Genomic DNA, 144,179 nt, shown 5'->3' with positions numbered 1-144,179 from the left:
TGCTGTTTGTGCGTGTGTGTGTGTTTGTGTGTTCTGGTCTGGCTTCCTGGTCTCCCGTCTGCTGCTGATCACTGGCACACCTGACATCAATCATTCATCAGTCTCCACAGCATATCTACCAGGCTCTACTACACTACCAGCGTCAGATCGTCTCTGTACACTTATACGAAACCTATGTTACGGCTCCAACCTTGACCAAGTTAAGTGAACAGTACGCTCTAGTTATTTGCCTTTTTGTAACCTTGTCTGTTTCTGTCACAGAGCTATTCTCTGCCGGTGATCTCAGCCACAGTCTCCCCTCGGATCTCTGCAAGACTGTTTTCTGTACCAACTGCCATGCTACACAGGAAAACGGCTCTTACGGATCAGCCAGGGAAACTGAAGTAGAAGAAAGATTAGGTTCACCAGTCGCAGTGGGGATTCTGGTGAGCCAAGACAACCCCCGTAGCCAGGGCCCGCCTAGGCTACAAATCCCAGCCAACCTCTACAACCAACGGGTGTCGCTCCCCTTGTTAGCCCTCATTGACCCTGGAGCAGAGGGTAATTTCCTGGACACTGAGTTGGCTCGACAGGCTGGTCTCCTCACTGAGACCCTGGATTTTCCACGTTAAGCTGAGGCTCCGGATGGCAGACTCCTGGCTCAAGTTACCCATTGCACCGTTCCCGTGTCCTTGGTGCTATCCGGAAATCACAGAGAGAAGATCCAGTTCCAACTCATCTCTTCCCCCAACACACCACTGGTTTCGGGCTTCCCCTGGTTATGTCAACACAATCCGCACATAGACTGGGCTAAGGGAAGAATTGTGTGTTAGAGCTCTTTCTGTCTCTCCATCTGCCTGCAATCCGCTCGGTCACTCCCAGAGGTCAGTGCGCCAAGGAGTGTTGAGTCCACAAGAGTCAACATAAGATTATTTGGTAAACTATTGCATGATGTTCATATTTGTTCATATTTGAACAGCATGGGTCAACATGATTACATGTAGTCTCCCTGTAGTTGTCAAGATACCCTGAACGAAACTGTTGACCGAAGTACCAACTGGAAGACTGAACGACGGAGGTGTCAAAAAGCCTGGGAATCACTGGTTTAATCTTTAACAGTGTGTTGTGTTTTATACATTTATCACATGTTTTTTTATATAAAAAGTAACTAGTAAATAAAGCTGTCAGATAAATGTAGTGGAGTAAAAGTACAGTATTTTCTCTGAATTGTTGTGGAGTATAAAGTAGGAAAAAATTGATATAGTCAAGTACAAGTACCTCAAAATTGTACATACATACATGTAAGTACTGTAAATGTACTTAGTTTCCACCACTACTGACCACAGGACAAGCTGGAGAGGAGTGGTCACCTGTTTGAAATGCAAATGAAGAAAGTAAGCTACTTATTGAGATCACAAAAGCAGCAATAGTGGTGACAAGCTAAAGTTAACATGCTGATATTTCTTAAAATTACCTTCTTAAATAATGTTCCATGGCTTCAATATAGTGTAAAAGATGAAGCCAACAGATGTTTTCTAGACTCAAATACACCAAACACACTTGAGCATGCAGAAGACATAAAGCTATAATAAGCCACAGTGTGAATATAATTATTTATGCCCTACCATGTCATTCACTAAACAGGTGTAAGTTGGAATCAAAGCAGCTCTCTTTAGTAAGCATATTTCCTCCTGCCCTACTCACTGTTAAATACCTTTTACATTACAGCACCCGAGAGCCATGCATAATGTAAAGGGATATATCCTCCACTGTAGGCAGACTGATTACCCCCGCTGGAGTCTCATCTGTTAAAAGAGGTGTTAGGCATAATATGCCACTTTAGATTTAGAGGAAAATTACATCTGGAGAAGGTGCTTTTAGTCTGCCTCCTTCCTCTGCTCCGTACCCTCCATCCACAGACTCTTAATATTCATCTTCAAAATCGGCACAGAGATTCCTCAGTGTGTCATTTAGCAAGGAGTTTTCCTCAGCCGCAGGCTTCAAAGGTTTTCAAAGCTCCCACCTCCCAAAGAGGTTATTAGTCATGTATGGAAGATGATTCCATATATCAGTTGCTCTTCAAAGCAAGTAACTGCAAAGGCAGCATACAAGGAACATGATCTGATAGGCAAGGGCCTTGCCAGGGAATTAATGCTGTGCTATAAAAAGGTGTTAAATGTTCTGCCTTTAAGGCTACTTTGGTACAGGACCGCTTTGCTGCCTCGTAAAATATTACACAACACCGTTAGTTTGAATTCAATACTGCAGGAGCTACTGTATATGACCAGACCTGTGGTTAAAGAAACAAGACAACAAATAAAGTTCTGTAAACAGCTTATAATAATCATTATTCTGAGGATGGCAATAGGGCAAAAGCTGTGAGGTTCATTCTTTGTTGAGTGTGACTGTCATCAGCAAATTGTGGCAATCTTGAATTTTTATATTTATATATACATATATTTAATATTGTGTAAATGTGGAAGATCAGGCCACCATGATCATCTAGATGAAAGTCAAGACGTCACCAAAAACATTACACATCATCCTGTGGGGATGACGAATCAGCTGATTTTATGGAAATTCAAACATTAGTTTTCTATATTCCTAGTCATGAGCCAAAGTGCCAACCCTGTCTTCTAGAAATTAAGTATATACAGCTACTTTTCAACAGCCAGTTCGACTTCTGGTGGCGCAATGACCGAGTAAGCAGCATAAAACAGAGCTCTGTCGAAAAATTAAAAAGTAAAGTGGCATCGATAATTTCCAGTCTATAAAGAAAAAGTAGTGGTTCATCGGTGAAATGAGTTCGACTTTGAGACAAAAATGGGCAGCAAGCAAGAAAATAGACAGGAAAAAGAAGATAAACGGAGAACACAGAGTCCGACTAGCAAAGACAATGCTAGCAAGGAAGGTCAGCAAGATCAAGAAGTACTGGAGGAATTAAAGAAAACAAAGAAGGACACAATCACACACAAAGACATTTATTGAAAGACTGGAGCAGACAGTAAAAGATATAAAAGATTAATTAAATGAACACGAGGTAAGAATCAAAAAAGTGGGAGAGAGAATAAGTACCAATGAAGATACAACAATGCGACACCAGATGGCGCTAAGGTACCTGCTTCACCGCGATATGGCCCTTTCAGCAAAGTGCGATGAACTTGAAAACAAAATGAGGCGTAACAACATGAGAATATACCAGATACCAGAAGGAAGTGAAGGAAAAGATGCTGCAGGATTTGTGAAGAAATTGCTGAATGACCTACTTAAACTACCGGTGGGAGTAGATGTTGAGATCGAGAGGGTGTATCGCTCGCTAAAGTCAAAACCGATGGACCCAATGGCTCCACCTAGGTCGATGATCATCAAGCAAGCATGGAGCCAGGGTCAGATTCACTTCCAAGAAAGGCGAATATTCTTTGACCAAGACTACTCTCCCGATTCGATCGTCTCTGTACACTTATACGAAACCTATGTTACGGCTCCAACCTTGACCAAGTTAAGTGAACAGTACGCTCTAGTTATTTGCCTTTTGTAACCTTGTCTGTTTCTGTCACAGAGCTATTCTCTGCCGGTGATCTCAGCCACAGTCTCCCCGGATCTCTGCAAGACTGTTTTCTGTACCAACTGCCATGCTACACAGGAAAACGGCTCTTACGGATCAGCCAGGGAAACTGAAGTAGAAGAAAGATTAGGTTCACCAGTCGCAGTGGGGATTCTGGTGAGCCAAGACAACCCCCGTAGCCAGGGCCCGCCTAGGCTACAAATCCCAGCCAACCTCTACAACCAACGGGTGTCGCTCCCCTTGTTAGCCCTCATTGACCCTGGAGCAGAGGGTAATTTCCTGGACACTGAGTTGGCTCGACAGGCTGGTCTCCTCACTGAGACCCTGGATTTTCCACGTTAAGCTGAGGCTCCGGATGGCAGACTCCTGGCTCAAGTTACCCATTGCACCGTTCCCGTGTCCTTGGTGCTATCCGGAAATCACAGAGAGAAGATCCAGTTCCAACTCATCTCTTCCCCCAACACACCACTGGTTTCGGGCTTCCCCTGGTTATGTCAACACAATCCGCACATAGACTGGGCTAAGGGAAGAATTGTGTGTTAGAGCTCTTTCTGTCTCTCCATCTGCCTGCAATCCGCTCGGTCACTCCCAGAGGTCAGTGCGCCAAGGAGTGTTGAGTCCACAAGAGTCAACATAAGATTATTTGGTAAACTATTGCATGATGTTCATATTTGTTCATATTTGAACAGCATGGGTCAACATGATTACATGTAGTCTCCCTGTAGTTGTCAAGATACCCTGAACGAAACTGTTGACCGAAGTACCAACTGGAAGACTGAGCAGCGGAGGTGTCAAAAGCCTGGGAATCACTGGTTTAATCTTTAACAGTGTGTTGTGTTTTATACATTTATCACATGTTTTTTTATATAAAAAGTAACTAGTAAATAAAGCTGTCAGATAAATGTAGTGGAGTAAAAAGTACAGTATTTTCTCTGAATTGTTGTGGAGTATAAAGTAGGAAAAAATTGATATAGTCAAGTACAAGTACCTCAAAATTGTACATACATACATGTAAGTACTGTAAATGTACTTAGTTTCCACCACTACTGACCACAGGACAAGCTGGAGAGGAGTGGTCACCTGTTTGAAATGCAAATGAAGAAAGTAAGCTACTTATTGAGATCACAAAAGCAGCAATAGTGGTGACAAGCTAAAGTTAACATGCTGATATTTCTTAAAATTACCTTCTTAAATAATGTTCCATGGCTTCAATATAGTGTAAAAGATGAAGCCAACAGATGTTTTCTAGACTCAAATACACCAAACACACTTGAGCATGCAGAAGACATAAAGCTATAATAAGCCACAGTGTGAATATAATTATTTATGCCCTACCATGTCATTCACTAAACAGGTGTAAGTTGGAATCAAAGCAGCTCTCTTTAGTAAGCATATTTCCTCCTGCCCTACTCACTGTTAAATACCTTTTACATTACAGCACCCGAGAGCCATGCATAATGTAAAGGGATATATCCTCCACTGTAGGCAGACTGATTACCCCCGCTGGAGTCTCATCTGTTAAAAGAGGTGTTAGGCATAATATGCCACTTTAGATTTAGAGGAAAATTACATCTGGAGAAGGTGCTTTTAGTCTGCCTCCTTCCTCTGCTCCGTACCCTCCATCCACAGACTCTTAATATTCATCTTCAAAATCGGCACAGAGATTCCTCAGTGTGTCATTTAGCAAGGAGTTTTCCTCAGCCGCAGGCTTCAAAGGTTTTCAAAGCTCCCACCTCCCAAAGAGGTTATTAGTCATGTATGGAAGATGATTCCATATATCAGTTGCTCTTCAAAGCAAGTAACTGCAAAGGCAGCATACAAGGAACATGATCTGATAGGCAAGGGCCTTGCCAGGAATTAATGCTGTGCTATAAAAGGTGTTAAATGTTCTGCCTTTAAGGCTACTTTGGTACAGGACCGCTTTGCTGCCTCGTAAAATATTACACAACACCGTTAGTTTGAATTCAATACTGCAGGAGCTACTGTATATGACCAGACCTGTGGTTAAAGAAACAAGACAACAAATAAAGTTCTGTAAACAGCTTATAATAATCATTATTCTGAGGATGGCAATAGGGCAAAAGCTGTGAGGTTCATTCTTTGTTGAGTGTGACTGTCATCAGCAAATTGTGGCAATCTTGAATTTTTATATTTATATATACATATATTTAATATTGTGTAAATGTGGAAGATCAGGCCACCATGATCATCTAGATGAAAGTCAAGACGTCACCAAAAACATTACACATCATCCTGTGGGGATGACGAATCAGCTGATTTTATGGAAATTCAAACATTAGTTTTCTATATTCCTAGTCATGAGCCAAAGTGCCAACCCTGTCTTCTAGAAATTAAGTATATACAGCTACTTTTCAACAGCCAGTTCGACTTCTGGTGGCGCAATGACCGAGTAAGCAGCATAAAACAGAGCTCTGTCGAAAAATTAAAAAGTAAAGTGGCATCGATAATTTCCAGTCTATAAAGAAAAAGTAGTGGTTCATCGGTGAAATGAGTTCGACTTTGAGACAAAAAATGGGCAGCAAGCAAGAAAATAGACAGGAAAAAGAAGATAAACGGAGAACACAGAGTCCGACTAGCAAAGACAATGCTAGCAAGGAAGGTCAGCAAGATCAAGAAGTACTGGAGGAATTAAAGAAAACAAAGAAGGACACAATCACACACAAAGACATTTATTGAAAGACTGGAGCAGACAGTAAAAGATATAAAAGATTAATTAAATGAACACGAGGTAAGAATCAAAAAAGTGGGAGAGAGAATAAGTACCAATGAAGATACAACAATGCGACACCAGATGGCGCTAAGGTACCTGCTTCACCGCGATATGGCCCTTTCAGCAAAGTGCGATGAACTTGAAAACAAAATGAGGCGTAACAACATGAGAATATACCAGATACCAGAAGGAAGTGAAGGAAAAGATGCTGCAGGATTTGTGAAGAAATTGCTGAATGACCTACTTAAACTACCGGTGGGAGTAGATGTTGAGATCGAGAGGGTGTATCGCTCGCTAAAGTCAAAACCGATGGACCCAATGGCTCCACCTAGGTCGATGATCATCAAGCAAGCATGGAGCCAGGGTCAGATTCACTTCCAAGAAAGGCGAATATTCTTTGACCAAGACTACTCTCCCAACCTTCAGAAGAAAAGAGTAAAAGTTTACGAAGTCATCAAACAGCTACGTAAGAAGGGAATACAGGCAAAATGCATATACCCGGCGCAACTAAGACTGAAACTCAATACCGGAGAGAAAACATTCCAGACGCTGATGGATGCAACATCAAAGCTGAAGGAGCTGGACATTGAGGTACGCTGTGGAGAGAGAGAGAGAGAGAGAGAGAGAGAGAGAGAGACGATAGAAGAAGAGCTGAAAGAAAGGCCAGGGAGCAAGAGAAGACGAGACACATTACTGTCAATACATGACATTAAGGCCCTGATTTAAGAAGGAGTGTAAAATACTTTTAAATAAGACAATAGTAAGTTCCAATTCCTTCCAAGATTGAAGTAAAATTGGGATGGTTAGTCCTACTTTTACCAATAGAACATAAAAATATAAGTGTTGCTATACCACTACGAGTGTTAAATGTTGCCATAAGTTCATATACATGTTAACTTAAAAAGTTCAGACGGATGCTAGATCTGTTAGATGCATGAGTGAAACACACTCAACGAGACCTCTACTAAGCAGGTGCAATAAGGTTATAGGGGTTTTAATGGCACTGTGTGCAAAGTTTTCCCCAGAGAGGACAGGCCACACCTCTCTGCCACAGTATCATCTAGGATTAGAATGTTCAAAAGCTGTGTCTAATGGGACAGATGGAAGTTCTAGTTCAGTTCAGTTCAGGGTTAATGAGGGAGGCCCCCACCCCCCCTTTTTTTCCTCTTTTCATCCCCCTTCTGTCATTATATACATACAGGATCGATACAAACAAGGAGGACAACATACTGTATATAATACTACACAAAGGGTATGGCTTCTTTGAATTTTATCAGCTACAATATAAATGGAATTAATAACCCAATAAAAAGGAAGAAGTTTGGACAGTTTAAAAAAAAGGCAAAGTGCGGTAGTACTACTCCAGGAAACACACTTATCTGACATTTGAAATTAAAAAGAGAATGGGTAGACAAAGTGTATAGTTCAATTGGAAATATGAAAAAAGAGGAGTGGCTATTCTGTTTAGTAAAGCGGTGTGCTATAATAACGAAAAAACCTTCCAAGACAAGGAGGGTCGGTATGTTATGGTGGTTGGGACAATTAGAGGCATAAAAATAACAATTGTAAACATCTATGCCCCAAATGAAGATTGCTCTATTTTCTTTTTAAAAAATAGCAGCACGAGTGGCGGACAAAAGTGAAGGGATTTTGCTTATTGGAGGGGATTTTAACTGTATATTGAATGCTAAACTTGATAGATCACCTGTAATAGCGAAGCCTCCATCTAAAATGTCCAAGGAAATGTCAAACCTGATGAAAGAAATGGGTTTAGTGGATGTCTGGCGACACGCACACCTTTGGGAAAGAGATTTTACATTCCTGTCTCAAGTGCATGGGAGCTACTTGAGAATAGACTACTTTTGTATATCGAAAGCAGACTTATATAAAGTAAGAGAATGCATAATTGAGCCATTTACCATCTCAGACCACAACCCAGTTATCATGAAAATTAATTTAGGGTTAGACAAACAGTTTAGATATTGGAGATTAAACGTTTCGGTGTTAACAATTCCCCAAACAAAACAAGAAATATAAGATGCGCTGAAGGAATATGTCTCTATTAATGATGATGGTAATGTCTCCCCTTCAATACTGTGGGAGGCAGGAAAAGCCACAGTACGTGGTAAGATTATATCTATTGGGTCTAGAATAAAGAAACAAAGAAACTCAGAACAACAAAAGTATGAAAATGAAATAAAGAGGTTAGAGAGGGACCATAAAAACAATAAAAAAGAAGAGATGCTTAAGGAGTTAAAAGAGACGAGGAAAAAACTAGACAAAATACTGACATACAAAGCAGAAGGAGCCCTTAGATACATAAAAAGAAAATACTATGAAATTGGAAATAAAGCTAGTAGACTTATGGCTTTTCAGCTCAGGAAAGATCAAGCTAGTCGCATAGTTCCTAAGATTAGACATCCTGTAACGAAAAAGGTTGAGACCCACCCCACAGCAATATCAGACGCCTTTGCTGAATATTATCAACAGTTATATAGAGGCCAAAACCAGGAATCTAAGAAAGATAAAATTACAAAATTTTTGAAACCTCTTAATTTGACAATTATTGATGGAGGAGGAATGTAAATTAACAGACCCTATAACAGAAGATGAAATTAAAGAAACAATCAGTAATCTAAAAAATAATAAGGCACCAGGAACAGATGGTTTTTCTGGAGAGTATTATAAAGTTTTTATGAATGATCTTTCTCCACTACTATGTAAAGTATATAACTATGCGCTACAATCAGGAGACCCACCAAAATTGTGGTCCAAAGCCATAATTTCAGTATTGCATAAAGAAGGTAAAGACCCCATGCAATGTACAAGTTATCGCCTATTAGTCTTCTATGTGTGGATTATAAAATACTAACATCTATCATGGCTAAAAGAATTCAAAAATATATCAAAAAAGTCATAAAACCAGATCAAACCGGATTTATTCAAGGCCGTCAAGGAACCAACAATGTGAGAAGGGCTTTAAATTTACAATCAACAGCAATTAAAAAATAAAAGAAATGCAATGCTTCTCAGCCTCGATGCTGAGAAAGTATTTGATAGAGTTGATTGGCTATTTTTGGAACAAACACTGATGGAAATGGGTTTCAGAGAAAAGTTTGTAACCTGGATTAAACTACTATACAAATAATCAAAATTGAGAATAAGGGTGAATGGCCAGTGTTCCAAATTTTTTGGGATAGAAAGAGGTGTGAGATAGGGTGACTCCTTGTCTTCCGTCCTCTTCGCATTAAGCATCGAACCACTAGCAGAAGCTATACGTCAGAATGCAAGAATTCAAGGAATAGAGGATGAAGGGAAGTCAGTTCACAAAATATCACTGTTCGCGGATGATGTATTGCTCTTTATAGAAAATCCATCCCACTCCATTCCTCCACTTATGCAATGTCTGCATGAATATGGACTAGTCTCAGGATATAAAATTAATGAAAATAAATCTGAAGCAATGATGATTTTTGGTGTTTGGCCATCCCATTTAAATGAACGGGTCTCATTTCATTGGTCTAAGCAAGGATTTAGATATTTAGGAATTACTCTTACGCCCAACTCCAGCCAGCTTTTTGAAGCAAACTACAAAAAACTAATACAACAAATACAAAATGACATAGTAAGGTGGGAGATCCTTCCTCTCTCACTACTAGGCAGAATTGAAGTGATAAGAATTAACCTATTACCCAGACTTCTTTTTCTGTTCCAATCCCTCCCAGTAAACGTACCCATTGCGGTCCTTAATAAGTTAGATAAATTACTTAGTAGATTCATATGGCAGAAAAAGAAAAATTAAAACTTTACTTCTATCAAAGGAGAAAGGAGGTCTAAGTTTACAGAATCTAAAATATTATTACTGGGCAGCCCAGTTAACCGCAGTAGTGTCCTGGATTAAAAATGATAAAGAATCAGGATGGGTTGAAATAGAACAAAGTTCAGTCAAAGAGATAACTTTGTCCATTTTACCTTTTATAAACATAAAACAAGGCCTTAGAACCAAAATTGAAAATGAATGGACAAAACATACTCTAAAAATCTGGACAAATATAAAAAAAATGTTTGGAGGTCCAGAATCTATTTCTAGGGCCATGCCTATAGTAGGTAATATTGAATTTCTTCCCTCTATATGGGACAGTGGATTTAGAACATGGGCTGATAAAGGTCTTAGGACAATAAACCAATTATTCAGTGGAAATTAACTTAAATATTTTTCACAACTTCAAGAACAATTTAGTATTCCATCTAAAAATATGTACAGGTATTTCCAGATAAGACACTATATCACAAGTCATAAAGAGAAAGACCAGGTTATGAAAGAACCAAACGAAATAGAAGAATACTTTAATATTGCAGAGAAACATTTTCCAACTAAAAGACACATTTCTCATTTATATAAAAGGCTAACAACTAATATTACACAAAACACAAGAGATATTAAAGGAAAATGGGAATTGGAACTAAACACTATAATTGAAGACGATATCTGGGAAGAATTATGTAAGGGATGCCATAAAGGTATTAATAGTCAATTATGGAAAGAATTCGACTGGAAAGTTAAAATTAGATATTTCAACACACCTCATGTGATCTCTGCATACGTGAAAGAACCATCGGTGGCATTGTGATGGAGAAAATGTGGTAAAATAGGAGATCATACGCATCATCTTCTGGGATTGCCCAAAAATACAAGAATTTTGGAAGTGTTAAAAGAAATAAACAAGATACTAGAGGTAGAGATACCTCTAGATCCAGTTGTATGCTTATTGGGAGCATTGCCTAAAAAATCTATTATGAGGAAAAGAGATATGTACTGCGAATACTCATATTGATAGCGAAAAAAATGACAACAGTGCATTGGAAGGAAGAAGAACCTCCAAGTTTGGTTCAATGGACTCAGAGACTGAAGCAGGTCTATATAATAGAAAAAATGACTGCATGCCTACTAATGAAGATGGATATATTCTTGCAAAGATGGAGAAGTATTACATTGTATTTAGATATGTAAATAAGACAGATCATAGAGACTGGTATGGCAAGTTAATGCAACATATATGTAACCTGCTTCTGTTACCTTTAGTATGAAAGTGTCCACCACAAAGAAACTGCACTGATGACAATATTTTTATTTTTATTTTACTTATCATCATTAGTGCTATTATTATTTACCTTGATTATTATCACTGCTATTATTCATTTTTTATTCTTTTTTTTCTCTCTCTCGGATGTAAGGGGATGTATGTTGGGAAGGGGATGTTTTTGTATTCTAAATTACAATAAAAAGAAAGTTCCAAAAAAAAAAAAAAAAAAAAACAGCAAGTACATTTTGGAGTAAATGTAATGTCTCCTGAACAAGTCCTGTAACCGCACACAGAATTCAGGATGCTGCTTCCTTATGACTGTGGGTGGTTTATAAATGCAGTGTTTCATTCACTCTTTCACTCAGGGTAGAGGAAATTTTGGCCTGATGGTGACAATAGAGGAAAGCTCTGGAGGTCACCACAATCATTTGAATCATCCTGTGGGGACCATGAATGTCCACACCAAATTTCAAAGCACTCTCCCTGTAGTTGTCAAAATGTCAAGATACCCTGAACAAAACTGTTGGACTGACCGAAGTACCAAGTGGGAGACTGACCGACAGAGGTGGCCAAGATAGCACTACCTAGCAAGTTAATCTTGCATATTTACTGCCAGCTGACCACTTTTGGCTATGCAAGCTATTATTGCGATGTTGGCTGTGGGCTGGTGGAAGTCATTTGTTGGTCAACAGACCCACACAGTAAAGAATGTGAGGGAAAATAGTGTGATAGAACAACTGTAATAAGAAAGTAACTCTAGCAAGAAACAGTAAAACAGATATTGTAACTTAAGTATATTATAGGGATCCTAAAAGGGGCAATATGTAAGATTTGGCCAATATTTAGACTAAAACATTCATAAAATGAACTCAACAGAATGTGAAGAAGTAACAGTGCTGACGTCATGTCAAAGACATCTAAGTATTGTGTTGCAGATATATCTGCTGAAATTAGCATGCTAACCTGCTAGACCCGGCCCATCCTGTGTTGTAATACCACTTGTGCCTCGAGAGGCGACAGTCCGATAGTATAGCTCAGGTAGTTCCAGCTGGGAGATGTGTGTGAGCGGCAAGTTCGCTACATTACACAAACCCTCTTAGTTTTTTTAGTCTAATAAATAAACAAAACTTGGTCAGTGCTCAGTCAGCTAATAGAGCCGCTAAGTTAGCTAGAAGGCTAACTAGCTGACGGCAGTTAGCAGCAGTTATGACCTGATGTGTGATATGCTGCCCCCTATTTATTTGGAGTATGAATTCAACGGGTAGTCTCAATTCTTACATATTGCCCCTTTAAATCTGGTTTTCAAAATTGGATTAAATTAGAAGTTGTATGTACATGGTAAATGGTTACATTTATATAGCTCTTTTATCCAAAGAGCTTTACAATTTTTGTCTCTCATTCACCCATTCATTCACACACACACACACACACACACACACACACACACTGATGGCAGCAAGCTACCATGCAAGGTGCTAGCCTGACCAATGGGAGCAATTTGGGGTGTATTGCCCAAGAACACTTCGATATGTGGACAGGAGGAGAAATGTTTTTTGAATCACACTGATGAGGTGTATTGTCAAAACTAAATAGAAGTGAAAGAATAAAGAAATGCAGCAGGTTGATTTCTAAGTTTTACCATGTTTTTCTCTTTGCTGTAGTTTTACTACAGTTGTGTTGTCCACTTGGACCATTTGGATATCACATCCCCGATTATGTACTGTAGTCAGAAAGTGTGAAATGCAAATGGTTTTAGTGTGCAGTAACTGCAGGTCTGCTGGATGGACACACCCTCGCCAGACACACTCAGGCCCGAGCCCTGAAGTCTAGAAGAATCTGATGAAAAGAACTGGCCTGAACCTGATGTGTAAAGAGGGATTTATAGTTGTGTGTTAAGTGGTGGCTATGGTGGCTACGTATGTACGTGTCTGAAGCTACATACGCATCTTCAAAAAAGTAATTACATTTTGGGGCTATGGAGATACCACGTGCAGACACCAGGAACTGTGATTGGTCAACATGGGCTGCGTGTATGTTCGACCAGTTTCTGATGCTGGAAGAGATTGTTGATAGTGAAAACAACATGAAGGAAGTTGAAGATATACTCAGTTATCTCCTCCTTTTCAGTAACACACATCTACTGTAGCAAAGACACCTCCACTGCAAACCTGCTCATCACAACCCCTTCTCTCTATCACAGTGAATGACACCATGTGCATTTTGGTTGTGCTCTGTTCCTGTGTCACGCACCCCGGTATTTGTCACCAGTGAGTTCTGTTAGATCAATTCTTTGTTTCCTTGGACCTTGCCTGTATTGTGGACTTTTGTATTTTGCCTGCTCCCTGTCGGATTTGTTTGCTTGTTGGACTTGTTCCCTGTTTTTTGATCGCTGCCTGTCTGAGGCCCAAGGTCGTTCCTTGCCGGTGTACATGGCCCCTGTGTTCTCTCCATTGTCTGCAAAGCTGCCTCCCTGTTCTGCCTGCCCCGCTACACAAGCCAGCTGCCTTTCCTGTTCTGCCTGCCACGCTACTCAAGCCAAGCCAGAACCTACACTCACCGTTTCTGTCCTCTGAGTCCAGTCAGTTCTCCACGAACTGTGAATACAAACATCACTACTGGCTACAGTGGACTACACCGGACTCGCCTACTCTGGAAGAGCGCTTATCAATCTGTCATTGCTTGCCGTATTATAATAAAAACTGTCACGACTACTATCCTGTTTCCCCCTTTCCTGTGTTCTGCATTTGGGTCCTTAGATCATGTATTATATGACGGAATGCCCGACCATAAGAGGGACCCAGCAGACACCATGTCCGACGAGCTGGTCGAACTCGTCTTGGATCTTAGGCGCTTGCAGGAGTGTTGGAGGACAGCCAGCAATGACCAGCACAAGCAGACAGCTATTGCTGGCCGCACACTACGCAGTGTCCTGAAAACCTTGGCTGAGGGACTCTATACCTGAGTTTGTCATGGACTTCATGAAGGCCCCCCATCCTTGGCCTGCTAGCCACCAGCCTGATTCCCGGCCTGCTAGCCACCAGCCTGATTCCCGGCCTGCATCCCTGCCTACTAGCCCTTTGTCAGTCAGGTTCGGTTACGATAGCCTGCAATCTGCCTGTCCTGAGCTGGTCCCAGCTCCGAACCTGTACCTGGGCACCCACCTGGCTTTTGGTGGTCCTGTCAGTCATCAGCCTGCACCCCAGCCTTCTAGTTCCCAGCAAATATCCCTGCATGCTTACCTCCTGCGTGCTAGCCTCCAGTCAGCATCTCAGCCTGCAAACCAGGTGGTACCTCAGTCCATTGCTGTCTTGGCGCCTTCTGGGAAACCCCCCAGGAGGAAGCATGGCTCCCACCGATGCTTGTCTGCACCGCTGCCCAGTGCCCCAGAGCCGTCGCTGCCCAGCGGTGGCCTCCAGTTCCTGCGGCCATCACCCCCTGGACTCTCCGTTGGATCGCAGCAGCCCCCGGGACTCCCTGCTGGATTACAGCCGCACCACAGATCTCCTGTTGCCACTGGATCGCAACCGCAGCACTCCCTTGTCGCTGCTGGATCGCAGCAGCACCACAGATCTCCAGTCACCACTGGATCGCAGCCGCCTCTTTTCCCAGTTGGATCGCAGCAGCAGCCATCTCTAGTCACCACTGGATCGCAGCAGCACCAATCCCTTGTTGCCGCTGGATCGCAGCCGCCTCTTTTCCCGGTTGGATCGCAGCAGCAGCCATTTCTAGTCGCCGCTGGATTGCAGCACACTGCTGAATTCTCTGCTGGGTTGCAGCAGCAGCAGCACCCTCCTTCTCTACCGGAGCGGCAGGCTCCGGGTTCCCTGGCATCACTGGTTCTGCCAGATCCTCGACCAGTCTCCCCGTCACTGGCTTCCTGTCCTGCTGTCCTGTCACCGGGCCTTGATCTGGTTCGCCGGCCTCCAGAGGGGCTCCGCCTTCGCCGCCAGCCTCAAGTGACAAGCTCTCCCTCCCTCCATCTCCTCTGTTGCTCTTCCTGAGGTTTCCTCCTCCTCCTTTAAAGGGTTTTTCCTGATCCAAATCAAGGGTGTAAGTATAGAGAACGTTATATGCTGTAGAGATTGTAAATCCCTTTGAGGTAAATATGTGATTGCTGTATAAGTTAATTGATTTTAACACATTTTATTAAGTCATGAATTAACTCATACAGACTGATTGCATGTGTGACTCCATGGGCAATCTCTTGTCAAAGTCATATGTATAATACAAAAGAACAGAAACATTTTTTTTTTTAAAGGATTGCTCCAGATATTTAGGCTCTCTTTAACAATTCAAAAATCTTGAGTCAAACTGTTATTTAAAAAAAATGGCGAAAACGCTAGATTAAGTATTAAGATTAAGAAGATAAAGTCACATTCCTCATATCCCTGAGTGCAAATATTCCAGTTAAATTTCTAGTTCGACAGAAGAACACTCAGTTCTAGCTATGAGGTGGATATCTCATTTGTTTCTTACAGTGTTTGGAAAGAGCTGGTGTCTTTTTTTTTAGGGTAGGGTCTGAGTCTAAAATAAAAACAGTAGTGGTGTGATTGGCAGAGCACCACCCACCCCACCAGATATCAGGGTGGAGTCCGAGAATGATCCCTGGACAGGGCACAGTCTGTTCCCTTTAAAGGTTTAAACAATACATGACAGCCTCACCGTGAAAGACAGAGAGAGAGTGTGACAAAAACTACAAATGGTATTTCAGTGTACCAACGTAATGCTCATCCATCTATTGTTAAAGTTAACGATCTAAAAGGACCCAAAAGCAGGACACAGCGAGAGAGAGAGAGAACTGGATGCTAGTTCAGTCAGTCTTTATTGTAAATAATACAGAAGATCACTTGTAGATGAAAGACAGCTAAGCAGATGAACACTAGACAATCTGGCAAAGACAAAGTGGAAATGGACTGGCATATATACTGTTAGACTAATCACGGAAATAGGGAGCAGGTGAGTAAGTAGGTGGCGATGGTAAGGTGATGGGAATGGCAGGAAAGGGGTTACTGCAGGGCAGGAGGGAGTGGCTGGATCTGCAATGACAGGGAGAGAAAACAGAGCAGGTAACTGAATGAATGTTTAGGATCTGGCTGAAGTCGTGACAACTCTACAGTTAAATATACTCTGGGAGGACTGAGGGGACAAAATATGTAGAGAACACATTTTAACTGTTAAGCACTGAGAATGATCTATTTATCTGAGTGCAACATCATAATTTATTCCTTAAATGCATTTTCATTACTATTTATCACATGGCCTGGGGCTTGAACAACCGACAAGCATTCATAATATGACCTACTGCAACCGAGATCTGTATTCCACAAAGGTGGCATTTATTTTTCCTGTTCCTGATATTTCCTTTTTTTTTTTTTTTTTAAAAGGGTAAAATAACATTTTCTATATTTAATAATTCCAACTGAAAGCCAGCTCCATCAACAGAATACAAGCAAATTTTATATACTCAATCAAAAATCTACAAAACAGCAGTACAGCAGTTTATTTTGATTCCAATATGCCAATTATTCAACACAATAATGTTTTTATTTCAAATCATCATGCACCAAATTTTAACTGACACTAAAATAAGTGTCAGATTAAACTGAACAAATTAAGTCATTTTGCTAGTAATCTAAAATAATAGTAAATAAAAAACTGTGACTAAGCCAAATGTTTACTTTGAAGCATGTAATAAAAATACTGAAATGAAACAATGACTCAGGATTAAACAGAGCATGCAACAGTGGTGCTCTTGATTTATTTGCCAAAGCTCCAACAGTGGTTAAAGGTATGAAGGAGTTAACGCATTTATGAATCAACATCAAAATCCCCTGCCTTTGATTTTGGAATTTCTCCAGCTATCATCATCCCTCAGTCATTTCAGTGTACGTATTAATTTTACATTAAATATGTCTATGTTTCTAGCCTGAGAATGAAGTGATTATGTGCTCTGCATGTGAAAGATGAATGGTGCCAGCTCCAGGCCTGGCCCTGTGCAAGAACAGATCTAAGAAGCTTGGAGTACACAAGGGAAAGAAAAGGTACTTGAATGAATGAGCAGCGACATCTCATCAAAGTAAATCTCTTGAGAAGTCAGTTTTCTCAGTCAGACAGAGGTCAGCTGGATATGCACTTAAAGAAAGTAGGAAAGGAGTTAACATAAAAATGTAGGCAACAAAAGAGGGTGCTAACATGCTCACGATGACAATGCTAACATGCTGATGTTTAGCAGGTATAATGTTTATCATGGTAGTCACCATCTTAGTTTAGCATGTTAGCATACTAAAATTTGCTAACTAGTAGTAAACACAACGTAAACTCGAGACTGATGGGAATATCATTAGTTTTGCAGGTAATTGGACATAAACTAAAGTATTGGACAAATTACAAAAAAATTTAAATTTCTTAAAATTTTAAAATTTTGACCTTATGATAGTGCTAGAGAGAACATCAGAGGATCACCAAAGTTAGTGCAATTTATCATGCAGGGAGCATGAATGTTTGTATCAAATTATATGGAAATCCATCCAATAGTTGTTGAGACATTTCTCTCAAAACCACAAATGTCAACCTCATTGTGAAACTAGAGGAAAAGTCAGGGGATCACCAAAGTCATTAGGATTCATCCTCTGGAGACCATGAATGTCTGGGCAGGTATGGGCATCAGTATTTGTATAATCGCTTTTTTTGCTTTGTAAAAAAACATGTGTGTGTGTGTATATATATAGATATATATATATAGATATATATATATAGATATATATATATAGATAGATATATATATATATGCGCCGCCTAAAGAGGTACACAAGAGATAATGAAGCCAGAAGAATAAACTGGCTGTTCACAACTCAACCTGCGAAAGTGATGGCAATGGCAGGGTAGTAACAGCAGAGCAGACCCACCAAGGCTGGAAACGGAACAGTACTGGAAAAGTATATGGGAGAGGGAGGCACACAACAACGATGCACAGTGGCTGGTGGCTCTGAGAGAGGACCACAGCAACCTCCCTGAACAGAATCCAGTCACCATCACAGCGGCAGACATCCAAGAAAGAGTCTCAGGTATGAAAAACTGGACAGCACTGGGCCCTGACAGGATCCCCACCTACTGGCTAAAGAAGCTCACTGCACTCCATGAGCGCCTAGCAGCACAAATGAACCAGCTGCTAAGGGATGGGATGTACCCTGAATGGCTTACCAAAGGGCGTACAATCCTGATCCTGAAGGATCCCGCAAAGGGTACAGTCCCATCCAACTATTGGCCAATAACCTGTCTCTCCACACATGGAAGCCTCATGTCAGGCATCATCGCGGCTAAGATAAGTGGACACATGGATCAATACATGAGCAAAGCACAGAAGGGCATCGGCAAAGGAACCAGAGGAGCCAAACACCAACTCCTGGTTGACAGAACAGTTGCCCAAGACTGCAGAACCCGACACACCAACCTGTGCACTGCCTGGATTGATTACAAGAAAGCATATGACTCAATGCCACACACGTGGATCACTGAATGCTTGGAGATGTACAACATCAACAGGACTCTAAGAGACTTCATTGCAAACTCGATGAGGCTGTGGAAAACCACCCTTGAGGGCAATGGCAAGCCACTTGCACAAGTATCCATCAAATGTGGCATATACCAAGGAGATGCTCTGTCCCCACTGCTGTTCTGCATAGGTCTGGCTATGGATACCGACTCAGGAATGGGGCCACCATCAGTCACCTCCTCTACATGGATGACATCAAGCTATATGCTAAGAGCGAGCGGGACATCAACTCACTGATTCACACCACCAGGATCTACAGCTCTGATATTGGGATGTCATTCGGGCTTGAGAAGTGCAGTCGAATGGTGACGAAGAGAGGGAAGGTAGTCCACACAGAAGGGGTCTCACTCCCAGAAGGAACAATAGCAGACATTGACGATGGGTACAAATACCTTGGAATACCACAAGCAAATGGCAACCTCGAAGAGGTAACAAGGAAAACAGCAACTGCCAAATACCTCCAACGAGTAAGGCAAGTCCTAAGAAGTCAGCTCAATGGCAAGAACAAGTCCCAGGCAATAAACAGCTACGCCCTGCCAGTGATCAGATACCCTGTGGGAATAATAAGGTGGCCAAAGGAAGAGATACAGACCACAGACGTTAAGACACGAAAGCTCCTCACCATGCATGGAGGGTTCCATCCCAAATCCAGTACCCTGAGACTGTACGCTAGCCGTAAGGAAGGCGGCCGTGGACTAGTGAGTGTGATGAAACATCCAAGATCCAGGATGAAACATCCAAGATCCACAAGTACATCAAAGATAAGGCCCCAACAGATGACGTGCTCAGTGAATGTCTCAGGCAATGGGGAACAGCGGAAGAGGTGCTGGAGGAGGGACCATCATGGGAGGGAGGACAAACCCCTACATGGGATGTACCACCGAAACATAAGTGAAGTGGCTGATATCAAGAAATCCTACCAATGGCTAGAGTGGGCCGGACTGAAGGACAGCACAGAGGCACTCATCATGGCTGCACAGGAGCAGGCCCTGAGCACCAGAGCAATAGAGGCACCGATCTACCAAACCAGACAAGACCCAAGGTGTAGGCTGTGCAAAGAGGCCCCTGAGACAATCCAGCACATAACTGCAGGGTGTAAGATGCTGGCAGGGAAAGCATACATGGAGTGCCATAACCAAGTGGCTGGCATAGTGTACAGGAACATCTGCATGGAGTATGGACTGGAAACCCCGAGGTCAAAGTGAGAAACACTTCCAAAGGTGGTAGAGAACGGCCGAGCCAAGATCCTGTGGGACTTCCAGATTCAGACTGGCAGAATGGTAATGGCGAACCAACCAGACATCGTGGTGGTGGACAAACAGCAGAGGAAAGCCGTTGTGGTTGACGCGGCAATACCAAGTGATGGCAACATCAGGAAAAAGGAACATGAGAAACTAGAGAAATACCAAGGGCTCAGAGAAGAGCTGGAGAAGGCTTGGAAGGTGAAGGCGACAGTGGTGCCCGTGGTCATCGGAGCACTCGGGGCAGTGACGGAGGAGTGGAGGAGTGGCTACAGCAGATCCCTGGAAGAACACGAGACATCTCGGTCCAGAAAAGTGCAGTACTAGGAACAGCAAAGAACCGCAGAAGATGATGATGATGATGAGTGACAATGAAAGATATGAGATGCCTAACGTTACTTGCAGAATGCCGACCAGGCATAAGAGTGATGTTTGAAAGTATTTCAACAAAATAAACTAAATGAATGTGCAGTGCAAGCTATGTAACGTTAAACTTGCATATGCCATCAGGGCAGAGACGATTAGCCAGCTCATCACACACATGGTGACTGGAGAATTGTTCCCATTAAGCTTTGTGGAAGAAGAGGGCTTCTGCAAGCTTGGGGATATGGTTTTTCTTTATGTGAGCAAATCTGTCAGTGCAGCGCAGAAAGGTAGGCTAACCTTAACCCCTACCTGCATTTTCGCTTGGGTGTTCATTTTGGACCCTAGTCTTACATTAGATTTTTTTTTTTAGAGTACTCAAGTACTCCAATATGGAAATTACTTAAAATACCCATCTCTAGTCTGTACCAAATTTTGTACCTATCTATCTAGTAAATGTTGAGATGAAAATTTTGACCTGCTGGTGGTGCTAGAGGAAAAGTCAGGGAATCACCCTGGGCACCATGAATTACTGTGCCAAATTTCATGGCAATACATCTAATAGTTGAGATATTTCGGTCCGTACCAAATTGGTGAATTGACCAACTGACAATCATTACCATCTCCAAAAATAGTACGGATAAAAATGTAGATATTGTTACCTGCAATTCATACCAGATGTGAGACTGTTAAGGGGCATAAATTTACATAAAAAGACTATTTCCACAATGCAAATAAATTTAGAGAACATAGATAACAAAGCCACAGATGAAAGGAACCTGCCAACATGGTAATAGCTGTATTTTCAAACACAATGCATAGGAAGCAGCATGAGTACAGATGAGACTGTGCTGACATCACATAGCAGTGTCTGCTCCATTGCCAATAAAAGCTCAGACTGAGCAGTAGTAACCTATTTTCCAAACAGCTCAGCCTCCTTAAAAGTACATGTAACCTGTAACCACATTTACACACAGTGATATTACTAGAGAGAGAAAGAGAGAGGGGAAGCAATAATATAAGTGTTATTTTCATGTCAGTCTGCAAAACTCCAAAAGGAATCCCTAACTCTCACCAAGTTCACTTCCTAATTGCATTTCATTTTCACACGTTTGACAAAGGGATTAATGCTCTACTAACCACTTCAGCAACACACCATTAAGCTGTAGCCTTCATCTCCTCCAGCAATGATGCGCAACAGAGTGCTGTGTGCACGGGTACCTGCTGTTGCCAACCAATTTCATCCTGCGACTTTTGGAAGAAACCAATACCATAGGGAAAGGGGGTGTGTGACTTTTTGAGGTATGATCTCTGACATTGACATAATTAGAAGAATATGTTTGACTCATAATATACAGTAAAATTATCATAACTACATATTATAAAAAATAATAGTAATAAAATAAAAGATAAAATAAATATAAAAGATCCAGATATCAATGACAATAATGTTAACTCAGTTTATGCTGTAATTATCTTACAATTTATTTTCTAGTGATGTTTAGAGTTTTCTGCATCCTGTGTGACACACCAGCACAATATGCCTCATAATGATTGTAATAAAATATTGCAGATTGCAGATTTTAATACATTCTTGTTGTTACACACAGGAAATAATTCATGAATAGTGTGTGAATGCATTCTGGGCAAGATTCGCTATTGACTGCTACACTGTTGTTGACTCACATTCTTGGCCAGTTTAAGGTTGGGTCTCAGTAAGTTCAGCCGAGGTTTCAGACTAATGGAACAGCACTTAAGATTTTCCTGAATGAGAGTGCCAAAGGGAAGTGAATGAGGACATATTAAAATGACTAATAAAACGGAGCTTTAGTCTTCTGTGCTCTCTCCTGTCCTTCCCAGTGATGGAGAGACCTTTGACCTTCCCACTCCAGACAGAACCACAGAGGGGGTGAAAATGTATTTACTGATGGCATATTTACCTCCCCCACTGAATCTCCAATCATTGATTTTGTTCTGAAAAAAACATTTTCTATATCTGTCCTTCACTTCTTTTCCTTGCACCTATTTTTTTGCAACATCATTCTGTGTTCATAGCAATATTGTCACTGACCTTTACACTACTCACTGTTGGTTGCTTGTAATTTTGTGATTAAAAATCTGAGCTTTTTCTACTGCTCCACACATTGCAAGTCACTCTGAATGAATGTGTCAGCTAAATGCCAAAATTGTAAATGCAAATGAGACAGGTACAAGCACTAAAACATGAACAGTATTTGATAACTGCTAAGAGCAGGTGGTGCCTTTGGTTGTGTGAGTGTGTGTGTGTTTTAGGGGGATGGGGTGTCAGAAGTGCCTCTACATTTAGCAACATCTGTTTAAGTGAATATAACATTTAAGGTTTAAAATAAGATCCTCCATATTTTGTCTCTTTGCATCACGTGATTCATCTATCTATATGTTGCTCTGTTCATTTGACCAGCAGTATAATTCTTATTCCCCATCTTTTAGGCATAACAACAATAAATATGCACAAGAGTTTACCAGCATGTGTGTAAGTGAATGAGAGTGTGTATGTGTGTGTCAAATAATAGGCCATCATTAATCTCTGTCACACTCTTCAGGGACTAGGGAGGACGTGTGTGTGTGTGTGTGTGTGTGTGTGTGTGTGTGTGTGTGTGTGTGTGTGTGTGTGTGTGTGTGTGTGTGTGTGTGTGTGTGTGTGTGTGTGCGCATTGGAAGGAGGGAAATGGGGCCAGGTCAAGTGCATGCGTGTGTGTGTGTGTGTGTGTGTGTGTGTCTCACTCAAGAGATGGAGTAAATGTGGACGAGACAAAGGAAGGGTTATAGGCTTTAGAACAATGTACGAGGGATATGTTTGTGTGTGTGTGTGTGTGTGTGTGTGTGTGTGAAAGACTGACATATGGACGATGCACACGGGTCTAGCCACAGCATGTCATTGAGGATATCTTGTCTGGGAAGAGTGGCAACAGTGAGAATGTTATCTGTTTGCTGCTGATGTTATTATTAGGTTCCCTCAGTCAGAGCCACTGTGACACGTTTCTTTCTGTCTGACAAAATCACATGAGTGTCACCTTCCTCTCTGTCTTCCTCTGGCACAAAATACTTTTTTCCCCCTCACAGAGACGTACTTTTCTGTAGAGGATTCTATTTAAAGCTAGACTGTGTGAGACATGTATAGAGAGATCATACATATCTCATATGTTTAGCCTTTTTGACTATACTGGAGTTTTCCTAAGTGTTCAGGCTGTTTTAGGAGTTATAAGTTTTCTTTATAAGGTGGTTGTTAAAAGATTACACTAGAACTTGTTATTCATCAAAATATATCTTCTTATTATAGAAGTAATATGAGTGTAACCTGATAAATGTATATTTTGTCATTGTAGTGAATAGCAACAGTGTTTGTTTACAGCAGTGGTAGCGTTGCTTCAGTGGGGCGGGGTGTGACAGATCTCTCCGCCAATCAGCAGCACCCTTCCTTTGAACCAGCGCTGAAAAGGCGGGATTTGTGGTTCTACTAGCCAATCAGCGTCTACCTTCCTCAGTGCTGGAAGAAGTTAGCAATAGGCTGCCAGTCTGGTCCGTAGCCACGATGGATGCAATACCATGCCTTCTGATCGTCCTCCTGTTTTGGACAAGGATACAAGAAAATACAGGTGAGTGACCTTAATTGGACAATATTAAGTTGTGTGTTGTGTTTTTCGTGTGTTTCTCGAAAGTTACACTCTGGAGTCCGGACAGTTCCGCTAGAAAAGCTCTGTTCAAGAAGCCTGAAGAAGCAGAGTGTGTCTAACTAAGATGGCGCAGGGTCGGCGGCCAGCCTGCTGCTGCCTGTCTGAGGAATGTTTATTGTCTGGGGAAAAAAAGGAGCAGGGAGTTAAAAGTCACATTGGGTTTAAAAGGGCCGACGGATATAGCTCAGGATCAAAGCTGACCTCTCTTCAGCCAGGTTTTGGTCACAGCTTTTGGATTCTGCTTTGCCAACAAAGGGCATTGGAGTCCGTCCGGAGGAACAGTCCTCAGTTTCGAAAACACAAAGTTGGCAGAGAACACTGAGTTGATGTTTACTTTTTGTCAAGCAGTGGTTGTTCATTACCTTGGGATTGGAACATGTCCCCTCGCAGTTTTTTTGGAGCTCATAATTGAACTACATAAGTTTATGTTGCGTCAGGGCTGAATGCCTGTCTCGTTCCAGATGACCGTTGTCTCTCGGTGCAACATTGTTTCACCTCATGTTTGTCCCTCTGTTACTATTTTCTCATCTCAGGTGCTATGACAATGACGTCCTTCCTCAGAAATGTTTGGGTAGATGTTTGGACTCTTTCAGTAAAGTAGCCAATTTAATTCCTGACTTATTTCTCGAGCTAATATTTGTTTTCGAGTCTGGTAAATGCCTTGCTACCCTCTGTCTAATTATTTAATAAGCTGCACGCAGTGTTAACTGGTACTTTGACTTTCTGTTTAATAGCTGTCTGACACATACATATCTACTCTGCACCATCACGTTAGCCGGCTAGCTTTTAGCTGTGGCCAATAGCAGTGTTGAACTGTAATACAGTGTTTCGACATATTCCGTTTTCGTCTTTCGCTGCAACTTATCTTTTCGACGGTCCAGTGTCTGGGAGTTTTTCGTGCGATAGGTGATGACATTGGTCTTAATAGTTTAGACATGTGGCATACAGGGGTTTTGCCCCTTCGACACCACAGTTAAACAGCTTGCTGTCAAAAGATGAGAAACAATTTCTTCAGTACTTCCTCATCCTCCAAGTTTAGCAGAATACAACGCACCCAGGTACGCAAAACTCCATTCAGAATGTGCCAATTTAATGCTGCTTTGCACTATGGAAGACTTTGACGAAGTCCTCTGGTGCATTTGGCTTACACATTTCTAAACGGCACGCAATTTCATTTAAATCTCGACATTTAAAATAGCTTTGCAGTGATATAGTTCACTACGTGTAATTGCAGTGGAAGAGGACTGCAGTTTATTTTTTTAAAGAAAACCTGCTAGGCGTCTTTCATTAATGCCGAATAGACGGGAGTCTCCTAAAGACGCTTGGAAGAGTCATTTGTAACGGGGTGTTTATGGTTACCGATAAGCAGTCCTGAATTACCCCGCAAGATTTGTGAATTGGATTCGGCGTTTATAGCTCCTCATTAGAGAATGACACTGATATACCAGTCACCACCGCTGCCCCCATTCATGCTTGCTGTTGTTACGAGATTTTTATTTTCATTTTGAAACGGAACTGTGTGCGTTTTTCTTTGTTTCAGTGGGCAGCATATTGCAAAAGGAAAAGGCTGTTCAAACAGCCGATAGTGGTGTTTTTTTTTGTTCATATTGACTCGCAGACTCACGCGTTTCCTTTGTGTGACATTCCTTTGTGTGGAGAAAGAGAGAGGGAGAGAGCCTCACCATGAGTGGAGGAGCATGCTTTTCAAACAGCATACATAAAGATCTCATCAAAACCTCCCCATGCCAAAAGCACGGTGGTGTCCTCATATACCCCATCGCTGCCTCCAATGCAGGCTGGTTATTAAATTGATATGTTGGCTCAGGGACACTCAAGAAGGGAGGGAATTCCGCTTTCTTTGTCCAGCAATAGGATTGTCATGGCGTGGGTCCACGACCGGAGCTGCATCATTTACATCAGAAAAGAATCCAATATTTTAGATGCAGATAATCTGACCCACAGATTAGAAAAAAGAATCGGTGCATCAGCACACATTTCAACTGTTATGTGAGTGACATGAATATCAAGGATGTATATTAGACAGATATATATTCACAAAAGGATAGATATGATTTAACCGATGAGCACCTTCATGTCACGTTTCTGTTCTGTGTTCAGAACCACACCCCTGCAGCTCACACACACTTGCTTTAGCAGCATTCATATGTAGCAGTGTACTACACACAGAAAAACATCCTTACACATCCAAGTGCTGGTAGTGGGCTAAATTAGGTGGTGTCACTATTACTCTCCTCATCCTTCCAGCCTCGGTCATCCTCCCATCTAACCGGCTCTGTCCTCATGCTCTGTCACTTGTTTCTCCCCCTCAGCCCTCCAGTTTAATTTGTCTGCTCTGAGTCTTGTGCTTCTCCCTCTGCACACTTTAGGTGTAGTAAGTAAATGGGCCATATTTAGCTGGAGTGGCTGGTTATAAAGGATGAGTGTTGTGTCAGCACAATTAGTCAAATGCAAGCCACTGTCAAGGGAGACTCCAAATCAGTCCTGACTGTCCCTGACAACAGAGGATGTGGAGGATCAGTTTAGGATGTTATCTCAGCTCTTCTTGCTCCAGGGTTGCTACTGGTAATGAAATTTAAATAACGGTATATCCTACAGTGTGTCCCACTTTCATACTGCAACGTATACACTGCGTACTAGGAAAGTTACGATGTTTTGGCAGTTTGAATGCAAGAAATTAACAGGAAATGAAACTGCAACAAACTGCATACATGAATACTTTTTCTAATTTCTAATAAGAAAGTTTCACAAAACAAAAATCAGTACTTTTTTTTTTCTTACTTTGCTTGTATTTTATTTTTCTATTTTTTTTTTTTTTTTTGCGTTTCCACTTTATCTGATAGAGATAGTGAAGAGAGACAGGAAAGGCAGGGGAGAGAGAGGGGATGACATACAGCAAAGGGCAGCAGGCTGGATTCGAACCCAGGCCGCTGCGGTAAAGACTCAGCCTCGATACGCGCTCTACCAGGTGAGCTATCGGGGTGCCCGTTTGCTTGGTTTCAGAGCTGTCACTAGAGCTGTGTCACCACTGTCCATAATTTTCCCACTCTTTTTCAGCTCTGAGCAGTTCCTGTTTTTCTGGAGTGTTTACATGTGCTCTAGTATGCCACTTATGATCAGGTTTTTGGAGTATCCCTGTTGTGTGTTGTGGATGTAATCTTTAATCCTTGTTTCAGAAACCTGGATGAGACCGTATCCCAGTTTTGAGAAACCTGGATATGCCGACTGAAGTACTCGGTATAGAACTGAAAACGTAGAATTGTAGGTGCAACAGCTTAAAAGGCATTCAAATATTGCAGTATATGCATTAAGAGGCAGTACCGGATTTACACTCACTTCCGGTTATCAGGAGGAATCCGTATTTATATGAATAATATAATTTAACTCACATTAAATTCACCTCGGGGCACCACCCTTTGAATGTTGGTAGCCAATTACTTAATTTAGTCCCATAAATCGATCTTATCAAATACACTAAACTATCAATTTGGAACTGAAAAATTATCATACTATTTCTTCTTTGTGGTCTCTTTGGTTTCCTGCTGTGTGGACATCGTGTGGTGGCAGTTACTAGTCCAGTCAATTTTTCATAGAGATGTATCCATTAGGCGCACGAGTAGAGATGTTGAAGTAGCACATGTTGTGTGTGTGTCCAATCGTTTAGGTCAAATAACATGTAATTTGTAGAAAACAACACAATATGTGTCTGCTTGGTAATAACACAAACATTTTATCAGCTAACACATTTGTAGTAAGAGTGATTTATTAAAAAGCATTTATTTAAAAGATAATAAGAGTAAAACACACAATATGTAATGTGTGTGTGTGTGTGTGTGTGTGCGTGCGCATGTCAGGTGTGCACATATCAGGTGTGCGCCAGAAAGAATGTGTGTACGTTTCTTTGTTCTGCCTTAATATGTTCCGCGTGCACAGGTATGAACACGTGTGTTAGGTCAAAAACAAAGGAGTATGTGAAGCGGGAGCTTTGAGTTTCTTCTCCGCATGTGTGGCTATGTTTAAGAGCGATTATATGTTATCTGTGTAGGATAATGGTGCCAGGTTAGAAAAGAGTCATTAGTTTGCAGGGCTTTTCTTTCAGCATCTCCCGCAAATGCTGATAATGTTAGCCTATAATCATCAAATTTTTTAATTATGTATTTTGACATTTTTAATAATAATCACTTTTTTTAAAGTGTCCTCTGGGGATCACGGCCATTCATTGAAACACTGAAATTTGAAATTGATGCAGCAAAATTCATTGGATGCTTGATGGATGTTACTGTACACTGAAATTGCAAAAAGTTTTTTTCTAATTGATTGATGTATATATTGTACTAAAAGTGTATTTTATCTTGATACTGTAAAAATTCAACTGCTGAGAGTTGATATTTTGCGCTTTCATCTGCACCACGTTCTTGCCCCCCTCCCCAGCCGCTGGGGGCTATTTTTTGTGTTTCTACAAAATGCTTGTGTAGCGTTGTTTTTCTGGGTTTGTGTACTGCCGCTGTCAGGACTAGCAATAGAGGAATGCCTGGCATGCGGGTGACTGGACGCCCGTTGTCCCTGCCTAAGGAACCACGACTAATTTGAGAGGTTGTAGACATGCCAGTGGCCATCGGATTCAAAGGCACCAATGCGTTAATGAATGGCCCCCCCACTCTGCTCTCCTTCATAGAGAGGCTAAGGAATCACAAGCTCTACTGCTGATTCTATTTATGAGAGTTCAAAGTTTTGCTTGTTCATGTCAGATGGGAATAAGAATTTGAATTAATTCCAAGCACTAGTAGTTATTCTCTGACTGGTTTCTCATGATCAGCTTTTGTTCTTTTTACTTATAAATAAATATTAGCAATACCTACAGACTACTACACTACTCAAAAATATCAAAGGAACATATTTTTAGACTGGCACACCTGGTCTACCATAAAAGTTTGATTTTGTGCGCTCTTTGTCCAAAGTCTTTGGAGTGTTTCTTTTCCAGATTTGGCTTTGTGTCAGAAAAAGGGCCTGCATCTCAAACATGAAGCCTCCACCCAGACCTCCTCTACCAAGCCAGAGCACACCATATTACCCCGCCTGATGTTGTTTGCTTCTTCCAAAGAAATGCAGTGACTTTCACTGAATGTCATTATGTGATGTGATGTGTATCTGTGGCTGTATTTTGAAAAGGGCTCTCTAATGAGGAGACCACTTTGAAGGCAGAAATAAAGTCACTGTTTGTTTTCTGTTAAGGCCATCATGTACCAAATTTTTGTGGCTTCTCTGGCACTGTTGCACAAGGTGACTTGGTCTATTGAGGATCAGTGCTTTTGTACTATAGCGGGGGTTAACAACTAGATTGAACTGTGGGTGGCCAACAACCATATTATTGTCGCAGGGCGGAAGCATCAGAAAACATGTATGTTTTCAGCTGCGACTTAAAAGAAGCACTCCAGAGGTTGGAGCCAGCTACACTGAAGGCCCTATCACCCATAGTGCAGAGCCTAGAGGTGCGAGTGGAGAATAGATGAGCATCAGAGGAACGTAGTGAGTGAGTAGGTGTGTAGGGATGGAGAAGATTGGATAGGTAGGGAGGCGCTAAGCCATGGAGAGATTTATAAACAAGAAGAAGTACTTTAACACAGAAAAATTAATTGTTTAACTGTGGGCCAGAAGGGTAGGGGTGATGTCCTCCCAGGACTGCGTGAGAACTCTTGCAGCCAAGTTCTGGACATACTGTCTGTTTTAGACCCTGAGTGGGTACACCAAGGAGAAGGGCATTACAGTAATTTAGTCGGGATGTAATAAAGGTATGAATGAGAGTCTCTGCAACAGAGTGGGAAAGAGAGGGGTATAATCTGGAGATGTTCTTCAGTTGAAAGAAGGCTTTCTTGGTGATGTATTTGATGTGTGTCAAAATAGAGGGTGGAATCTAAAGTTACACCAAAAATTTTGACCTCAACAACAGAAGATGTAATAAAACCAGGGATGGATAAGTTTAAATGGGAGACTTTGCAAAGTGTGGCTGGGGAGGCAATGAGGATAGCCTCAGATATATCCTGATTAAGTTTAAGGTAATTGCAGGTCATACAAGCATTAATATCATTTAATCAGTCTGTCAGGTTGGATAGTGGTAGAGTGTCCAAAGACTTGGTGTGTAAGTAGAGTTGTGTGTCATCAGCATAGCAGTGAAAATTGAGATCATGTTGATGAATTATATGTCCAAGAGGGAGAATGTAAGTAATGAACAGTAATGGTCCAAGAACCATGGGGAAGACCTGGATGGGATGTGGAAGACCTAAAGCTGCTAATGGAAACAAACTGTTGTCTAGCTGTAAGGTAGGACTTGAACCATAACAAGGGAGTGCCAGTGACACCAAGTAGTGTTTCTAATCAGTTCAGTAGAATATTATGACAGACTGTATCAAAAGCGACAATGAGATCTAACAGTATAAGTTTGTTGAGGTAACCAGCATCAGCAGCTACAAACAGGTAATTGGTAAGGACAGTCTCTGTACTGTATTTTGCCCTGAACCCAGACTGAAACTCTTCCCATAGGTTGTTGTTTGACAAATGACCCTAAAGCTGATTGGCTACAGTATGCTCAAAGAGTCTGTCAAGAAATGGGAGATTGGAGATTGGTCCTATAGTCCTCCAGGTCAGTACCAGGTTTTTCTAGGACTGGGGTTGTAGCTTCCAAGTTCAGTCAGACACAAGAATTCAATTCTATATTCAGAAATTACATCATTTATAAAAGGTGTTTGTTATTTAAAGATTGTATATTTAATAGGGCAAATTTTGTATTGACAGTAACAGTGTCACTGTGATTAGATGACTTGGTGCATTACTAGGGATGCCCCGATCATGTTTTTTGCCACCGATACCGATTGCCATTCGTCTTTGAACCATATCGGCCAATACATGGTCAATACTGATTGTTTTTTGTTTTGTTATAGCGGCTGGTATAGCAGTATTGGAAGTACTGTAATAGCCCCCTTTTTTTTTTTTAAACAAAATGCTTAAATAAAAAAAAATTCAAATGAACCACATAACACTGTTATATATGTTGACCAAAGTTTTGTTCATCAAATCATTATAATTAAATTGCTCAGAATCCAAAATCATTCAGCTTTTTCTTTTTTCTTTTTTTTCAATTCTGATGCATCACCATCTCTCCCTCAACAGCGCTCCCTCTCCTTTCATCCTCGCCTCGATGAGCCCGTTACCGAACACTAAATATGCCAGGGAAGTGTAGATATAATCCATCATCGCTGGAAAATGCTCTTTGTTGCGATTTGGCTTTTGACTTCTCTGTTATAGCAGCTGCTGACTCCTCACGCCACCTAACCGGCTGCAAACAATCAACAACTGCTAGGCTAAAAACAATGCTCATCTACTCTGTTGTAGGCCACATTTTGGCCTTTGTCGTGGCTTAAAAACGGACATCCATAGAAACGTTGGTCTCAACTTGAACCGGAGCATCTGCAGATTAATTCCAGGCCCGATATGATCCACTACAGTTAGATACGAGATAATTTAATCTCCATTTTCCTTAGCTTAGCCACCATCTTGACTGGAAAGGAACCTGCTGTATGTCACCACTATGCGTCTGCGCAGTCGCCATATTAGAGAGGTCGAGATCTGCTAGTAAACAAATACAATGTGCGTCCTTAATCGTTTTATTTATTTATTTTTTGAGCTAATAAAACTGGGATAGCGTTATCTGATTTTTAGGCAGGATGACATGAGGCATGACTTTGAGGGCGTCATCTCTAATAAAGAACCCGATTTCTGATTATTTCTTTGGATATATATATATATATATATATATATATATATATATATATATATATATATATATATATATATATATATATATATATATATATATATATATATATATATATATTGTGCTATCCGTCCAAATGTTCTCACACAAAAAACTCTTGAGGCTACAGTGTAAATTCTCAATATACACTTACAATATGCCAGTCTCAAAAATAATGTTGAGGTTACTGCTGAAATTGATTGCTTATCATCACAGTTTTACCAGGTTATTACAGTAAATGTAAATGCATTCTCTAATTTCCTGCTTGCCTGATTACCTGGTCCATGTTGAATCAGTGGTGGAGGCAGTCATGAGGGAGACAACTCTCCAGGGGTGTAACAGTACACAAAATTCACGTTTCGGTATGTACCTCTGTTTTGGGTCACAGTTCAGCAGGGGCTCATTGGCCATAATTCTTACTGCAACAGTTAGGGCACGCAAATACTGCCATATTGTCAGATAAGAAAATATAAATAACGAAAATAAATAACACAAATCTCAGTAATGCTCCATGGTACGCTGACCTGCTGGTAATTCCTGAACAACTGCAGCTTGTGCTCGTTTATGCAGGGCAGGCACACTGGACTGACTAAAATGCACGAGAAATCACACTGTAGCGTGGCTCAAGCACTTTGACCATGTGTTTTTAAATTCTATATTCTCTACGACCAAGTGGTCGCATATCCACAGCGATAAACACTCCTATAGCATTAGTTATTGATTTGGCACGGTCTGAATCTGCAGTGAGAGCCTGCCTGAATGCTGTGGGGAGAAGGACTTGCCTTTCAGTCTGTTTTTGTCTTGTTCCGCTAATTGACACATCTGGGTGATGCCTTCGTAAATGACATGTTTGAAGTGTTTTTCCACAGACATACCCGGCTTCAGTACAATAATGTCGGGACACAGTCTGACACTAATGGTTGTCCATTTTTGCTTTAACTAACCGGGAAACCGTAATGCTCCCATACTGTGGATCTAAATGTCACAGGAGATTCCTCCAGCTCTGGTCTCTCATTTGTGTTTGCCATTCAGGTGGCAGCGACTACATGGGCTTGATTAACCCGGCTAACTGGGCTAAGCCGACTAGCACGCCACAGCTGATAGTCAACTGGTGCCCTGCCAAAACTTTGAGTGTAAAACTCGCCCTCTAGAAATCCTGTTCCCTGTGTGCGAGTAGTCGACGTAAATAGACTATTTGGTAGGGATGCACCGATATATTGGCCTAACATCGCTATTGTTGACTGCTATCTGCCTATCGGCAAATAGGATGACATTCACTGATGGCAGTGGCCAATGTTTATCTGTGGTGTTGCATCAGTTTTGAGCTGGCTAAATTTTGTGTTGGGTATTTGTTGTATAGCAGGCTAAAAAGGCGTTTGAAAAAAATATTTTTCATTTGTAAGAAGGTTATATTAAAGGTTATTTCATAAGTTTGTATGAATTAATTTATGCTCATTCAAAGATAGTGTAATGAATAGCTGAATGTCATAAAATTATTTTTCATAATGAAGATTTCTTTATTTTCCTGGCACAAAAGAGGGAATAAATAACAAAATAAACAACTAAAAAACATCGGTATCAGTAGCGGCATCTGCAAGCGGTCAAATTGTTATATTAAACATCGGTATTGGCCCAGAATTTCATAATCAGTGCGTCCTTACTAATTGTTGAGCGCACTGAACCAAGGAAGTCGCATACCGAACTGAACATCTTGTACCAAACGGTTCAGAACAAAAACATTTACCGTTAAACCCCTACAACTCTCTGACTGACTGGTTATACAATCTAGAAGAATAATCACTTTAGTGTGGTTTACCTTACTTTTCACCGTTTGTGTTTTGTTTTCTTCTACCAGAGGAAACCCACAAGCTGACAGCACCAGTGTAGAGCAAAGTAAAACAAAGCACTGCAACCTTTTAGCAGACAAATTGTCGCTTTGTATTCTGAACATAGAAAACATTAAGAAACTAAAACGCAAAGCAACATTTGGGGGAGACAAAAAGACAAGCATCTGATGTGTTTTAAGGAAAGAGACGACACTCTTAAAGGCAAAATTACGAAGATTATTGATAGTGTAAAAGCTTGATGTTTCAGTTTTGCAACCTTCATCAGATCAGGGCTCCAGACTGCGACCATTTAGTTGCATCTTGCGTCCATTTTTGGAGACAGTGCTAGTTAATTTTATAAAGTGAAGACAGACAGGCTGTTCAAGCAACATCGCCATCATTTTCTTCCAGTTTTATTTTAACAGCCCTAGCTGAAGGCCGTTGTCCTACATACGTCCACAGTCAGATAATTGTCTTATTTCATGCTGAATTTACTTCATGCTGTGGAATTTCTGTGTAACAATACATCAATTAAATGTATATTTGTAGGAAAGTAAAATTGAACAACACATTATGAAATGGATTCACCTGAGTTATATAGATGTAGAGCTGGTAGCAGAGCAGCCTGTAATAACCAGGCGTGTTGTAGACGTAGGACGTGGGGCCAGGCACCGGAGCAGCCAACCAGACAGTCAGCCGGTTGAGTCTGAGCTGTGAGTCAGCTGCTTCAAACAGCACTCCCCTCTCTGGCCTCCATTAACTTCCTCTGGTGCTCTCCGCCCCCGCCTCTTCCACTGTCCCTGCTTCACTAAGGAGGGTTTCTGTGTGTGTGTGTGCGCCTGCCTTGGATGTGACGTAGTAATTTATCTGAGACTGCCCCGCTGTTGGGACTGTCCAGTTTAGATTATGCTGTGTAGAAGGATAAAGGAGTACTGGGTTGTTAATTTCAGGTGAAATTGGATTTGTGAGGGCTCTTTTACATATTTCTGGGTTGAAGGCCCAAAACAATGATGTCCATAGTCATTGCCTTAATCAACCCAAATTCTCTGTGCTCAGTTATTTCAGAATTGAAATATATTCTGATCAAACTATATCATTGGAATCAACTTGTGCTTTAGAAACTAAAGAACATAAAGGAGTGAAGATGAAACATTGAAAGTTCCTGTGTCGTCTTTTGCCCTGTCTCACTAAGCACAGATTGAAAAGGGAAGCCACACGTTTGTTTGTCAGTGTAATCCACCAACTGTAACACCAGATGACTGTTTGAGAAACAAACTGAAGGCAGGGAAGGACAAACAAAGAAGAATCCTCCTTAGGGTGTGTAAAAATAATTAATTTGTCATTAAAATGAAATGAGTTAATGAGCTTAAGAATAACAGAACACAAATCACTGCACTGAACATGAATTCTATTGTAACTGCAGTTTTACATACATTTGCCCTGTCCCAATATATATATTGATATGTTTTCAGATGCATCTACTTTGGAGAGTGCTTTCAGAAATGTCAGTTTTTTGGGCGGCACATTTCACTAATCTTTTTCCACCCATGTGGACCATAAACAGGTAAACCAAGCCCCCTCCCCTTTTGCTGTGTTTCCACTGCATGGTATGGCTCAACTTGACTGTACTCGCTTTTGTACTGTACCAGCTACTTTTTTCTACTTTGGTGTCCACTGCAGATAGTACCCCTTTAACGTCGGTGGGTGTCACCGCATGAAACTGCCTGACATCTTCAATGCGACAACACAGTAACCCCCTTCACTTTTCCAGCAGTTGGGAAGCAACACACGGGAGCTATACTTTGGTCTTGAGAAGTTGCAACCTTTATTCAGTGACAAACTGTAACCTACACTGTACATTTACTGCTAAACTGACTCCCATTCACTGTCACTCTGCCGCTCACTCTCTCACTTCCTCAACCACACCTTTGCTACGCACACAAAAGGGAGCAACGCTACTCTTATAACAGAGGATATCCAAGGGATGGTGTTATTGATACGTCTGCACAATTGACCACGGTGTGGTTTTGTGGAATGCCATTTTTTTAAAAATACGGGTTAAGTGAAAATTGCGGTCGCCATTGATGGTAGCATGGCTAATTAAAAATGCCTGGTTTGTGCATTATGTCCTGTGTCACGAGTGACGATTCCCTCTGACCAATCAGTGGTCTTCAGTAGTTTCACGTCACCTTTTAGTAGCTGCTCAGCTTGCTTGGAACCTCGACCGAGGTGATTCCAAAAAAGTACCAGGTACTATCCACAATGGAGCCGTACCATACAGTGGAAACGCGGCTTTTGTGGTGCCATAACGATGAGTTGGAGTATCCTTTTCTACTGTAGTGGATTATGCTTGCATTGAAGCAGATTCTCTTACAACAATAGATACAGCCTTGGCCAGTCTAGGTGACAGGCTTATACAGTGCATCCGAAAAGTATTCACAGGTCTTCACTTTTTCTACATTTTGTTATGTTACAGCCTTATTCCAAAATGAATTAAATTCATTAATTTCCTCACAATTCTACAAACAATACCCCATTATGACAATGTGAGAGAAGTTTGTTTGAAATCTTTGCAAAATAGTGAAAAATAAAAAACGAAAGAAATCACATGTACATAAGTATTCACAGCCTTTGCTCAATACTTTGTTGAAGCACCTTTGGCACCAATTACAGCCTCAAAGCTTTTTCAGTATGATGCTACAAGCTTGGCACACCCATTTTTGGGCAGTTTCTCCCATTCTTCTTTGCAGGACCTCTCAAGCTCCATCAGGTTAGATGGGGAGTGTCGGTGCACGGCCATTTTCAGATCTCTCCAGAGATGTTCAATAAGTCTGGGCTCTGGCTGGGCCACTCAAGGACATTCATAGAGTTGTCCCATAGCCACTCCTTTGTTATCTTGGCTGTGAGTTTAGGGTCGTTGTCCTGTTGGAAGATGAACCTTCGCCCCAATCTAAGGTTCAAAGCGCGCTGGAGCAGGTTTTCGTCAATGATGTCTCTGTACATTGCTGCATTCATCTTTCCCTCGAGCCTGACTGGTCTCCCAGTTCCTGCCGCTGAAAAACATCCCACAGCATGATGCTGCCACCGCCATGTTTCACTGTAGGGATGGCATTGGCCAGGTGATGAGCGGTGCCTGGTTTCCTCCAGACATGACGCTTGCCATTCAGGCCAAAGAGTTCAATCTTTGTTTCATCAGACCAGAGAATTTTGTTTCTCATGGTCTGAGAGTCCTTCAGGTGCCTTTTGGCAAACTCTAGGCGGGCTGTCATATGCCTTTTACTGAGGAGGGGCTTCCATCTGGCCCCTCTACCATACAGGCCTGACTGGTGGAGTGCTGCAGAGATGGTTGTTCTTCTGGAAGGTTCTCCTCTCTCCACAGAGAAATGCTGGAGCTCTGTCAGAGTGACCATCGGGTTCTCGGTCACCTCCCTGACTAAGGCCCTTCTCCCCTGATCGCTGACTGTGGCCGGGCGGCCAGCTCTAGGAAGAGTCCTGGTGGTTCCAAACGTCTTCCATTTAAGGATGATGGAGGCCACTGTGCTTATTGGGACCTTCAATGCTGCAGAAAGTTTCCTGTACCCTTACCCAGATCTGTGCCTCAATACAATCCTGTCTCGGAGGTCTACAGACAATTCCTTGGACTTCATGGCTTGGTTTGTGCTCTGTCGTGCACTGTTAACTGTGGGACCTTATATAGTCAGGTGTGTGCCTTTCCAAATCATGTCCAATCAACTGAATTTACCACAGGTGGACTCAATCAAGTTGTAGAAACATCTCAAGTACGATCAGTGGAAACAGGATGCACCTGAACTCAATTTTGAATGTCATGGCAAAGGCTGTGAATAATTATGTGCATTTTTTGTTTTTTATTTTTAATACATTTGCAAAGATTTCAAACAAACATCTTTCACTTTGTCATTATGTAACATAACAAAATGTGGAAAGCGCTGTGAATACTTCTCATATCTGGATGCACTGTAAGATGAGAAATGCTGCTTAGTGAAGTCATCTGTGTGAGGAAACAGTGAAGAAGACTTTTGGAAGATGATGATGGTGATTATTTTGTGTGGACTCCTTGATCAAGGGCTCGTCCTCTTTTGTGTGTGTGTTGGAGCAGCTGCCAGGGTGCAAGCTGACTAACCTTTAGATCAAGCTGCTGCATATTTATAAGATCAGCAGCTCGGACAGATGCCTTCTCCTCTCCTCCCATTCTCAATATGTATGGCCATCCATACCTTCTTCTTTGTTTTGTTGGAACAAAAAGCCGCCTCTGCTTTATTTCCTCTTTTGTGATAAAACAAACAGGTTGCATGGAACACACATTGTTTTCATAAGGACGAGTTGCATTCGATGCAGCTGTCAGCAAATACTGTGTATGTCCAAATGTTGTGCAAATACAACACAGTAAAACCAGCAGACAAACCAATTTCTCAATTTTCGTCACAGAATTTACAATAGTTACCTATATTATTTAGAAAATCAATGCGCTCGCACACACACACACACATCGAGGCAAATACTAATATCATATCAAGGTAGAACTGCTGTCATTTCCTGCCGTTCTGAAACTCTCGTTAATGCAGATTGTACTGAAAGTGTGGCATGTTGCTTTACTTTCCTATCAGGCTTTTCAGGCTACCTCTGCACTCCTAGCTAGGTTTCCTGTCCAAAACTGGCAATTGATCTCAGTTTGCCCAGTGTAAAGGGCAGTGTGTTATAGTGTGAGCCACAGTTTGGTTTACACCATGTCGCTGAGCTGTGGCTCCAGCTTCAACCTGCAAGGACAAACAAATTCAGCAGGGCAGATAGCAGCCTTTTTGGTCTGCTCTGTGTTTGTGTGAGGGGGAGGTTCACCTGGGTCTGGGGCAGTGGGCCCCTTTGCCCAACACACACATACAGAGAGCACATCTGGTATGGACAAAAGGCCAGCCATAATGGAGTTGGATGGGTGTATGGGGTGGGTGGATGGTGCGGGTGGGGCCATGCCCTATGGAAATTACTCTGGGAGCTGAAAGGTCCCACTAAATCAACTAAAGGGGGAATCAAATCACACACACACACACACACACACACACACACACACACACGCGCACACACACAGACAAAAAGATGTGCGGAATGGAGTGGGGGTAGGGCAACATGTGGATGGTAACATGTAGGCCCGTGTGTGTTGGTATATTTGCTTTCCTTTTGATCTTGAGAGCTAACAAAATTGTGTTAAACATAAATGTGGTGTGATATTTACGTGTAAGCTGTGTAGGCTCTTGCTCTTAAGGATGGATCACACTGTTATTTTTAAATTAAGTAGTTGCAACAGCAAGATAAGTGTATAAATTTAAGATTTTTTCAAAATCTATTGTATACTTGTACAAAATATCTAGATGTATAATTGATAGTATACATACCAGCAATTAGCCTGGGAACTAGACAGATCTGATGAGCACATGTTTCATTTGATCTGGCAGATAGGTCTGGCCCCTCTCCCATTCAAACAGATTTTCACCCGTCCTGGATCTGGTCGGGCTAATCACAATCTTTTATCTAATGTGGGGCAGGTTGACAGAGGAGCGTTACTGGTCCAGATTTGCAAAGTCACATGTCACACATTTCGCTGCTCTGATTTGTTGTAGCTCTGGGCCTGCGTCCAGTCTGCGGGCCCATCCAGCGCAACGCACCACGCTCACAAAACTCTGATCAAACTGTCAAACTAAGCAGTGCTGATCAAATATGAATCAAGATTCTGTTACTGCATTGCACTGTTTTCAGAAACACGTTTTAGTGTACTGTTTAGTTGTAAATTGAGAGTTTGTGACCAGGCCGCCATTTCTTTCCTGCTTGAAAACTAACCAGGGGTCTCTTGCATGTCTCGCTCAGTACTATGTCACATTTTTCATTGCTATGAATGCTTGTGGATCTATCCAATTGCGTCAAGAGGCATTTTGGTCTGCGCCCTTGGAAATCCAAAATGAACTGAGAGGTTCCCAACTAAGTAGAGCAAATCTCTTTGAGGAGATTGTGGTTGCCATGGTGATAAGTCATTAATTCAGCACGAATGGGGTGAGGAGAGAGGTGTGATGTGTCCATGTGACTGCACATTCACGAAGGTGTTGCTTTAAAGAAGATAATACCATGCCTATAAATTAGATTGTTGTTGGTAGGGGGCAGAGTATTCATGAAAGATAAGGCGTTGCAAGACATTACGTACCTCTTGGTCCTGGTTAACAGCCTAGCAGCTGAGTTCTGTACAGTCTGCAGTCGTGTCAAAGCAGTGCGTAAGTTGGGTGCGTAGCGAGTGTGTGGTTGAGCTAGTGGTTGAGCTAGTGAGAGAGAGAAAGCGGCAGAAAAGTGACTGCAAGCAGAGCAGAGGAAAGGTTAGCAGTAAGTTGTCAATCTGGCAGTAAATGTACAGTATAGGTTACAGTGTGTCAGTTAATAATTTCTGCAGCTTCTCAAGACCAAGAAAAGCCTCGTCTGTTGCTTCCCAACTGCTGGAAAAATGAAGGGGGTTAGCCCCGAAAAGAATCGACTTCGCCCCTGCAGGAAAGCAAACATCTCCCCTGTGCTTTCCGACTACGGTCTGGAAGCTGAGCAGGAATGGCTTACAATATGCCTGCTCACCAAAACTTTGTTCTGCGCTCTATAAGAGTAGTTAACGTTATGGATATGATTTGGATGGGACATTAAAGATAGGATAATGTTAAACAGAACATGATGCTGTGATATCATCGCACCAAGCACAGACACCGACTTCTTTCTTCGTCATAAAAATGGCTAAATCTCTTCTTCGGCCCCTTTTCAGTTGGCAAACATCAAACCTGCGCAACACAGCCAACATCTGGCAAGGAGTGGGACATACAGCCCAGATGACCAAATCATTATTTCATGGTCGCAATGTCGTCTGACAAAATAGAGGTTAACGACATCAGTAGTGCTGTACGATTGGCTATATCAAAGTGCGTAATCACAGAAAAAGTTAGAGATAATTGAAAGTTGTCTTCTTTTGCTGCCACACAGCCCCTGCCCGGTACACGCGCAGCCCGTTCGCAGCGCCGCCCCGCTGTGCGCGCAGCCCGTTCTGCGCGCAGCCCGTTACGCGCAGCCCGCCCGCCACGCGCAGCCCGTTACGCAGCCGCGCACAAGCAGCCCGTTCGCGCGCGCAGCCCGCAGCAGCGCAGCAGCGCAGCACCAAAAAGTAACAATGTGACAGGAAAGCTGCAGGATGAAATTTTTTAACACATATTAATGTGTTATTGCATATTCAAATTTAATTCCACCCAAAACACGTCAAATTCAGGCACATTTGCACTGCTGTCCTCTCACTGCGCTGTCAGTCTGCTCCGACACACATGCCACTACAGTTAAATTAAGTAAGTAATGCTTCCAAAATAATGTGAAGGTTAGAGGAGAAATGTGATGACTGACTTGCAGTATGTAAACACTGATTCTACAGTAACGAGATTACTACAACACATGTTCGATTTCCTGCGTAACCTTATTTCTCTGAGTAAACTGGTTTCTTGAGTGCATGTAAACATATTGCTATATATTCTTAGCAACGTTGAATCAATGCTGGCAGGTGAAAAGAAGAAGCTGGCAACACCCTGTGCAGAAATCATAATCATAATTATTTTGGTCAATTTTGAGATCAGAATTATTTTACACAATTACTCATTGACTTAGGAAACATCATGCAATTATTTAACGTAAAAAAAAACTTTTTGAGTGCTTTTTATTATTATTATTATTATTATTATTATTATTATTATATAGCTCATATAATACGAAATAATAATCCAACGTTAAAGTTAAACGACATCTTAGAGCACAAGAGGATGACTGCTTTGGGGCGGTAGATGGGCCGCAGAGGGGGCCGTGTGTGTGTGTGTGTGTGTGGAGCAGACAAGAGCCAGGTAAACTGCTCAAGTTATTTATAACCCAAGACAAAACGAGAGCATCATTGCAAAACAGAATGCAGCACAATAATCTTTTTATCTCGATGATCTTGTTTTTCATAATCGTTGGAAACCAAAATTGTAATTGAAAATAAAATTTGACTAATCGCCCAGCCCTAATACACCGTCCCCAGGTGAACTTTCAGAATTAGGAATTAATACTACAAATTAGGAGAAAACAGAAAATCAAATAACCTTAAAGGTGTCCTGTGGAATATAATAAACAAAGTTATGTTTATATTGGGTGGTCCATGAGGCCTGGCAACATGTTAAATCTAGATAAATGACATGACATGACATACCTACGTGATGACTCCCTATACTTGCAATTGATTGGTTTGTCGACAGGCGTGCATCTGACGTCGGCATGTTGTCAATTTGGCAGGTAGCCTTGTATTGCAGTTTGAATGAAAAGAGAAAAATGAATGAACGGATTCATTTTGTTGCCGTTCTAATAATATTATTATGGCATTACTACCAGCTGCACCACTTCAAGCGCAATACTCGAGACTTTGGGTCGGCCTTCTCCCCATGTGCTACCGCAGCTCATCTTGTTTTGTTGTGTTCCGAAAGTCAGAACCAAAACAAATGTTTTCACACTAGAAATGAATCGAACCATGGTTCAGTTTGGTCAAACTGAAAAGTCAGAAAGTCCAGACCAAACAAGGTAGGTGTGAAAGGGCCTTTAGTCTTAGTTAGGCCACTTATTCTTGGAACAGAAATGTTCTGTATTGCATCATGGTTTTAATTTCTCTCTGTACCAACATTCTTATGTAACATTTGTATTAAGACATTATACACGATACATTTGAAAAAATCTGGCTTACTTGGTTAAAAGATCAATTATTTCTGTTGAAAAGCGTGTTCATGCTGAATGAACTAAGGTATCAACACAGCTGTATGAACACGCTTAGAGTATAAAGTATTGGAACAACACTGGCATTGAAAAACGTTGCCATGTGCTATTGTGCAGTAATGGGGCTTTGCTACTGCAGACACACAGTAAGAGACTTCCATAAAGTCTACCAATCTGCGCATGTTGTATAAATATGACGAAATGCTTTCGAAATTTGCCTCACTGATTGTTTTGAGTTTGCAGAGACGTTTCTGTGAAGTTCTGTCTTTTATCTGCCTGTTTTTATAATAAGTTATTTGTCCTCATTGGCAAAGACTTACTTGACAGTAGCTTTATCTGCAGGGGAGACGTGTTCCTCAAAAGGTTTCTCAAGTTCAGAGGCATCCTGGTTGCAGATGAAGTGAGGCTGAGATGTGAGCTGGGTGACAGTTCAGTCGGGACTGTTGATTAATTCAGGACAAGCGTTTGAAATGTCTAACATCACTGCTCTTACAGATCCCAGGGAAAGCAAAGCACTGAACATTTTAATTCTCATTCGAAGTGCCTCATGTCAAACTTGGGCTCTTTTTTATATTTGTGCACCCTGGAAACAGGACTTTGTTCCAAACTGACACAGAGAAACATTCTCCCTGGAGGGATGCGAGGCATCTAAGTACTTAAAAAAAACTTGAGCCAATTCTCAGCTGAGTTGGTGTCATTGTCACATGCTAACCATAGGTGTAGTGCCGCCAACCGCACCAGAATGACGCTCTGCCACTTTTTCCCTCCAAGTGAGGGAATAGAGTATTCGCAGTTTGTGTAATCTGGTTGAATTTCATAAATTAAAGATCCAGTCATCACTAAAGCATATGTCTAAGAGAGCCAATAAAACAAATGGAATGTTCATACTGTCATATTGACATTTAAGGTGTGTAGATTGATTCACAACGTCAACTCATTGAGTAACATGCAAAAAAAACATTCCACCTTAAAAGTTGCCGGTGGCTGCCAGTAGCCTTTGAGTGGCAGTCTGTAGCTAGCTAACGTTAACTAGTAAAGATGAACAGGCAGCAAAACATCCTTTATTTCATCATTCACTCTTCTGACGGTTTCTTGACACACACACACACACACACACACACACACACACACACACGCACTGACACTACCATATGGGGTTTTACTCAACAGTGTTGCAAAACTAGGAGTGCTCGAGACGGTCAGTTTACCGTACGGGACATCAGATACTCTGCTAAACTATCACTTGCCGCCGGACTGCTGCTGCAACCCGGTATGACGCAAAGCGTGTAATCCACACGCGGTCCACCGTGGCAGTTTCACAATGTGTTCTTATTCCGCTATCAAGTTAGCAATAATAAATATGCAATGTCCGGTTAGACTTTCAAAACAAAGCTTGCTGATAAACAGCAAGGAAAAGATCATGGTTAGGAAAAGACAATGGTTAAAATAACTACTTCAATCAACGCTAAAACAACCAACGTTGACTATTGGTTTCACACGGAAGATGAACCCCGGTCTCCTCTATGAAGGTCCTGTGTTTGACCCATTACTTTTATGGTTGATCCTTAAGTACATTTAATAGCAAATACTTCAATACAATTTTGAGATCAAGACTTCTTGAGTTGTATTCAGGCTTGAATTGATTAACTGTTGATCAATATATTTAAAATAATTTTGCTTAAAATTTTGAAGCCTCTTATTCAAGTTTGTATTCAACATAATATCTTATCATCTCAATGGAATGTACTGAAACAAATGTATATGTGATGCAAAAAGGCAATTTGTTTTGGCCGATTTTAAATAAATAAATAAAAAAATTAAAATAATAATGCTTAGCGGGTGGATTTCACCTACCAGTCCCATTGGCCAGTGAGTCACAAATTGAATTTCAGACACTGTTATCGGCAGCAACAAAACATGATCGGGCATCCCTAGTATTTGCTTCATTGAAATTATATCAGCCTCATCCAGACAGGTTTGAGTTTGGTTGGGAAGTGGACCCATATTGATATGATCCTAACTCCCTCCATGTCATGAGTTTTACTCTCTGGCCCCGGGGTTTTTATTTTTATTTCTCATTGAAAAGTCAGGGGGTTAGTCAGAGTCAGGGACGTCCAGTTTGTTTTCTGCTCCTAAACCCGAACTGAGTCCCGTTAGTATTGAGTGTCTGGTGATAGTCAGATCTAATATTAATATATTATATTTATTTTGTTATATTTTTGTTTGTTCTCCCACATTGTCTCATAATCTGTTCATTGCCGACCATGTAGAGGAAGACTAGGTCCCTTACTGACTTACTGACTGACACGCATTGGTGGAATGTACTTTTGTGACTGTACGCCAGTGTTGCCATTTTGGCCACTTTTGGTTTGGGTTATTATCGGGCTGATATCGTGTGGTCCTCTGTTTTCTTCTGCAGCACCTCGCCCTCTTCTCCTCTCTGTGCTGCATAGAGTCTGAGTACTAAGTGCTAGATAATTCAATTACTGCCTTGGACATTTCAAGGCTGTGGGTGTGTGTGTTCGCTTAGGTATGTGTGACTTTATGGTTTTTGCATAAGGGGTTGTAGAATTGAATTACTATTGATTTGTGCAATGTGAAGCCATTGTCCTTTGCCGTTTCTCTTTCCCTCCTGCCCTCTGAGATGATGCATTAGATTAAACTTTATCCTCTCTTTTCATTTGAAGCATCTCCTGGGGTTTCTTCCATGCTGCGCTGTAGCCAAGCCTGGCCACTGCAATGCCTTTCTTTCACTCACTTTTTCTTTCCCTTCGTCTTTCTCCCAATAGTGTTAAGAATAATGGCTTATTTATCCCTAATCACATTGTCCAGAATGGCATTAGGTTCATTTAGAGGAATTATAGATGTTCAGTGACTGCACTACATGCCTTCCAGGACCTGTACAGACCTTGTTATTTGTATCTAGATACATGCAGACTGTTTCAAATGAATTGAGACAGGTAGACATGTAGTTCACACCTGGCCTTGAACTGTGTCTAGGTAGAAGTTTCACATTATTGGAGAATTAATTATTGTTCAACATGTTTAATTTTCTGTTGTTTTGTTGTACAATAGAAACCACCCCTCTTCTTGAACAAAATAATACACTGTTGTTTGGTGGCATATTTCCCGTATTCCACTTGGTACCTGGCCAGCAGTAGATGCCATGGCAGTATGCTGAAATGGCTCCAGCTCTCTGAAAGTAGAATTTTATTATGTCCTGGGGTTTTGATCTCAATATGCCTGTGTGTAGCACCTTGGGTGTGCACTTCCCACAAACAGCATCCCAGCACTTGAGGCATTTACAGAATGTTTTATTGTGTTTTCATTCCACCTTCACCATACAGGTCATTTTCTCCTGCGCTCTTCTGCACCTGTGAAGGGCACGTCCACACACCACTCCGCGCTGTAGTTATATTCTAAACACAGTCTGAATTAAAAAAAGATTGACTGTTGCAGTGTTTTTATAGGCCTACATGATGATGATGATGATAATGATAATAATAATAATCATCATCATCATCATCTAAGGTGATCTTCCTGCTTGTTTGTTTCAGACTGGCGTGCAAACACGTAATCCAGACAATTACGCATACAAAAATATTTATTGAAAAGAAACAATTTGTAACAATTCCAAAATTCGAAAAAGTTGATTTTTACCCAACACAAAATCTAAAATGACCACTTCTGCTAAACAATAGGTCTACACTGCGGTCGTAAACTCCTACTCTCTGCTGGTCAAAAAACACATAATGAGGGAGCTGCAAACACACCTGTGTCACAGGGAAAGACTACTTTAGAAATCCGTTTCATAAATGTTTGAAGGCTACATCTGATAATTTTAGTATAATAGTTTTGCCTCACTTTTCACGAAGGTTCTGGATCACTGTCAGATGATGACTCATCAATCAGCTCAGGACACTCCTTCACTCAGTGCATTGAGCAAGTCTAATGCCTGTTTTGCATTCATAACTCTCTTTCTCTTATCCAAATGGAAGGTTAGCCTATGACTTAATAGAATGTTTATCTAAATGCGACGAAATATGATGAAAATGACTGCATTCTCTATCGGGGTCCATTTTACCCGCTGGCACTTATAGGTATAAATACGTATATATGTTTTTTAAATGTGGCTTTATCTTTACCTTTAATTTTTAACAATAGGGGATGCGACATAACACACTTTTTAGGAAAAGTCAAAGACTGGGGGACTTGAATATTGTATTGAAACAAAGTTAACAGCAGCGGGTAAATTTTACCCATTGGCGGTTCCAGTGTTAAGTCATAACAAACAACTGAATGAAAACACATTTTAATTTTAAGCAGACATTTCTTTGCTAGATTTTAGCATTGTCTTCATGATACTTTCTTTATCCCGCTCGCCTTAATAAATACACCATAGGTATAGAACAATATCAATGTCAGTATTTGACCATCATAAAGTTTAAAATGTTTTGATACGACAACCTTGGAAAAGTTGAGTTTGATTTGGGCTAGAGCTGAAATGATTAGTCAATTAACTTAATCAGTCAATCCACAGAAAATTAATCGGATTAATTAATTAATAGACTGCTGGTTGGACAAAACAAGACATTTAGAGTGACGTCACCTTGTGTTCTGGGAAATTGTAATGGACCATTTTTTCCATATTTTGACATTTTATAGTAAAAATGATTGTTTGGTGTAAGCGTAATTGCTACCCTAATAATTGCACTCTACTCTCTCTAACACTACGGTTAAGCCAATTAACCGTAAGCATCAAACTGTATCAAAAAAGCAACACATTATGAACTGTACTGAGCATTTTGTTCTGTTTTGTAATTAAAGCCAATATCTGTAGAATTTCTGACTTCTGATTCTACCGTGGTGCCTAGTGGTATTATCAAAAAAGACTCGGTCCTGAATAGTGTATATTAGCAGAAGGAAGACCGACATTAACAAGATATCATTTTGTACGACCGATTTAGCCAACACTTGTCTTAACGAACACCACGATTCTACAACATGTTAGCCATTGGCTAGGGTAGCAATAGCATGACAACAGTTAGCATTATAGCATTTAACAAGCAGCATGTGGACCATATTTGATTTACCTTCAAATGACTGGTCATCCGTTTCCGTGTCTTCCACCTTCCACCGCGGCTTCTAACAGCGCAGTAGCTGAGCCGCTGTGCCAGAGAAGGCTGGCCTGCGACCAGCAGGCCAAATTCATCCTATCAGCAGTCCACTGAAAATACAACCTCCCATCTATTCTGCTACAGTGCTTACCCAGAGCCCCATTCACTGCAGAAGGTGATATGCATGAACTTCAGAGGTGCTAACAAAGCCTCCAGAATCATTTCTTTACCCAGTAGCTGTAAGCACACACTGCTTCAGTCCTGCACCCCAGGCTTGGGTGCAAACATAACCACAACCGGGCACATTACACTGAATTAATTTCATGCTTAACCTGCCACGCCAAAAGGTGGAGATGGCGAGTTACAATGAAGATGTTGACATAAGTAATCCTAACAGTGAAATCCAAACTCAAACTAATTCTGTTTGATGTCAATTTGGGAAAGAGAACTGTGAAGCGAAATATGTAGGGATCTAAGTACGGTCAGTGCCAAAAGCTGAGCAAGTCCCTCTTGTTATATTCATCTTTTGACATTTTCAGCCTCTCGTACAGAGTTGAAAGCCTACAGCGCCAAAGGTCCTGGGCTGCACCTGCACTCAGGACCTCTGGCTGCCACATGACACACACCCAGACCAACAAGCCAAGGATGCCTGAAGCGTAATCCGTAATCCGTTTCGCTGTCAGATGAAAACTGCATTTAAATTTCAGTAACGTCGCCGTCAAATATCTGCTTCCTGCTAGCAGATATATTCGGAAAGCTGAGCATTTTCAGGCAGTCTGTTCTGGCTCAGCAGCCAGATTTGTGTTGTTTTGTTCATTTCTCCTTGATATTACTGATTCAAGTGTTTACAGACTTTAGACGTTTGTTTTCAATGTTGTTTCAATTTGTTTTTCAGACATTTCATTTTTGTGTTTTACAAGCATCCTGAATAAACTTTTGCTGCTCATTTATCATTGATGTGGCTATATCTGTGCTGTACACACAAAAATAGAGCTGTGTGTAAAGACAGCAGAGTGGAGACAAGAGTTTCACCCACGGCTAAAACACCATGAGTGACTCGTCCTGTTGCTGTTGACATTAGCACACTGGCTGGAGTGGCAGTGGGCTTTTTTCTGGCAGCTAGAATGTAACACTGCTGCGTCCGGTGGACATCAGGTTTGATAGTTTCACATTAAGAAGTTAAATGTGCGACCAGGTTTACATCACAGCTCTGTGTCTAGATGCTTGGTGTGAGACAGGTGAGACTGGAGCTGGACTGGTGAATCAAACATCCAGAATTGGAACACAGGCTAATGACGAGACAACAGCTCAAATTCCATGCTTGTGTAGAGAACACACTACCCATACAGACAGACAAACACACGTAGTGACAAGTGCTCTGCCGTCACACCTCACTGTTGATAGTCAGAAACTTCTCTCAGATGCATACTGTGTAACTACAGCTGTACTCTGTCCAAACACCTCCACCTCCCAGAGGAACACACACATACGCTCTTCATATTAAAATAGGCCAGAGCAGCCTTGGGAGCAGCGAGAGAGGCTAAGGTCCTTGTTGTGTGTGTTTAGTCTGGCTGTCTGCCTGGCGTCATTCTAAGCAGCGTCTCAGATTAGTTGACCACATTCTGTCAGACACAAGGCCACGCTCTAACAATGTGGTCAGTCCGCCCTCTCATACTTCCTCTATCATATCAGACACACTGTGTGTGCGTGTGTGTGTCAGTGCTCATTTTAACACTGTAAGTGTCAAATCTTTTAGGACTTATTTAGAAGAACACTGTCCTCAATATTGATGTTCTTCCACGTGACAGGTTTTTCTCTGGGATTTCTCAAAGTCCCAGCAGATCCTTATTTGATATAATGTGATTTATGAAAACACGTGTAAATACTGTATACTATCACATGTATAATGTTAACCAGTAGTAATATATATTTGTGGAGTGATCATTTTGTTTGGATGCCACTGGTGTCCAGTACTGACCTGAGAGCCACTGAGAACTACTTTTGTTGTGTTCAGACTGAAAATAAAATCAATTCACCCAAATTTACAAAATCTTTCTCACTTCCCTGTAGTGGTACATATCCATGCAGATAGTTTTGGTTTTATTTGTCCAGGTTTGGTAATATTTCTGCCTCCACCCTAATACAAAGTAGGTGAATCAAATCTTATTTGTGATAGGGCTGTTAGCTTTTTCAAAAAAAGTTCGGACAAATGACAAACAAGCAATTTGTTTTTTTTAAAGCAACCCATGTAGCCTAATGTTAAACTACATTGTTGAATGTCTGAATAGGGCTGCAACTAAGAATTATTTTTATTGTCAGTTAAGCTATCAATTAGTCACTAAAATGTCAGAAAATGCCCTTTATTTTTCTGTCCGACCAACAGTCCAAAACCCAAAGATATTCAATTCATAATGATACAAAACAAAGAAGAGAAACAAATCCTCACATGAGACAAGATGGGACTAGATTATTATCAATTATCAAAGTTGTTGGCAGTTAATTTCCTGTCAATTGACTAATAGATCAAGTATTTAATTAATGTTCTAACAATATTTAGGATTTTGGTAACACTTTTTATATTAGGCTACACATATTCACCATTAACTAGTTGCTTATTAGCGCCTTTAGCTAGTCACTCAGTGTAGCACCAAAGCGAGCCTGATTTTCCCAGCTTAACTAATGTTAGGTTGCTATGGCTGTTTTTTACACTCTGTGCTTGGGAGAGCCTTCAAAAACGAGTGTCTGACTTGCACCGTCTTGTGAAAGCTAGCAGCTTTATGTAGCAGTTTCTGTCACTCCAAATGGCAGTAGTACTGCAAACTTGGCCAAAACTACTGAACAGTAGCATAAAGCCATCCCATCTTTCAGGGGGACTGTGGCCCATCTGATAGGGCTGTGGGGGTACATCGGACAACAAAGGTTGGGAACCACTGTTGTACAGGGTTATCTGCAGATGCTTCATGTTCCACTGAGAGGAAGAGTGCAGTCTTAATAAAATGTAGGAGGCTGCACCCTCGGGAGACAGGGTTTAGGGTGCGTTATTATGTGGATTATTGTTCAGTTGTTTCATAAAAGCATTCAGTTGTTTGTCTGGGGACTCCAGCTGGGCATTGCAATTTGAAATCTCTGCAGATGACTGCGTTTTAATACAATTTCCCCCAAACTCAGCTGCTCAGACCAAGCCAGCTTTACTTGTGCTAACTTTATGATGGAAGAGAAACGCAGAAGAAAAGTGGAAGGAGGAATAATTGGTTCAGACATTGTTGCCCTGTGTTTGTTTGATTTTCTCTGCATCTGCTGCTGACTCATCTGTGTTGTTGAATCAAAAACCAACAGCCGCTGTCTGCAATTAGAGACCGATCAGTCTGCTTAGCTTTTTCTCTTCTACACACTGACTGATTCATGATCTGCGGGAAGAGCCGGGTCTAATCTTTATCATTCATCACCACAAACTGCATGTCTGAACCTGTGTGTGTGTGTGTGTGTGTGTGTGTGTGTGTGTGTGTGTGTGTGTGTGTGTGTGTGTGTGTGCACAGTTCACAGAGATCCATGCAGGGCTTCTCTGGTCACACTGCTTAAGAGGAAAAGATGATGAGCTCATACAGTAGCCCCTTTCAGACATGGAATACGTAACATCGGTGGCTTCATCAAGCCGTTAAAGAGACCACTTTGTGTCATTCAGTGTTCCTTACGGCGTTCTGACTTTTTCTCTAGTGCCATCATGAGGTTGACATTTATGGGTTGGAGTGAAATGTCTCAACTCTTGGATGAATTGCCATGAAACATTCATGTTACTCTGAGTATGGAAGCGTATATGGGACTGTATTCAAATGATAATGTAAACTTGAAAATGTAATTCCACAATAGCATTATAATTTTCCACATATGTATGTGTTATTGAAGTGAAAATGAAAATGCAATAATCCAATTTTCATTTTCACAGACTTGTATAGGTGTTGTAGGACTATATTAAAATGAAAAGCTGTTTGACATGTAAAGTTGTGTGCTTTTGTATGGTAATCTGTGAGGCTCGGCCCCCAGAAACGCTGCGGTGTCTTTCGTTTTTCCAACCTAATTTGTCTCATTTGTGGTCTGATAAACAGTAATTCATGTAATTCAGTGCCCCATATCACTAGTTCCACCGAAATCAGTGAATACAGTTATAAAGTTGTGTTTTTGTACAGTAATCCAGTAGTCAGTGAGGCCGGCCGGTGGACTACGCACATGAGAAAAGCAGCAGATGTTCAAGCAAGTGACGTCCTAACTGAAGGTCAAGTCTTTGAAAATGAAAAGTCAAATACAGTTCTCATTTTAATTTTTTTAAATTGTTAGCAAATTTCAAAATTGTCATTTTCATTTTGGCCTAAATATTGCTTGCATAAATGGAAAATCAGGTTATATTGTTTATATTGCATTTTCAAATTTGAATTATCATTTGAATATTGTCCACTGTACAGCGGGGTTCAACTTTGAAAATGAAATGTCAAACACTCAAACTTTGTTTTGGTATGATGTTAGCGGAGTTGGTCTTTGTTTCTGCTATAAAACAGTGCAAAACCTGTAGTAGCAGCACCCGTAGGAGCAGCAGTAGTACTTATTCATTTCAATGAAAACACTTTGCTGACACAGGGGGCTCTGGCAAACAAAAATAATGCTGGGTCATCCGGCAACAAAAAAAAAAAACCTGGCTCAACTTTTTCTGAAATGCCACACCATACAGGAAGGCCCTGTGTTGGCCAATCTAATATGCAAGTTCACATTCCAGGTAGATTGCTTTGTAACGTGAATGGCGTACTTCTTCTGTTTATCTGGCCATCATTGAGACACAGGATAAAATGATCGTCACCATGATAACTTTGGTCTCATGGTAATACAACCCGCTGTGCAGTGTCTTGGCACCTGATAAGCCTTCAAACTCATGGATCTGTTACTCAAACTGGACTTTCTGGATCATATTTTATCCTCTTACTGGTACCTGAAACCATACAGCCCCACCAATGGAGCCCTTTTTGGGTTTTTATTTTTATTTTTTCACAGTCTGAACACCCGGTAACAAATTAAAACACCATTCATAACATCGGAACTTACAAGAATCTACTTCAACTTAATGGTTATGTGTGTTGTTTGGTCAGATATGTCATTCTGCACCACGCTGGTTTCAATCGTTTCGATAGGCGACGTCATTAACAACAAGCCTCCTCCACACGGCTCAGCTGCTGCTGTGGAAACGGACTCGCCGGTGAAAAAGTTGTGTTTTTTGGGAGACTTTATAAAACATACTGCTGATGAAGAAAGTCAACACATACAGGGAGAAGGAGAAACAGAAAGAGGCGGGGCAAGCCGGTGTGTGTGTGTGTGTGTGTGGGGGACTTTTTTTTTGTTTTTTCCTCAGGATTTTGTCATATCGTCAAGAATATCGTTGTCACAGAAATGCCCTGAAATATCGCGATATTATTTTAGGGCCATATTGCCCACCCCTAATCAGCATGCCACTGTAAGTGCCATAAAGCTTATGCCAGTTGAACAGCAAACAGCAGGACATTAGCAGGGGCCTTTTTAATACATACTATGACATGTGGAACATTTTCGGAGTCTAGACATTTGAGACATACCTCGCTGATGTGGTGTGTGTGTGTGTGTGTGTGTGTTGGTGGGACAGACTTATCTGACTTATTTGTTCTAAGGTTGAGTCAGCTGACTGTCAGCTGGCTTTTATTTAGCGGTTTCCTGCCATCCACTGCTTGATGGGTTTTTCTTTCTTCACACACACACACACACACACACACACACACACACACACACACACACACACACAGTTGCTGTTGTTTTGCTGTTATAATTGTATTCACCTCCTTCATTTCGTCTGTCTGGAATTCACCTCCAGACAATTCCATGAATTCCACAATCAAGAAAGTTTGTCGTCACATCAGAACTTGGATAATGGATTGTAACATTCTCAGACTGGGAGTGTATTTCTTCCTAGTAATGTAATGGACAATTTTACTGCCATTTACTTAATAATTTACGGTGTTTAAATCCTTACATTACCACTGTGAAGATGTTGCACCATAGGGCAGATTTCCACTGGTGTACCTTTCATACAGTTAATACCATCCATATGTGTGTGTCAATGTTAGACACTCTCAGCTGCTTTACTCAACAGACTGTGTGTCTGCCCTGTTAATTATTCAAAGGTCTTGTCTTAAAAGGTGTGTGTTGCTTTAACCTGGCCAGCCATGCGTGATGTGTTTGTGAGCTGCGTAGTGATACCAGACTCTCAGCTCTCTGTCTGCCCTGTGCTGGGGGCAAGGACGCTGTGGAGAGAGACCTGGTTTATTCATAGCACTCCATAACAGCACACTACTAATGGTTTGAAGCCTAAGGGATTGCTAAGCAGACATCCTTACATTAAGCACATTACTGACTCTGCTAGTGTCTAGCCTGCTATTTCCCAGTATTGAAAGGTGATTAAAGATGCCCTGACCTGTGGCTCCAGCATCTTTTTAGAAGTGAAGAAAAACAGCCATAATAACCATAAACGCTTAAAATTCTCTAAATGCCTCTGAATGAGTTCCATAAGACTGAGTTCAGTTAAGTGGAAAAAAAGATATAATTTACATTCTAAACTCGTAAAATATTCCATATCAACAAAAACCCTGAAGGCACATCAAAACATCATGTGTCTGGGGTTTTTTCCTAGCTGACTGTTAGCAGCGTCACTTGTGCGATGCTGCAGTTAGTGGTTAGCTTTAATGCAGAAGATAAAGGAGTGTTATAATTGACTAACCTGAGGCCTGATGCACAATACGACAATTATTAGATTCAATTATGAACTGTAATTTCCTCTCTGAGGCAACTTTTCTGCGTCATATTGTTATGAATCAAAATGAAATTGTTAAACACGTGAGGAGAACTGTATACTAGCCATCGTCATATGATAGCCATAAGTAAAGCCTTTCACCAACTGATGTTGAACAGAAATCATGGATTTATGTAGAAATTCAAGAATGATGAAACTTGATCCTTGTGAGGAAATTGGACTGCATTTGGACTGAAAGAATATAGGAGTATGAAGGTTACATCATTAGCTGTTGGAATGAGAGTTGGCCTCAAAGCTGTCAGATGGAAAAATATTACTGTGACTGAAGTAACGATGTCTGAATATCTCATAGACAGGGGCATCATTCATAGACAGGGCTCTTTTTTTCATTTCATTAAAAAAAATCGAAATGTACTGATCAGAAGTTGGGTTTCTATTATTTGCACATGTAAGCAGCCTACGATGTAGCTCTTTCTACTGGAATAAAATACATGAATGAAACTAACACAAGCTTTTACTTCCAGCATGAGCCATATGACTCCACTTCACCCGTGTCAGTTGTCTGTAAAGATGAAGATATTTTAATGTTAAACTTTGGTAATTCTAGCTACCATTACTTTAAGATATGCATGCTCAGGTTTTAACTCTGCAGTACTCTGGCTGGCATTTTTCTATATTTTTCTTACTATCGACAAATCCCATGAGAAGACCAAAACCAACAATGTGTTCCCGATACTTGTGACTTCTGTCTGCGGTTCTCAGCTTCAAGCCCATTGGTTTCTCATTGAAGATGGAAATCTTTAGACGCCTCACTAATATATAGTTCCATTTCCTAAAAAGGCTCAGTAATTTCCTAAAACAGCTGCTCACTGTAGTTTTTATCAAACAGGAGGAAACAGTGCATTTGTTGGGGACTATTTTCAGCGGTGGATGAATCCACATGTGGTGCTGTAGTGAGTGTTTGGGGCAGCAGGACGGTGTGTGTGGGACTGAGTCAGAATAAACTACAGTGTGTGTGTTCATGGTCATGAAGGAACATGTCAGCCAGTGCAACAGTGCGGCTCGCTGATGTGTTTTAATAGTTTCTGGACAACAATGGAGTTCTGTGGCTCAGAAGAGGAAGATCCATCAGCTGTGATTCACACACACAACACTCGTTAGCGGAGACGTTCACTGTTGCTTTGTTTCTACACATGGGGTTTGTTGACAATAAGAAATCCCATTATTTAATATGCCTAAACGTCAGATGTTACAGAGGAGACATATTTGTCAGTGTTTGCTTTCTACAGCTGCAATCAAATGTTACTAGAGAGAAAGTATTTACTGATAGCGTAAGTGTAGCACTTAACGAAATGTGAATATACGGGTACATTTTATAACAAAGTATAGCCTAGAAGTTGGGTAGGACTTTGACTGTTTGTTGTTAATAGCAAGTACATTAATATTAGTTATTAAATATTACTGTTAAGATCTGTTTCTATTGTCGTGTGTGTGTGTCTCAGACGGACGCACAAAGCAAAACTTTGGAGGAAAATTTGTCAGTAAGTGTGTGTGTGTAAAGTATGATTGGAGTGATGTAACGTCTCACATTCACTCAGTGACAGACACACCCAAACACACACATGCAAGGAAGCAGTGTACAGTGGGGTTAAGAAACCTCAACAAAGCTCAGTACAGTGAAGAAAATAAACCTGTTTTTAAAGTTGTCTCAACATAGGAAAGTGAAATAACAGGTGCGCATTAATTTGGTTATTTTTGTTTAGAAATGTTCAAAAAGGTTTAATTTTCTCTCACGCTGGATTTAAAAAAAATGTACAGGAGGAAAAAGTAACTTGGTGTGTAAACTCTGACAGCACAGTGGATAGACTGAGGTTTGACATTGTAAAAAAAAAAAAAAACAGCACTAAGGCTGAACAGTTGCAATAGTGAATTGAAAAGAGTAAAAACTGCATGTCATATAAAAGAGGGCAAAACTACTTTTTCATTTCCAATACTAATCTGAAATTCAGTGAGTCATCTCTAATACTTTCAGCTTTATAGGTTACATATCTTAGTCTCTAAAATAAGACAAAGTGCAGGAAATAAATGTTTGAAACCTTCATGATCATTTGTTGGATTATGTTCATATCTACTTTGACATTTGCATAAAAAAACAAGTCCAGCCTCAACTGTATTACTGTCACATTGTCACTCTTTCTTTTCTCTTCCTCCTTTGCCTCTTCTTCCTCCAGCCCTCCAGTGTTACTGTGACCGTTGCAGTGCCAACTCCAGCTGCACGACAGATGGCGTCTGTTTCGTCGCCATCCGCAAGTCGGGAAGCCGGCTTACCACCGAGCAGCGCCAGTGTGTAAATGAAAATGAACTGATCCCACGAGACCGGCCCTTCATCTGTGCCCCGTCTGTCAAACAAAACACGGGCATTTACCCAATGTGCTGTACCACAGACTACTGCAACAAAGAGCCCGACCTTGAAATCTTCCCTGGTAAAAACACACATGCACTTGTGTTAATATTCACTTTTATTTATATAGAGCCAATTCATAACAGAAGTTATCTCATTGCACATTTCATATAGAGCAGGTCTAGACTGTACTCTTTATAAATAAATAATATACTTGTTAATGACGTTGGTGCACAATCCAAGCCTTTCAGGAAAATTCTGACAATATAAGGCCCTCACAAGTGGCATTAGGAAAGAAAGAAAACCAGAAACTATAGACAAAAACCCGTAGAGCAGGAGTGGCTAATCATGTGCCATGAAGAACAAACTGTTGCACTTGCTTTGGATAGTCCACCCTGAGATAGTTTATAGAGTATTTGTAACATTTCAACAGCCTATTAGTTGAGATTCAACAATTAATCTGTTTCACAAATAAAACCGTTTCTAGATAGTTAGGTTAAGGCACAAAAAAACATGCTTAGGGTATGTTCATGAATTGTCACATATACTCTGTTGATAATCTACTAAACATCTACAGACAAAATGAAACAGTTGAAATGTTACAAATATTCTATAGATTATCTGTTGGCGGACTATTGAAATAAAGTGTTACCGAACAGTTTACAGTAGTTCATTCCAACTGATCACCTCAGCACTGATAAGTTCTTCCCCTCTACCTGAAGGAGTGATGATCATTGGGGTGGGTCCTCCTGATATTATGTTATGGCCACTGATGATAAATATTTAAACATTGTTTCAGTGTGGTATGGCCATTATCTCTATGCTTCATTGTTACAATCAGAAAGTAAACACTACACCATAGTTCAAAAATCAGCTAATTGATTTCAAATGCTGAATGAATAGGATTCTTTTAGGGGGGTATATTTCTGTCTCTACGACATTTTGATGCATATCTAGATACATGGTCAGTGATCTGATACAGAAACAATACAGATGAATTTATAATATGATGCACTGCAGTTCAAAGCTGATGCGAGACACTTCAGTTCAGATTCAAAGTGATATTCTTACTTGTTTATGAATAAATGTCTGTTTGTTTTGATTAACTAAATTTAAAAAGGTTCCTAATTTTTTCCCCCCTAAGTACTGAATGAGAAATACCCCAGAACATACAGCCACACCAGTAAGAGGCGAGGTGTCTGCGCAGAGCCCAAAGGATACTAACAGTACCCCCCCCAGCCACAGCCTGTTCACCCTGCTGCCGTCAGGCAAGACATACAGAACAGCTACAGAGCAGCTTCCCTCAGACTTCTTAATTCATCCTCAGCATTCCACCATGTAAAACAGTTTTATTGCTATGACTTATTATCATTCATCATCTATTGCATATCATTTTTGTATTTAACATCTGTTTCTGTGTGTAGCATAAAAGGAACTGCAACTTAAATCTTGTTTCAAAACCCTGTGTTGTAAAATGATAAATAAATCTACCTTGTATAGCTAGCCATAAGGATAGGAGCAGGTCACACATCATAGATAGATAGATAGATAGATAGATAGATAGATAGATAGATAGATAGATAGATAGATAGATAGATAGATAGATAGATAGATTGATTGATTCCTCCACAACATGGAAGCTCATGTCAGGCATCATCGCAGCTAAGATAAGTGGACACATGGATCAATACATGAGCAAAGCACAGAAGGGCATTGGCAAAGGAACTAGAGGAGCCAAACACCAACTCCTGGTTGACAGAACAGTCACCCAAGACTGCAGAACCCGACACACCAGCCTGTGCACTGGCTGGATTGATTACAAGAAAGCATATGACTCAATGCCACACACGTGGATCACTGAATGCTTGGAGATGTACAACATCAACAGGACTCTAAGAGACTTCATTGCAAACTCAGTGAGGCTGTGGAAAACCACCCTAGAGGCCAATGGCAAGCCACTTGCACAAGTATCCATCAAATGTGGCATATACCAAGGAGATGCTCTGTCCCCACTGCTGTTCTGCATAGGTCTGATCCCCCTCAGCCAAATAATCAACAAGACTGGCTATGGATACCGACTCAGGAATGGGGCCACCATCAGTCACCTCCTCTACATGGATGACATCAAGCTATATGCTAAGAGCTAAGTCCTAAGAAGTCAGCTCAATGGCAAGAACAAGTCCCAGGCAATAAACAGTTACGCCCTGCCAGCGATCAGATACCCTGCGGGAATAATAAGGTGGCCAAAGGAAGAGATGCAGACCACAGACGTTCAGACACGAAAGCTCCACACCATGCGTGGAGGGTTCCATCCCAAATCCAGCACCCTGAGACTGTACGCTAGCCGTAAGGAAGGCGGCCGTGGACTAGTGAGCGTGAGAGCCACTATCCAGGATGAAACATCCAAGGTCCACAAGTACATCAAAGATAAGGCCCCAACAGATGACGTGCTCAGTGAATGTCTCAGGCAATGGGGAACAGCGGAAGAGGTGCTGGAGGAGGGACCATCATGGAAGGACAAACCCCTACATGGGATGTACCACCGGAACATAACTGAAGTGGCTGATATCAAGAAATCCTACCAATGGCTAGAGCGGGCCGGACTGAAGGACAGCACAGAGGCACTCATCATGGCTGCACAGGAGCAAGCCCTGAGCACCAGAGCAATAGAGGCCCAGATCTACCACACCAGACAAGACCCAAGGTGTAGGCTGTGCAAAGAGGCCCCTGAGACAATCCAGCACATAACTGCAGGGTGTACAATGCTGGCAGGGAAAGCATACATGGAGCGCCATAACCAAGTGGCTGGCATAGTGTACAGGAACATCTGCACGGAGTATGGACTGGAAACCCCAAGATCAAAGTGGGAAACACCTCCAAAGGTGGTAGAGAATGACCGAGCCAAGATCCTGTGGGACTTCCAGATTCAGACTAACAGAATGGTAATGGCAAACCAACCAAACATTGTGGTGGTGGACAAACTGCAGAGGAAAGCCGTTGTGGTTGACGTGGCAATACCAAGTGATGGCAACATCAGGAAAAAGGAACATGAGAAACTAGAGAAATACCAAGGGCTCAGAGAAGAGCTGGAGAAGGCTTGGAAGGTGAAGGCAACAGTGGTGCCCGTGGTCATCGGAGCACTCGGGGCAGTGACCCCCAAACTGGAGGAGTGGCTACAGCAGATCCCTGGAAGAACACCAGACATCTCGGTCCAGAAAAGTGCAGTACTAGGAACAGCAAAGTTACTGCGCAGAACCCTCAAGCTCCCAGGCCTCTGGTAGAGGACCCAAGCTCGAAGGATGAGACCACCCGCGAAGGGTGAAGGACGAAGTTTTGTTTTTTTTTCTATATATATGTGTGTATATGGTTGTGTATTGATGTAGCCATATTTCTGACAGTTGTTTGTTTTCCAATATGTATCAGTTCATCTTTACACCCCTAGGTGCTACAATATGTAATCACTAGCCACCCACCATTAGTTGCATGAGCAATAGAACTTCTCTCCACCCAATGTCACATCACTAGATATGTTTTGAGTAACAAATACTAACCCTCTATCTAAAGTTCACTGTTGATGGCAGCTGTATTCAGCTTTAATACATAGCAGTTCCAGTGAATTTTAATGTTGATTTCAATATTGTGTCATGGAATTAAAAAACACCAATAGATACTTTATACTTTAAAATTACTCCTTCCCCATAATCCTATTCTCTGCTGTTGATCAACAACAAATTATATTTACACTCGTTACTGTAACAAAGTTGTTGTTTTGTATACTGGTGTGTGTATGGCTGCAGGAGAGCGGAGATCCACAGAGATGACACTGCACTCAGCTGTTGGGATTCACAATGGTGGGCACCAAATTGCACAGGTGCAATCAATTAAATTCAAATTGAAATCAAAATTATCAAAGATAATCAAATAATTAATTAATTAAGTCCAAATTTACCATCAATAGTTAGTAGGTTGAAGGATTAGGAGTTCTAGATAGAAGGTGAATTTGTGAATTATTCACTCTCAACATGAAAAAACCAGCATAATTACCCACAAGCATTTATTAAAAATATAATAAAAGCAAAACACACAATATGAAATGTAACGCTAAATGCACTAACTAACAGTGTTTAATCAGGGCTTTAGACACTTATACAGGGTCACTGTAATAGACTTATAGGTTTTAGTTTTGCTTGTCGAGTGACACATTCAGCAGAAGTAAAATGACAGAAATGGGCAGTACTGGGAAGGAATGTGCTGTCTGTTTATTTGTAAAGTTTGTAGGGTTACCAGAGTGCATGCATGCCTCTCCTGGCTGATTTGTCTGTCTGGACTGGACTGCACCCACTCTGTTTCACAGCTGGGTCTGTCTCTTTCTTTGCTGGTTTAGCAAAGAAAGAGTTCTCAAGATAAGGCTACATTCCCACTACAGCTGCAAGTGTACCAATCCATTTCCCTCAACTCAGAAAATAACTATAGCCTTTTTTTATTTTTTACTGAGATCTGAACAAATTTGATCTGTGTACAAATGTAAGCTGCAAAGTGGAATTGAGCATGAAGGCATTCACTGTGACCACAGCCATGGTTTGTTTGAGGAGATACAGTAAAACCGCCCACAAAGCTAGTTTTTACTGATGATCGTAACCATTCAACCTTTCATTTTCTTTTTCTTTGAGACAGCCCTCAAAATAGTGTTTACTAAAGATATCACCAAGGTTAAATACGATTTTGGAATACAGCTTTTGTCATGTGTTGTGATCCTTTTTAGCAGAAGAACTAATCCCTCCATTACTACCTCTAGTAGTAGCCTTGTTATTATCATTATTATTTTTTTATCTTGTTTTCTTTAGATGATGATTTTCAGATTTTCACCCTCTGTTGCTTTTAAAATGTTTAAAGGCTTTAGCCCTGATTTATAGTTTGTAGCTGTTCATCACTATTATACCACAGTTAAGTGGTAATAGTGACGAACAGCTTGGTAATTTAACTCATTGTTCCAGATGGCATGTGAACATGTTCCGTCAAAAGAAGCCATTTTTGTGAAAAAAGAAAACCCCTCTCCAGCCTGCATGCTGCCTATTGCCGTAGCTCCGTCTCGTCGTCTTACTTTTCCCAACTTTTAGCTTAACTTTTTCTTCCAAACTTGAATAACTTTTGTGTAAGTATATTTTAAACTACGCTCTTTACGAAAATGAGAGTAGAAAGTGTTTTAGTACTTTTTTTCGCCGTGGAACTTCTTCTCCTGCTACTCGGTCAGGCCACCGCTGCAGATCGCGCTGAAGCCGAGCGGCATGGCGCCCAGGACAACCGATGTCCCCACTGAGATCTGGAGGAGGGTACACCGAGGATGCAGAGGTGGAACGAAGCGGTGAGGGAAGAGAGAGGGCTCCAGACAAAAGAGACTTAAGAACAAGAGATTTAAGCCGTGTCTGCCTTCTCTCGTCATGGGCAACGTGAGATTGCTGGCGAATAAAATGGACGAGCTAACGGCGTTAGCTCGGAGTCAGACGGAGTTCCGTGAGTGTAGTTTGATGTGCTTCTCAGAGACATGGCTTCACCAGGATATCCTGGACCATAACATTTCCATTGAAGACTTTCAGACTGTTCGGGCCGAAAGGGATTACACCAGGAGCGATAAGCGTAAAGGCGGCGGGCTTGCTGTTCTGGTCAACAACAGATTGTGTAACCCTGGTCACGCTACTATCAAGCAGAGTATCTGTACCCCGGACATTGAACTGTTAGCTGTGGGACTCCGGCCATATTATCTGCCACGTGAATTCTCACATGCCATTGTTGTGGATGTTTACACCCCTCCCCCCCCCTGCTAACCCGGCATCGGCGTGCAACGCCATTCACACCGCCATAGCACAACTACAGACTCAACACCCAAGTGCACTCATATTAATCTCAGGTGACTTCAACCATGTCAGTGTTTCAACAACACTGACTAATTTCACCCAATATGTGAGTTGTCCTACTAGAGAGGAGAGGACACTGGACCTGCTGTATGCTAACGTTAAGGACACATACAGCTTCCCCCACCCCTGGTAGGTCAGACTACAACCTGGTTTACCTCACACCCTGTTATGTGCCTATGGTTAAAAGGCAGCCTGCGACCACAAGGACAGTGAGGAGATGGTCAGAGGAGGCCTATGAGACACTGCAGGAATGTTTTGAGGTGACAAACTGTGATGTACTCTGTGAGCTTTATGGAGAGGACTGATGGGCTCACTGAGTGCATCACTGGCTACGTTAACTTCTGTGTGGACCGCATTGTCCCAACTAAGATGGTCCATTGTTATCCAAATAACAAACTGTGGGTAACAAAGGACATCAAGGACATCCTGAATGCCAAGAGGAGGGCCTTTACTGATGGTAATAGGGAGGAGGTGAGGGCTATCCAGGCCGACCTGAAGGTGAAGATCAGGGAGGCCAAGGAGAAGTACAGGAGGAAGCTGGAGCGGAAACTCCAGCAGAACAACATGAGAGAGGTCTGGAGCGGCATGTAGAGCATCACTGGCTTCAGACCGACTGGCAGCAGAGGAGTTGAAGGCAGCTTGGACAGGGCCAACAAACTTAATCTGTTCTTTAAAAGATTCGACACACCGGCTCCTGCTCATCCCCCCTCTAACTGAACTGCTGTCGGCCCTCAAGCTCCTCTGAGTCCACTGCTCCCCCCTCCCCCATCTTCTTGGGAAAGTCCTACTCCCTCCTCAACTGGCTATCAGGCTAACGGCCCTCTTCACACTACTAATGACTCCCCCCCTCCCCCGACTGTAACCTCTGCTGTGTGCCTGACTACTGACCAGGTGAGAGGACAGCTGATGAAACTCCACTCAAACAAGGCTGCAGGCCCTGATGGAGTTAGCCCCAGGGTGCTAAAAGCTTGTGCCCCCCAGCTATGTGGAGACCTTCAACATGTTTTCAACCTGAGCCTGAGTCTTCAAAGGGTCCCTGTTCTGTGGAAGACATCTTGCCTCGTTCCTGTGCCGAAGACGCCGCGTCCCAGTGGCTCCAAGAACTACAGACTGGTGGCACTGACCTCCCACATAATGAAGACCCTGAGGGGCTGGTGCTGGAACAGCTGTGGCCCATGGTCAGACCCCTCCTGGACCCCCTTCAGTTTTCCTACCAGCCCCGGCTGGGAGTTGAGGATGCCACCGTCTTCCTGCTGAACCGTATCCACACCCACCTGGACAAGCCGGCAAGCACGGTGAAGATCATGTTTATTGACTTCTCCAGTGCTTTCAACACCATCCGGCCAGCCCTGCTGGGTGAGAAGCTGGCAGCGATGCAGGTGGATGCCCCCCTCGTGTCCTGGATTGTGGACTACCTGACTGGCAGACCACAACATGTGCCTGCAGCACTGTTTGTCAGATAGTGTGGTCAGCAACACTGGGGCCCCTCGGGACTGTCCTCTCTCCCTTCCTCTTCACCATCTACACCACGGACTTCAGCTACCACACAGAGTCCTGCCACCTTCAGACGTTTTCTGATGACTCTGCTGTGGTGGGATGTATCAGCGGTGGTGATGAGTCTGAGTACAGGGGTGTGGTGGGGAACTTTGTCTCATGGTGTGAGCAGAACCATCTGCAGCTTAATGCGACAAAATCTAAGGAGCTGGTTATGGATCTACGAAGGGCCAAGGCACCAGTGACCCCGGTTTCCATCCAGGGGGTCAGTGTGGACATGGTAGAGGATTACAATACCTGGGAGTACACATGGACAATAAACTGGACTGGGCTAAGAAGCCTCTATTTTCTGAGGAGGCTGAGGTCCTTCAACATCTGCCGGACAATGCTGAAGATGTTTTGAGTCTGTGGTGGCCAGTGCTATCCTGTATGCTGTTGCATGCTGGGGCAGCAGGCTGAGGGTAGCCGACGCTAACAGACTCAACAAACTGATCCGTAAGGCCAGTGACGTTGTGGGGGTGGAGCTGGACTCTCTGTCGATGGTGTCAGAGAAGAGGATGCTGGCCCAACTACATGCCATCTTGGACACTGTCTCCCACCCACTCCATGACGTGCTGGTCAAGCAAAGGAGTACCTTCAGCGGAAGGTTGTGCAATATTCTATGTAATACTCCTGTGCAATATTTTAGTTTAAAATTCCCTAATTATTGATATTGATATTACTCATACCTCCATTGCTGCTGTGCAATATCCTCAGTCTCATTATAACCTTAATAAGCTACACTTAACTTGACAGTCCATGCACTATTACCTTATACCATATTATTATTATTATTATTATTATTATTATCATCAACCGGTAAACCTACTTGGCACTTCACTTATGTTATTTTATTTTATTCTTATACCCACTTGGTACTTAATTTATTTTGTGTACAATGTATTTGACCTGTATCTGACCTGACCTTAATTTATTTTCTGACCTGTATTATAGTGCATTATAGTGTATTATATTTTTTGCTAGTACTTCTATTCCTGTGTGCACTGACGTAAAGGCGAGCTGCTGTAACAATCCCCTCGGGGATCAATAAAGTATTTCTGATTCTGATTTTTTTCTGATTCTGATTGCACTTGACCGTGGACGAGGAGATGTGGACTCTGTGTTTACATCAATGATGCATGGTACTCAAACACAGTCAAAGTTGATGGGCAATGTCTCCCACATGTCAAGTGTTTTTTAATGTTAAGATGCTAACCATATTATCAGCCATTTTTCATACAATGTGGATACCATAAACAATACTGAAATTTGCAGTGAATTTGTATAAATTGAACTGTGTAGCTGTACTGCGATACTTTACAAAATGCATTATTGCTATGATTAACAAACGCATTTAAACAAACAGACAGTTCTGAGCAGAGGTCCGCAAGAATAATCCCATGTGTGGATTTACCATGGAAGTGCATGGCTTTTAAACACTGATGTCCTGTGTGTACTGTAGTTAAATAGCAAATTAGAATTGCAGCATACAAGCTGAATTTGCATAACTCTACGTTACTGTCCATGTACAATATGCACCCTGAAACTAGATTTAACTTACCAGATAATTTTAATACTGGATTGTAAACAAATAAAAAAAGGTTGAGTTTGTGCGGTACAGTGGGGCCTAAAATTAACCAATACATGTATGGTTGTATGAGTGTGAATTAATGATAGTCTTCCCTTTTTTTCTTTTCTCCCCACCTGTTAGTTTAATTGTCATTTTATTTTCAGATTTCTGTGACTTTGCTCCAATAACCTCACTATTACATTACAGTAAATCCCTTCACCTCTCTGTTCCTCAGTCTTTTCTGCACAACACACCATCCAATCCCCAATATGGGTTTGAATTAGCACTTTATTAAATATTTGTTATATTTTTCCTGTTTTCATGTCCTCTTTTATTGAAAAGAGAGGACATGCAGTCTCCTTGGTATCTATCTCATCTGTCACTTTAATTAGGACTGTTTCTGCCTTTCACTTTCCCTCTCTCTTGCTTTAGCTCCCACTTTGATTTTTCACGTCTTCTCCACTGGTATTTTATTTTGGTCGGGTGTCACAGAGGCTCTGCCAACAGCAGCAGCTCTGTGGCAAAAGCCTTGAAAGTGTTCTCCATGTTTTTTCTGTGCTCTGTCGCATTTAAGCTTTGGGAAATTGATGTGTGTGTGTGTGTAATACAGTGGAGTTAGAAAAGAGCAGAAAGAGTGCGTTAGCAGTGTTGTACTTTTTTTTTTATTAACATTTTATTATCATCTAGTGGGCAGTGGTGGCCTAAAGGTTAGAGAAGCGAGCTTGTGACCAGGAGGTCGTCTTTTCAATCAATTAACTTTTATTTATGTTGGAGCACAATTGCTGGCATTGTTCTGGACCTCTGCTCATTTTTAACAATGCTTGGGCCCCATCGGATTGTAAACTAAAATAGACAGCAGAATTCTATATTCAATCTATAATTGATTAACATTGATAACTTAACTGGGGGAACTGCAGAGATGGTTAGTGTTTTAGAAGCTTTTAAAGTTTCCATGAAATGGAAAGCATCAGTCCTGGTGCCCATTCTGGCTCCATAAGATATGATCCAGTTTCACCCAAATCACTGAATAAAGTTATATCGTTGTGTTTTTGTAGAGTAATCAGTGAGGCCCAACCAGCTCGCAGAAACACGCTGCTCCAGCCGTGCCATAAAAATTGAGAAAGCGTTTTCTTGTATGCGAAATTATTTTACAGTGAAGCTCTGCATCCTAACTGTAAAGTGATCCTTGCTTATGACCCCCCAGCTGCGTATAATAATGCAGAAGGGGATTGTCGACACCAAAATATATAAATTTATCTATCTATTCCAGGATATTTTACTAATTAATTAATTGATTAATGTTTACAAATATTCGTCTTTCCATTCCCAGTTGTTGTTGTTGTTGTTAAGGTTTTAGGATACAAGAACTTAAACCAGCATGCAATGGGTCAAAGGCAAGGAAACACCCAGGACACAGACAGACAGACAGTTAAACCTATGGATGATTCAGGTTTTCCAGTTCACCTGTCCCTTCTGTCTTCAGGCATCTTTTATCTACATCGATGAAGACATTGTAGTTGCCTCTTTGGACTGTGTGTGTGTGTGTGTGTGTGTGTGTGTGTGTGTGTGTGTGTGTGTGTGTGTGTGAGAGAGCTACAGGCCAAATCTCCCATCAGCTGAGCAGATGGAATGTGCCCCCGCACCACTTGGCCAGTTCACTTCCTGGCTTGTGGCTAGCACTTTAGCCCTGCCACTTGCCAGCCATCAGTATGCTCAAAGTTAACTCTTCCTTGATCTCTCACATGTTGATCACTTTTTTGCTTACATGTTGATCTCAGAGCCAGATATAACCCGCTACACTGACAGGTCATATATTAACTTTTGATCTGTCATATTTTCTGATCTACTCTGTGTCTGTCTCCTTTCTGTCCTGCAGTCCCCACAGTAAAGACTCCACCTCTGGGCCCCGTGGCCCTCGCAGCAGTGATTGCTGGCCCGGTGTGTGTGCTCTGCCTGCTGCTGGTCTTGGCGTTCTATGTTTGCCACAGCCACAGGGGTCTGGGGGCCGGAGGTGCCGGGGCCCATCATCACCACCACCATCGGGTGCCCAACGAAGAGGACCCCTCCATGGACCACCCCTTCATTACTGTCGGAACAACGCTGAAGGACCTCATCTATGACATGACCACCTCGGGCTCTGGATCAGGTACAATGCTGCACCCCAGAGTCCTGGTGTTCCTGGAAAGTCTGGCTGACTGTGTGTGTGTGTGTGTGTGTGTGTGTGTGTGTGTGTGTGTGCGCGCGTTGGACTGCAACTAATAATATACCCACACCTAAATGAGAGGGGCCGGGTGTGATATGTGCAGCTTCTAATAAAGCATGGGCTGATGATTTTCAGCATCTTGGGCCATGTCCACACTAATAACTTTGAAAACAATTTCCATGTCAGACAGTTTTCTGGTAGGACCAAATGCTGAACAAGGATGAGAAATGTTTGAGAATGTGTTTGAGCTCGGACTTATTTTGAACTGCCTTCAGTTAACCCATACATGTTCAGGGTGGAGTAGATCTGGGCATTATGTCAAAAATGTTATCATGATCATTTTTAGTCAGTCATGCTTTGAATCTCTCATTTTCATATCAGTACCATGTCTTTTTAAAAAAATTTAAAAACAAATTTAAAAAAAACAAAAATAACAAAAGCAACCGATTGTGGAATGTGTCTGTCAACAATGGAAAAGGCAGACCGTAACTTCACGGTATGTTGCAGGGGTGCTTATCGGAGTGCCCTGCTGCGCAGTCCAGCGGATGTGTGTAATTTTCACTCTGCTTTTTTTGGATGGTGATTCTTCCGTTGATAACTGAATTTGTAGTAATTACTGAATTAAAGGGATAGTTTGGGGGGATAGGCTTAGTCACTTTCTTGCAGATCAATACCACTCATGTTTGTACGATAATTATGAAGCTACCCCTAGAAGCTGTTTAGATTAGCTAGTGAAGTGTGAAAAGTACAAGTTTTGTTGTTACGGGCGATCATGTGCCGCACTATTTTGTGGCCAGGCACAATCACTGCCTGGAATCTCTGCTGGTTGCCTGGCAACCTCACAGTGACGACAAGACTCCAGGAAGTGACTGTGCCAGGCCAGGAACTCTTTGTGAGTTGTGGCATAAGGCTTTTTTAATATATTTTAGTAATGAATGAGGATGCTACTTTGTATTTTCTGTGGTTCATTCAGGATGTATATTTGTAACATTTAACTATAACTGTACTACTACAGCATAGCCGTGATTACAGTCTCAGCTACAGATCAGCTAAAGGAAATTACAGTTCAAGATTGAAAAGTACAAAACTGATCACTTTGCAGAGCTGTGACTCCCAATACAGCATTTGTACCAGTGTGTAGCTGTCTTCCCAGGTCCACTTGGTTCCTAGTAACCAAGAGTCTATACAGGTCAGAAATATACTGTGAGTCAATGTGTCTAATACTCAAGTAGATCCAAGCGGGCTCTCTATCAGGTTTGATCAGGTGGAGCGTCATTATCACAGCAAAAAAAACATGTTTTTTGAGGAAGACAGAGTTTGAACAATGAAATACATTGATTGTTAGTATCATTGTAACATGTATTGCTTTTTGACTGCAGATGCCAATTAATTAGAGCCTCTTTGTTCTGAGCTGCTCAAGTTGATCACATTTTCAATTTGGTTTCATTATCCTCTGGTCCATTTCACAGTAGGTGTTTGTGTGTTTAGAATTACACAAGGATATATTTTGCTGCTCACAAACCAATGAACGTTCAGTGTATGATTTATTTTTTTAATTCCTTTTACTTTTTTAACAAAGGTTATAGGTTTACATGTGTGAATCTTAAAAAAAATATATAATATTTTTACTGTAGTCGTAACTCAGGGTTTATATGGATGCTTATATCATAGACTGTATAAATCATGGACGTGGTGTCCGTGACGTCGCCCATAGGTTTTTGAAGAGCCGCTGTGAAGCTCAAAGTGGGCGGCTCCGGTGGCTCCGGTGGCTCCGGCCGTCGCCACCTTGGCAGTCCATGACTCCAGGTGATCCAAAAATGGGCGAAGAGGTGGAGCTGAGGCGGCCGAATGAAGCCTGGTTGATGGTTGGCTAGCCACCTGAGAGGGCCCCCACCTGTCACGCGGCCTTAATTATGCAGAACTTAAAGCCTTAATATAATTTAAACGGGTGAGTTATATACAAATTCACCCCCCTCACAGCTGAAGGGGGAAATTAGCTGTGGAGACCAAAACAGTTGTTTGTACCAGGCTGTAAACGTGTTTATTTCTGCTGTAAAGTTGGGCATTTTAACACGGGGCTCTGTGGGGACTGACTCGCTTTTGGAGCCTGCCTCAAGTGGCCATTGGAGGAACTGCAGTTTTTGGCACTTCTGCGTTGGCGTCATTTTTCAGCCGCGGAGGTTGCTGCTTGGCTTATACCAATTAGGCTTATATACATCCATGTTTAAATCAATGTGACATATTAAGAATATTTAATATAAAAGGAATTACAAACTGACATGATGAATTACTTTTCAGCGTTGTTAGATACAGTTGTTAGTTGGTGTGATCCTGTTTGTGTAAGTATGTAACTAGATTTTAAAGGACTTGCACACAGTCTTCTCTTTGTGTGTGTGTGTGTGTGTGTGTGTGTGTGTGTGTGTGTGTGTGTGTGTGTGTGTGTGTTTCTGTTTGCACACATGTACAGCAGTAAGACCCTGCAGCTGTACACATCTTAAAGTAGAAGTCTATTGTAATGACTGACTGGCCCACATTCAGGCTGTGGAACTGCATAAACACACTCTGCACTGGCAGAAGCTGTTCTTTATGCTAGCCATAATTTAGCACCTCTCTGTGGAGACTGGCACCTCCAACACGCTACCAGGGAAAGACTTGGATTCAGTTTTTCTAGCTATTTACACTATATTGCACAATATGCAATTGTGAGTGTGACTGGTGTGTGTGCGTTTTTATCGTGTGTGTTTGCAGAACTGTGTGGGCTGTTTGAATTACTTTGCTGAGTCAGAATATGTGTGTTTTGCCTGTTCGGTGTAGGATTTTTATTCCGCTTCCATGTTCTGTTTCCTCATCAGCAGTTTACCAAACTAGGGAGCTGACAGAGTTACAGTTGTTACAGTATTTCAAGTGTTTGATTATTGGAAATGTAACTGGTCAAATGCGTTTGCAAGAGGAGCAAACTCTATTGCACTTCACCAAACAAACTTTAAAAAAAAAACTGTGGTTGAAGACTTGACACTAAGGTTGGCAAACTGCAGTGTTTTTGTACTGACGGTACAGTTTTATCAGAATATGTTGTTACTGGAGTTATTGTGCAGAAGATGAACGTATATTTATCTCCACTAAACTAGTACATATCATCTGTTCATAGGTGGTTCCCCTGAGAAAAATGCACCACCCAGTGGGAGATAAAGCACTAACACTGTAAATGACACAGCGGTACAAAGAGTGGAGCATCTTCCCACCAGAACACCTGTGGTTTAATTCAAGTGACTGAAAATGGGCTTGAGTATGATGTATAAGGGCCACTTTTGATAGAGGGGGAAAAAGATGATTTTGAAAATGGAGTCATAACAAAGTCATAATGTTATGAGGAAAAAGTAAAAACGCTTATAAGATATTAAATAGTGATGTAATACTAAATCTACTTTTCACACAATCAATTATTTGCCCTTTTCCTGAGAAAATAAGGTATTGCTACCCTGTAGACAAATTGAAAAATATGTGCAGTGAGATAACTGTTATGAATTGGCTCTACATAAATAAAATTGAATTGAATTAAAATATAATTTATTTATTTCTGTCTGTTTCTCTCCAGGCCTGCCGCTGCTGGTCCAGAGGACCATCGCCAGGACCATCATCCTCCAGGAGAGCATTGGGAAGGGGCGTTTTGGGGAGGTGTGGCGGGGTAAATGGCGTGGTGAGGAGGTGGCCGTGAAGATCTTCTCCTCCCGCGAGGAGCGCTCCTGGTTCCGCGAGGCTGAGATCTACCAGACTGTGATGCTGAGACACGAGAACATTCTGGGCTTCATCGCTGCTGACAACAAAGGTGAAAAACCTCCAGAAGAGCTCTGAGAGGCTGGACGATAAGACTGCACATATACCTGTGTGGAAAGGGTTAGGGTTAGCATACAGCGAGGAAGAACAGAATATAAATCAGACTAGGTCCAGCAGGAAAATACAAGAATAACTTAACACACAGAAATAAATTAAAGCATGAAGAAAACCGATTGTGAAGCTAATTAAACATCATTGAATCAAGTTTTGATTAAAGCATATCAATTCCAAACCCTGTAAATTAGATCTTCATCAGGCTGAGCTTATCATCTGGAAATTAATTGAATTACAAATGAACGTCGCTAAAAGTGAAGTTAGTACATGCGAGCGTTCACTGTGAATAGACGGGCTGGCAGACAGTGTGGAGGAGTAACCGTTCACAGTGAAGGCCAAGCACACATTAACACACAGTCTAACAGCTCTAGCAGCACACACACAGGAGCATTGTGGCCTAGGAGCAAATGGATTTTGTGTGTTCATTACAATTTGACTGATAGAAGGTTTTGCTGTCTATACGTGGTATGTAGGATATGATATAGTTATGGTGACACCTGTCTGGGTCTGTCTGTGTCTGCACAAACAACTACATTAGAACTCTGTGTAGATATGAATTTCATTTCAGTACCATCTGCAAAAACCCCTCAAACCACATTTAGTTAATCCTGTGAACCAGATGCTGATGATGCAGTTTGCTTCAAAAATCACACACTTCATGATTCAGTCAAATCTGAACACACAGACATCATACATACATTGCTGGAATCAGGGCAACACTCTTTCCAGTTTGATGTCCATCGCAGATAATCTGTAAATCCACCTAGAAATCATAGAAAAAAAGACTGTGTAGACTCCGTAGAACTCATTATCATCATGTTTAGAGAAACAAGAAAAGTAAAACTATTCATTAAATTTGTCTTTGTTTTTTTGAGTTTTCGACTATGAGTGAATGTTGTGGCAGAATGTTCAGAATGTCCCATCAGTATGGTTCTTATACCTCTGGAACACTCTCCTCTTGTCTGTTCATAAACAGGTATTTGTGTTTAAAACATGTGGACATACAGGGGGAAAAAATCCCAATAAGTTCAAACGGTCCCAGAACTTGTGTAGTACTATTCACATGGCAATTGATGGCATTTCTGAGCAGCCTACGTAAATGATTGTGAAAATAACATATGGCATGCAGAACTAAGACATGTAGGGATTATGCCGTAAGATTAAATCAGTCAGGCTCTAGTGGAGACAAGTTCTTTCTCGAAGAGCAGAACAAGGACAAAACCACCTTTATCTTTAACCCTCTATCTCTTTGCTCATCTTCCTGTCTGTGTGTAGATAACGGGACATGGACTCAACTCTGGCTAGTGTCCGATTACCATGAACACGGCTCCTTGTTTGACTACCTGAACCGCTACACCGTCACTGTGGAGGGCATGATCAAACTGTCCCTGTCCACAGCCAGCGGCCTCGCCCACCTCCACATGGAGATAGTGGGCACACAAGGTGAGACACACAGACACTTATATTTGTCCCAGGCACATATACCGCATGCCTACCTGGGGATACTTTTCATAAACGTGCAAAAACAGTGTTTTTATTTTCACAATTAATAGTTTTATTTAAATGTTTTCTTTTGTTAAGAATTTGATAAGAAAATGCAAATAATACACTCTTCTTAATGAATATCTAAATCACCTTATTCGACAAGCAGGTTCATATCTTCATAAAACTAAACTGAAGAATAAAATGCCTCATATAAAATGTCCTCGTGAAGATGTCTCAACTTGGTTAGACTAACCAGATACCTTACACCGTGTCCTAACTGAATGTGACGCGAGCCGGCGTCCTATTGGAATGTCCTAACTGGCCGCGAGCGACGCAGCACTGCGCAGCGCGATGCGGCGCACCATTTTGAGCTGAACTTTTGTCGGACACCCTGTTTCTATTTATTCCTGTTGCTCGCATTGAAAGCACTGCAACATGGACGGTTGATTCATGAAGTTTAAATTAGGAGTTAACCTAAATAAGGTGGCAGCTGGCTGGAGGGAGATCGCCGGGGAGCTGGAAGTTTCTAGTAAGAAGAAATGGGTTTTGGAGTTTCTGTAAGTGTGGACAGCAACCTGAGCTGCACACAAAGGAAATGGTTTTTGTCCCAAGAAATGTCTCGCCCTTTCCTGCTTTAGGCCAAAAGACACTTCATGTGTCTTGGGTGGATCGAATAGCTATCTGATAATCAAACAAAGCCAAGTGTAAATGCATCCAAGAAACTTGTTAAATTCCAAGACGCATCGTAGCCAACAGAAGGAAAGGTGTAAATGCATCCGTCTTGCTAAGACGCATTGTAGTCTTTACTCCTCCCAAATGAAACTACATCAGTAAGTGACTTGTGTGGACTGAAAATACATTGAAATCAGTTGTCCTTCTGACTGTCACTATATAGCAACAGTAAGAAAGTGGCTCCAGCGAGGCACAACATGCTGTTGTAGCATTTATCTGTTCCCTTAAGGGGAGATTCATACCGAAAACAGCCCTGTGTAACAGCACAGGGGTCAAATTGTTAAGGTATTCGGGAGACAATGAAATCTGATCCAGAAAGTCCAGTTGGAGTAACAGATTAATGTGTTTTAAAGGCTTATCAGAAGCCAAGACACTGCAGAATGGTATGTGATACTCACAGAGAGGATTTTACAACTCTGGGAAGTTATCACAACGAGAAATATTTGATTTTTCATCACAGGTTAACAGTACAAATACAGCATTCATGTTACAAAGTAATCCACCAGGAATGTGTGCTTGCATGTATTTGATTGGCCAACACAGGATGATGTTGCATTGCTTTGCAGCAAAAGTTGAGCCTGGTTCAACTTCTTTGACTACAAATGTGTGCGAACATGTACGTATCGCCCAGGAGTCAGCACGGTCCTACATTTTGGGCAGCACGTGGACAGTCCCCGTGGACTCTGGCAGACATGGGCAGTCACAGGGACTTTCTGTGAGGGACCCTCACAGAAAGCATGGCCATTATCAATGTATTCACTCAATGATTGGTACAGGTGAGGGAGAAAACAAAACCTTTTGTCTTGCTCATAGTCCATCCATGCGTTTGTGTTGGTTGATGAATAGTTATTATCTAGCTAGGTAAACTGTTGTTGTTGCCAGGAACACCAAGACAGTTGCAATCAGATTTGGGATAACGGAGACGCATATACGTATGTTCTTAGGTTTAAATAAAAGTGTATTAAATCTGGATTTTGGATGGGGTCCAAGCAAACTACTTGACTTCACGCTATCTAAATGTATCTTTTGTTGAATGTATGACTCTGTCTCCAGGGAAGCCAGCTATTGCCCACAGAGACCTGAAGTCAAAGAACATTCTGGTGAAGAAGAATGGGACTTGCTGTATCGCTGACCTGGGTCTAGCCGTCCGCCACGACTCTGCCACCGACACCATCGACATCGCTCCAAACCACAGAGTGGGAACCAAAAGGTAACTGCACGCTGCACAGAATGCAAAACAGCAATAAAATGCAAACAGTTTTTTGTCATATTTCTTTAGAAGCGGTTAACTAAGGATTGGACATCTGCTTCTCCATCTTGTTCTTTATCCACTGTGATTCTGTCAGGAGGTAACTGGAATTCTTTGGCTCAGCCATTTTGGCTCTTTTGGCTATCTTTTATTATGACATGAGTATCCTTTTGGGATACTCTCAAATCTGCTTCACTGTGTAGGCAGGTGTGATGTTGTCATTGTGAGTGAGTGTTGTGATGTTTCACAGCACGTCTCTGAGCTTCAAAACAAGTCACCACAGTGAATTGGGGTGTAAATAAAGAAGTCAGGCCATTAGAGTGTCAGGCTTTCTGCCTCGACTGTTTCAGCTCTCAGGTTTATCAGGACTTCATCTCTGGTTCAAATCAGTCATCTTGTCACTTTCGGCTAGACTAGTCATTTTAGAGTGTGGAAACAGAGTCTCAGTTGGTGCTCAACCTAGCAGAGATAGCACTGTGTTTACACTGACGGACCGGGCCACTCAGGACCTGAGGACGTCATGGACCTCTGCTAACTTGCCAAACACTCTTTCAGGGCAACCACAATGTATCCTTCAGTCTTTGCTTTCTTTTTCATGTGCAACTGAAAACGACTTTTTCTTTGCTGGAAGTTTGGCATTATGATAGAAAGTTTAAAAAAAACACTAGATCAGATCATCTATATATAGCATAACTTTAGCCAAGGCCAGAGCTTCTGTCTCCACTGACCCAAGGGTTACTAAATCATTCAGTGGCACTGTAATACGCCCGCAGCATCAAACCACCACACAGAGAAGAAGGCAGGAGAAAGTCATAAACAAGACAAAAAATAGGGAGAGAGAGCGTGACGAAAGCTATGCTGGTATCACTGGAAAGGAAGGAGGAAGGGAAAGAGTGTTGGAAAAAGTGCTGTGTATGGCTTCAGTGTACTGCTCACTTTCCAACCCTGTGGCTATACAAGTCTTCATAATAGAACAAGAGATGTGTGGAAAGAGACACACAGAATTATTAGCTGGGTAGAAAGGGAGCGAGTAACGAATACCTGTGTTTTTTGCGTGGCTACTATAACACAGTAGCATTTTATCAGCTTTGCCTTTGAATAAATGTCAAATAACTAACTGATCTCAAACAGGATTTTGTTGGATTTACTAAGTTTGTGCTAGGGATGTACCGGAATAAAATGTTCACACTATGGCCAAAAATATCACAGTAAATCATGTTACATTTGGATTTCAACCCAGAACAATTAAGCATATATTGCAACTTTGTGGGACTACGCAAAACATAAACACAAAATACAGTGAAAAATACCATAACTAGAAGAAGGTTGAAAAAGGTTTAAAGTTGAATTCATAAGCAACAAAACTTGCTGAGTTCAACACACTCAGGGGTTTTGCTGCTACGACTTACTTGGTCTGATATGACCAGTAGCTTATGGTGATTAATGTTAACTAATGCTGGCAAAGCTTAGATAGATATTATGTAACATAACTCAAGTATTGTCAATTTGCTGACTTTATGACTCTTCTATTCATCCATTTTGAAAAATAAAGGCGAAAGAGCAAGTGATATAAAAATATCGCTTGAGCATGAAAGTTCATTTTTGACTTTTGGAAAAACTTACATTTGCTCTTTTATTATTTCTTTGCCAGGACCAATAACTTCCTGGACCTGGTTGCCTGGCAACTGCTCCCTGCCAAGGAATGGTAGAATGGCGAGATGTAACGTGTTATGAGCTTTAGAGGTGCTGATAGGTGCTAAGCTAAACTAACAGTCTGCTAACTGTAGCCTTATATTTACTGTACAGACTTGAGAGTGGTGTTGATCTTCTCTTTGACTCTCAGCAAGAAAACAAAGAAATGCGTTTCCAAAAATGTTGGATTATTCCTTTAACTCCTACTTGCCTTTTCCGGAGTATGGAACTTCGGGCATGTGATGACAGTCTTATATGGGTGAGGGGATTGTAACCAAACCAGATCATTATCAAATTCCACCCATGGAGCTAAGCCAGTAAGTGGACTAGTTTTTTGTTTTTTTTTTAAATATGACTTTCTATCTTTATCAGTTTATTTGTTGGGGATTGTCAGAATTAAGGAACAGAGAAACGTATAGATGTGTTGCTAAACTCTAATTTTGTGTTTACTAGCTCAGTAGATGGACAAAGCTGAACTGAATGGTATTTTGTTTTTTGGAATTGGAACTCACATTAACAGTATGCAGTATCATTAGTACAGGAATGGACTTTTAGTTCAGAGGAAACTTTATAAAGGGTCGGTCAGGGTGCAAGGTAAATGTAACAGTATGTGCTTGGCCATAACTGGTAAGGTTTTAAACAGTAGCAATCACTGTACTGTCCATCTGAGAGGATGTCAGTTGTTTTTTGAAAGAAAGGTTGACTTGAACAGTATTGAATAGCTTGTGTATTTTAAGCAGGATTTGATGTATCTAAAGCCTGAGATCAGAACCAAAAGGGTACTTATACATATATTTAAAGATACAGTACTTTTTGAAGGAACATTCATTATCAGGTGTTGGTGAGGAAACATGGCGGTAACAGTACAGTTGTGAGCAGTCAGTGTATCTCTTTCTTCAGAATCCCAGTAACCAGAGAGAATGTTCCTCTCAGTTTGTCTAAAGCATGATAGATTCAGGGTTATACACTGTACTTGATATGTTCCTGCCCTGTTTTCTTTCAAACACAAAAGCCTCTCTACAGACTCGGATTCAAATGCATCCTGTGTGTTGTTGTTTTTAATATTGATGTAAATAAAGATAGCTTGCTTTTTAAATTTGATTAACTTGCTCCCTTGGTGTTTGCCACATAATTAATCTTAAACTGAATTCCTCAGCAAATATTGATGGTCTTTTGTTTTTAGCGTGATGTTTTACCCTTTTAATTTATCTGAAGCAGCAACAGCAGTTTGCTAACAGATGCCCTCCATTCATTATTTGTACACCATTCAGTTAAATAGTTCAATTAAGACTTGCTCTCTTATGCCCAGAGAGGGAGTTATTTGATTACACTGTTGAATCCATCTCATTATAGCTCACCAGGTTTAGATTTATCAGATTTCTGTGTGAGCAGAGATTGAAACTATTTGATGTGGTCAGTTATTAGAGGTTTTTGTGGTTATTTTGCAGCACCATGGTATTTTCCCATGATTTAATCAGGGTAGCCACAATGCATCATTGTGTAATGGGTCCTAACCGCGATTTAGCACTTTTCAAATTGGGGGCTGTAGAATCTCACACCTGTCCTGCTGCCTTCAGATGGCTGCAGGGATTTAATGAATTTAAGGGAAGGCTTTTATTCATATCATGGTTAAAGCAGCTGTGATGTCTGATAATACACAATTCTACCCATTTATTTATATATATTTTCTAAATGTGTCTACTGGTTTCAAAGCAAAGCAAATGGAAAATGTCTGTCAAAGAATACACACTGTAGCATAACAAAAGATGTGGAAAATGAAAACAGAACACAGGAAGGTGGCATTTCAGGCAGATGAGATTAATAAATCAGGCTGTAATAGATGAAGATCCTTTGCTTTGATGCCCCCAAAAAGGAAAAAAAGGAAATCATTAGCCTCCACTTTTCTCCATCATTACTGTGATTATTGCTGTCTGGATGAAGGCAGATTTCATGACAAGAAGAGTGAGGGGAGGACGATGTCGACAGAAACTGGCAGATCTAAATCCGTGGTTATGCAACACATGGGCAGTTTGGCACAAATCCGTAATTGTTTAATTAATGTTTTTCATGTTTTAGGTTAGGCCTATTTTCAGATTTAAATATCATCACTCATTTTGCATCAAGCACCACTTCATAGAGTCTCACTGGTCATGATAGTAGCGTATATACAGTGCATTCAGACAAGTATTCAGACCCCTTCACTTTTTCACATTTTGTTTCGTTCAGTTTTAAAACAGGATTTTAGAATTTTATTGCAATTTTATTAAAAAAGAAGAAACAGAAATATGACACATTAAGACCCTTAACTCCATACTTAGTTGAAGCACCTTTGGCAGCGATTACAGCGTTGAGTGTTTGCACACCTGGATTTGGGGATTTTCTGCCATTCTTCTCTGCAGATCCTCAGGCTCTGTCAGGTTGGATGGACTGCAGTTCAGTTTTGGTTTCATCAGACCAGAGTTCAGACTTGTTTCTCACAGTCTAAGAGTCCTTCAGGTGCTTTTTTGCAACCTCCAAGCAGGTTTTCATGTGTCTTTTCCTGAGGAGAGGCTTCTGTCTGGCCACTCTGCCATAAAGCCCAGATCAGTGGAGTGCTGCAGTGATGGTTGTCCTTGTGGAAGTTTCTCCCATCTCCACACAGGATCTCTGGAGCTCAGTCAGAGTGACCATCGGGTTCTTGGTCACCTCTCTTACCACGGCTCTTCTCCCCGATTGCTCAGTTTGGCCAGGCGGCCAGCACTAGGAAGAGTCCTGGTTGTTCCAAACATCTTCTGTTTAAGAATGATGGAGGCCGCTGGGCTCTTGGGACCTTCAACGCAGCAGAAATGTTTCTGTAGCCTTCCCCAGATCTGTGCCTCGACACAATCCTGTCTCTGAGCTCTGCATGCAGTTCCTTCGACCTCATGACTTGGTTTTTGTTCTGATATGCACTGACAGCTGGGAGACCTTATATAGACAGGTGTGCGTCTTTCAAAATTATGTCCAGTCAATTGTATTTACCACAGGTGGACTCCAATCAAGGTGTAGAAACATCTCAAAGATGATCAAGAGAAATGGGAGGCACCTGAGCTTTTTTTTTTTTTAATAAATGTGGAAAACATTTCTAAAATCCTGTTTTTGCTTTGTCATTAATGGGTATTAAGTGTAGACTGATGAGGGGAAAAAATGTATGTAATCGATTTTAGCATAAAGCTGCAACTTGTGGTCTGAACACAAAAACATGAAACCTTCAGTGAAACATGTAGTTTGCAGTTCCTCCTGCTGTTCCATAGCATCTCATGAACTCATCTTTTTTCTCATACTGCACATTGCTGCAGCACCTCTTTTCACCCTGTGTCTTGAACGCTCCGTTTTAGCTACCGAGTGAGGCATCTTATTGTTTGGAGTTGCACATGCGCAGTACCTAGGTAAGGACTACTAGCCAATCAGAAGCAGAGTAGGGCGGGTCCTGACGAGCAAGGTAGTGTGATCCAAAACAAAGCCGCCGCAGCCGGTAACTATGGCTTCAGTTCAGCCGTACATGTTTGAGCTCAAGTCTGATACAAACACAGGCAGAACAACCGAAGCAGCTTCACAACTTGAACTGGAGCGAGACGTTTCAGAGTGGGAAGTTATTCATTTGTAACTAATTTATCTTTGATAGGGAACGTTTTAACTGTGCACTGTCTCTGTATCACAGTAACAACTTTGTGCCCATTGGCTGCCTGGAGGGATACCGTTATTTTAATTTCATATTTAGGTAATGCTCAGTTTGTGCATTGTGACGCGTGTTACATAGTGACGTAGATAAATTACGGAAGTGAAGGCTGGACTGCAGTCGAGCTGTTCTCAGGCAGTGCAGGAGCGGTGTTTTCAGTGGGAGAGGGTAACTCCCTTTGGGGTGGACTTTGGGATTTTTCACTTTGCAAACCTATTACATGCACAAAAAAGATATAGAACACAATACCGGAAAGGGAAAAAGCCAAAAAACACAATATAACCACTTTTTAAGAATTTTTTCAGGGACAGACCCAAATTATTTCTGCACAACATTTTGATTTGCACTCCCACCGTTGCGTCATTCACGCTGCTCTGGACATGAAAATGCCGGACAGACAGGCAAAGTGCAGTTCAAGGTCTGGAAAATACCAACTTGTCATAGCATGCTCGTGCTAGTCTTTGTATTTTCCAGTTCATACACTCATCTCCACTTAGTTTCAGGTCGTCTTTTAAAAAATGGGTGCTTGCTTACATGTCTGGGCATTAAAGCTGAGTACTGGTTAGATGATTATTCCTTTTTTAACAAAGCGTATACTTTTATTTGAGCAACACATACCAAGACATAAAACAATTTACTGTGTACTTGTGAAACAAGAAGTTTCCTGGGAGAAAAATTATTGCATAACCAATAAACAGTTTGGTAACACAGTCCATTATCTTTCTGCTCAGGTATATGGCGCCAGAGGTCCTGGACGACTCCATAAACATGAAACACTTTGAGTCTTTCAAGCGAGCTGACATCTACGCCATGGGCTTGGTCTTCTGGGAGATTGCCAGTCGCTGCTCTATGGGAGGTGAGGATCAAATGAGAGGGGGGTGGATCAGTGAAGGAAAGAGGGGGAGGTTGACTGATTAATGTTGGAGGGAGTGATGGATGAATGGAGCAAAAGAGGAAGATAGTTAATTATGGAAACATTGACACACCAGTAACTTCATAGATGGAGGGAAGATGAATGATCAGACAGACTGAGGGGGTTTGCGTGCTACATGTATGCATCAATGTAAAGCCAGATTATTTTAACATCATATTTTTCTGTCAGGCATCCATGAGGACTACCAGCTGCCCTACTACGACCTGGTTCAGTCAGATCCATCAGTGGAGGAGATGAGGAAGGTGGTTTGTGAGCAGAAGCTTCGGCCAAACATTCCCAACCGCTGGCAGAGCTGTGAGGTAGGACAAGTGTCACGAGTCTAAGTCTCTTTTGAAAGATGTCGGATGTTTACAGGGAGACGCAGAGGTGAAGACATGAGGCAAAGATACTGCGTGAGGTTAACGGGACGAAGGAAGTTAGTTAAAATCTGAACACCCAGACATGATACACATATTTTTAAACTCAGTGTGACTTACATTTCCTGAGGATATCATTATCTCTGATGTCCATCGCGAATAAACATCCATAAATCCACTTAGAATTCATAGAAAAAAGACGCTCCTTATAACTCCAGAACTTGAGAATCATGTTTTCTTCAGTATCAACATAATTTAGTGATAGCTGTACATCCATGGGTGCATTGCAAATAGGAACTGCTATTAATTCTGACTCCATGGCAACATTAGAATTCCTGTATACAGCCCCGGCCCAAGATGTCAGGCTTCAAAAAACCCTGCACTAAAGTAAACGTAAACCACTCTGCTACTGTTTATGAACAGCAAAAAGACACAGTCCCCTGTCTCTTAGTTTAAAATATAAGTACAATCCTTACCGCAGCGGCTGCGGGTTCAAATCCAGCCCACAGCCCTTTGCTGCATGGCATCCCCTTTCTCAGATGTTCCTATCAAATAAAGTCTTGTTTTGCCAAGGCGTTCAGAATTCAGTTATTCAGCCTAGGTAGGCCAGTTGTATCCAGCAGTATGTCTGAACCTTGAAGCCCTGGAGTTCTTCTCAATAACAATGCTAAATCATACGACACACACACACACACACACAGAGTGGCATGCTCATTCCCACAATCCCCAGAGAGGAAGCAACCACTAAGCTGGTGGAAGGAGAAAGTGTGTGTGTGTGTGTGTGTGTGTGTGTGTGTGTGTGTGTGTGTGTGTGTGTGTGTGTGATATCCCGTGCATTCTCTGGTTTCAATTTTAACAGTATTGTGCACACACACAGAGGCACACACACTTGTGGTATTGTTTTTTTTACTGTGTTGGGAGTCATTACAATTTCATTTGAGCTGATTCTGGTAAATTAAAGCTTGGTGTTTTTCTAGAAGCCATTTTTCTGCGGTTGAACCACACGTAGGCATACAGAGACACAGAGGAAATGACTGGCGGCTCTGTTGTTGTCAGTGAAGATGAGATATGATATCTGCCATTGGCTACAGACCACCTCTTGTGGCTAATGGTTGGAAACTATTTGATAGGGTCCAACATAGATAACCACTAGCTCTGCAGATAAGTAGCTGTAGCTCTGCTTCTTAGCTTTACCCCAAAACTAGTCAGTGTTTAACCAAAAATCACAGGTCGCCACCCATTGTAACTGTAGTTAATCTTTAAACACGTAAAAATAATAACTGAATGATTTGAGAGCAAAATTATTAATTGTGCACAAATTAGTGCTTTTTCTTTTTTCTGTGCAAACTGAAAAATCTCTTGTATTTGAGTGACTATTATGGCCAGTAGTACTAACTATTTGTGTATGTGTAATTTGTTGTCTACACAAGTCAAGTTGCATGATGGTAGATCCAGCTCCAGCTCTAGTCAGTTTGCTTTGAGTCAGACCGGATCACATAGTCTCCACCTCTTGGCTGTTCAAACCAGCCTTCTTCATAAACACAGACCCTCTTATAAGTAGCCAACCCTGCTGCCCACACACACTTATTAAAGCTGGATATAAATGCTTATCACGTAATGTCAGAACTCACATTCTGTTGTTTATTTTGACCTTAGCCACCTTTTTGTCTGGCAGCATCCGGACAGCTGTGATATTTGTGATCTGGAATGAATCTGTCTTCTTTTAGGGGTAAAACTCTTCAGTGGTCTTCTATTTTAATACACAAGGCTTGTTTGTACCGTAACAATCATGTATCCACACCTCTGCCCCAACGAAGATCCAGAGAAATCCTCATGGGGTAATGAGACTTTTCTGAGCCAACAGCAGCATATTGATTTTGAAACTGCACCTGTGGTTTGTTTTTCTGTTTCTACAGTGAGCTTAGCAACATCGCTACCTTTTGATTTTAATTAAACCAATGAAGGCTTTATTCCTCTCCATGTTTAATCCTTTCCATTTCAGTGGAATGTCAATAGAGAAGTGACGTTCAGGGCTCTCTTTTGTTCCACTATCTTTCTTAAAGTATTTCTTTGTAGATGGTTTCTTTTATAACTCGTTTTCTGTCTATATTCTAAACTAAATTGTATTGACTAGGGATGTAATAGAATATGAATAGGTGTGCTCTGAACTGATGTAAACAGCATCCAAAATAGTACAAAAATTAGGTTTTTTCTACTTAGTAGTGACACAATTTGCCTCAAACTCAGAGACGTAACTCCGTCAAATCGGAACACAGAGACATCATAAATCTGCTTAAAAATCATACAAAAAAGGTGCTCCTTATAACTTCAGATCATTAAATTCAGATATTTTCTTCAGTGTCAAATTATCTTTCTTACTATTCAGTATCAAATCCAGCTGATTGTTATCTGTATATCCATGGTTACAGTGCAAACAGGAACTGCGAGCAGCTAATGCAGAATGACTCTTCAGGATGGAGATTTGCCAAAATGTAACCAAATATCAGCTGAAAACACGGAGGTGTAACTAGTTTTTAGGTTTAATATTGAGACATTAAGCGAAGTTTTCACATGATTTGTTGTGCAGTGTAGGATAAAGGTTGACCGACGTTGCAGTGGTGTTATTTGTACTCAATGATCCACTTTGAAAACCTTGCATGACATGACATCAGACAGGAAAGCTGAATTTAGGGACCAACTTAAAAGTGCATGCAAAATAGTTGAGAGCTTTTCAACTCAAGACCAATTCAGATTTCATGTGAACCTCCTCCTATTGCATGCACAGGCTCCCTTTTTATTTTATTTATTTATTTTAATGATCTAATATTGCCAAATTAGGTATCATACTGTCTATAGCTTTCTCATATTTTATCATAGACACACCAACTCAATCTTCATCTGGGCCTCCTCCCATTATATACACAAGCTCCAGTTTTTGCAGAAAATCATGCAAAATGGCCTAATGAAATTCTGACAATCAGAATCAGCTTTATTGGCCAAGTATGTGTACTCGTACAAGGAATTTGACTCTGGTTTTTCGTTGCTCTGTGTACTTACATACAGTTCAGAGACCAATTTTCAGAAAGATAGCTAAAAAACAGACATACAGCTAAAAACAAGGACAACAAAGCTGAACAAAGGTAGGTAAACCTAAACCTCTAAGTATAATGTACATACAAGGTGGTGTTAAAACCTTCTGTTGTATTTGTACCATTCGTTTCCACCTGGGCCCTTAACAGTTACATAGCTTTTACTTAGACCACCAGCACTAAACTAATGGTTGAATTGCCATGCTATGTGCATTTACTCTCCCAAAATGAAAACATCTGTTGACTTGGGAGCCCCCGTGATTTTCAGGCCAACCTCTGCTTGTCAATACTATCTCCTGACATTGTTCATACAGTATATACAGTAAGTTTGGGATCTGGCTTCACTGTCTGGTCTGGAGGTCAACACAGGAATGTATAGATGAACTCGCACATCACACACACAGAAAGAGCCACTCATGTTCACGCAACAGTGTTGCACAATGAATCACAGACTACAGCAATGATACCCATCCAGACAGACAAACAGGTTTAGCAAGCTGAAACTAGACAGTGCCTACAGATGCAGACCCAGGGGGTGTTTGTAAAGCCAGCTCAATCTATTATTAGCATAAATGGGTGATGGAGAATGCTGGTGTGGCACTTTACCTCTGATTGTTTGACCAAGTTGAAAAACCTCATAATTTAATTTCTTTAGATCACTATCAGCTGTAGTACTGCATTGATGCACTCTGTCAAGTGTTTTTGCAGCATATTGTTTGTTGCTAAAAACAAGTGTGACCTTTTGCAAGAAAATCTGTCTTACTAAGCTACCAGACTTCAGCAAGCAAGGACTTAAGTATAATCAGTGCCTGCCATGTAAAGTAACAGGCTTCTGGGAATAGAGTGTACCAAATGTTGCAGTATTTTAACGAGAAGGAACTCCGTAAAGTACAGACGACACCAACGCCTTGTAATCTCCACATAGTCAACTTGTACTAGCTACGCTGTTTAGCAGACTTCAAGCTGATCGGCCAATTGGTATTTTTTAATCAAATTAGCTACAGACAAACACACAAAGGGACAAACTCAATCTCATAACTTTTGCTACTTGCTGTATAAATATGAAATCAAACAGTATTAATCATATAAGCATTTTATTTAACTACATAGGAGTCACATTAACTTGCATACATATACCCATATATAGTATATACATAAATATTTAAATATGAAAGAAAACTGACGAGTAGCTTATGTACTACGTGTACTAGAAACACACATGCAAAATACTCATCTGATATAATGCAGTTACGTAGGTAACCGCTTTCATATTCATTTTTCTTTTTAAATTTGCAATTTTTTTAAGATGCATAAACACATACACACGTGTGTGTGTGTGTATATATATATATATATATATATATATATATATACACACACACACAGTCATAGTTGAAAAACACAGTCATAGTTGAAAAACTAAATATGAGTTGTATTTAGTTATACTAAAATAATTGTTTTATTTCTACTACAATGTGGGAATGATAAAGACTGATGGCATTTATGCAGTAACACTTTGTTAGTTATGCAAAAGGTTTACTATTTGCATAACTAGACTCAAAGTTATTAAATAAAAATTATATTTTTTCAGAATAATCATGCACCGACTTTACAATCATTTTACTTTTACTAATTTCAAGCACAGATTAAGAACCTCAGATTAAGTTGCACCATCTCCAACAGGCACTGTCTCTAACTGCATGTGAAGCAGGTGTACATGCTGCATAACGTGCAAAACACAGCCGCTAGACATTATGAGCGTACCAACACTTCTATACATGCTGTACATATTCTCCCATATACATATATTTTATATCAATTAGTGTGAACAGTAGTTAAATTTGCATGCATGTACACTCAGTATCCAACTAGCAAGAGGTACTGTAGATGCCACCGACCTCAAAGAGCCCTGGTCAGTTTTCAGGTGCTCCCAATAACTGAAGAATCATTTGTTTGAAGATCAGGTTTAACAAAAATGAAGAGGGATGGTTGCTGTTCCTGAATAATTGTAGGTTTCACACTCTCTGTTCTCTCCTTATAGTGTGCAGCTACAAATCAACACCAACAGCTGAAATGTTCTCATATGGGTCCTTGTGACTGAAAGTGATCAAATGAGACTCCATGGTGTCTAAAGTGGGTCTATTTGAGGATCCTTTACAGAAAATTAAGATCCCCATGTGTAAGAACCACTCATTCAGAGTCAAGTCTTGTAGAGGTCTTACTCTGTGTTGGTTTAAGGGATGTTTTTCAGTCAGCGCACCATTCCACCATTTAGCCCATAAATCAGAATAGCAGATTAAAGTAAGATGTGTCTGAAAGCATTTGAATCTGAAAGCCTTTACATAAAAAATGGGCTTCAGCTAGCTCTGCTGAAGGACACAGTAGAGTAGTGTGTGTGTGTGTGTGTGTGTGGCAGATTGCTTGTCTGTGGCAGTGGAGAGTTGTCACTAATCCAATGGAATGTGTCGGCTGTCTTAATGAGCACTGTAGGAAGTTCTGTAGATCACGCACTAGCGTCTCACCAGACAGACACTGTGAGTGACACAGACATGTTGACTCAAACATACCAGATGCTGTTTACAGCCCAGCCAAGGGAGATGTGAAGGAATTAGAGTAAACTCTGGAGGCTCTAACCCTGTTTCAAAGTCTATTTGCAATGTCTAGTCGGAAGTCATCACTTTAGTTAGGCAAGAAGAAAGAAAGAAAGTTGGATTCAACTACATTTCCCAGAACAAACCAAGCGATGATTAAGTTAGAAAAACTGGAAAAGAACAGACTGAAAAAGGACAGAGGCATATTTGCTGTGTCAAGCTTTAGGTTTTTCTTTAAAACCATGATCAGCAGCAGGGAGAGGTGTCAGGAAACAACAGTTGATGAATATCAGGTGAAATTATTTTATTTTGACCAGTTTCATAACTTCTCTGGGGTCAGCAGTCTTGTGTCTCGAGCCACAAGACTCTAGTCCTAATCATTTAAATCAACAACTTATTAAAAACTCTATGACGTGGAATGGATTCCAAAACAAATCCTATAGAAACAATTATGATCAGACTGTATTCGGTAAAACCTTCCAGTTAACACCAAAATGGATTATTGTCCCAAAATATTGATCCATCTCCGATTTAATGAAAACTGGAGAAGAAATCCTAAAAAGAACTCATAAGAACAATCTAACCAAAGATGCCAAGTTCATATCAATACAGGAGACCGAGAAGACTTCCTATTTCATATCCACCAAAAAACTTCCACCTGAAGTTTTTGATAGTTCAGTTGTATCTCACCTCTAATATAAACCTTGTCTGGACAGTGCTCTAAAAGCTTGTGAGGAACTGAAATTGTTTACATGACGTTAGGAGCACTGGTGTTATTAGCTGTTGTTTCCTGACACCTGTACCTACTCCTTATGACGGTTTGAAGTAAAGTCTACTCTTCCTATGCCTTCTATAAATGTCTGTATTGCCTGGTTTCTGGAAAACTATAAATAAGGAAATAGGGATCTGGTGACTGTTCTGTAATCTGGGATTCAGGACAGTAAAAGCTTAGACATCACACATTTTTTTATTTTTTAACGCAGAACAGAGACCGTGCTCCGAAGACCTAAGGGGACCTAACTTACACAGAATCACCAATTCCATGATAGAAGATGGAGCCAAGTTAGTAATGAGACAAATTCTAGGAAAAGCAGCTGTTGTGCTGGTGACAGCTAATGAGGATCCAAATAAATATTTAAATCCAGTTCAGTGAAACCAGAACAAACTTTTATGTAGAGTAACTAATTAGAGAGCTCACAAGGATTCACAAATACATAAAGCTGAATATCATCAGTGTTAGAATGCTCAAAGACAATCAAACTGACTGGTATTGTGCCGTGAAGGAAGCATGTAGATTGCAAATATACAACCTGTTCTTGTTCCCAGGTCGTCAAATACGTACGTTTTGTCACGGCCCTTGGCATCTCATACAGATGCACAAGGTATCCTTTTAGCATCTGTATGAGACGCACCAGGCTTTCAATTAATTTCAATGGAAAAGCTTTAATATATAATAATTAATATTAATATATTATTAATGTTGGAGTGAATGGACGGCCGGAGCAGTTCCTCTGAGCATCTAATATTGCTGTGGAAGGGGTGTGACAAAACATTGGTATTTGACCACCTGGGAATGAGAACAAGTTGACATATAATGGGACCAAGAATCAATCAATCATTCAATCAATGAACCAAACATCATGGTAGCATCCACATTTTGTCATTGGTCTTGATTAACAATCCTATCACCTCCTTAAAAAAACAGTCCGGGTTTAACCTAGCTTAGCTCAAAAACAGAAATGAAAAAGTGCTACACTGTCTTATTTTTGTACATGGAACAGCAGATAAGTGTATTTCCAAAGAGGTCTGAGTGTTCCAACATCATGTTGTAATTAAGTCATATTAACTTTTGTCGTCTCTCCTCTGCAGGCCTTGCGGGTGATGGCGAAGATAATGAGGGAGTGTTGGTATGCAAACAGTGCCGCCCGACTCACCGCTCTCCGAATCAAGAAAACCCTCTCTCAGCTCAGCCAACAGGAGGGAATCAAGATGTAGACACAACTACCAAACACACGCACGCATACACACCTTTGACTGTCATCCATATCCTTAGCATTACAGCACTATTATCTTTATTATTATTCATCGATTGTTCCTCCCCTTTGGTTTGAAGGGAAGTGAAGACTTTTTTTCCCCTTGTGATCTTTTTTTCTTCTCCCATTTCATTCATTGACAAACTGATAAGTCCCGCACATGAAACTGAGGAACCATATGTGTATATGTGTGTGTTGCACTGGGCAGAAATATGCACATGAATGGCTGGATGGATGGATCTATTGAGGGATGGTTGTGCCTGAGGGGGATAAAAGCGGCATTAAAGGAAGCCTCCATTCATTATCCTCCATTTTCCTCTACTACATTCATCACATGAAGTCTCTGAAAGACCCACTGAGGCAACTGGTGTCCATCATAAGTCCCACCTCCACCGCTCATCACACACCCAACCAATAAGAGATCAAATCCCATCAGGTAAACAAAAGGCCAGACAGGCAGCTGAGAATCACCTGGGGGGCCTCTGAGCTGCCAGAGCTTTGCTCTCATCTCCCCACATCTTCATCATCACCCCCTCATTTGTATATTAGCATTTCATTATTCACTTCAGAGATTTAAGCTACTCTTCAGTAGGGCTGCCAGTTGCTCATGTACATCTTTGAATAATGTTGTGAATCATGGAATATTCAAATTTCCTCTCATTACAAACACAAAAATGTATTCAGAAGCCAAAATGGAACTTGAATGATCAAAACCATGTGATCTGTCATTAGCTATCTGCACTGCTCCCACAATGTGTTGTGTTTTTAGGCGAACCATTACAGAAGTTTACATTCCTCATTACAGTGAAGAATGTTCTGGGAGGCAATGCTGGTCCTTGCAGTGGTTCGTGGAAGAAAATTAAATTCATTCAATATCTATCTAATAGTACATGTATGGAAGCAAATAAATGCCATAAGGAAAAAACAAATTGTGAAATTTAACCACTACTGAATAGTTAATGTTGAAATTTCTTTACCACTTAATTTGTAGCACTTAGATATTTAACTCTGAAAACCATCTGTCTGAAGTAATGTGGTTTGAATTTCCCTCTTTAACTTTTCCAGAAGGTCATGTGCTAACTCAATTGGTCATTTCCAGATCTAAGTCAAAAAATTAGGCTGCCCAGTAGGAATGGTGAAAGTCAGCCACTAAAATTCTTAAAATCCAAAACCGTGGTTAGTATACTTAAAGATGATCTCCAAGTCTTTTGGATGATATAACTAACACAATGTTAAAAACATCTTCACTTAAATGAACCAGTGTAAGCTTTTATAAGGCTTTTAATTCAAAGTTGACTGAATAAAAGGGGGGGTGTTCAGCCTTGTGGTAATGAACTAACTGTCATTGGGTTTTGCTGGTCATCTATTATCAGACATTGCATGTTGAGCCTACTGAAGTCAGTGTCCTGTCAAACTTCTCATTGGGGAAAAACTGCCAAAATGGTAGAAAAAAAGAGTCAAAATTTTCACAAGCCACCCAAGAACTGTTTTTATCTGTCCAGTCAAATAAAACATAGTTCAATTGGGCCAAAATTCTGGCAGCACTGATCACGTTTAATTTTTGTCATATAATCTAAGACAGAGAAGTTCAGATGAGCTTTGTAAATAGAATGGAATTCAAACCACATAAATTAGAACATTTTTGTAAAATGTTTCAGTGCTAAGAATTCAGTGGTGTTTTAAATTTCAGCATTAAGTAGAGGTTACATTTTAGAATTATATATTAGGTTGCTTATAAAATTGGAATTATTATAGACCTTTTTGGCTTCCATATACATGGAGTGAGTAGAGCAGTTTAATATCAACAGATGACAGAGAATGGACGATTAGCCTGCTTGTCTTTAGATTTTAACCCAAATGACAAACAAGAGTTTTTCTTGGGAACATATTTTCCATTTCGTTAATGTGCACTGCACATTTTGTTCAACATGCCTTGTGAAAGTTGAGATTTTATTTCACCATTCACCTTAAGCAATTAGTGTTTTTCTTGGCCATTGATGTGCTGCTAGAAAAGGGAGCAGCAGACTGAGCAGACAGTTACTCACTGTCAGGGCTACTTGACACAATTCCTCTTAATCTCTGAGCTAACAGTGACTCAGCCATGATCAATAGTATTTCAGAGTAAAGATGATTCAACGAAGAAAACACTTGTGATGTGAAGTTGTTTGCAGCCCTACTCTTGAGTTGTATTACAGTAGCATTGGGAACTGAAGTGAGGACCTGAGTGAGGGGGTTATGGGACAGTCTGTAAGCCCTGTGAGGTCCAGACAAACAATGGCTTCATCTGTTCATCATCTAGTCGAGTTGTAAGCAGGATCTCTCATCTCTGCAACAATTTTGCACCTGTTTTTTCATTTGTTACTCTTGTATTTCCCCGTCTCCCTCCGTAATGGTAGGGAGTCGGACAGGTCAGTTTAATTTATTGTGTTTTTTTAAATTTTCTTTCTGGTGGCAGGGGATCTTTTTTGCAAAACTAAACTGGACATGATGACCTCATTCATTTTTGGCGAACATGCTGCAACATATGCAATATACAGTAGATAAATGTGTCTATTTTCTATACTCTGCTCTGCTAAACCACAAACCGCAAGAACAACAACACCACCAACAACAATCAGCTGCCACCATGCCTTCCAAGCCAGCTGTTACCGGAAAGTGCCAGTGCTTTAAAAACCCAACTCCTCTCATGTCGGCTGCTGTGGAGTGTGTTTGCTCTCGCGTGTATGCAGCTCCGTGCGTGTGTGTCAGAGGAGGCCTGCGGGAGCCATGCCGAGCATACAGCAAGCTCGTACTATGCACACCCCAGAAGTAGGGACGTAAAGCAAGAAGGGGCACACACCGCACATCACAGCACCCACAACCCAGCCGACTCTCTGGTGCCATTTCGTCAAACCTCCCCACCTGAACACCCGACCACCTCAGCAACAAGTCATTGTACAGCTTGTCCTCCCAGTGGACTGAGTCTGGAAACTGAGCTCCAGCACCTCAAACTGTGTTTAGTTGGAAAAATGATGCTACAAAAGCTTATGGCGGCTTTCAAAAAGAGACACAAAGACTTGTAAGCATTACTGATGTTGCCCTATAAATGTAAACTCTTGGATTTCTGATTTTTGTTATTTTCATGTGTTTGTGCCGTTGACAGCGCAGCAGCGTGAATCAACCTTTCAAGAGTTTTCTTCTTGTAGGATAATCAACAAAAATGAGGTACATTCATTTAAATATAGCAAACGGATATTTACTAAGCCATAGGTTTTCCAGGTTGTGTATTTTTTCTTTTTTTGTGGCAAGGTCTTTTTCTACTAGAATGTACATTTACGAAAAACAAAACATGAAAAAATATGCGTAAAATGGACAATTCTGTCATTTCAGCTTAGCAAGCCTTAAGGGACCAATGCGTAAGAGTCAGGATCTGCCCCCCCACCCTCTTTTTTTTTTTTTTTTTTTTTTTTTTTAATGAAAAAAGAACATATACACACTACCGCTCAAAAGTTTGGAGTCACCTGTTATCTTGATGTTTTTCTTCTTTCCTTCATGGCTGTTTTAACATAGATGAAAACAGTAACTATATACCGAGTTTATTATTTACATTTGAAAGAGTTTTAGAATAATTAAATGATTAAAACTTCCGTTTAGTCAATGTCCCCACAGTCTTGCATGACGGGAGAATACTGTTGTAACCATTTTTCCCCCAAATACTCTTCGATTTTTAAATTATTTTCCAGTCCAGAAAAGCTTAAGTGACCCGAGATCATTTTAGAACCACAGCGGTGCAGCTGGGCTCTAAATATTTTGAGAGGGCGTTTTTCTTTGGGCCCTCGTGTCTCCTCGTGGTCAGATTGAATCGGTCAGTCTATAGTATGTTCAGCTGCTATTCCGTGATCCAGTTCCAACAGTGCTAAACCTGGACTAACCTACGATTTCTATTCTGAAGTGTTAAGAACAGCTTTGCTAAAGCCACGCGCCTGTTAATTCCAGCTTGTTAGAGGCATTATCGTGCACTGGACACTCAGACAGGAACCTGTTCCTCTTTAAATCTGCGCAGATTTTAACGCTCAGCTTCCAGTTTCTTTTACCAGCGACTGCTGATTTCTTCTATTCTTATTGAACGGTTGCCCAGAGGATCTTTGTCTCTTTCTGCCCTTTCAATTATCCGTCTGGTTGAACCATTGTACAGCGTTTTGTTCTCCATGTACAAAACATCTATTTGTAAAGAGGACTTTCTTCACCCTAAAAGCATGAAAGACCATTCAGAAATAGAGTATTCCTCTCAGCCATCTGACTGTACCGAATCAAGCTTTTGTGGCGGGCGACCCCAAACGTTTGAGCGGTAGTGTATATATAATGATGAAGGTAGTGTCAACATTCCTTCTAAAGGACAAAAAAATATATGTAGCACCTGATTTAACAGTTTGTTTCAGTCAAGTTTTTGTCCTGTTGCCGAAATTGCCATACATCTAAACCCATTTAATCTTATTTTACATATTTGCTTGTGTTTAAGTTCCATCAAAAGCACTTGTCTTTTAGTACACAGGTCAAAAACACAGTTTAAGTGCACAAAGTGTTAAACAGTCAATAACTAATACATCCAGTAAATTAGATCTGCCAGACAGTGATTTGCTCAAAGAATTCCCACAGAGTCACTTCATTGTTTAGCAGTAAGTGCACTTCTGAACCACTGCAGGGTTTATGTGTGTGGCAATTTGGATGTCGGTGAGTCCGTCTGTGTCTATTGCTTTTCTTCATGGATACATAAATATATTGATGTGCTGCTACTTAGTTGTCCACCTTACTTTCCGAGTCGAGGTGAGAGATGTCGTTGGATGTAAATATCCTCAGGCTGCCTGAATCGGATAATTTTCTGCCATGTTGCTTTGACGCAAATCCAGCCCATCATCATTTGATAGCCAACCTCTCAAAGATTTGCTAGTATGTTAGAGTTGTTGTCAGCCACCATCCATGGACGTGCAGGAGTCCACCCCACCACCCACTGCTGCAGCTGATTTCTTACCCTCTAGTTCAAAGTGCTGATCACTTCAATCAGCTGCTTTATTGTTAAATTAGAATAGAAAGCTGCAGCCTCCATTGGTTTTCAACCATGGTGCCAATCTATCGAAGGGCATCTGAGTAGCTTGTTCTCTCTGCTTTGATGCCCACACATAAAACACAGTTGGAAATGCTTTGAGACATATTTTCCTCTACTAGAAGCCCAAGGGTAGAGGAGGGGGTAGGAGAGCAAAGACATCAAATAATTTTTGAGGTAGTGATTTGTTTAGTTAAAAATAAGCCCGTTGATACCCTTATAGCAACTGATAATCTAATAACAGATGGATAATGTCATAATTAGTCAAAATATACAAACCTCTAAAATATAGCAAAACCTTATGAGCATTTAATTCACAGATAATGTAATAGCAGTACTAATGCACCTCTTCTAAGGCAATGATTGCCTGTCAGAGGAAGGCTAGTGCCCATTACTTTGCAGATAGCACTTTTTGTTCATAATTCATGATTTCTGGCAGTTCTTGCTTTATTGGATTGGATTTTTAAACCAATCACAAAACCACTCAAAATCAAATTGAAACAAAAAAAAATAATTTGAGCTTGACACTTCATTCTTGACCTCAGAAACTGCAGTTGACAAAACAATCTCCAATCAAGGTCCATTTACTGGCTTGTTCCAGAGCTTTCAGCTGTATCGCACGGTCTTGATCAGTAGATGAAGTTCAGTCAGCCAACTCGTGGAATGAGCCACTATATAAATGTAGACTACCTACAGTGTTGATTTGCTGTCTAGACAGTGACCTCGTCACAAGGAAATGCATAGAATAATGGACATTTGAACATCTAGCAGCAACAGCTAACTTCATCTGCTAATGAAGACCGTGTGTTACGGTTGAAAGCTCCAGAACAAATGAGTAAAGGAGTGAAGATCGAGGTTGTTAAATGTGAAGACATCCTTACCTGTAATGAAAGCTTTTTGACGAGCTAATTGCTCCTCTCTTGATTTATAAATGCTGTTACATTTATGAAGAACGAGAAATAGTCTGCATATTTAGTTGGCTGAAATTTAAACATTTCACCAGCATTATCCTGAGCCTTTACACTGTACGAAACGTTCCTAATGTGACATTTTCGTGAAAATTACATAATCAGTTGCTACAGGCTTTAGTCAGTGACTTTCTTGTCGTCCTTGAAGAAAATTTAAACTTTGTTTTAAATAAAAAAAACGAAGTTTGACAAAAAGCAGACAAGTTGTGATGTACCCACCTGTACAGTTCCACTATTCAGAGTCGTACTTGTGAATGAAGTATTCCTAATTATGTAGAAATGGTCAGAAGTGGCATATTAAGCCTTGTAAATAGCTTGTGGAATAAACAAAAGAAGAAAGCTATCCTGATATTTGAAGAAAGTAAAGTGGGTATCGCTGCTCTGTTAATACAAAAAGGGTGACAGACTATGCTGAATTAAATGTTAAATGTGTACAAAACTGGTCAAATTAGTAGGGAAAACTAGCGCTTGCCAGGAAAGACCAGGGCCAAGGATTCATCTTTCTAAGCCATGTGGATTTGGGGGGCAGGTTGGGGGGTTGGTGGTGGTGCAGGAAACAAAATTTCCAAATCTCAAAGTATCCCTTTAAGTAAGCCCTGGCTAGCCCTGCTGGGCCTTTGGGTGGGATTGAGACTGTATGGTATGTGTATTCCATCAGCAATGTCATTCTCTGGGACATTAGCAACAACAAAAGCTCAACTCAACAACACCTCTGGTATGCCTCTACTAGGACAACCTTCATTCTGTCTTAAAGTCACCAGCAGCCTTGTACTTTTCTTTTCAAAACCCAAGATGACTTAACTGTAAAAAGACATGTTTGCACCCAGCTGTTTTTCTCTTGTGGTCTTTTTACAGCAATCTTTCTGTTCTTGATTCTATCTTGCCTTTCTCTCTTGTCATTCCATGTTCTCTAATTGACTTAACAGATATCTCCTAGCTACAAGGGCCACACTTCACTGCAGCCGGTACCCCAGCTTCACAGCTCCATACCAGGTGAACCAACTCACATCCATCCCTACCTAATTTTTTTATCTCTCTAAACTTAGATCTTAAAGGGACAGTTCACCCCAAAATCAAGAATACATATTTTTCCTCTTACCTGTAGTGCTAGTTATCCATCTAGATTGTTTTGGTGTGAGTTGCCAAGTTTTGGAGATATCGGCCGTAGAGATGTCTGTTGTATGTTTGAAACAAAGCTTGTTCGTACAATGCAATGAATCGTACAAACGGGGATAACAGCTCACACTTTCGGATAGTCTGTCGAATGTCGAAGACATTTCTGGTGTTGCACAAAACAAGTGATGGGAAGTATTTGTGTGGAGAATGTTCAAAGAGAGCTTGAGAGAGAGGTTCAGACTTTCTCACCTGTGGATGCCTGGCCAATCACTGAAGTGGACGTGCTTGTCAGGATGTTAAAAAAAATTGTTGTACACAGCCCCGACAAGCACCGGCAAGCACTTAGTTCGAAACTTACTGATGCCTTTAAAAAAGTTCTCCATGAAATTAGCATTGCTCTCCTATAACACTATCGTCATGATGGACAGTTTAAAAATAAGAAAATTCTAAATCAATGCAGCAGAACCAGAGAAAACATGTTTTATTATTTGCATATTTCTGAAATCACCAATTTGACCAATCCACCAATTCTGAAAGTGTGCTCTGTTGTCTCCATATTTAAACGATTGCATCTTGCCCCCCCCATTGTGGCCGTATTTAACAGCTTTTGCCTTCAGACATGGCTGGACAACATGTTGTACAAACTAGTCTCTTTGGAACATACGTTGGCTTTAGGGTTAGAAAAGAGGCCATACTGTACGCGGACCCTCCTTCTGTCTGGAAAGATTGGGATTGAACCTGTAAATCCTGTTTTTCCTTCCTTAATTTGTGGGTTATTTGGGTTTGGTAAACAGGATTTGCTTAGATATCTCGATCACCATCTAGGCCATGAACCATTTTAAACATTTACAAAGAAAACCCGCTGTACCTCTTCTTTGAGTATCTTACCTTGCCTTCTCTGTCCTTAGCTCAGATTAAAGGGGGGAGGAGGTCACTGTACACTGTTGATATGCAGCCACCATGCAATTTCAAAACTCACTGGTCAAAACAGTGGAAGGTTGTGAATGGGAGCACCAATGTGGCTGAGCCGTTTAGTGACTCAAACCCAATAAATGAGATGCACTCTGTTTGCTAGGTCTGGTCAAATATGCAGCCTTTTCATGCTATTCTTTATACGCCAAGAAAGGTACAAAACGAGCAGTTTTCTCTGCTGTGTGTGCATTGATGGAGGGCCAAAACAGGGAGGTAACAAACTATGCCAGCAGCTCTACCGCTTCAAACCACGCACTGAGTAATTCCCACAGCTGTGAATGTATCGGCCCTCTCAGTTTCTAACCAATCTGAGCACAACCTGTGTAACTCAGCCCAAAGGTTGTGCCAGCAACTTTGTTAGCATGCAAATATCTGCCGCACGGGTCTGTTTCTATCTCTCTTTCTCTTGTTATGCAAAGTCTGGGCCAATCGTGTCTGCCCACTCAGTCCGTCTGCATCACAAAGGTTGAATGACCTATCTATGCTAGCATGATCCACACACTGTGATGAGGAACGCGTTAGGGTTAGAAGAATTATCACATTCTCCCTTCACGGTTGCCCTCCATCGTCTCAGAGACCTGCTGTAAGATGGTCTCTGCTAAAGCATCTGCAAGCGTTAAGGTTGATGGGAGGAGTGGTTTGGGTCACTAAAGGGTTCAGACTTTGCAGTGTTCCTCTCTGGTTCGATGCTGCAGTGAGGCCTTTGTGGCAACAAGGGTAGCAGAAAGCTTTATCATGTTTTATTTGGTGCCTAAGTTTGACAAGACTTCTTTAACTCTTGTCACCTCGAATGACAAGACTGCATGTGGTTGTGTCTGCATTGATGTCTGCATTACCTGCTTTATAGATGTCATTGAAAAGCTGAGAAGTATCTTAAAAAGCATAATTAACATATTAAAAAGGTCACTTAATCAAAAAGAAAATACCTCCTTTTAAAGACCAATGTGTTTTACCTCACTGTGTATATATTTTCGATTTGTTTACTCCAAGTTTGCAATTTATCTTTCTTTTTTGTTTCTATGAAATGCTTAAAAAAGTTGAAGAGAATTTTTTTTTTTTCTTTTCAATGGTACTTTTTTGTCAGATGGCATTGTATTGTGTTTGTGTTGTGCCCAAGCAGTATACTATTCCTCTTTTACCATGCTCTGTAAATGACTTGTTGGTTGCGTTCTGCGTGAGCTGTACAGTCAAAGCGCTTTACAAATGTCCAAGCCCCCTTCTGAGCTCTGGTACAAATGCCTTGTTCAATATGTTCTTTTGTTTAATGAAAAAAAGGAAAAAAAGAGTGGAGGTGGAGGAGGCTGGAAGTGAGGGGAGGGACTGTAAAGCGAAAACCCCTCAACAACTGTTGAACCCTCCTCACCTCAACCCTCTTGGATTTCTAAACATATTATAATCTTGACTTTTATATAGTGTGTACAGATGAATGAGAGATCAACATAGGAACTAGAGGATTGACACTTATGTTAACTTCTAACATAGCTGGAGTAGAAAATGGTGTGAATAAAGAAACAAAGTTTCACTACAAGATTTGTGTTTGGTTTATTTGTTAGCCACTGGGAAGTCAACAAACCTCACAATGGTAAAATGCCAGCATCTGATTACAGCATGTCAAGGAAATAGAAGTAGCAGTTTCAGTTTATTCAAACATTTTAAAATACAAGTACAATCATATAAGACATAATGGGGATATGTGAAATGGGACACCCTTGTAAGCTATCTGAGAATAGGGGCCCAGACGCTAAGCAGTAAGTATGTAAAATATGTTTACTTGTCGAGATTTGAAAGAGTGCATGTATTATACAGTAACATTTACAACCTACAAAACCCCCAAGACTAACCAAAGACCCTAAGAAACTAAAAACAAGCAAAATAATAAACTAATAAATGGTCCCAAAACATCTAGTTCATCAGTCTTAACATTGGTTAAACAGGTAAGATACAATACAATTTCAGAGTAGAGTAACTAGTTCAGACATCCCCAGCCGTTTAGGGTATTCATACCTATCGACCTCTGCAAACCAAACTGAAGCTTGTATCTTTAACTTTACGTTTTTTACCTTTTGTAAGATGCATTTTTCCTAGTCTTATTTGTATGCGAGGGAAAGTAAATCAGAATAAGGTCACAAAGTCGTCAAAGTGTCGTTGAGTATAAATACAACATTATACGAGCACTGAGAAAGATATTACATTCAGTAAGCTTCAGAAGACTAGCTGTGGAAAAGAGGGTCAGTGGGAGCATTTACTTTGGACCATGACATGGTGCATATAACTTTTTCTGTAAAATTTGTAGTTTCACAAGATGACTAGGAAAAGTATTGCACCATATAACATTACAGTAATTTAAAATGAGGCTCAAATGAAGACTGATATAAGGTTAGAAATGCTTTAAGTGGAAGAAAAGACCTCAACTTGAAAAATAAGCCAACATATTTGGACAACTTTTTCGTCAGTTCATGAATATGGCCCTTCGAATTTAAAAATTCATCAATATGTACCCCCAGGAATTTGGTGGACTTAGGACTGTTCATTTTGATACAAACATGTTCAACATTATTTTGATTTCTATTAGAGCAAAAAAACAATTAAGTTTGTCTTGCTTATATTGAAGGATAGTTTATTGCACTTAAACCATGTATTTACCTTAATCAGTTCCTCATTTAGATTATGTCGCAGATATATTGATATTTTTGTTACATAAGAATACATTTGTATCATCAGCAAATAATACTCTATGTAGAATGCTAGAGGAATTCACAAAATTATTAATATACGGTATGAAGAGGAGTGGTCCTACAATGGATCCCCCAAATTTGATGATTTTACTTTGAGATTTGTGACCATTCACATGTACATATTGCTCCCTCCCATACTTATAGCTTCTGAACCAACTGAGCGCTGTGCTTCTGACACCATAATGTTGTAGTTTGCTTAGAAAAATTCAAAAAAATGTCAATAGTGTCAAATGTTTTTGATAAATAAAGGAAAATTCCAGTGCCTCAGTCGCCTTTATCAGAATCAGAAATACTTTATTGATCCCCGAGGGGAAACCGTTATAGCTGCTCACTGTCATGTCAATGCACACTTGAGAATAGAAGGCATAGACGTACTAAGCAAATAATAAAAAAATAATACACTATAATACAAGTAAGATAAATTGAGTACAAAGTGGATATAAAGTATAAAAGCTAAAATAAGTGTAAGTACCAAAGTGGATTTTGAGGTTGACAAGTAGCATCGTTTTTTTTTTTTTCTGATGAGATCAAGAATCGCCATACAAGTGATGCTTTTTTTCTAAATCCATGTTGTGATGGGACAAGAATATTTTATTTATGTAAGTAATCATTAAGTCTACTATACACAACTTTTGTGGAGAGAGTGGGCAATATAAATATAGGTTGGTAGTTACATTTTTATCACCAGACTTATACTGGTACAATTCTAGCAATTTGTGTCATTTTAGGCACAACCCCACAAATTAGAGAGGGATAAAGAGGCTCCACAATTTAAATAGCTTTAAGAATTTTGCTACAGATTTCATCTGCGACAGCTGTAATGGAGCTTTTTAGAGACTTCAATTCTGTCAGTGGGCGTCAAAAAGAATTAATTCACATCATTTCCTTGAAGATATTGTCTGAAAGTAGCACCCTCTGGTTGGCTAATTTAGTTTGAGAGATTTCCACCTATGGAGATAAAATGATCAGTATTGTCAGAATCATTGCTGGCATTTCTGGCATTGTGTTTGATTCGATACTGATGGTGTCAGTCAAGACAGTGGTTTTATGACCCAGGCTGAGGACTTCGTTGAGCACCTTCCAGGATTGCTTTTGACCTACTGAACAAGAAAGCTGGAAGTTTGGGGGAATATTTGGTAATTAGTTCTGAAACACTTTATAAAGCTGCTGGGATTTATTTCAAAATAACCGTATACTACTTACCAACACTGGAGGGTACAGACGATAACAAAAAAAGGAAATTAATAATAGGCTATTAAGAAATTAATAATAGTAATAATGATACTAATAATAATAAGACTAATTACTGTAGGATTATGATGATGATGATGAACAATTTAACTGTTCCACAGAAAACTGATGCCCTCTGCTAAACAGCCTGCCTCTGACTCATAAACAAGCTCTGGGAAAATTCAAAGATAAACTTCCCCCAAACATCCTGTCTTACTCTCCTTTCGGGTCATGAAACGACCTCTGCCAGGACTATGAGAGTACGCCAATAAAAGTCTCATAAGGATGATATCCTGTCAATCATATAATATGTGTTTAGTGTCTTTCAGCAACTAATGAGAGGTTTAACATGGAACCATTAAATTGGTAACAAACAATTGATTTTTCAGGAAGAAATTAGTACAGGAAAATAATTAAGACAGAACAGATCTGAGTGTTGCGCCGATGACATCACATTGCTGCCCCCTGGACAGAAGACTGCAAAATCAGGAATACAATCTCCCTTCAATATAATCATGATATGGATTCATAAAATATTTCACAAGTGCTTCCCAAAACTTTGCTGAACAGCGCATAAAGGGTGATTTTTCACTGGTCAATGCCAAAATCATCCACTTATCTGATTACACTGGTCCTCCTGCTATCATTTATTAATTATTCATCACTGTATTCATAACATTCATGGCTGCATTTATCCATTCCTTTGGTGTCTAGTAGTTAGTAGTAGTATTAGTTAAGTGTGTAATAAATGTTTCTTGTATAAAGATCGTTACCTTTTGTTTTTTGTTACTTACATTCAGTCACTTTACCTATCGATTCCTTGTTTTACCTCTTGCTACCTGATTTCAGGTTAATTCCCTCACAAAGTTAATTTGTGCATTATCTCTTGACTGATCAAGAGAAACGACTTAAAGCTAAGAGCTAAATTTTAACTACATGTTAAATGGTGGAGAATGCTAATTAAACTGCTGCTGCTTTGTATTAACTACTTAGTGATACAGAATGCAGACAGAAACACGTAGATTTCCTACATAATAAGAATTGTAGCAGTGGGTGTCGGGAAGGAAAATGAGGGCAGTAGGTGACTTGCAATCATAGATCCAGGCTCTGCAGCTCTAGAGGTAGAAATACCTGCTGAAAGTGACAGAAGGAGAGAGGAGAGAAATGAGAAAGCACACAACTACGAGAGAGAGAAGATGTCGAGTTATTAGCATGCAGTAATGGGATAAAAATGCATACAGAGGGAGAGGAGGAGAGAGGAAAGAGGTGCATCATGGGAAGGCTCCCGGCAGTCTAGGCCTATAGCAGCATAACTAAGGGATGGTTCAGAACTCACCTGGGCCAGCCCTAACTATAAGGTTTATCAAAGAGGAAAGTCTTAAGCCTACTCTTAAATGTGGCGAACCACAAGTAACCCTGCATTCTGGGAATGCAGTGTTCTAGTGGGGTAATAGGGTAGTATGAGCTCTTTAAGATATGATGGTACCTGATCATTAAGGGCTTTGTAGGTGAGGAGAAGGATTTTAAATTCTATTCTGGATTTTACAGGGAGCCAGTGCAGAGAAGCTAATATGGGAGAAATATGATCTGTTTTCTTAGTTACTGTTAGTACATGTGCCGCAGCATTCTGTGTCAGCTGGAGCGTCTTGAGGGACTTATTCGGGCAGCCTGATAATAAGGAACTGCAATAATCCAGCCTAGAAGTAACAAATGCATGGACTAGGTTTTCTGTATAATTTTGAGGCAGGATTTGCCTGATTTTTGCAATGTTACGTAGGTTAAAAAGGCAGTTCTTGAAGTTTGTTTTATGTGGGCATTAAAGGACAAATTCTGATCAAAGATAACTCAGGGGCCAGAGCAAAGCCATCTAGAGTAACTATACCTTTAGAGAATGTGTCACGGAGGTGTTTGGGACCAAGTACAATTTTGTTTGACATCAGAAAATTGCAGGTCATCCAGGTTTTTATGTCCTAAAGGCATGCTTGAAGTTTAGCCAACTGATCAGTTTCATCTGGCTTGATCGATATATAATTGGGTATCATCTGCATAACAATTAAAGTTTATGGAGTGTTAGTTAATAATATTGCCTAAAGGAAGCATATATAAGGTAAATTAAGCTCTAGCGTAAATTCAGTCAGGAAGACTAGACTTCCGCATGCTTAAGGTGTAGTTATTTTCATATCTTTCTGCCATTCACTCCTCTCACGCATGCTCACTCACATTTCCTGCTGTCATTATCTGGGGCTGTCAAATTGGGACATCAGCTGTTCCATCAGCTGGCCTCATCTATCCAATAGCACAGTGACACACCTTCATTGTCAACCTATCATCCTACTGCCATCTGTTTAAATGTGATTCTCTCTCTGCTTTTAGTACGTTAATGCAACGGTTGCGTGCCCCTCCACCTCCCCATCTCTGCCCAGTGTTCGCAGTTCCTTCAGCTCATCATTCCATCAACCTCTTCAGCCATCAGCCTCAGCAGAGTCATCAGCCACCACCACCAGTGTCTGGACTCCATGGCAGAATTTATTCTGCCGGTGCTCAGGGCACCCTCCATCACCAAAAATCTCCTCTCTGAGTCTAAGCGCTAAGACTCTGTCAGGATTTACACCTCACAGCGTCTGTTAAATAAATGCTATCTTTGCTTGATTCATTTGTCTCTCCTGATTGAAATAGAATTGGTCCAAGCACAGAACTTGTGGAACTCCGTGACTAACTTTGGCGTGCATGAAGGATTCATCGTTAACATGTGCAAACTGAGATCATTCTGATGATAGGATTTAAACCAGCGCAGTTCCTTTAATGCCAATTAAATGTTCCAGTCTCGGTAATTGGATATGATGGTCAGTGGTGTCAAATGCAGCACTATGGCTGTAACTACAGTTAAGCACCTGCCACACATTAAACTACACTGTTACAGAAGGCGCGGACCTATCCAGCTGCCTCTCTAAATTTGTGCAATTTTATGCTCTTTACGTTTATTTTTTACAAATATTAATTGTACTTTTTGTGAATATATTGGACAATTATAACATATGACTATGAGTCACTCATCAGCATAGTGAAATAGTCAACTCACCACGTGGATCTTCTCTGCCAAGCATCCTGTTAGCCAATGTACAGGCGTTGGATAATAAACTGGACAGCCTCAGTGCCCGCATCAGTTTCCAACGGGATATCAGGAACTGTAATGTCCTTTTTTTCACCAAAACTTGGCTAAATCCTGGAATACCGGACAGCCCCATTCAACCAGGTGACTCTTTTTCTGTATACCGAGCTGACAGAACAGAGGACTCTGGCAAGAAAAAAAGGAGGCATGTGCTTTATGGTGAATAAGGATTTGTGTGATATTGGGAATATTAAAATGCCATCCTGCTCACCTGATCTGGAATTATTGTCAATAAAATGCAGACTGCATATTCTACCAAGGGAAATTACATCGGCCATTATCACAGCAGTTTACATCCCACCACAAGAGAGTACAGAGGCTGCCCTGTCAGATCTTTGCAAAGACTTGAACTGCTCACAGACCGGTTATCCTGATGCTGCGTTCATTGTTGCTAGAGACTTCAATCAGGCTAACCTTAGAAGGTTATGCCTGACTACCATCAACATATTGAGCGGAACTGCTACCCACTTTCGGAAGAGAAACTACGCCGCATGCCTCCAGTGATGTGAGAGGTCAGGAAATGGTCAGACCTATCGGAGGCCGGCCTACTGTTTACACAGCATGACGCAGTCTGGAGCACATTCCACTGCAGCCAACAAGCAAAAACAGATGAAGCAGAGGTTAATGGATGGATGGGTGCACCTTTCACACTTACGTCAGGAGGGCTTTCAAGCGTGTGAACACCAAGAAAGCAGCAGGACCAGACGGTATCAGTGGTCCTCAAACTATGTGACTCTGCTTCTTTTTGTTAACCTAAATTAACTGAAATCGACTGCAAGCTCAGTGCACGGTTGTTAACACAAGAAGAAGACCGGCGGAGCAGATCTGAGCGGGTCAGCCCCCAACCATGCAGTCGAGTAGGCGACCCTGCAGCAACAGAGCAGAGTAATGGCAGCAAGCTAGCCGAGATCACCTGCAGCAGGTACATCCTGCATCATTTTCTTGAATGGCGACCAAGGTGTTCAGGTTATGTTATGGCATGTTAGTAGCTGGTACAGCCATAAGGCTCAGTGGTAATTAAATCCTAGACCTAAAAACAAATAATTTTACCAGTACTTCTTGTACCATGACATAAGTTGCTTTGGACAAAATCATCAAATGAAGGTAATGTCACTGGACATGTTAGGGAATGATCATGGTTTGATTAAACATTAGAAAAAGTAAAGCCATTCTGTTCTGTACCTCAAGTTACTGTTAACTTTTTCAGTATTTAATAATAATAATACTAATAATAAAACTTTATTTATAGAGCACTTATCAAAACAAAGTACAAAGTGCTTCACAGCAAGAAAAATAAAATACCACAGTGAATCACGAGATATAAAGAAATAAAATACACAAACGCAATAAAATAAACAGTAAAATAAACAGCCAGTTCAGGTAAAATCAGGATATGCTTTAAGATAAAAATGTGTTTTGAGACGAGACTTAAACGAAGACACTGACTCAGACAACCTAATTTCTTCAGGCTAGTTGTCCCAGAGCCTCGGTGCCTGATAGCAAAAGCTCTGTCCCCCTTGGTTTTCATCCTGGACTTGGGAACAGACAGGAGACCCCTGCCCGAAGAACTCAAACTATGTGAAGGTTCATAAGGGATTACAAGGTCTAAAACATAATCTGGGGCCAGGCCATGAAGAGCCTTAAAAGTAATCAACAAGATCTTAAAATCAATCCTAAAACCAACAGGGAGCCAATGTAAAGAGGCTAAAACAGGTGTTTTGTGGTCGTACTTCTTGGTCCTGGTTAACAGCCTAGCAGCTGAGTTTTGTACAGTCTGCAGTCGTGTCACAGTTTTTTGATTAAGAAAAGTGAACAGGCTGTTACAATAATCAAGGCGTGAGGAGCAGGAACAGTTTCTGCATCACTAAGATTTAAAATAGATCGTATTTTTGCAATGTTTCTGAAGTGATAAAAACATGATTGGACAAGCTTAGTGATATGTTGCTCAAAACAAAAATTGCTATCAAACAGGACACCAAGATTTTTTGCAACAGGCTTGATATGTTGTGACAGGTTACCAGTAGACGGCAGTATTTGTTTAGTGATGTGTTGGGGCCCAATAACAAGGATTTCAGTTTTATGTGAGTTGAGCTGAAGAAAATGTATCCAATTTCGGATGTCAGACAGGCAGTCCTGCAGAGAACTCAGCGTACTAAGGTCAGTGGGCTTGACAGGGAGGTATAACTGCGTGTCATCTGCATAACAATGAAAATAAATACCATGTCTGCGGATTACATCACCCAAAGGAAGCATGTACAAAGAGAACAGCATTGGTCCCAGAATTGAACCTTGAGGCACACCGTACATGATATGGGAGAAGGATGACATGAAGTTATTAATGCTGACACAGAATTTCCTATTGGACAGATAAGATGAGAACCAGTCTAGTGCAGTGCCAGATATGCCCACCCAGTGCCTCAGTCTATCTATAAGAATGCCATGATCAATTGTGTCAAAGGCAGCACTTAAGTCCAACAGCACAAGAATTGAACACATGCCTGCGTCTCCATTCATTAAAAGGTCATTGGTGACTTTGAGAAGGGTTGTCTCAGTGCTGTGGTGTTGACGAAAGCCAGATTGGAACTTTTCAAGGGTATTATTGTTTTTCACAGCAGCAAGAAGCTGCTTAGATACAAGTTTTTAGAGAATCTTCGAAATAAAAGGCAATTTGGAGATTGGGCGATAGTTATCCAGGAGGGTGGGATCAAGCCCAGGTTTTTTTAGACACAAACTGTTTTAAAGAAATCAGGGACGCAGCCAATAGACGGCGAGCTGTTAAAAATAATTTGTAAAAGGGGCGCAATACAATCCATAACTTCCAATAAAAACCTAGTTGGGATTTTGTCCAGAGAGCTGGAGGACACTCTCATAAGAGCCATGATGTCTGCGAGTTCAGGCAGCGTAACAGCAGAAAAATTGCTCAAAGAATCCCTGAGTGGGTGATCCACATTTAAAAAGGCAGGATTTTCCAGCAAAGTGCAAAAGAGACTTCACAACCAGCATCACACTCAGCAGGGGCACAAGGAAAGGCAGGGTTAACTAACTGATCCACAGTCTTAAATAGGAATCTGGGGTTGTGCTGATGGGCATAAATAAGTGCAGAGAAATGACATGTTCTTGCATCCTTCACCATCCTATTATAAAGGCGTAATAACTCTTTCATGGCCACAAAGTGGACCTGGAGACCTGATTTCTTCCATCTGCGTTCTGCTCTTCTGCATTTCTTTTTACTTCGAATACTGTCATTTAACCATGGCTGTTTTCTAGTCTTTGAGTTTGGTCTATTTTTCAGAGGAGCTATGAGATCTAAGGTTGAAGAACACAGATAGTTAAAATAATCAACCAAATCGTTGTTGTTGGAGGGATTGGGAAACATACTGCCAGGAGGATTGAACAGTGTACAGAATTTTATGGCACTATGCTCATTAAGGACGCGTGTGTAGTTAGAGCGAGATAAGACTGTACTACCAGCCTCTAATTCACAGTTAAAAACAATGCATAGGTGATCAGATAGAAACATGTCCCTTATTTCCACAGATGGGGTTTTCAGGCCCAGACTAAAGACTAGGGCTAAGGTGTGGCCACGGGAATGAGTTTGGCCAGACACATGTTGTTGAAAGTTAAAAGAGTTAGTGATATTTAAAAAATCAGCAGCAAGGGCATTAGAGGAGTCATCAACATGAATATTAAAATCACCACAAAGAAGAATTCTATCATAATTTAACACAAGACTGGATAAAAACTCAGGGAGTTCCAACAAGAAGGAGCCAGCTGGTTAGCAATAGCAAATATGACCGGGAGGGGGCCGCCAAGTTTAAACATGAGCACTTCAAAGGAGGAAAAATCATTGCAAGCTATGAGGTTTCACTTAAAATGCTTCCTGTAGACAGTAACAAGGCCCCCACCTCGACCACAGATCCTAGGGCGACTAAAGCAGTCAAAATCAGGAGGGCACAATTCAGCCAGCTGACTGTGATCACCAGGACTCAGTTAAAAACATAAAATCTAAATCAGTAGAAGAGATAAAATCATTTAAAATAAATGTTTTGTTAGAGAGGGATCTTACATTGAGGAGTGCCATCTTAAAAAGTCTGTGCTGCTTCAGATTTGAGGTTGAGACTGGAGGTAGGGTTCTGGCCCGGATCTTTATTAAGTTATTAATATTGCTGTGTCTGTTTCACACTAAGGACCTATCCGAAATTACCACAGAAATATTAAAAGTGGCATTAGAGGGATCCGGGCTCCAGATAGCAGCACTATGATCAGTCCACAAGGGGGAGGTAGTGACAGCAGAGGGTGCGTGGCTGTTTTTGGTGGGCAGAGAAGAGGAAGAGCGAGGGGAAACAGATGATGTAAATAGTCAACTACGTGAGGAGGACAGCACAGCGTGCTGCAAGTTAACCGCCAGCATGCGACTACCTGACTTGTTTGGATGAAGACCATCTCGTGCAAACAAGGAAGAACGATCCCAGAATAAGTTAAAATTGTGAATAAAACCAACGTCATGGGTGCTGCAGACAGGACTGGAGCCAGGTGTGAAGGCTGAGGATCCTGCTAAAACGGCCAATTCCCCAGTGTAGGAATTGGACCCGAAATGAAAGCATGCTTTCCGGTGCTGTTGAGCAGGTCAAAGAGGCGGATGAAGTCTGCTTTCGTCAGCTCCGATTGCTGACGGGTGGTGTCATTGGTGCCGACATGGACTATGATTTTCGTGATAGGCGTCAGGAGTGCAGCCAGAAGTCCGGGGAGCTTTTCGAGGATGTTGGGGGTCGTAGCTCCGGGAAAGCAGCATGTGACCGCATTAGTAAAGCGGATATTCCTCACTATGGAATCTCCAATGATCAACGTAGTTGGGGGGAAGAGAGGAGGCAGAGTCGATGATCGTGGAGACCGCTGAGTTCCATCAGCCGTCCCTGGGATAGCTGTGGCCGGGGACTGCAGCGGCGAGGGGGCGGCGTCCTCCTTAGCAGAGGAGTTCTCTGCCGTCTCAGGATGAATGAGACCCCCAGAGCTTCTCCTGATCACGGCCTCTTTCAGTAACTTGCGGCGAGAGGAGGAGGAAGACTTGACCGCTGGAAAAAGGGAGCATCACTCCAGTGGAGGAAAGTCCTGCGTATCCAGTACGTCAAACCTGTTGGTCACCGGAGCCTTCTCATCACCCCCGCCGGCGAGTGACTGTGCATCCACTGGGGCTCAGCAAGGAGTAGAAATGGCAATTGCTTTGGGCTTTGCACCCATGAGGAGCCACGAATCTTCAGGCTTAGCTGAAACGGCTTCATGCTCCAGGGCGCCAGTGATGATGGAGCCAAGCCACGGAAGAGTGGGATCATTGTCCAGTGCTGGAGTGGAGCAGTCAGGAGAGTGAGATGGGATGTTCGCATTCCGGCTTGCGCAGCCAGAGGAGCTGAGGACTGCCAGGTGTTTTGCCTGGGCCGAGGCGACAGTAGAGAACTCCAGGATGAGTTTGTCTTTTTCTCTGAGCTCGGCTTCCAGACAGGCGATACTTCTTCCTCAGCTTTGAGACAGTAAGGTGACAAGATCCACACTCAGCCATCAGGCTATCATTTAGTCCGTGAGAGTGCTTCGAAGCTTAAAGTCCACAGTTAAGTCCATAAAAGTGCTCCCAGCTTAAAATCCTTGATAAAAGTGACCGGCTAGCCAAGCTGCCGGGCTAAAAACAAACCTAGCTTCAAGACCACCATCTCTCCCTAACCGTTACCAAAGTGCCCAAACAGAACCATAAACATTTTAATCATGCTTTAGTTGCTCCATGTGGATATCGATGGGAAAACAAATGAAGTATGTTATCAGTCACTATGTTGCAGATATGATTAATATGAACATTTTGCAACAATCAAGTAATTCAGGTGTATTTAGGATTGAAAATTAGTAGTACATATATATATATATATATATATATATATATATATATATATATATATATATATATATATATACATAATTTTTAGGAGACATGGTTGTTTTACATACCTGTTACAGTTCTCCGGAGCTGCAGAGACTGGATCTGTGGTTGTGGGCCACCTGCTGCCCCCGCGTTCCTGCTCAACAACTGCTACTACAGTTGTTGTTATTGGCTCTGTTACTGATGCTAACATTATTTTTCCTATAGCTGTCATTCCTATTATTACAACAACTTGTCACACAACGGCTGCTGGGTCAATTCCTGGACCTGCGGGACAATTCTAAGCAGGCTGTTCAGTGGACAACAGATCAGTCTGTGGTTGTAATGGGCAGCTTTCAAGTGTGAAGGTTTCTCATGCCAGGTAAAATAAATGTTTGAGTAACTAATGATGGTTATTTCCCCACCAATTTGAAAGCAGCAGCAGTGCCCAGGCTCCAGAGTGCTCTTCCTTTGTGTAACCAGATTTAACCTTTTTCATCTATTAGCTCTGTATACAGCAATACAATATGCATTTATATGGGGAATAAGCATTAAAACTGGCACTTAATCCCAATATTGATTCCTTTGACACTGACTAACTTGAGGCCACTAGCTCATTTGCAGGTTGTTCTGATGTTGATGGAGCCGGTAGTGCAGTATTGAGGCTCATTTTGATCCATCGGCTCCACTGATTTCAGTGACAGAGGTGATTAAGAGCAGACAGCTCTGATTTACAGGCTACCAAACAGAAAGTGACGCTGGAAACAGACCCATGTCTACTGGCTTTGAACTTCTGACTACACACACACACACACACACACACACACACACACACACACACACACTCCTTTAACTTTGCTGAAAAACCTAAACTGTGTTTCAGGTTTTATTCATGTCTTTCTTTTGCTCTATTTTTACCTTCCTGATGCTATTTCTGTTCAACCTATTTCCATTCTGTCTTTTTTTCTGCAACTAAAATGTACCTCACTGTTATGTCAGCAAACACACTACTTTCACCTGGATTCACATGACATCACATGTCTTTTTTAACCACTTCCCTACAGAGAGGGACCTTGTGTTTTTGCCACTCTAGCTGTTTCATCACATTTTACATACTGTATACTCTCAAACCAGTCTCAATCTCAGCCAACACAAATAAAGGCTGGTCGCTAATAAAGGCCCTGTAAAAGATATTGCGGGAGGTGGACTTACCTTTACTTTATTGGCTCACATAGTAGATACAGTATAATGTGCATTTCCACAGCACTAATTCCATCAGTACAACAACATAGTCATGTCACCCCTCTAGTGCTCTGACTTTATTTTTTTTGACCAAATACTGTTTTTATTCACCGAGGATCACCGAGAGCCAGGCGGGTGCCTAGATATGGGTTCGGAACTGGGACCAGTTCGGAACAGGCAGATTTCAGGCTCAGGTAACCAAGCCTGACTGATAAAGGGCTAGCAGGCAGGGAGTCTGGCTGGTTGTTAGCAGGCCAGGAGTCTGGCTGGTAAACCGGCTGAGTAGCAGCAGGCAGGGTTGCAGGCTGGGGTATGCAGGTAGTCCGTGAGCCACTCAGGGATGGCCTCCCTCAGCACAGGCAATGTCGAAAATTTGGTTTCTACCCGACATCTGATTGCCTCACTGTGGGATTCGTCGATTGTTTCCCCCCATATGTCCTTTAGGCACATCAAGTCATGGACCAACTGGTCCGCTTCCTCGGAAAGGTCTGCTGGGTCCATGATTGGTCGGATCATTCTATCGTATGTGGTGTAGTATGTGGACCCAAATGCAGACGACCAGGAAGCGGTATGAGGATAAAGTAGCCGGATGGCTACAGTGTTTATTGGGGTTAAGTGGCTTACAGACAGGTACAGGCGGACAGACCGGTAGGCAGACAGCCAACAAACACGTAACAGGCAAATAGGCAGATACAGGTCCAGGTAGAGGGAAAATGGGTTGCCAGCTGGCAGTGGTGGAACCTACAAAGTGAGTCCAATGAGGCTAAACAAGCAGGCAAAGTTCAAAGTCCAGAATCCAGACACGGTCCAAGGGAGACACAGAATCCAAACAGAACTCACGGTAAGAATGCCGGGGAACTGGGCACGGGAACAAGGTACAACGAAAAGTCCACCAAACAGCGACACATGTCATGAACACACACAAGACAGGAACAACAATGAGGTGAGACAACGAAACATAGGTGCAAACAATCAAGGAGAGGCCAACAATGAAAACTGGAGGGAAAGCAAACAAAGACAGGAAGTAAAACCACAAGACACACAAGGAGAGGAACACACTACAAAATAAAACAGGAAATGACAAAACCTCAAACTACAACATTACTAGATTGTTTGATTTGGATTTTTCAAAGGTAGCTGTTCAATTATATTATCTGCAACTTTTATTTAACTTTATTTACTTTATTCGAATAGAGAAGATCAGTCAAAGGAAATTCCTCTGAAAATCAACAACAGCTTATAAACTCGTCTCAACAAGCAAAAATGTCTCAGGAGGTCTTTATTTTTATTATAATTGTTGCTAAATTATATAGTTCTCTACAGGAAACTTCAGCAGAAACCATTAGTTCAATAAATTCAATAAAAGGGGTCAGCAGCCATTGTTCTGTCTCTTTTCTCCGGTCTTCAATCTACGCCCAGACCCGATTGTTCGCTGAACCTCGGCGTGGTCTGCTTGGCACAGATCCATCGACAAAAGGATAAAGGATTAGGCCGCAACACAAGTGCCTGTCTTTGTCTTAAGATTTCTGGTTATCTCACCGCTAACCAAGAGTAAGCAAGCTCTCTTTCCTCCCGGCTTCGTCTCCAGCACTGCTGCTCAGCAACGGCTGTTACCGCTGGGTAATCTGCTCGGAGCAGAAACACTGAACCAAGCTTTCTCTCTCTTACCACAGCGCTGCGAGAGCCAGCGTAAGATTTCTGCAATAAAGTTTAGTGCCAAAGGCTACCACACACATTCTGGCAGCTAATTTAAGAACTGACTTTAAGGAGAACGACAGATGAAGTGACTGAGTCCTCTATCTGCACAACGGACTGCACAGCACAGTTTTCTTCAATCAGAACCAACATTCTTCCCTGCTCATCCAACGGAACTGCCAGATTCCAGAACAGATTCAGAACAGCAACACATTCAAAGCAACCGTTCTTCCTTTACGGACTAGTAACGTAACCACTGAACCTATTACTGGGCATTACATAGCTTAACAGTGTACTTGACTAAGCACAGGACTGTGTTACTTTGTATATGTATTGATTTGGTTCATATTTTTTGTGATGTGTTTTCGCTGTTAATTTGGTAACCATATGCTAAGTTGATGTTAGTGATGTTCACACAGACACAGGGTCCTGCATGCAACTAACTATCCTCTTTCTAACCTGGTACCATTTATCCTATACAGCTCACTCATCCACCCCAATTTGGCTCTAACAGAGCCACACTTTTGAGTTAGATTTCTTTTACTTGCCGCCGTTTTTTAAATTATCTGTGGCGGCTGATTTATTTTGTTTGACGCCATCTTGGACCCAAGCAGCCATTTTGGACAAACACACACAACCCTTTGTTCTGTAGTTTAGTGTATTTAGAGTTAGACTTCACATTGTGTATTTTTGCTTAGTTTATCTTTTAATAAATGTTTGTGTATAATTATGCTGGTTTCTTTAATGTTGCACAAGAGTGATAATTTGCCAACCTCTTCTATACTGAACTCCAAATCCTTCAACCTACTAGCTATTGGTGATAATGGTAATTCTGGTTCTCGTTATTAATTAAATTATTAAATTGATAGTTTAGTGTATTATATGAGACTCAATCAATTGATTGGCTATCATTTCTCTTCGTTAAGAAGAGTCATGCCCCTGAGGACTTTATTAATTTAAGTTATTATTTATTATTATCTTTGATAATTCTAATAGACATAATTAATTGTTTGCACCTACACCGTTTGGTGCCCCCTTAACCATTGTAAATCCCAACAAAATGTTTGTTTTTAACGGTAGAATGTAGATTGTGCTAAATGTGGATAAATCTGCTGCTGAAAGTGAACCCCAACCAATCCTCCTGTTTGTTTAACATTTGCTAAAAACTACAGTGACTAGCTGTTGAAACTATGTATTTGTGACAGTAGGAACAAATGGTCTTGGGGGTGATAGCCTCAGACAAAGTAGGGAAGTCAGAAAGCATTGAGAGATTAACCCTCTGAGACCCACATTAAGACCTTTCCATTTTTGCCTTATAAAGTAGTCATGTTTTACAGTATTATCAAGTTTCAACATTACCAGAGTCAGCACAACCTCAGATAATGATTGTTATGTCCCAGGACTAGGGGCACCTGGACGCAACACATAGTGTGGCTCCCCACTCTTCCCACTCCCAAGCAAGGCCAGAGTACAAAGGGAATTTACGAGTTTGCAGTTTTTTTATTCACTGAGCAGTGACCAAAACAACAAACAAACAAAACGACTCTTGGCAAATCCTAAAACTTCCCTAACCAAAACAAAATGTAAAGAAAAGACAAAGCGCTAACCTAGGCTTCTATCACCAAAAACAGGAGAAAACAAGGTATTTAAACAAAAAGGGCTTCTCACTCCTACTTGTACTGCTAATTGCATGGACAATATATACAAATTTCTGATTACACAAGATAACACTATTTACAACAAACAATGGCTGAGGTCAGCGAATCAAAGTTAGCCACAAACAAAGTTCAGAATCACTAAGTTGCCATTTCTCTACTCACAAAGATTCACATACACAATGCATACACAGGTCTAGCTCTGGCACATGCTGGCAATGGCAAAGTGACCGCTGGGGTTCAAAAGGGCTGATGTCATCCGGTGGACCAATCGTGTGGCTGCAATCAACTCTGTTGGTCCAATCTGTGGTGTCTACCTGTTCTCCATTACTTGCCAGCACATCCACTCACACACACGCACACTCTGAGGAAGGAAAACAGCCACTGCATGGTGAAACAAATATGACCCCAGGGTCAAAACAATGATATATATCACTCAATAAAGACTTCTATTCACTATAATATGGGATATTAGCCCATAAAACAAAAAAAAAACTAAAAATGGAACTGCTTCTTATTTTATTGAAAACAGCACTGAAAACCATAATAAATTAAAACCTCAACATAGAAAGTTGCAGACATTTGTTTGGGTTGTGCTAGAAGTGGTTTGAAGATTCTAGCTTCTTGTGTTTCTAGTTTTTGGGCAGTGTCAATGGGCAGGAATTGTCATTGTTTTTCCTGCCAATACATATCCCTAAATATGATATGCATCATGACAGTTCCTGTCCACAATCACACACACAGACACACACACACAGGTGCATCTGGCATACCTTGCAGCAGAATGGGGTATTCTTCCTGGTCCCGGAGGGGATATCTGTGGTTGGTCAGGCTGAGACGGCCTTCCTCTTCTCCTCCTCCTTCCACTCTGTTGGTGGCCCACCTTGTCAGCTTCCACACTATAACATGAAAATAAATAAATAAAACTACTATTTCACTGGGTAATAATAATTACTCAAAGCCTTGTTCAACACACACTTCCTCAGTGGCCTAACCCTGCTCCCCCCATCAAAACACCTTCTGGAGGGATTGGAAGGATTAAAATAAGTTTATTTATATAGGCTATCTATATACTGTAAAATGATTTACAGTAGTATTTGGTTTATTTCACAAACTTTTTACTTCCACTCTATACTATACTTTACCATGCTATAATGATCAATATTGCTTACAGGGAAAACACACACGCACACACACATCAGATACTGTAGGTCCGTCTAGCTAACTTAAAGCACAAATGGTTTCCTAGTGCGCAAAAACAATATATCTGCAATTCAAAAATCCCATTTCCCTATTCTGTAGCCTACATAATTCATCACAATGTATTTATTTGATAATGGCATTACTTACTTGTCCTTGTAAGGATTTATACATTGGTGAAATTTCTCTCATCCTCTGAATAGCTCAACTCGGGCTCAGAGTCGCCATTGTCAGCTTCTTCAAATCAGACATTCTGATTGGCAGTGACATCATCCACTGTAGCAAATAGAAGTGTCTGATTCAGATATGTGGCTCTTACATCACCAACAAAGACGGTGGATGAGAACTGACTGACATACACCATAGACTGTATATAAAGATATACACACAGAAAGACTGAGCGAAGTGCTGGACAGAGGGTGAGATTAGCCACGTTTTTTTTTTTAGTTAGTTTTTTTTTTTTTTTTTACAACTTTTCATATTAGTTTTGCTACTGTTGAGGAGTAATGACGCTCTAAAGACAACAAGATGTTTGGGAGCGTATACGCCCCCGTGGGTCTCAAACACATTGTTAGTTTTGGTCAGTTTGCAGCTGCAGCCAGAGAACAGGTTGACATGAAAACTGGACTGACTGTGTAAATACAAGACTCTCCATTTCCAACAATAATTCAACATTTAGAAGAACACAGTGTGGAATTTCAGTTCAGTAATAAACTATTTCAAGTTTCCTTGATTCCTTTGAATGGAAGTGTTCCATGAAAGTTCAATCAATCCATTTTTCTTTTGACTGATTGTTTTCTTCATTTTTTTAGTCTGACTGCAAAAGTAAAAAAAAAAAAGTTTAAAAGAAGAAAGACATGAGACCTGTAAAGTTGTGTAAAGGGGTAAAAAACAGAAAGTAAAGAACTTGTGCGCTTAAGATGTTTTGATTTGCGCACAAGTTATTGTCTTGTTTGTTCAAGGACTCTACAGAAATAAGTTGAAACTCCTGTAAATCAGCATCACACTTTTTCATCAGTTTGTAGTATTTCCCTTTAACTAAAGCAGTAACGTATTATGGAGCGTTACGTGTTGTTCAGGGATAATAAAGATAATAAAGAATCTGGAATAATAGGAATAACCTCAAGTGAAAACCTGAGGTGAAGCAAAATTCTTTGGGAAAACAAATCACCCATGATGAGACTTTTATCCACAGTAATACTGCTTCTACTTAAAACCTTTATTACTTTTATTTAATCTTAAATAACAGTAGGACAGCATGTTTATAGTGAAATAGCAGATCTTACTTGGCTCTCCTCTTACTTACATGTCTCCATACACCAGACAAGTGCCTAAAATACAGTGTATATACAGCACTGTCTCTTTCCCTTCCTTCTCTTCTCTGTGTGTTTTTGTGAGTGTGTGTCACAGTCGAGGCTCAGAGCAAGCAGTGGGAATGAAAGGTCAATAGCAAAATGAGGAAATCGATGCAGTGAATCATTAAGTGCGCTGCTGCTGCTGCTGCCTGCACCTTCACACACTGCAGTGCTGCGGTGCGACGCTCTGCCCAGGAGCAATTGAGCTGAGGACTGCAGCAGAACTTCTTATAGTATAAAAGTGCAAACTACAGTAGACCCTGAGGGGGATTCCATATAGAATCCCATATATATTCTGTACAGGATGTGTCTGTGTTGTGTTGCAGAGGCTGTACATATTTCCCAGGAGAGAGTGAGAACTGTGCTGCAGCAGGTTTCTTCATGAGCATGGTGTGCATGTGTGTGTCTTTGAAAGAAACACATCAGTGTGTGACGTTGCATGCTCTTCCTCCATCATCCCTTGGTAATACTAATCATTTCCAGTTCATCCTGATAGGGAGCTGGCTGCAGCAACACCCATAAATCATTTACAAATGGTCTGATTAGAACTCTGACACTCTGAATCGTCCTCCAGGAGCTCCATTGCCTTTTCACTTTACTGTTGGTAATGATATTTCACCTGCATTGCATTGCAACACTAAATACACCTGAGGGAGGGGACGTGAAGCAGGGAGTGATAGTGTATTTTCATCCTGGGTCTGTTTGTGCAGAGGCTAAGAATAGCTTGACAGGCTCCCTGCAGATCGACAGTGATGTATGGATGTTGGCCTGATGCTGCACACACAAAGTGCAGCAAGCTCGACATGATCTAATGCTCAACTTTACATGGTTGTGGTTATAGAAAGCTGTTTTTTTAATGGGGAGAAACTTAAACTATTTCTATCTTAACAGCGTTTCCTGGTTTCGTTTCCTGCTCTTCAGCAGTTGAGCTTGTTACTCTGCGATTAAAAGTGGTCAGACAGAAGATTGCATCAACTTTCCACTTGATCTTGACTGTTTTGTTTTTTGGTTCAGATATTCTACAATACTGTTAAAAGTTGTGGATGATACCCACAGGGGGAGATTTTTTGTGGATCCTCCCTGGCTTTGGCCTACTTCGGCTCTGGGCCCTGCAGCATGGGGCTGTGGGACTGTCTCCTGCTGATGCGCTTTCATCCAGCGGCCAGCAACAATCACTGCAGGTACAAAGTCTCATCTTACAGTTTCATCGGAAAGTTTTCTGTCAATCTTATCTGTCGACATGGGCCCAAAAAAGCCAATCAAGGATTCTTTGCCATTGTCCATGGTGAATGAGCTGCTTGACCAACCGAAGTCATTCTTCAAAGACCTGATGGATCAACAAGAAAAAAAACTTTAAATCATTCGTACAAATGTTTGTTGACTCCCCCAACAACAGAGTTGACAACATTTTGAAAGCTGTATGGGATATTAAAAACAGCCTGCAGTACTCTCAGAGGGACATGGATGAGTTAAACAAAAAGCTGAGGAACAATATTCTCATCGATGGAGTACTTGATGAGAGAAATGAATCATGGCAAGTCACAGAATCTAAAGCTAAACAACTGCTAGATGATACGTTGGAATTTGTCCCGACACTAACTGAGATCGAACGTGCACATCGTAATGGAAAATATGATGAGCAATCCAACAAGCCACAGACACTTATTATGAAATTACTCAGATTTAAGGATAACGAGGGAATCCTTAAGAGAGGAAAAAAATGTAATTAAATTTTATTTATACAGTGCCAATTCATAACAGATGTTATCTCATTGCACTTTTCCTACAGAGCAGGTCTCACCAAGCCAGCCCTAACTATGAGCTGTATCAAAGAGGAAAGTCTTAAATGTGGAGATGGTGTTTGCCTCCCGAACCCAAACTGGGACCTGATTCCCCAGAGAGGAGCTTGATAGTTGAAGGTTCTGGTTCCCATTCTACAGGGAGCCAGTGCAGAGAAGCTAATATTGGAGAGATATGATCTCTTTTCCTAGTTCTTGTCAGTACACGTGCCGCAGCATTCTTAAGGGCACTAAGATCTACGTCAATGAGGACTTCACTAAACGTGTGAGATAGAAACGGACTGAACTGCGGCCAAAGCTCAAAGAGGCACGTGACAAGGGAATGGTAGTATATTTACGATATGACCAGCTAACTTGGATCAATGTCTCTAAAGTGTCTCTCTACTCAATAAATGGCTACAATCGTCTTTTCAGCCATAGAAAAGATAGACCAGGCGGTGGAGTATCCACCCAAAGAGAAGATTTAGTAATTGGTAATCCTACAGATAGTTATGCTGAATCAAATTTTATTGAGTTAATAGGTGCACCTTCTCGTGTATTTAGACCACCAGGCTGTAATGTTAATGCTTTTGTTGATATTCTTGTTGAACTTCTGAACACTATTGACAAGGACTGCCAACCCTTTATAAAGTGATTTCAATATTATTTACTTCAACCCAACTCAGACAAATTTGTGAATGGATTATTTGCAAATGCCTTCTATCCCCTTATATAACAAGCCACTAGAATCACTTTATCCATTAAGTCATTGATAGACAATATTATTACCAGCTGTACAAATAAACATGGGGTGCCTGGTGTACTCGCTACTGATTTATCAGACCACCTTCCTATTTTTGCTCCGTACCATTCTGCTGAGATTAAGCAAGTTGTTGCTTTTTCAAGAAATTTAAAGATGTCCGTTGTGATAAGTTTTGTTGGCAAACTCTCTGGTATTAAATTGGATAAAATCATGACAGCAAATGATGCATCTAAAGCGTATAATCTTTTTAGTGATGAATTTCAATGAATCCTTTCCATGTGAAAATCGAGCCATCAGACCTAAAGCTTGTAAATCTTGGTTGACTAAAGAGTTGAAAAAATGTATCTCTAGAAAACACAAACTATATAAATACTGTTGGGATCCAGGTAGGGCAGGTTTGGTTATTAACAAAATATCAAAGATATTCATGAATATTAATACAATTCTTAATATTATCCAAATTATTTATATGGATTAATAATTACAGGGCAATAGAGAGGGGGTGTGAGGTGACCACATGGGTGGTCGTCACGCACAGAGCCAAATAGTGGGCAGACCCGCAAATCTCAAACTAATTTGTCCTCAAGATTAGCTGGCTAGCACGTTATCTGGGCCGTTTGAGATGTGTGTAAGCGTGTAAATGTGCATGTAAAGGTGTGTGGGTTAGTGGAGAGAGAAGAGAGAGGAAAGCACAAGGAATCTCAAATGCTGTGGCAAAGCGTAATAGCTGTCCCTTTATCACACAGTAATCCTGCAGCAGACTTACGTACAACAGCCGTGTTACTGGACCTTAGCGCGACTGCATACACCTTTGTGCTAAACACAAAGAAAAATGCAGCAATTCAGACGCAGCAGTCCGTCACTTTCCAAAATAAGCAAAGCACAATTTACAACAATAAAACTTGGATGAAATAACACACATTTCAAAATCTATCTCTGCCCAGACACAAGCCTTTTAACTTGAAATTCCATCCATCCATCCATCCATCTTCTTCCGCTTATCCGGGGCCGGGTCGCGGGGGCAGCAGTCTAAGCAGGGACTCCCAGACTTCCTTCGCCCCAGACACTTCCTCCAGCTCCTCCAGGGGGATCCCGAGGCGTTCCCAGGCCAGCCGAGAGACATAGTCCCTCCAGCGTGTCCTGGGTCTTCCCCGGGGCCGCCTCCCGGTGGGACATGCCCAGAACACCTCCCGAGGGAGGCGTCCAGGAGGCATCCGGATCAGATGATCTAGCCACCTCAGCTGGCTCCTCTCGGCGTGGAGGAGCAGCGGCTCTACTCGAGCTCCCCGTGTGACTGAGCTCCTCACCCTATCTCTAAGGGAGCGCCCAGCCACTCGGCGGAGGAAGCCCATTTCGGCCGCTTGTATCCGCGATCTTGTCCTTTCGGTCACTACCCAAAGCTCATGACCATAGGTGAGGGCAGGAGCGTAGATTGACCGATAAATCGAGAGCTTTGTCTTTCGACTCAGCTCCTTCTTTACCACAACGGTCCGATACAGCGCCCGCATCACTGCAGGCGCTGCACCGATCCGCCTGTCAATCTCACGCTCCATCCGTCCCTCACTCGTGAACAAGACCCCGAGATACTTAAACTCCTCCACTTGGGGCAAGGACTCCCCACCCACGCGAAGAGAGCAAACCACCTTTTTCCGGTCAAGAACCATGGCCTCAGATTTGGAAGAGCTGATTCTCATCCCAGCTGCTTCACACTCGGCTGCAAACCGTCCCAGTGCATGCTGCAGGTCCTGGTTTGAAGAAGCCATCAGAACGACATCATCTGCAAACAGCAGAGATGAGATCCTGTGGTTCCCAAACCGGACACCCTCCGGCCCCTGACTGCGCCTAGAAATTCTGTCCATATAAATTATGAACAGAACCGGTGACAAAGGGCAGCCCTGGCGGAGTCCAACATGCACCGGGAACAGGTCTGACTTACTGCCGGCAATGCGAACACAGCTCCTGCTCCGGTTATACAGGGACCGGACAGCCCTTAGCAAAGGGCCCCGGACCCCATACTCCCAGAGCACTCCCCACAAAGCGCCCGGGGCACACGGTCGAATGCCTTCTCCAGATCCACAAAGCACATGTGGACTGGTTGGGCAAACTCCCATGAACCCTCGAGCACCCGATGGAGAGTATAGAGCTGGTCCAGTGTTCCACGACCGGGACGAAAACCACTCTGCTCCTCCTGAATCCGAGGTTTCGACTATCGGACGAATTCTCCTCTCCAGTACCCTGGAATAGACCTTACCGGGAGGCTGAGAAGTGTGATCCTCTGTGATTGGAACACACCCTCCGGTCCCCTTCTTATACAGAGGGACCACCACCCCGGTCTGCCAGTCCAGAGGCACTGTCCCAGACCGCCACGCGATGTTGCAGAGACGTGTCAGCCAAGACAGTCCCACAACATCCAGAGACTTAAGATACTCAGGACGGATCTCATCCACCCCGAAGCCTTGCCACCAAGGAGCTTGCCAACAACCTCAGTGACTTCGGCCAGGGTGATGGATGAGTCCGCCTCCGGTCCCCAGCCTCCGCTTCCTCTTCGGAAGACGTGACAGCGGGATTGAGGAGATCCTCAAAGTATTCCTTCCACCGTCCGACAACATCCCCAGTCGAGGTCAACAGCTCTCCACCCGCACCATACAAGGTGTTGGTGAAGCACTGCTTCCCCCTCCTGAGCCGTCGGACGGTTTGCCAGAATTTCTTTGAGGCCGACCGATAGTCCTCTTCCATGGCCTCTCCGAACCTCTCCCAGTCCTGAGTTTTTGCCTCTGTGACCGCACGGGCTGCAGCACGCTTAGCCTGCCGGTACCTGTCAGCTGCCTCGGGAGTCCCACGAGCCAACAAGGCCCGATAGGACTCCTTCTTCAGCCTGACGGCATCCCTTACTTCCGGCGTCCACCACCGTGTTCGGGGATTGCCGCGCGACAGGCACCAGAAACCTTGCGACCACAGCTACGAGCCGCCGCATCGACAATGGAGGTGGAAAACATGGTCCACTCGGACTCAATGTCCCCAACCTCCCGGGATCTGGGAGAAGCTCTCCCGGAGGTGTGAGTTGTAGACCCTGCTGACAGAGGGCTCCGCCAGACGTTCCCAGCAGACCCTCACGATACGCTTGGGCCTGCCAAGTCTGTCCGGCTTCCTCCCCGCCAGCGGATCCAACTCACCACCAGGTGGTGATCGGTTGACAGCTCCGCCCCTCTCTTCACCCGAGTGTCCAAGACACGCGGGCGGAGGTCAGATGATACGACAACAAAGTCGATCATCGACCTCCGCCTAGGGTGTCCTGGTGCCACGTGCACTGATGGACACCCTTGTGCTTGAACATGGTGTTAGTTATGGACAAACTGTAACTAGCACAGAAGTCCAACAACTGAACACCGCTCGGGTTCAGATCAGGGGCCGTTCCTTCCGATTACCCCTCTCCAGGTGTCACTGTCGTTGCCCACGTGGGCGTTGAAGTCCCCAGTAGAACAACGGAGTCCCGGGTGGTGCACTGTCTAGTACCCCTCCCAGGGACTCCAAGAAGGCCTGGTACTCTGCACTGCTGTTCGGCCTGTAGGCCGCCACAACAGTGAGAGACCTGTCCCCACCCGGAGGCGGAGGGACGCGACCCTCTCGTTCACTGGGGTAAACTCCAACACGTGGCGGGCTGAGCTGTGGGGCTATGAGCAGGCCCACACCAGCCCGCCGCCTCTCCCCGCCCGGCAACGCCAGAGAAATGGAGCGTCCAGCCCCTCTCGAGGAGACGGGTTCCAGAGCCCAGGCTGTGCGTGGAGGCGAGGCCGACTATATCTAGCCGGTAACGCTCAACCTCCCGCACAAGCTCAGGCTCCTTCCCCCAGCGAAGTGACATTCCATGTCCCTAGAGCCAGTTTCTGTGTCCGGAGATCTGGTCGCCGGCCCCTGCCTTCGACTGCCGCCCAGATCTCTCTGCACCGGCCCCTTACGGATCCTCCTGCGGGTGGTGGGTCCACGGGAGGACGGCCCCACGTCGCTCCTTCGGCTGTGCCCGGCCGGGCCCGTGGGGTGGCCCGGCCACCAGGCGCTTCGCCGTCGGGCACCCACCCCAGGCCTGGCTCCAGGGTGGGGCCCCGGTAGCGCCAATCCGGGCGACGTAACTGGCCTTGATTTTAAATAATCCATAAGGGTTATTTGAAATTCCTCTCGGTTAACAAGTGATGGATGCGTTTGTTTGGAGTTGTCCGGCAGAGTTTCTCTCAGGCTCGGACGCTGATGAAGCCGGGTCCAAAGGCGAAACTGTTCCTTTCGGAGCAACACAGGAAAACAGCGGCCGACGTCGGTCGGGAGAGGGGCTCAGCGGAGATCTTGCTCTCCGTGAAGGGAACAGTCAGTCCATGTCTCTTCCTTCTGCAGGTACGGGATCAGGATCCAAAAGTGTTAAGTAAACAGTCTCATCCAGCGAGTTAAGGAACTTAAAGTTCACGTGGAAAGCGTCTTCTTGTGGTAACGGGAGTTACCGTGGAGAAAGACGTGATGTGACTCCTGTCGTAAACAGAGTTTACTGTGGAAAAAGCAACAGGCAGTGTGGGGTGCCAGGCTTTATAGAGTTGGTGTCGTCATAGCCGTGCGCCGCAATTTCATGCGCCATGTTGCTCGTCCCGTCCAATGGAAAGCCAGTGTGTGGATTCAAATGAGATCTCGTGTTGGTTTCAAGCGAGATTTCATCTCAATATTACATCTAGGTGTGAATTAACGGCTGTGTTGATTTGGCACCTTTCTACTGTCTGTTCTTTGTTTCTTAGTCAAGCCTCTTAGTGAAGGCTTTGGCCTTTCCAGCTAGGCCTGTCCCTCACACGTGGTGAGGCTAGGCGAGGCCCAACATCAATGATTTGCAAAGAAGCGCTCTTCATTTTATATGCCGATGATCACAACATTTTTCTCACAGATAACAGATGAACATAGGTTGATAACACTTAATGTTATAAAGGGTGCTTATATGATCTTCAAACCTAAAAATAGGTGAGAATAGAACCCTGCATCAGATCATCTTCCCCCATTCTCATAGCTAATAATTTGCTTGAACATATTTCCCATGTTAAGTTCTTAGGTGGACTGGAAATCTCTTGTGTGTCCAACAAAGTTGCAAAAAATATTGGTATTTTACAGAGTAAGACATATCCTGTCAAGAAGAAACGTTCTGGATTTATATTACTGATTTATCCTTTCATATCTATATATTCAATATAGTATGGGCAAGCACATATAAAACCAGTCTCTATTCTATCTTTTTATTACAAAAACAATTGTTAGAATGGTCACTAATTCTAGCTGGAATGCTCATACTGCCCCATCATTTCAAACCCTGGAATTGTTAAACATATTCGACATCAATAAACTTCAGATAGGTACTTTTGTATTTCAATTTCTTAAAGCTAGAGTGTGGGACTTTTACATGTAAATGAATATCCGTTACATTCAATTCCTTGCCAAACAAGTTCACACAATGCTGACTAAGCCTATCACCGCCAGGTAAATCTCTATGTAGTTCTCAGTATACAGAGTTTTTAAATCTGGTGTCTGTGGCGACATTCCCGCGCTGACGCAACAGAAAACCAGCAATGATTGGTTCGCCAGAGCGGAAGCGGGGAGCAACCCAGAGAGCTCTGCGATCCGCCATTACTGTAAAAAAAAAAAAAGGTCCAGTGGAGAGACTGTTTATTATTGAGCATTGTTTATTGTTTATTTAGTTTATTATGAATTTGTAGTTTGTGTTTGTATGCTTTGGCAACGTTGTATGCAGTCGTGCAAATAAAGCCACTTGAATTGAAATTGAACAGAGTTGATGCAACTCTGTCTCTACATGGCTCTGGAGCGAGCGTAGCATGCAGTAGGAAGCGTCCAAGAAAAGTGCCTGATGCTCCAGATAAAAAAGAAACTCTGCTTCCAGAGAAGGCAACACTGTGAAAAAAGAAAGCGATCGACGGCGAGGACTAACACGGATAACCACTGGTGTAGCTTTAGCTTTTCCTCGTTGGAGAGCGCTGAGAGAAGACTGAGGGCAGACGCAGGTGTCACATAACTGCTCTTGGACAGGTTGGCAAAATATTTGGAGTAGCTATTACATATACTCTACCTAAATGATGGATTATTGTCTTGGAATTGTGAAAATGTCCGTAACTAATACTGTAACACGAGCCTGGGCGAGCTCACTGTAGGCATACATCATGACAGTGTTTGTGTAATTACTCTCAGTGCCAGAAGGGGGAGACAAAGGTTCCGCACTCCAGCTTTAACATTCACTTCCCTTTTCCTTTCATAGTTTCTTGGTAACTAGGTCTCACATCCACTGCTATCACACTAGATCAGATCATCTTCTATATAGTCAGTTCTACAGAACTAGCCTTGGCCAGTTTTCAATTAGGTACACAGGTCCAGTTATATGGAACAGCGTTTCTGCTTCACTTCGCAGTCACTCCTCATTTCTGATTTTTAAAAAGACCTTAAACAACTTCTCTTGACAGTACAGTTCTATGTAAATGAGGTATGATGCAGTGTATGAAAACAGTGCAAATATATGTTATTGTAATCCTTGTTTTTATTTCTTTTTTCTTCTTGAGATGACCATATTCAAATGCACTATATATACAATACTATATATATAGTAGTTTTGAATTTTTTGATGTATTTTTCCCACAGTTCCAGGCATCTGTATGTTGTAAATCATTTCCCTACAATTAGCAAACTCTTGCTTGAATTGTGTAATCCATCACAGTGAATATTAATTCTGCATTACTTTTAGTCATTGTTGCATTATCATGGCATGAAAATTCAGCTTAAGTGCTAACTCATTTAAGAAGTCTGCGCTACATTACGTCACAACAATAATGTAATTTTGACAGAATTTAGTGCAGACTTGATGCTCAATGTCGTGAATTGCACATCTTAAGGAAGTTTAGAGACTCATGAGTTACACTTTACTTTAATTCCCCCTATTTAGCATTTATAAGCAGTATATAAACATTTAATAAATGGTTTATAACACACTATAATGTAAGCAAAAAAGGACATTTTAAGTGTTTATTAATGTACAGTAGTTGTCAACAATTATAACTTTTCTTATGAAGACATATTTGATATCATTACAACTGTGTTTTACTAGATTGTCATTCATTGTCTGTTTGTACAGCAGCCTCTACTTATAGATGTGCACACTTCTATCTGCTTACCTTATAGTATGTTATAATCCATTTATTAAGTGCTTATATGCCGCTTATAAATATTAAATAGGGGGACTTAAAGTAAAGTGTTACAACTCACGGATTGATTTTCGAACCTTACAGAGATGAATGGAAACTAATGGACACCTGAAATGGTAGAAAAAGTACATTCAAATTTCTACAATACTGTAGCATAGTGAAGTAGTAAGTCTAGCCTAGTAGTAAAACCTGTGATGTTAAGTTGATGATGTTAAGCTGCGAGTGTTTCAAGTCTGTTTCATTTAGTCGAAATTGTATTGATTGTGATCATCAGTGTTATTTGTTTTATGATGTTATTATCTAGCGTTTTCATTTTTAAGAATTTTAATCGCATATCTGATTCTACATTCCTTGAAACTGTGTATTGACTGCTGCCATTTTATCAATTTTACATTATCCTTCTGATCATATCTGTTTGACACTTATTAGATTATTCTCCTTATGTTTTATCTATTATAATATTAGTCTGTGGTATGTTTTTGTTGCCTCTATGTTTTATATATGTTTCATATTGTGCTGCTGCTGTCTCGGCCAGGACATTTTTAATGTCAGTGAGGCACTTCTCCTGGTTAAATAAAGTCACAGTCCTGAAGAACTAAAATCATTTAATAAATCTCAAGAAAAAAACAAACAAAGCAACGATCAGAGGAAAGTCTTATAAATAAGCACAACTTCTCTGCTTTCCTATCCTGTTCATCATCTCGTGACCCCCTGGGTATAACCCTTTGTGTTAATGCATAACCAGAAATTGATTTCATTTCATTTGGTGATTTTAAAGGATCATCACAACTTGTGTCATATTTTTGTAGTTTTGGCCATCATACATATCATTGTACTCATCATGAGCATAAAACTTACTTTATTTGTAATTAGAAACTAAAAGCTGAAACTTGTTTGCTCTGTACAGAATTTCATTCTAATTCTAATTTTAAATATATACCATATATACTTTGTCCTTCACCCCCCGCGGGTGGTCTCATCCTTCGAGCTCGGGTCCTCTACCAGAGGCCTGGGAGCTTGAGGGTTCTGCGCAGTATTTTTGCTGTTCCCAGTACTGCGCTCTTCTGGACCGAGATGTCTGGTGTTCTTCCAGGGATCTGCTGTAGCCACTCCTCCAGTTTGGGGGTCACTGCCCCGAGTGCTCCAATGACCACGGGCACCACTGTTGCCTTCACCTTCCAGGCCTTCTCCAGCTCTTCTCTTAGCCCTTGGTACTTCTCTAGTTTCTCATGTTCCTTTTTCCTGATGTTGCCATCGCTTGGTATCGCCACATCAACCACAACGGCTTTCCTCTGTTGTTTGTCAACCACCACGATGTCAGGCTGGTTCGCCATTACCATTCTGTCAGTCTGGATCTGGAAGTCCCACAGGATCTTGGCTCGGTCATTCTCTACCACCTTTGGAGGTGTTTCCCACTTTGACCTCGGGGTTTCCAGTCCATACTCAGTGCAGATGTTCCTGTACACTATGCCAGCTACTTGGTTATGGCGCTCCATGTATGCTTTTCCTGCCAGCATCTTACACCCTGCAGTTATGTGCTGGATTGTCTCAGGGGCCTCTTTGCACAGCCTACACCTTGGGTCTTGTCTGGTGCGGTAGATCTGGGCCTCTATTGCTCTGGTGCTCAGGGCCTGCTCCTGTGCAGCCATGATGAGTGCCTCTGTGCTGTCCTTCAATCCAGCCCGCTCTAGCCATTGGTAGGACTTCTTGATATCAGCCACTTCAGTTATGTTCGGTGGTACATCCCATGTAGGGGTTTGTCCTCCCATGATGGTCCTTCCTCCAGCACGTCTTCCTCTGTTCCCCATTGCCTGAGACATTCCCTGAGCACGTCATCTGTTGGGGCCTTATCTTGGATGTACTTGTGGATCTTGGATGTTTCATCCTGGATAGTGGCTCTCACACTCACTAGTCCACGGCCGCCTTCCTTACGGCTAGCGTACAGTCTCAGGGTGCTGGATTTGGGATGGAACCCTCCATGCATGGTGAGGAGCTTTCGCGTCTTAACGTCTGTGGTCTGTATCTCCTCCTTTGGCCATCTTATTATTCCCGCAGGGTATCTGATCACTGGCAGGGCGTAGCTGTTTATTGCCTGGGCTTTGTTCTTGCCATTGAGCTGACTTCTTAGGACTTGCCTTACTCGTTGGAGGTATTTGGCCGTTGCCGTCTTCCTTGTTGCCTCTTCGAGGTTGCCATTTGCCTGTGGTATTCCAAGGTACTTGTAACCATCCTCAATGTCTGCTATTGTTCCTTCTGGGAGTGAGACCCCTTCTGTGTGGACTACCTTCCCTCTCTTTGTCACCATTCGACTGCACTTCTCAAGCCCGAATGACATCCCAATGTCAGAGCTGTAGATCCTGGTGGTGTGGATCAGTGAGTCGATGTCCCGCTCGCTCTTAGCGTATAGCTTGATGTCATCCATGTAGAGGAGGTGACTGATGGTGGCCCCGTTCCTGAGTTGGTATCCATAGCCAGTCTTGTTGATTATTTGGCTGAGGGGGTTCAGACCTATGCTGAACAGCAGTGGGGACAGAGCATCTCCTTGGTATATGCCACATTTGATGGATACTTGTGCAAGTGGCTTACCATTGGCCTCAAGGGTAGTTTTCCACAGCCTCATCGAGTTCGCAATGAAGTCCCTTAGAGTCCTGTTGATGTTGTACATCTCTAAGCATTCAGTGATCCATGTGTGCGGCATTGAGTCATATGCTTTCTTGTAATCCATCCAGGCAGTGCACAGGTTGGTGTGTCGGGCCCTGCAGTCTTGGGTGACTGTTCTGTCAACCAGGAGTTGGTGTTTGGCTCCTCTGGTTCCTCTGCCAATGCCCTTCTGTGCTTTGCTCATGTATTGATCCATGTGTCCACTTATCTTAGCCGCGATGATGCCTGACATGAGCTTCCATGTTGTGGAGAGACAGGTTATTGGCCGATAGTTGGATGGGACTGTACCCTTTGCGGGATCCTTCAGGATCAGGATTGTGCGCCCTTCGGTAAGCCATTCAGGGTGCGTCCCATCTCTTAGCAGCTGGTTCATTTGTGCTGCTAGGCGCTCATGGAGTGCAGTGAGCTTCTTTAGCCAGTAGGTGTGGATCCTGTCAGGGCCCGGTGCTGTCCAGTTCTTCATACCTGAGACTCTTTCTTGGATGTCTGCCGCTGTGATGGTGACTGGATTCTGTTCAGGAGGTTGCTGTGGTCCTTTCTCAGGGCTGCCAGCCACTGTGCATCGCTGTTGTGTGATGCCTCCCTTTCCCATATACTTTTCCAGTACTGCTCCGTTTCCAGCCTTGGTGGGTCTGCTCTGCTGTTATTACCCTGCCATTGAGCGTACACTTTCGCAGGTTGAGTTGCGAACAGCCGGTTTATTCTTCTGGCTTCATTATCTCTCGTGTATTTCTTTAGGCGGCTGGCCAAGGCTTGGAGCCTTTGTTTGGCAGTTTCGAGTGCTTCAGGTATGGGCATCTGGTTGTACTTCTTGGGTACTTGCTTTCTCATTGCACCTCTCTCAGCCTCTGTCAGTTGGCTCACTTCTCTCCGGGCCTCCTTGATTTTTGCCTCCAACCTTCGTTTCCATGGTGGGTATTGTCTCTCATGGCTCCCATGGTTGCTCTTGTAGCCAAGCATCTCTAGGATCACTGCTGCTGAGGCGTATATCAGCTCATTGGTTTCAGTGATGGTTGTGGTAGGGATCGCTCTCAATGCTGCATTCACATCTTCTAGGAGACTTTCGGATGGTACTTCACTTAGCCGTTGTAGTTGGCGTCGGGGTTGCCTTGCCTTCATTCTCGCCATGATCTTATCTTTCAGGTCAGTCGCTGCCTCGTTCAGCGTGATTTCTCTTGGGGCTCCGTACCCAATCTCTGGTTGGGGAGCTGCTGGTTGCTCCCCTCTGACCTGTAGTCCTGGCTCCCCCTTGCCGTAGCATTTGTGTTGTACCTCGTCAATCTCAAGTTGTGATAGCAGTTGCCGCTTGTGGATGTTGGAACACTGAGCTACTAGTTGCTTCGCCGTAAGCCTTGATTGTGGGTTTCGAAGTAACCATTCATCCCACATCCTGTGCATGTAACCCCTCTGACTAGGGTTACTGGAGTAGTAGCATTCCAACAGAGCCTTATTATCGCATCTCGCCCATTTCCGTCTTGTTCCAGACGGAAATGGGCGAGATGCGATAATAAGAGTATATATATATATATATAAATATATATATATATATATACACTCTCAGCAACAATCAGTGGCCTCAGCCATTTTTCTGTAAGAATGTTGAGAGGTGGTGATGACTATATTGTTGTTGGGGGCTCGAGATGTGATGAGGAAAAATGCAGCACAAACCAAGGCAATTACAGTAAAAATAGCCTATAAAGTTATTATAGGCTATATATAAGTATATATATAAGTTATATAATTATTATTCAGCTTTTTTTTTTGCTTTGTCCGCGGCCTGGGGGTTGGGAACCTCTGCTGTATCTGGACAGTTTCGTAACCATATCATAGAGAGTACATGCTCTGGGACACTTAGGGGACCAAAAAGGCTTGACACAGCCCTGAGTTAAGGGCTTCCCACAGCCAGGGTTGATTATTTATGGAACTCATGTCAGTAGTGGAAGTGCTGTTCATAAAAACAAATAATATTCTCATGGGCTGCAACTAACGACTATTTTCATTTGATTATTCTACCAATTATTTTCTCAGTTGACTAATTGTAATCTTCTCAAGTTTCCATAGCCTAAGTTCACAGTGATATTCCGATATTCAGTGTGCTATCATAGAAGACAAAGAAAACCAGAAAATATTCCCATTTGAGAAGCTATTTTTGCCATTTTTGCTTTAAAAATGTCTCTAATGTCTGCATCTCTAATTTTGCAGTATTCTCTTTAAATGCAGTACATCAACTTAACTGTTTTAACATCCTCATCCATGATCATGTCTTTGTTCAGTCTGTGTTCTGCTCTGGAAGTGGACTGGACTCTCTGCATTGTTAATGATCACCATCTTTACAATTCAGGCTGATTCTTTATGATGAACTGCTGTGATCACTTGGTTCACGGTAGGCTCATTGCAGTCACAGGAAGTCACCACTGGGGGTTGCTGCTGTCCATCACATCACTACTCCACATCATGGTAGAATATTGTATCAAGTATACCTTACATTAGTGCTGACCATTTTCCAAAGCACACTGTTAGTTTTTAGACTGATTTCCTACCTACCGGCATGGCTTTAAGTCTTTTGATCAAAAATCAACACAGACTTGAAGCTTACATAAGTTCCAAGTAAGCGCAATGCAAGCGCTCCAGCTAATCAAGTGCAACCACACTACAGTTGGGGCTCCCTCCTGCCAGCTGTAAAACGCACTTAATAGATTCAGGATTGAATCACAAGAAGAGCCACTGTGAATGACTTCATCATGTTTATCACAAAGTAAAGTAACTTCCTAGAAAATATTCAGAAATTACAATAAAAAAATAATGATATTTAAGAACGTAAGGTGCTCCCAGGGTGGTTTACTTTAAAATGAATCTTGTACTCCACTGCAAGCCAGGTTGTGCTGGAGTGTATTTTTGAAGTGAAATGGTAAAGCACAAGGTCCTTGATGAAATGAAATGGATAAACTGCACAGGAAGATGTTAAATAAACAAGACCTGTGATCAGCAGATATAATCTTATTATATTATCATAGACCATTGCTGTGCCTTGATTCTGTACAACACACTAAACCTAAGTAGGTTTAAAGTATGTAATGTGTTCACACTGGAAAGGAGACAAAATTAAGTATACTCAAAACGTGCAGTATGCAGACTAAAACGAGGCCTGATTTTTGAGTGTGCTGTTGATGAACACTACAATTCAATGCACATTCTGTAGCAAGTAGAGGAGCCACTCCCAGCAGCAACAAATTCAAACAAATTTCAGATGGTGATGAGACAGCTTGATGAAGATTTCAGAAAACAAAGAATATTCAATCTTTAGAGAGTAACTTAACAGCAGTGTTTCACTGCCCCACTGTGGTTAAAGTTTCAAGCTTGTTTCACCGCTGACCACACCCGCCACTGATGGGTGTGGTCAGAAGTGTGCTTTGTGGCACCTGTAACCACGCCCAACAGCGATGTCACAGGATCCTGGATCCTGTACATCACTGCAGCAAGGTGAGAAGTTAAACCACTGGCGGTCAGCAAAAATAAGACTTCTTTCTTTCTAGAGTAACAGCCTTGAAATGTCAGCCAGAGAGGGCACTGCTGTTCATCCAGCTGTTATGATATTATTTTTAAGTTTTATTATTAAGTGGCAGTGTCAATCTAAAGTAACATTTTGATTGATGTCTGTTAATAGTTCACATATTGCATCATTTCAAGTCACAGAGCCCCCCCAAAATAAAAATTTTATTGATTTGTTCATTCATTCATTGATAATCTTTGATCAAATAAAGAAGGGACTTAAGGGACTTTGTTGAAAGTACATTAATTTTGTTGTGAACTAGCTGCCAAAACAGCATAATAATGTGTATAGAAGTAGGACACAGATTATGACAATGAGTTTACTTGTTTTGATCTGAGGACTCAGGCCCTCTCTCACCATGCTGATGTTGGGGCATTGTTAATCATACATGATTTGACTGACTGAACTTTTGTTATGTTGTCCTAAAGCACAGGTGATTACTTAGATAAGATGTGTGAGCTTTTCTGCCACAGGTATGTTGACGCAGCAACCCCCACCATGGCTTCATGCGATGCCATGGTGGATAACGTCAATATATGATGTTATCCATCATAACGGATCTGGCCTGCCTCTGCCCCGACATCATTATACCACCGTGGAAACAATGCATAATTTTTCACCGACCACAACATTCTACTCAGTAGACTAGAAAATTCAGTTGGCCTATCTGGCGGTGTTATTAACTGGCTCTCTTCCTACCTAACAGGCAGGACATTCTCTGTGTCTCTTGACAACCTTAAAAACGGGCAATTTTAACATCTGTTGTGGGGTCCCACAAGGCTCAGTTCTAGGCCCATTATTGTTTAATCTCTATATGCTGCCACTTGGCTCCATCATACAGAAGCACAATGTATCTTACCATTCATATACCAATGATACACAATTGTATATTTCACTTTCCCATGGTAACCTCAACCCCATAATACGATTACGTGCTGCTGTAAACATATTGTCTCATTTCCGGTCACCGGTGTTTGTGTTTTACTAGTAGCATATTTTTGCTGCTCTAGCTCATCACCGTTCATTTTGTTCGATTCTTCATTATAGTGACTAACTATCTGCTATACATTTAAACGTACACTAGTTCTGCTCAAGCACTCATAGCTCTCTCCTTTTAACGACTTTCTCGCTAATCCCACAGTTTACACGCTATTCATTTTTGCTAGCTACCGTTCTTTAGCTTAGCAGCTAGCAATGGCTTCTCTCTCTCCCTCTCACTCTCCTGCTCTCTCTTGCTTGATGTGTCAAATGTTTAGCTATTCCTCTGGTATACGGCATTCAAATGTATCATTTAATGGTCTTTCCACAGAATCCTTCATTATCGGGCCATTATTTAATAACTTTTGAACTGCTATTACTGGACTACACACCATTAAGCAAAAACTCCTACTCTAGATGTCTATCTGATAGTGCTGTGACTAAATTCAATTCATTGATTCAATGTTATTTCTCAATGTAACAGAGGACTGCTATGCAAATCGCAGCCCCTCCTGAATTGACCGTCTAGTTGACAGTGCTGCAGGCTCACTGCGAACGACACTTGATTCTGTCTCCCCTCTAAAAAAGAAGATAATAAAACAAAGAAGGTTATCTTCATGGTATAACCGCCAAACCAGCAAATTAAAGCAAACATCACGAAAACTTGAAAGGAAATGGCATTCCAACAACCTGGAAGAATCTCATTTAGTCTGGCAAGATAGTCTTAAAACATATAGGAAGGCCCTCCGTAATGCCAGAACAGCTTACGACTCATCATTAATAGAGGAAAATAAAAACAACCTTAGGTTTCTTTTCTGCACTGTAGCCAGGCTGTCATAGCTCCATTGAACCATGTATTCCTAAAGCCCTCAGTAGTAACGACTTCATGAGTTTATTTAATGATAAAATTTTAACTATTAGAGAAAAGATTCATCACGTCCTGCCATCAACTGGGGCCGATTTATCTTCAAACACAGGAACCTTAGAAACAACTGTAAAACCTGATATATATTTAGACTGCTTTGCTCCTATTGACCTTCTTCAACTAACTTCGATGATTAATTCATCTAAGCCATCAGCCTGTCTCTTAGACCCCATTCCAACTAGGCTGCTTAAAAACGTTTTACTCTTAGTTAGCACTTCAATCAATCTGTCTTCATTAACAGGCTATGTACCACAATCCTTTAAAGTAGCTGTAATTAAACCTTTTCTTAAAAAGCCCACTCTTGATCCAGGGGTTTTAGTCAACTATAGACCTATATCTAACCTTCCCTTTCTCTCTAAGATCCTTGAGAAAGCAGTCGCCAATCAGTTGTGTGACTTTCTAAATAACAATAATTTATTTGAGGATTTTCAGTCAGGATTTAGAATGCATTATAGCACAGAGACAGCACTGGTGAAAATGACAAATGACCTTTTAATTGCACCAGACAATGGACTTGTCTCTGCACTTGTCTTGTTAGATCTTAGTGCTGCGTTCGACACCATTGACCATCACATCCTTTTACGGAGACTGGAACATATAATTGGCATTACAGGAACCGCACCAAGCTGGTTTAGATCATATTTATCTGTCGTGTGGTTGTCACGCAAGGGAGCAGGGAACACAAGGAATAGGACCTAAATGCAGGCAACGGAGGCAGGCTGGTAAAGTGCAATGATTTAATAAAGAATAAAGGCCTACACGGGTTTCGAGGGCCTAGCGATAGAACCCGGGTGAATGGCCTGGGGGCTGGACATGTGCGGAGATGGGGACCTCGGGCGGACAGCCCGGGGCTGGACATGTAAGCAGAGTAACTCATGAGGTCCGCGTCGAAGACCAAAACCATCTGGAGGCCTTTCTGAAGGCCGGTGGCGAAGGCGGAAGGTCACTGGAGGCCGGCTGCGAAGACTGAACCCTTCTGGAGGCCGGTGGTGAAGGCGGATGGTCTCTGGAGGCCGGCAGCGAAGGCAGAACCCTTCTGAAGGCCGGCAGTGTGGCTGGAGAACCAGATTGGGGCCCGGCGACAGGGCAGCAGGACAGGAAGCCAGCGACGGGGAGACTGGTAGAGGAGCCGGCGGAACCAGTGATGCCAGGGAACCCGGCGCCTGCTGCTCCAGTAGAACAGGAGGGTGCTGCTGCTGCGATCCAGCAGTGACCGGAGGAGGGGTGCTGCTGCTGCTGCTGCGATCCAACCGGAGAAGGAGGCGGTTGTGATCCAGCGGCAACTAGAGATGGCTGGTTGCTAGCAGGCCGAGAATCAGGCTGGTTGCTAGTAGGCTGGGAATCCAGTTAGGGCTGCAAACTTTGCCTCAGACTGGAGATCACCGTACGGTTCTCTGCCATAACCGGAAGAGTCGAAACCCAGGGTCTTGATAAAATTGTTTTCTCCATAAAGGAGTATACAATAAGTCTACGTCTAATGTCCATGGAGTTTTTAATGGATAGGTGTAATCTATCCAGAACTGAGAACACCTCCTCCAACTCTCCCACGAGAGAGTCGACATCTGCTGGGTCCATGTTATGGTTGGTTCGTTCTGTCAAGTGGTTGTCACGCAAGGGAGCAGGGAACAGAAGGAATAGGACCCAAATGCAGGCATCGGAGGCAGGCTGGTAAAGTGCAATGATTTAATAAAGAATAAAGGCTTACACAGGTTTCAGGCAGGCAGTGGTCAAAACCAGGTAATCAGTCCAACTAGGCAAACAAATCCGACAGGGAGCAGGCAAAGTTCAAAAGTCCATAATCCAGGCAAAGTCCAAGGGAACAAGGAATCAACTCAACAGAACTCACAGATAAGAAATGCCAGGATGCTTGACACAGGGACAAAGTAAAACCGAAAATGCACATGACAAGGACAACGATCCGAGAATGAGCAAAGGAAAAAACCTGGACTAAATACACTTAGTAAGGGGAGCTTAGGTAGGGGAGCCTTGTGTGCAGTATCCCATTACTGCACACGAGGAGAGGACAGGACAGGACAAAACCCCAAACTATTACACTATCAGATCGATCTCCGTTTGTACATGTTAATGGTGAGTCCTCCGTGTACGCCAAAGTTAGTCACAGAGTTCCACAAGGTTCTGTGCTTGAACCAATTCTATTCACCTTATATATGCTTCCTCTGACACCATCTCCACATTTAAGAGTGGGCTTAAGACTTTCCTCTTTGATAAAGCTTATAGTAGGCTTGGGTGAGCCCTGTACCATCCCTTAGTTATGCTGCTATAGGCCTAGACTGCTGGGAGCCTTGCCATGATGCACCTCTTTCCTCTCTCCTTCTGTCCCTCTCCATCTGTATCCATTTTTATCCCATTACTGCATGTTACTAACTGGACATCTTCTCTCTCCCGTAGTTTTGTGCTTTCTCGTTTCTCTCCTCTCTACTTCTGTTGATTTCAGCAGGTATTTCTGCCTTCAGAGCTACAGAGACTGGATCTGTGGTTGTGGGCCACTTGCTGCCCCCGTGTTCCTGCTCGACAACTGCTACTACAATTGTTGTTATTGGCTCTGTTACTAATATTATTATTCCTATAGCTGTCATTCCTATTATTAATATTAATGTTACCACTACAATTACATTATTACTATTTTAAAAATTCTAGGTGGTATTTGCATTGTGCCTTCCTCTAAAATATTTCCAAAGTCAATCTTGTTTCAGTCAGACGCTGAAAAACTGGTTCTTGCATTTATCTCTTTGAGGCCAGACTACTGTAACGCCCTTCTTGCTGGACTCCCCAAAAAGACTGTGGGACAGCTCCAGCTCATTCAAAATGCTGCAGCCAGAGTACTCACTGGAACAAGAAAAACTGAACATATTACTCCTATAATAAGATCACTTCCGGCTTTTTATCGGCTTCCGATAAATTACAGAATTGATTTCAAAATATTGTTCATTGTTTACAAATCACTTAATGGTCTAGCTCCTAAATACATCTCTGCTCTGCTCACTGCTTACAGACCCTCCAGAGCCCTCAGATCATCAGACACTGGTCTCCTAACTGTACCCATGATCAGTAGTAAATCTGGTGAAGGTGCATTCAGTTATTATGTGCTCACTCTCTGAACAAATTGCCTGATGATATAAGATGTACCAGAACTGTGTCTTTTAAAAGCAAACTTAAGACCTACCTGTCCTGTCAGGCCTATGACTAGCCAGTGTCTGTCTGTCTGCGTGTCCATCCGTCTCTCCCTCTCTCTCTCTTTCACTCTCACTCTTTTTAGGTAAATGTGGGTGGGTATGTTTATGTTGGTGGGTGGGCAGGGAATGGATTTATGGATGAATTTGTTTTTCTTTTAAAATGTATTTCAATATGTATTCATGTCTTATTTTATTTTGTTCACATTTGTTGAATGTGAAGCACATTGAGCTTACATTGTATGAAATGTCCTATATAAATAAATTTGACTTGACTCAGTCACAGGTGTCTGGATACTTGCTGTGAATTTCTAGTAAGCTTGATCTAACACAGCTCATCTCTTGGCCAACACAACTGAATCCGACAAATCCTAAAACCTCCAGAGCTCCATCTCATTCTGTCTAACAGTAGAGTGATTTACAGCCATGTTTGTCTTTGATTCAAGCATCAGTGATCTTTGCTCTGCTGCTTGAATTTGGGATGTTTACAGGAGGCTTAAAGGCCAGTACACCCAAATACACTATAATTCATGTCAATTTCATCCATCCATCCAGACATTTCTATTTGTAGAGGTTTTGAGATCTCCTTGCTGAAATGTCGCCCTCCATTCCAACACAATGGATGCCCTTCAAAATTGGCCAAATTACTCTGAGATAGAACAGACAGTATGACAGTATAGACAGTATGCCAGGCATGGATTTTCTTTTGGGGTTTGATCACACAGTATAGGCCTGCTCAGGGTTAACAGGTTATGTACTGTCAAATTAATGTTAAAAGTAACTTGTTAAGCCAACAATTTCAGTGTTCAGTCTTGTAACAAAAATAAGTGAGAGCAGTAAACTGGTGCAATTAGATAAAAGTCCAACACCAAGTAGAGCATCATGAAATTAACTAAAAGCATTTACTCATATGCCGAGACATCAGCTGTCTATTCCATCCCCACCTCCAAAGTCTCAAAAGTCAACTTGACAAAAGAACAAGTGTTGAGCAGTTTTGAACGTGTGGGGAGGGAGCTTCTCACAGCTCTGTGCTCGAGGGACTACATTTGTGCACACGGAGCAGAAATGCTCCCTAGCGAGGATGGTTTTCCGGTCCCTGATACTGTTCTGTGTGCTTGTATCACATGCACGCGTCTGGTTTTTAGGTGCACCGGTACTGAGACTAATTAAACACCATACAGGAGGCTAAAGGAAACCGCCAACAGTGTGGTCAAACTGAGGACACTGTGATTTGTTCTGATTATCAGGGCCATCTTTTGGAAAAAAATGCACGTATGTATTTAATGCAGTGTTTGTGGAGAAATTGCTCTTACTGTGTGTTCACACAGAATGTGAAGCGAATTTTCGCACGCCTTTGACCACAGGATCATTTGTGTTTACTCAACCCCACGAATATTCACCCTAATCTGATTTACTACAGCAGTATGACCCCAAAATAAACAGATTTTGCTGTGATTTAATAGCAATAAACGGATCAAAAGGATGCCGAAATAACTACATCATGATGCCGATTTGTAAAAAGTCTGAATTCATGCTTTGTCAGGTCTGTCGGCAAGACCACAAGCAAACAGCTTTTAAAATGCTTGTTTTCTGAATGGAGTTCGGATTGATTAGGGCTATGCTATGCTAACTTGGTTCATAGTAAAGTACAACACATAGCTGGAATCAAGTAACAGACACATATTTTCAGAATTTACCAGGTAGTCCAACTTCCTCGCTTACTTTTCTCAAAACAATGTCCATTTTATCCGGTCTTTATAAATATGAGGTAGTATCACAGAGCTACACTAACGACAGTGGAGGTTGGCACCTCCGTGGCTGAGCTTTCCTCCCGCCAGTAAACGGCCCCGGATCATAGCAGAATCTGGTGTGACTCTGGCTGTTTATTCCTCCAGAGCTCTCTGGCGCTCAGAAGCTGTCTGTCGGCGAGCAGCGGCTCTGTCCCTCCGCTCTGCCGGTCCTCCCCACACAAAAAGCCCCACGATACGTGCAAATTTTTCACTCAAGTTGAACGACATGAATTTCGCGTATTCGTGTCGCCCAGCACGATGTCTTTGCACCACACAAAAACACCTTTGGGGGGAGTATGGAAAATTATGAGTCAGCACTGGCACAGGTTACTGTATTTCCATGATGTCCCATGACTTCCTGCTCTGATGAAAATGTTAGACGAGCTCTGTATGAGGCATGTGTGTGTGTGCTGAATGTGATTATGTAGCAGCAGCAGTGTTGTGTGTAATTAGATGAGAGATCAAGCAGCGCTGTCTGCTGAAACTATAAATTGTTGAGTCTGACACGACACGCTTCCAGGAAGTGTTTGCATAATTGGAGGTCTCTGTCTCATCCTCTTTGTCCTCAGTGCTCCTTTCAACACAAATGATTTGCCAAAAGCTTTTATACAGCTCTTGTGATTGTAATCAGTGCAGGAACAGGACAGAATGCACTGTAAACTTGACTTGTAAAACTCAACAATGCTGCATTTAAGATTACTGGAAAATTAGGAGGATGCTGCAGTGAATAATTATCAAAATAGCAAAGATAAAATAAGAAAAAATAAGAGTGAAGGACAGAGAAAATGGGGTAATAAATGAAACAGAAACAGTCTGTGTTGGCTACAGCAATGGTATCAGTACAACTTAGGGACTGTATGAAAATATCTCAAAATACAATACTACTACTGGTAGTATTACTGGTACAATAACTGAAAAGTGCACAAAAAACTTAAGATGGTGTACTTTAATATAAACTTTAATGAAATAAAAATTTTCACATAGCACCCAAATCAAACAATAGTAATGGAATAAGCAATTGTCAAAATCGTGGACAACATAACAAAATGATGTGCTGTGTTTACCAAATATTCAAGCCATTCTTTATTTCACAGTTAATTTTGGCAGCTATTTTAGATTTAGTCTTAGTCTTTAGATGAAAATGCTTATTAGTTTTTATTTCATTTTTATCAATAGTTTTAGTCTAGTTTAAGTCAATGACAACTAAAAACATTTTAGATCAGTTTTAGTCGACAAAAATTCATTACATTTTAGTTGACATTTAGTAAAAGTGTTTTCTCTCTTTAAACTAAACTAATTTATTACCATTAAAATCATACTAGTGCTGAAACAGTTAGTCGATTAATATGCCTACCTGGTCTTAGAGCTAAGAAATCATACACAAAATGTCTTCCAAATAAATTGCTGTGTAATCTTAACAATAGTTTTCTGGTAAGGACTGGCGTAAGGACTGTCGGTGCCCGATCTGTTCTGCACATGTGCAAAAATGGTCCTGTCAGTCAATGGAGGTTACCACAAATGTGCCTGTTCAAAATTACTCAAGATGTGAATGACTGATCATAAAACAATCCTACTCACACTCAAGATAACAAAATGATAAAAAAATGATCAGCGTTATAATATAAAAAATAATAAATTATTTTGAAATCACAGTATAATCCTGTTATAGTCTATTTTTAACTTAGACTGTTATAAAATTGTGCTGTTAATAAAATAAAAAAGCTTGAGGGTGTCTCTTTATACATCCATGGGCTGTCATCAAGTAAAATGTTCACACAAGCATGGTACACATCATACGCAGTAATAAGTATGCGCATGTGCAGAACGGATCGGGCAGCCGGTGTCGGCATGGGCACTGAGGTTTTTTATAACTTCAGTAAATTTCCTGTTACATAATAGTGAACTATTAAAATTACAATGATTAAAAACTATTTTGTTATCTTGATTTTAAAGATTTAGTTTTTTGTATTTTGAACCAGCACATTTGTGGTAACGGACAGGACTTATTTTGGGCATGTGCAGAACAGATCGGGCAGCCGGTACGGATCTGGCACTGACAAGGACATGTAAGTGAAAATGGATCGAGCATAATAACAAGTTACTTGTCCAAATATATAAATAAATAAACTTGCAGGCTATAAACGTTACATCAGCAACATGATGCACACTGACACATTGGGGAACAGGTCTGAAAAGCTAACCATATATGTTCCCATATGTTTTACTCGAACGACAATATATGATAAAGCATTTCACTTGTCCGACCAATAAGTTTTCTTGTCCCGGAGAAGTTAATTGTCGAGCCCTGCATGTTTCACACACAAGCTTTGAAGCTACACATTAACCCAGCCAACGTTAGCCTGGAAGCCAGGCTTCAGACTGAAAACTTTTTTGTGAGAAAAAATGGCCTCCAGACAGGCTAGCAAATTTGCTACAAGTTGACATAGCCAACTGCACAGTAACATTGACTTAACATTAGCAAATTTATATGCTTAGTAAACATTAGGACTTACAGTTAGCGACAAGTGTCTCTTCAGGTTGGTTGTATTCTTCCCACTTAATTTGTAGCCACAGGGCGTCTCTCTGTCTCCCGTTACTACAGTGCATTGTGTTTTCATTTCTGCCGAATTATAAATAAAGTGTGTCCACAGATTTATTCTCTAATCCGATGTTGTCATCATTAACTCGCTGTCTGTCAATCTGCACCACACGCCAATCAATGACAGGGATGCATTGTTAATATTTTGACAGACAGACTAGACGCACAATCGGGGGAAAATGTCATGCATTTTTGTGAACGTCCGATAGCCCACCACTAACGCACCATTACTACACCTGCAGTACGCCAAGTAGGCGGAGTCTGCACACCATTTAAAATGTGTCTCAGCCAGCGCATACGCCCCGTACAATTCAAGTGGTGACAGCGGCGTGTACGCCTACCTCGACCATGTCATGTCATTCCGGCTTGCATAAAATCATATTGTGAAAATTGCTGTCCATTCTGGCAAT

General features: G+C 41.6%; 1 protein-coding gene and 2 long non-coding RNA genes across 7 annotated transcripts; 2 read left to right on the top strand and 1 right to left on the bottom strand.

Annotated features, from left to right (window-relative positions):
* The first annotated feature begins 24,032 nt into the window (after positions 1–24,032).
* tgfbr1b (transforming growth factor, beta receptor 1 b) lies at positions 24,033–99,653 on the top strand. Of its 4 annotated transcripts, none has more exons than XR_006375765.1 (10): positions 24,033–24,150; positions 56,856–57,107; positions 67,917–68,186; positions 71,839–72,069; positions 73,407–73,574; positions 75,402–75,558; positions 81,718–81,842; positions 82,089–82,219; positions 89,826–93,047; positions 96,964–99,653. XR_006375765.1 is itself a non-coding variant. In XM_044176511.1 (9 exons), the coding sequence occupies exons 1-9, from the start codon at positions 24,087–24,089 to the stop codon at positions 89,949–89,951; spliced, it is 1,524 nt and encodes a 507-aa protein (XP_044032446.1). In that variant the 5' UTR covers positions 24,033–24,086; the 3' UTR covers positions 89,952–99,653. The 4 variants fall into 4 exon arrangements, 2 of the variants coding, with proteins under 2 accessions (XP_044032446.1, XP_044032447.1); XR_006375764.1 differs by having other exon boundaries at positions 89,826–93,193; XM_044176511.1 differs by having other exon boundaries at positions 89,826–99,653.
* On the top strand, positions 24,167–29,482 carry LOC122866617. Its single transcript, XR_006375766.1, has 2 exons — positions 24,167–27,214; positions 29,228–29,482. It is a non-coding gene; the product is annotated as an uncharacterized LOC122866617 (long non-coding RNA).
* A 15,966-nt stretch (positions 99,654–115,619) lies between the features above and the next one.
* LOC122866615 lies at positions 115,620–118,349 on the bottom strand. Of its 2 annotated transcripts, XR_006375763.1 has the most exons (4): positions 118,260–118,349; positions 117,104–117,229; positions 116,527–116,652; positions 115,620–116,117 (listed from the first exon to the last, which is right to left on the bottom strand). It is a non-coding gene; the product is annotated as an uncharacterized LOC122866615 (long non-coding RNA). The 2 variants fall into 2 exon arrangements; XR_006375762.1 differs by lacking the exon at positions 118,260–118,349 and having other exon boundaries at positions 117,104–117,730.
* Between the last annotated feature and the right edge of the window lie 25,830 nt (positions 118,350–144,179).

This window comes from Siniperca chuatsi, linkage group LG19, assembly GCF_020085105.1.
Source record: "Siniperca chuatsi isolate FFG_IHB_CAS linkage group LG19, ASM2008510v1, whole genome shotgun sequence".
NCBI classification, from domain to species: Eukaryota; Metazoa; Chordata; class Actinopteri; order Centrarchiformes; family Sinipercidae; genus Siniperca; species Siniperca chuatsi.
Note: the sequence above shows the minus strand (reverse complement) of the source record. Positions and strands in the feature narration are given on the sequence as shown.

Bases quoted from the DNA above. Each gene is read 5' to 3' on its own strand.
- tgfbr1b (XM_044176511.1), top strand. From the start codon at position 24,087: ATGGATGCAATACCATGCCTTCTGATCGTCCTCCTGTTTTGGACAAGG. The intron at 57,108-67,916 runs GTAAAAACACAC...TCTGTCCTGCAG, and splicing joins CGACCTTGAAATCTTCCCTG to TCCCCACAGTAAAGACTCCA. The intron at 81,843-82,088 runs GTGAGGATCAAA...TTTTTCTGTCAG, and splicing joins CAGTCGCTGCTCTATGGGAG to GCATCCATGAGGACTACCAG.